General features: G+C 33.7%; 6 protein-coding genes, 1 long non-coding RNA gene and 1 pseudogene across 12 annotated transcripts; 3 read left to right on the forward strand and 5 right to left on the reverse strand.

Annotated features, from left to right (window-relative positions):
- The first annotated feature begins 5,792 nt into the window (after positions 1 to 5,792).
- On the forward strand, positions 5,793 to 7,840 carry LOC148763413 (uncharacterized). Its single transcript, XR_016025199.1, has 3 exons — positions 5,793 to 5,887; positions 7,484 to 7,547; positions 7,810 to 7,840. It is a non-coding gene; the product is annotated as an uncharacterized LOC148763413 (long non-coding RNA).
- Positions 7,841 to 49,391: 41,551 nt separating this feature from the next.
- Positions 49,392 to 67,518, forward strand: LOC18603798 (serine/threonine-protein phosphatase 4 regulatory subunit-like protein). 2 transcript variants are annotated; one of them, XM_018118014.2, is made up of 8 exons: positions 49,392 to 49,561; positions 49,835 to 49,914; positions 49,996 to 50,082; positions 55,064 to 55,112; positions 55,227 to 55,323; positions 62,831 to 62,883; positions 65,675 to 65,737; positions 66,905 to 67,518. In XM_018118014.2, the coding sequence occupies exons 2-8, from the start codon at positions 49,847 to 49,849 to the stop codon at positions 67,169 to 67,171; spliced, it is 684 nt and encodes a 227-aa protein (XP_017973503.1). In that variant the 5' UTR covers positions 49,392 to 49,561; positions 49,835 to 49,846; the 3' UTR covers positions 67,172 to 67,518. The 2 variants fall into 2 exon arrangements, with proteins under 2 accessions (XP_017973503.1, XP_007036046.2); XM_007035984.3 differs by having other exon boundaries at positions 49,393 to 49,561; positions 49,838 to 49,914.
- Positions 67,519 to 78,434: 10,916 nt separating this feature from the next.
- Positions 78,435 to 78,817, reverse strand: LOC148763414 (uncharacterized; annotated as a pseudogene).
- Positions 78,818 to 85,479: 6,662 nt separating this feature from the next.
- LOC18603802 (Heavy metal transport/detoxification superfamily protein) lies at positions 85,480 to 86,933 on the reverse strand. Its single transcript, XM_007035988.3, has 4 exons — positions 86,478 to 86,933; positions 86,203 to 86,381; positions 85,935 to 86,022; positions 85,480 to 85,848 (listed from the first exon to the last, which is right to left on the reverse strand). Exons 1-4 carry the CDS (start codon positions 86,599 to 86,601, stop codon positions 85,511 to 85,513), a joined length of 729 nt encoding a protein of 242 aa, XP_007036050.1. The 5' UTR covers positions 86,602 to 86,933; the 3' UTR covers positions 85,480 to 85,510.
- Positions 86,934 to 87,089: 156 nt separating this feature from the next.
- On the reverse strand, positions 87,090 to 91,065 carry LOC18603803 (transthyretin-like protein). 2 transcript variants are annotated; one of them, XM_007035990.3, is made up of 6 exons: positions 90,633 to 91,065; positions 90,412 to 90,500; positions 89,200 to 89,257; positions 88,903 to 89,004; positions 88,382 to 88,538; positions 87,090 to 87,734 (listed from the first exon to the last, which is right to left on the reverse strand). In XM_007035990.3, exons 1-6 carry the CDS (start codon positions 90,771 to 90,773, stop codon positions 87,280 to 87,282), a joined length of 1,002 nt encoding a protein of 333 aa, XP_007036052.1. In that variant the 5' UTR covers positions 90,774 to 91,065; the 3' UTR covers positions 87,090 to 87,279. The 2 variants fall into 2 exon arrangements, with proteins under 2 accessions (XP_007036052.1, XP_007036051.1); XM_007035989.3 differs by having other exon boundaries at positions 87,090 to 87,737; positions 90,633 to 91,055.
- A 247-nt stretch (positions 91,066 to 91,312) lies between these two features.
- On the reverse strand, positions 91,313 to 95,688 carry PTAC2 (plastid transcriptionally active 2). Of its 2 annotated transcripts, none has more exons than XM_007035992.3 (4): positions 93,631 to 95,685; positions 93,156 to 93,470; positions 92,966 to 93,073; positions 91,313 to 91,993 (listed from the first exon to the last, which is right to left on the reverse strand). In XM_007035992.3, the coding sequence occupies exons 1-4, from the start codon at positions 95,448 to 95,450 to the stop codon at positions 91,657 to 91,659; spliced, it is 2,580 nt and encodes an 859-aa protein (XP_007036054.3). In that variant the 5' UTR covers positions 95,451 to 95,685; the 3' UTR covers positions 91,313 to 91,656. The 2 variants fall into 2 exon arrangements, with proteins under 2 accessions (XP_007036054.3, XP_007036055.3); XM_007035993.3 differs by having other exon boundaries at positions 91,925 to 92,067; positions 93,631 to 95,688.
- A 3,463-nt stretch (positions 95,689 to 99,151) lies between these two features.
- LOC18603806 (uncharacterized) lies at positions 99,152 to 105,376 on the forward strand. 2 transcript variants are annotated; one of them, XM_007035996.3, is made up of 4 exons: positions 99,152 to 99,301; positions 99,502 to 99,678; positions 100,574 to 101,890; positions 105,047 to 105,376. In XM_007035996.3, exons 1-4 carry the CDS (start codon positions 99,287 to 99,289, stop codon positions 105,080 to 105,082), a joined length of 1,545 nt encoding a protein of 514 aa, XP_007036058.3. In that variant the 5' UTR covers positions 99,152 to 99,286; the 3' UTR covers positions 105,083 to 105,376. The 2 variants fall into 2 exon arrangements, with proteins under 2 accessions (XP_007036058.3, XP_088661063.1); XM_088804937.1 differs by having other exon boundaries at positions 99,166 to 99,301; positions 99,480 to 99,678.
- Positions 105,377 to 108,393: 3,017 nt separating this feature from the next.
- LOC18603808 (ARM repeat superfamily protein) lies at positions 108,394 to 112,555 on the reverse strand. 2 transcript variants are annotated; one of them, XM_018117769.2, is made up of 5 exons: positions 111,543 to 112,555; positions 111,307 to 111,415; positions 110,486 to 111,051; positions 109,334 to 109,751; positions 108,394 to 108,872 (listed from the first exon to the last, which is right to left on the reverse strand). In XM_018117769.2, exons 1-4 carry the CDS (start codon positions 112,323 to 112,325, stop codon positions 109,350 to 109,352), a joined length of 1,860 nt encoding a protein of 619 aa, XP_017973258.2. In that variant the 5' UTR covers positions 112,326 to 112,555; the 3' UTR covers positions 108,394 to 108,872; positions 109,334 to 109,349. The 2 variants fall into 2 exon arrangements, with proteins under 2 accessions (XP_017973258.2, XP_017973256.2); XM_018117767.2 differs by having other exon boundaries at positions 108,394 to 108,875; positions 111,543 to 112,554.
- Positions 112,556 to 114,192: the final 1,637 nt, after the last annotated feature.

A 114,192-nucleotide genomic window follows, 5' to 3' on the forward strand; every position in this document is an offset into this window, starting at 1 on the left:
GTGATTTCAGAAATAATAACTCATATAAAGTTATCTATTTCTAGCTAAAAAGAAGCATGAGTAGACCAAAATGCCTTTAAAAACGTCATTTCAAATTAAGGTCCCGATATCTCCTTCCCACCAGAGAGAAAATAGAAATAAATGCTCAGCTGTTTGAGCTCGCTCATCTTTCTCTCTCAGTTTTCTAAACTGTCTCAACTCTGTCAACTCTTTGTTGAGCACCATCGTCATCAACTCTCTCGGCTCTTTGAATTGTATGAGCTTTGTCAACTCTCTGTTGAGCACCATCGTCATCGGGCTGTGGTTTATCTCTCGGCATCTGGCCATATTGTCGTAGATTAATAGACCCTATAGTAGAAATGACATCAAGGTATGCTATTGGGTTTATAGCTGCAACACTTAAATTTCTGAAACATTTGATGTAAATTAGAACATGGATTAGAAACATTGCCCAGAGTTGTTACACGCCATGCATTTATAACATGTGTTAGCGTTATTTTAGCGTGTTACGACATTGGTTATTTTAAAGTAGTTTGTGTAATGAGTCAGTAATTATATTGATTAGCGTGTCATACACCATGGGTATTTTAGGCCAGTTTGTGTAAGGACACAGTAATTATAGTGATTGGCGTGTCAGCGTTGGCGTGTTACAACATTTTACGTTATAAGCATAGCGTGTTACAACATGACTGACAAATTCTAGAACATGACATGTCATGTAATGTGTTAAATGATTGACAAATTATTATTGTTTTCAAAATTTCAGTGGGGTTCCAATTGTGTGACTTGTGATAAGACACGGTGGTCAGTGGGTGGATGGCATTTACAAGGGTGGTGAGTCACGAATGCGAGGGGTTAGGAGTGATTTGTCGTTTGTGGGATTGATGAAGCTGGTTGAATATGTTGTTGGGGTAAACTCAGAAATTGACAAGATTGAGTTACATGCATTGATCAGTACACCCGGAGAGCTATCACAGCTAATTATCAAGGATGATGAGGATGTTGTATTAATTTTGCTAGAACAGAGGAATGTTTCGACTGTGTATGTCAGCATTAAGGGACGCCAAATAAATGTTATGTCACATGAAAAAGCTGAACAACATGGTAATAAGCTCAATCAAAATGAGATATACAATGCTTTACATATACCACAACATTCGGTCTGTAACCCGCAACAATGGCAATTGATGTATGCATAAGAGTTTGTGCAGCCCGATAGACACACGACATTGACAAAATAGTTGGTTGCACAATTTTGATCAGGATGTGCATCAAACCAATTAGTTACTTGTGTCCAACAAATGCATCAATCGGGTGAAACTGTACAAGGTGTAATGGCATTTTCAAATGAGAATGCGACACTTGAGGACAACACTACGACGCTTGAGGATAATACTGCATCTGATGAAGGAAATGAGGATTTGTTCCCTGTCGGTGAAGATAGATTTGACGACAATTTGGATGATGGGCTTAATGAATGGCATGATTAGAGTTCAGACGGTGACTAGCTTTATGACAATGACATTCCAATTTATAATAATGTTGAAGGCAAAACAAAACCTATTGGAGTTGTTGATATAGGAGATGTTCAATGTGATGACCACATATTCAATAACCCCATCGTCGATGAGAACGGGATTCGTTCCCCTAGTACATTGCTCCATGATAATTATCAGGAAAGAGGAAATGCAGGGATATCTCGTACGTGGGTAATTCTAGGTGCATAAAGGTTCTCCTTCCAAACAATTACAACTGAGGAGTCAACATGTGTCGATGATCGCTTATACAAAGGAAGAATATTTTCCTCGAAGGTCGAGTTGAAACAAGCTTTGAACATGTTGGCTCTAAAAGAGTAGTTTGGGATAAGAGTCAAAAGGTCATGTAAAGCTCGTTATGAGATTGGTTGCAAGGACAAGGCATGCAAGTTCAATGTGCGTGCAACAAAGTTACCTGAAAGATGAGAATATTGGCAAGTTCAGACGTTCCACAAAGTACACACGTGTACTGTCGATGGTTTGCAAGGGCGATTTGCAACTATGAGTGCAAAGATAATTGGTGAACTTATGTCACACAAGCTTTAGGCTAATGGAGTAGCATTGAGACCTAAGGACATAATTGGTGAGATGAGAGTTCAGTGGGGATTGGAATGCTTGTATGGTAAGGCCTGGAAAACGAAACAGTATGCGAAGATGCTTGTTTTGGTTCCCTAGAGGAGTCATTTCAATTACTACCCTTGTATTTTTATATGTTGGAACAAGAAAATCCCGGCACAGTCACTACAGTGGCTACTGATGAGGCAAAAAGATTCAAATATTGTTTCTCGGCATACGGGGCTTGTATTCGGGGGTTTATGGATGTAATGTGTTCTACGATTGCAATTGATGCGACACATCTGAAAGGCAAGTTCAAGGGTGTTCTATTTGTCGCTATATGTAAAGATGTAAACGAGTGTATATATCCAGTTGTGTTTGGCATCGACCATGTTGAGGATGAAGACTGGTAGACGTGGTTTCTTAGCAAGCTGCATGATGCAATTGGTTGTCTTGAAAACACTATGTTCATTTCTGATTAGCATCTTGGTATTAAGAAAGCAATCCAAAATGCATACCCAGAAGCGCACCACGGTTTATGCGGGTACCACTTGGAAAAAAACTTTAAAAACAAGTTCAAGCGTGACAATGTTTCTATGATTTTCACCCTTGCTCGAGATTACTATAAGGTTTCTGATTTCAACAGACATATGAACCAGCTCAAGCATATTCACGCGAGAGCCCACGCTGACTTTATGAGAATAAGCCCTGAAAGATGGGCGCGTGCCTGTTTACTGGCAAAGCGATACCAAATGATGACATCCAACATTGCGGAATGTGTTAACTCATGCTTGAAGTGTGCAAGACAAATGCTAATCACTGTTTTGATCGGGTTCATCAAAAACATGTTCCAGTGTTGGTTCCATGACCAGTACGAGAAGGTCGTCAAGGTGACCACGCCTCTCAGCCCTTAGGTTGCTAGGTAGTTGAGCAAACGGTTCAATGATGCACATTTCTTTGTGGTTAAACCTATCAATCGAGTGGAGTTCGAAGTTAAAGACAGGAAGATGGACGGACTTGTAAACCTGTTCACAAAGACGTGTTCAAGTTGTGAGTTCCAAATAGATTTACTGCCATGCAGCCATGCCATTGCAGCAATAAGATCAAAATATCTTTCTTTCTTATTTGAACCATAATTGGCATAGTATTTACATTGTGCTTGAACATTGAGTTCATTGTATTTTTTAGTAAATGCAAACGTGAAGCCATTGAATTCTGTGTTGACTACTACAAGACAACCGTTTTGGTGGAAAGTTATATGGGGTCCATTCGCTCGGTAAGGCATCCTAGTGAGTGGGACATCCCTCCTCATGTGAAACAAATTGTCGTCTTGCCACCACCTTGGCGAGGCCAAGTGGGAAAACCTAGGAGGAAAAGGATTCCATTGGCCAGTGAAGGTAGTCGAGCATGGAGATATTCGCAATATAAGAGGTACGGGCATAATAGATAGAATTGCTTATCCCCATTTGCAGTTTCATCCACAAATCTAGCATTATCTCCAAGTCAATCGATGACTCCACCAGTGTGCCGATCGAAAGCATGTTCAAGTTGCAGACAAACAAGTCACACACGCAACAACTGTCCAATACGAAGGACAATGTCTGAAAACGTAGGGTGTCTTGTGGATAAAGATAGCTTGTCAGCTTAACTAAATGTGTAACCCATGTGCAATACCTTTGTCACAATTTGCTCTTGCAATATCTTACATTCATTTATATTTGGATTTTGTATTTGTTAGTTTCCTCTTGTAGATGAGTCTTTATTTTTTTATTAATTTTGTAGATATATTTTTTAATTATTCATTTCATATTGTCCATAGTTTTGAACATTGAATAGACTTGCGAAGTCCCCCCTTTCTCACATTTTATTACGACTTGTATTAAACAATTAATGATTTAATTTAATTCCTTTCTATTTCATTTAATTTAACTTTTTATGTTCTTATAATCAAATCTCTTAAGAGATATAAAATTAATTCATCTAACTTTATTAGCTTTCTAAATCCTAATATTCAATTTCTTTTTGTAATTTTTTAATTACAACATTTGTTTTATCTATTACTACCTCCATATAAAACTTTAAGCCAATCACTTAACAAAATAATAATAATAATATTGTACCAAGGAGTTTACTTCAAAGGATGCAAGTATAGAAAGAGAAAATTTTTGACTAATTAAAAACATATCGTATGAAATTTAAGATTAAAACACATGACTTGACTAAATAAATTTAAAAATTTTATGGATTATCTAATCAAATTTCATTTATGAATCATCATAATTATTTTTTATTAAATTAAAACATTTTAAAAATAAAATTGAAATATAAGGATGAAAATTCCTCAAAAATATATTATGCTAAGCTAATAAAAGAAATGTTGTGGCATTTTTGATCATTCGGTGTGGGGGTTGAGATTAGGCTGTAATTGGTAGATGCCAATGACATCTTGTGGTGACACGCTGAGTGGAAGCAGATACTTGGCGTGACACGCTGAGTGCATGCAGATTTCGGTGGTGACACGTTAACTTTTTACAATATTGTGGGGTGACACGGCACGCCCCATCTTGTGGTGACACGCTGAGTGGAAGCAGTACTTGGCGTGACACGCTGAGTGCATGCAGATTTTGGTGGTGACATGCTGAATTCTTGCAGTATTGTGAGGTGACACGGCATGCCCCATTTTTTAATGACACGTTGAGTGGTAGCAGATACTTACCGTGACACGCTGAGTGCATGTAGATTTCGGTGGTGACATGCTGACTTTTTGCAATATTGTGGGGTGACATGGCACACCCCAATTTATGGTGACACGTTGAGTGGAACCAGATACTTGGCTTGACACGTTGAGTGCATGCAGATTTCTATGGTAACACGCTGACTTCTTATAGTACTGTTGTCAAACCCTGTTTTATAAAATAATTACAACGTCATTTACATGCTCAATAGAATGGTTACATATTTAGAAAGTTTGAGAAATCATTAAAAGACGATATTACCCCTAATGGTATCATTAAGTCGATTAAGCCTCAACTAGTTCAAATAGGAATTTTAAGTTGAAATTAAGAGTTTCACAGCTCAGGGATGACTCAAAATGGTAATTCGGAGTTCGAGGATCAATTCAGAGTCAAACCAGAATTTTCACTATCTAGGGGCAAAATGGTCATTTGCCACTTGGGGATAAAATGAAAATTTTTAAAAAAGATTTTTTTTTGGCCCCATTTAACTTATTAGAGTATGATTTGAGTATTGGAGTATAATTTGAGGGTTTGACAGTGAAAAAATTTAATTTCGATGATTTTTGAAGTGTAGGGGTAAAATCGTAATTTTTCCATCCGCGGACAAATTTTGAGATTTTGAAAGAATTCAGATCACATTTGACAAATTGGAGAATGGTATGAGTATAAGGGATGAAAAATATGTCTATGGGTAATTTTTCAGTTTTTGGGGCAAAAATGTAATTTTTGACTTTTACGGGGGTAAAAGTGTAAATTTCAAAAATTACTCCACCAAGACTTTGGATAAGTCTGAGAATTTTATCTAAGCTATGGATATGTGGGACAAGTGTATGGTGAAAATTTGGAAACAAATGGATGGCTAGAATTTAAGAAATTAATAAAACAAAAAAAATGAATAAAATAATATTATATTATTTAGCCTTTAAAAAGGCCAAAATTTCCAAAATTCTCATCTTCTTCAAGCTGTCCAAACCAGGAGAGAAAAGGGGGAAAAGAAATAAGAACCCTAGCTGAAAATTTTAGAGAAAATCAAGAGAAATCAAGAAATCAAGCATTAAAAAGGTAAATTTCATTGATTTTCCTTGTGATTTTCACTACCCATGCATTTTTTCTCATTTCCATGCAAAATTAGAAAGTGGATATGGACACCCATGCTGGCCAAACCTCCATGGATGAGTTTTGAGCTTGAGTTTTGGTTGATTTTAATTGAATTAAGTGATTTTAGTTAGGTTATATTGAAATATAGCAAAAATAAGCTAGAGAAATAATTTTCTCCCATTGAAACCCATTATGCCTAATTTTTTAGGGAATATTGGCTGCTGATCTTGATGTTTATTTGAGAAATTATGATGAATAATGATGAATTATGAGCCTAGAAAAATAATGAGAATTTTCGGAGTAAAAATATGAATTTTTACCCATTAGGGGTATTTTCATAATTTGCTACCGAGACTGATAATTTGCACCACCCTGAGGGACATTAAGTCAATTTGGGTACAATTGAGGTATAGAAACTGAAAAAAAAATTAATTTGGAGTTTAAACGGATGCGTATATCGATTTATCGGGTAAAAGACCAAAATAGGCTAACACCGCATTTAAGCAGTAGTCGGATAAGTTACATCTCATATCATGCATATACATCGAGCCTGAAATAGCTTATGACTGTTAGACACAATTTAGTTGGAATATGTGTCATGGATTATGGCTAGGTGGTAACCATTGGATACGGGTAAAGGACTGTACTCGCGGACTGAAAATGGGAGTATTTCTACTCTTAATACTGTGAGTGGACAATTTATCATCTTAAATATCTAGAGTAATTATACTTGTTTGATGCTTTTATTGAATGGTGAGTTTAAATTATAAAATATTATGTTTTCCAATTAAAATATTTTTTAATAAAAATGAGATTTATACTGGTTTTGAAATCAAATATTGTTTTGGGAAAATTGAGTATATGGAGACTGTGTTGAAATTTATGATTTTATATGTTATTGAAATTGTGGCTTATGACACTATGGTAGCATGATGGCTAAATTTTTGGGGTTGGCATGAAATATATGAATAGTTTTGGATTGATCTCGATAGACTAGATTACATTTTATTCGCCATATTATGCTACTGAAATTTTTATGGGTCGGTGGTATAATAAACGGTCACTGCAGTGGTGGGGGTTTCCGTGGACTGCTTATGAGAGAGGCACGGTAACTCAATTATATACTTACCTCCAGGGGGAGATGTTGGGTGAAGTATCTCTTGAGGTATGATTTGAGTGCACCTCACGTTCAAACCACCATGTGAGAGTGAGACTCAGCCAACGCCAAGGAACGGCTGTGTGTCAGATGTGAAAACATGTTTATGGGTATGGGTCATTGAACAGCTTTGGCGGTCTCAGTGGGATACCTTGACGAAGGTACCCGCGAGAATGATTCTGGCAGGGGCCAAGTTTAAGAAACTCATAAGCCAGGGAAATTTTGATGAAAAGAAATTGTTTGGTATAGATCGAAACGAATTTTACGTTATGAACATTATTGAAATATAACATTTTTTTTTATATTGTCTCCATCTACTTGGCTTTAGATACTTTTGATGGTAATTGTTTACTTACTAGGATTATGTAATCATAATCTCACCCCTCTTCCTATCCATTTTGTAGGTTCAGGATAATTTGTTGATAGTTGATTAAGACGAGAATTAATCTCGGAGTTGCATCCTAAAAAGTAAGGGTTCGTAGCCCTACATCTTCTTAGTCAGTTGGGGGCCCACGTGTCACTGTAAAAGTAATTTTATTCTTCAGTTATTTGATTTAAAGTATGTATGAATATATTTAGCTTTTACACCATGTTTTTGATGAGTTTCGGTATTTTTAAAGAAAAATGACGAAAATGCCCCTGTGAGCCAGAAAGTATTTTTTATTGTTTTGATTTGGAAATGACTTATGATTTTCTTGAAATGTGAGATTTAATAACTGTTGCTCACTAGGGAGATGCGGACGCTGATGCTAAGCCTTGCGGGGTTTCGATCGGCATTTAGGGTAATGAGTGCCTATCGGGACGTCGCGACGGTTGTCACGGGCTCGATGGGAGTTTCGAGTCGTGACAATTGTGGGGTGATACGGCATGCCCTAATTGTGGTGACACACTGAGTGGAAGTAGATACTTGGCGTGACACGCTGAGTGCATGCAGATTTCGATGGTGACATGCTGATTTCTTGCAGTATTGTGGGGTGACACAGCATGCCCCAATTGTGGTGACACGCTGAGTGGAAGTAGATACTTGGCGTCACATGCTAACTTGTTCCAGTTTTTAGGGGTGACACGCCATGCCCCAATAGGGTGACACATCACGTGGTTGCAGTATTAATTTAAAGGCACTGTGTTTGAATTAAGAAGGAAAAAGTAATGTATAAAATGTAGGAATATTAAAATTAATAAAATTAATTGTATATACGAAAAAAATGTACAAACAAGGGCCGATATGTTTAGGGTTCACTCTCACAACTGTTGAAAAAAATTTCTAGAGCGTATTGGGGATGCATATTTGCAATCATATTTTACTTAACTTTGATCGATTATGATTGCAAAATATCGTCAATGTACCCTATCATGAACATACCGCAGCTGACACTATCATTCTACCGATACACTTTAGCTTTTGACAAATGAATTTCCAATGGCATCGGTGTCAAATCTCGTGTCTTTCGATGTGTTTTGTTGAAATAACCGGCTTGGTGGCAGATGATTGGCATAATTGAGCCGCACACACTCCGTTATCTTTAACATCCGAAGTTCTTACGGAGTCCACCACCTTGATCATCAACCTCACCAAGTTGATCTTCGCTACCACCCAATGCCCACCCACATTGCAAGGCGCGAGGATGAAATCGACATCTTCCCATTTTTTGCCGTATGTCGGCTTCTCACCCTCCACGTACCCCCGTAACTCATCTAAAATTTCCATAGTCGACCGGGCATCTTTAGTTGGAAATGTGGTGTGTAGCATATGGATAGTGTCTTGTGAAGCATGTATACATTAGCGTACACTTAATGTAATAAAAAACTTAGTATTTTCATAATTGAAAAATTTTCAAATAAACTTACGAAGAATATCGTGTCAACCACGCATGCACGGGTAGTGTACAGCTTTGACTTCGGCCTTGTCATCCGCTTACAAAGTACACTGAGGCATGCGTCTATATGTTCACTAGTCATTTCTTCTTTGGGTTCCTCTAATGTTGTGAAAAAGTCAGCCCCTTGATCCCTTAATATCCTAACGTTATGCCTGTATATGTAACAGAATGAGTTCGAAAAGCCTTGGTGGATTAATGTTTAATTAAAAAACAAGATTTGCAATGTTGTTTATGAGCTTACCTCGTGCACTCATCTTTCTTGAAAGCTTTGTACACTTCAACCGTTGTGCTCTTTACATCCTAACGGGTCAATGAGGGGTCGATGTACGGGCCTGCCCTGTATTTGCTTGCCATTTTCAGCCGTGCCCGCTCAGTTGGGTTTGAAATTTGTGCTGCACGATGATGGACATCAGATGACTCTGGTGACGACAACCGTGACCCGTTGGCTTCAAGAGTGCTCTGAGGAAGATGGTCCCCTCTTGCTGCTGCCTTGACTAATGCATCGACTTGAGAAAAATATTCTCTTTCAGCCACGACTGAGTGAAGGTCCCCCTCCCCTCTCGCAGATGCATCGATAACCGAATCGACCTAAGGAATAGGGTCTCCTTCAGCATCATATAATTGAAGGGTCACATCCCTTTCCACAGCATCATCCGGATCGGCCTCAGGAACAAGGTCTCGATCAGCACTAACAACGTCATCATGAATGTGAACACCAGGTTCATCATGCTGCACATCATCAACATTATCGTGGTCCTCACAAGCATTGTGAGATGAAGGACGCCCTTACAAAATGACACAAGTGGGAAAATTTGTTAGCTCATAAAATACCACGAACCATAAACCAAGAACAAAAAATAAAACTACACCTACTAAACGTAAATGACCAATATATGAGCAAAGTTAGAATAACGTACTTGTGATTTCAAGCGGTATAGAATCCAAAAAACGACACGGTCCTCAAACTTCTACATCGTTAGAGTCAATGACTGAATTGAAGCCTTCAGCTCAAACATGTCTTTTTTATATCAGTGCATGATCCGTCGCAACTAAAGCTTCGTGACAACTCTGTCATTGACTTTTGTCGAATGGGTCAACTTCAATAACATATATTACTTTATTATTCAATAATCATATATGGAATTGTTGAACATTACCCGTTGAAACTTTAACATCCTTACCAGCGGCTCGTTACCACTATGCAGACGAGCAGGACCGATCGGTGGTTGAGGAGCTGTCATCGCCTCCCTCAACTATAATAATAGAAATTACTATGTTACTTGATAAACATATGTGGAAATGTTGGACACAAATCGTTAAAACCGATCTTATCGACGGGTCGTTAGCACTGTGCGTCTAAGGAAGACCTCTCAGTGGTTGAGGAGTTGTCGTCACATGGTCCAACTACAAATATAGATATGTTATTCAATAATCACATATGGAATTGTTGAACATAAACCGTTAGAACCGTCTTTACTAGCTCTTCACTGCCATTGCCATGGTAATCACCTTCCTCCATCAACTTGGGGACCAATAGCTCATCGACGATAGTAGCGGCGATGCGCCTCGGCTTCATGGCACTAGTGGCTCTTTTGTGCTTCAAGTTTCTCCTTTTTTCCCTCGCACCTAAGCCCTAGTCCACTCGATTCTCCATGTGCCGTATTAGCATGTATTGGTGGCCTTCAAATAACGGGACATCGATGTCCGCAAAATAATCCCAACTGGCCTCATCAGGGGTGGGCTCCAAGGTCTCCATTGCCCATAACTACAAAATAGGGATTGTGATTAAATTTTAGGGAAAATTATTATACAAATTTACAGTAGAAATTAGTAGCTGTTCACTCAACTGTTAAGATGACTCCAACATCTCAACTGCCTTATAGAAGTTTGTTGGCTTCTGGTTGTATTACCATCTGCACATGCGTGGGTAGACGTTGTCTTTCGAAGTAGATGGGGCAACTATCTTTCGCAAGGTCAGAATTGCTTCCATTGCCCAAAATTGTAAGTCAAATGTAACCATTATTAGATTATAAATAATAAACGATTGCAACCATAAATTATTATGTCTAAAAGAAATGAAAAATATTACGTGACAGTACCTATATCATCCACGCGAATCCATAAATGTTGTACCGTAAACGATTCTTCTGCACGTTCGAGGCAAGCACTTTGAACCCCTTCGAAAGGTAGTCCAAGGTCAGCCTTCAAACATAGTGACCCCATGAGAAGACATTCCAAGCATCGATGTCCTCCACCAATAACAAGAGCCAAGGCATTACCCGTCTACAATAGTCTTAACCAAATAAAATGTTATTCGCGATCAAGATGAGTGCCACCTTAGTCGCGTCTCCTGGTCATTGAAAGTTGCCTTCGCAGAACGTATCAAGTAATGCTTGCAGCTTAACGCTATGCTGCCCATTCTACTATCGCGCATGAATTTTATCTGTAATAACCTCGTATCGTCGTGTGAACACATCGGGCATTCGACCAAACTTTAGTCAGGTGATAAGGTAGAACTTCTACTTTGATATGCTCGCCTTGCTTTTGTCGATGGCAAACCATAGCTCATGCTCCATTGAATCTATCATAGTGATTTGACGAATCATGATGTTATGCAGGAGACCAATGGAGAAGTAGCCTTATGGATATACGTCTAGTAGCATTTCGAAGCACGTACGTTTCACTGCATCGTACTCCCCATTTTTTTGGAGAGTTTTGTTGATGTAATGCAGTTGCGACCACTTATAATGGGTGTTAATAGTGACATTGAACGCCCACTTCTCCCTCAGCACAATAATTAAACTGTCAAGATTTTCATATTGTCTAGACTGTATCTGTAAAACATGGCACACATGCACGAGTGAGTTAACCCATAATGTTGTAACACACCATGCATATAACATAAAATATTGTAACACGCCATGCATATAACGTATAATGTTGTAACACGCCATGCATATAACGTAAAATTTTGTAGCACACAATGCATATAACGTAAAATGTTGTAACACGCCATGCATATAATGTAAAATATTGTAACATACCATGCGTATAACATAAAATGTTGTAACACGCCATGCATATAACGTAAAATGTTGTAACACGCCATGCGTATAACGTAAAATGTTGTAACATGCCATCGCTGACACGCCAATCACTATAATTACTATGTCTTTAAGCAAACTGGCCTAAAATACCCATGGCGTGTGACATGCCAATCAGTGTAATTACTGACTCGTTGCACGAACTGCCCTAAAATAACCAATCTCGTGACATGCTAAAAACCCCAAAAAATAGTTAACCCACTACACGCCATATCTGTTATAGTTTAAAACTTTGGTACAATCATAAAACCGGGTAGAAAAATAGTTTCAACATAACAATTAAAAAAGATTGAAAAAACACGAACATATCACACAAACCTAGCAAAAAATTAATGAACAGAAGAAAGTTTTAAAAGTTTTTTTTTCAGATTGACTGACCTCTTCACTGATAATCGACATTGTTGCTGTGGTGTCGTCAAGCTTGCAAAAAACAAAGTCGAACACTCTGGTACCTTTGGGAATGAGGAATGAATCAAATCAAACTATCTGAGTTCCTTCACACAGACGTTTACGATTTTTGGAAAATATTTCAGTAAAATGAAATGGCCTCGCAATTTCCTCTATAAATATTCATTTATTCATTGAATTCATTCAATGGGAGTCCAATCGGTTTCCTCGTTATTTGCCCACTTTTTTTTCTTTTTTCAAACCATGTCGTGTCACCTATAAATTACAACACCCTGTCACACACTTTAAACCCTGTCGTGTCATGGATCTCCATGGAGTCTGACAAATTCTGAACCCTGCCGTGTCACAAATTCCCTCCATGGCATGTCACGAACTCTAAACACTAGCATATCACAGATTTCTTCCATGGCGTGTCAGAAACTCTAAACCCTGCCATGTCACAGATTCCCTCCATGGTGTGTCGCAAACTCTAAACCCTACCGTGTCACAGATTCCCTGCATGCCGTGTCACAAATTCTGAACGTTGGAGTGTCACGGATTCCCTCTATGGCGTGTCACAAACTTTAAACCCTGGCATGTCACAATGTGTCACACATTCCCACCATGTTGTGTCACACATTTCCAACATGCTATTTCACAAACTCTAAACCCTTCCTGCCACAACCGTGTCATATATGGCCTACTGTAGCACGACCATTTCATGCTTTGGATTCACATCTTTCTCCTTTCGATTCACCACCGTATTAGGGATTTCTGGTTTCACATCATTCTCCAAGCTTTCGATTCATCACAACCGATTCCTTATTCGGTTTAATATCACTCTTCTCCTATTATCTGAATGTCATGTTAAAAAATCTGAAAAACCATCTCATGCAACATTATTTTGTTTTACACAAGCTTCGCGAAAAAAAAAATGGATGTTTTGCACAAAATTAGATGTTCGCAAATTCTTTGCATATTTATTTTCTCATTTTTCGCCTATTTGAAAGTGCGCGTCAACGAAGATGGCTCATTAAGGGCATTTTTGTCCTAAAATTTATTCTCGTGGCTAAAAACAGTTAAAATTATCTACAAACTTATTTTCAAAAACACATTATTTTTAAAGGCTAAAAAAAAATTCCCCGTTTATTTATATGATACCTTTATTTATTTTCACACTTAGAGGAATTTGAGTTGGAAGGCACACCCGTTGAAGAAGCCCCCCTTGAAAAAGGCCAAGCCCTTAGGAAAAAACTCGCCCATAAAAAAGCACATCCTTAATAATAAAAACCTTTCCTAAAAGCCCTTATAAATATCCCTTAATTTTAAAAGCCTTAATAATAAAAATCTTCCTTAAATTCCTTTAATAAAATCCCTTATAGATATGCCCTAATAATAAAAGCCTTTAATAGAATCCCTTAATAAAAATCCATTTATAGATTTTATTAATTTTTTAATTTCTTAAACGTTTAAATTTTTCTAAAATTATTAAGGATTAGTTCCATACATTTAGTTTCATCAAAAAAATTTTCCAATATTCTTTGTTTTTGTATTTTCTTTTATGTTTAAGTTCGTAGTTTTCTTCTTAGAGCACAAGAATTTCCTTTTTGGGCAGGCCTTTTCCTATGGGCGGTTTAGTTATAAGGGCGGGACTTTTCTAGGAGCCTTTCCTTGAGATCATTTTCTTAAGGGCCTTTCCTTACACATGTTAGAAAGTTAAACTCTTAACTATCATATAACAAAAAGTATAAGAAATTGTTAAAATTGTTATGAAATAAAGTAGATTTAAAAAAGTTAGAAATGAACAATTAAAAGGAATCCAGGTAAATAAAATAAAAAATCCCTAAAATTTTAAGAAATTAATTTTTTTTTTTTAAATCTAAACGAAAAGAATTAAGAAATTAAAAAAATTAAAACAAATTAAAAAAAAAAGAAATTTTATAAAATTTAAAAAATAAAAAATTCAAAAAATTTAAATATTTAAAAATTTAAACAATTTAAAAAAATTTAAAAATTTAAAAAACTAATAAAAACCCATGATCTATTGACTCCATATGTTTTTTATGATAACAAAACATTCTTTATTCATTAATGTCTAACTTTATTATTTAAGTGTGCAGGATATAGTTTAATTCTCCCAAAAATCTGTTAATTAAAGGCAAGTCAAAATATTTACTAAATTTAATGAAGAGTTAATCAGTTAAAGGAAGAAAAAAGAAAATGATTAGTGAAGACAAAAATTTAGTAACTGATTAACATGGAGCCTTAATCAGTTAAGGTATAATTGGGTTTAGGGTAAAAGCAAGATAGAAAAGTTGTAATCAGTTAGCACCAAGCTTAACTGATTAAGAAGGTGCTGGAAATTGAAAATAGAGGCATGCTAATCGATTAAGGAATTAGGCTAATCGATTAGAGTACAAGACTTTAGTACCTTCAAGCGTCAAAATCAAATTTGAAAGAAGGTTGACTATTGAAGGGAGCCAAAATGGAGAAATTCAAAATTCAAAGATTTTTTAATTGATTAAAGTTGATTTTAATCAGTTAAGGTTAAAGGAATTGAAACCTCAACTAGTTAAGGGAAGAGCTAACCAATTAAAGGAAAATTACTATGTAGAGAAAAATGAAAATAGAAAGTTTTTAATCGGTTAGAACCTTCTCTAACCGGTTAACCCAATGTACATAGCTTTAAGACAATGTAAGGCAGAGAAACTATAATCGGTAAGAGCTTGCTCATAATCAATTAGCCAAACTTTGTCTACCCATTTGAATTTAAAACTAGAGGATAAAATAACGACTAAAATCGTATCAGAGTTGTTCCTAACAGCTAGAATTTGTTTTGAATAGTAAAATCTATCTCCTTAAGTATAAAAGGAAGCTCCAACGGTCAAAGAAGCAAAAGAGTGAAGCACCAAGAGTCATTTTGAGCAAAAAGCCAAAGAACCTTCACCAAAAACACTTGTTCTTCATTCTTATTTTTGAAAAAGTATTTGAGCTTGATTGTAATCTTTCTAAATCTGTAAGGGTGATCAGTTATACTTCTTTTCTTCTTTTTCTTGAGAAATTAGAGTGTGAGAAACATTGTAAAGTTTATTGTAAGGGATTAGAGCTTGGGTTAGAAGCTCACTTTGTAAACGCTTGATGAAAGCTGTCAATTCCACTAATACAGTGAAGTTGGGTTGAAAATTCTTGATTAAGAGATCAAGGTAATGGATGTAGGTCAAGGGGACTAAACCACTATAAATACTCTTACATTGTCCACTTCTCTCTACTTTTCCTTACTTGGTGTCTTTTAATTCTAACAAGTTCTAAACCTTCCTTTTTCTAGCTGATTAAAAGCTCTACAAGGTCAAAATGAATGACGTTAAAATTTTTATTGCTATTCACCCCTTTTAACACTCAAATAAGGGTGTGCAAACGATTATTTTGGGTTAGTTCGATTTTGGAGATCTAATAACTAAACTAACCGAACTCATATTTTAACAATAACCAAAATCGAACCAAACTATACAAATAACTGAACTAACTAAAACCGAACTTGACAAAAAAAATTCTGTATATATTTATTTATGCTGTATTTTTATAATAAATCAATACAGTAAAATATTAAAAATGATAATGAAAAATTATAATACATAAGATGGATACACATATAATTAAAAATGAACTACAGTGGAGAAGATATTAGGTTTAGGATTTACTTTTTATGCAAAATCTCCATAATAGCCTTACTTAAGTTCGGTTAGTTCGATTAGAAATTTTCCTAATCAAAATCGAACCGAATTAATTTTAATAACTGAACTATCCTAACCGAACTATCTAAAAAATCGAACTAATCGAATTGAAAAAATCAAACTCATTTTGGTTCGGTTTACATTTACTCACCCTTTACACTCAAATGGGGATCAATAAGTGGTATTAGAGCCAAACCTTTAAGATTAAAGCTTAACATCTTTCGGGAAAATCTACTTGGTTTTATAAAAGTCTATTATTGTTGAAGGTCAATCCAAAAATAGGCCTCTTCTAATTGATGGATCAAATTATGCTTATTGAAGCACTAAAATGTCTATCTATATTAAAGGTCTAGATTATGAAATGTGGGAGGATCTTAAATTCCCACCTCACTTAGTTTTGTCACAGGTTAGAGAATACCAAACTATGAGCTGAATGAACTGAAACTAAAGTGAAAATGGTTCAAAGTAACTTTAAAGTCATCAACACCCTCCATTATGTATTGACTCTCATTGAATTCAATAAAATCTTTAGTTGTACCATATACAAGGAGATTTAAAAGAAAACTTAAGGTCATTCATGAAGGGACTTCACTAGTTAAGGAGTTCAAAATAGCCTTACTCACCCATAATTATCAAATGTTCAAAATGGAACCGGGTGAAGACATCTCCATCATGTTTGATAGGTTTACTAATATCACAAGCAAGCTTAATCAACTTGGTAAAATCATCCCTGAACATGAGTTAGTCAAGGGATTACTTAGATGTATCCAAAAAGTTAGAAACCTAAAGTCACTGCCATCCGTGAGGCTAAAAACTTAAACACAATTACTCTTGATGAAATTTGTGGCTCTCTTTTCATGCATGAACTTAAGTTGAAAAAAGATGAAGAGAAAGAAAAAAGAGAAGCCAAAGATAAAAAGAAGAACTTAGCCTTAAAAATCACCACATTTAAGGAAGAGATGAAAATCTTTCTAGTAATGATGATGAAGAGTTAACGATGATGGCTAGAAGATTTAAGAAACTCATAGGGCAAAAAGGTAAAAGATTTGGAAGAAAGAATTTCAAGAAAGATCAAGGTCTTTCATGGAAAAACTAGTTTAAGGGTGATGAAAATAAAAATAATGAAATGGTTTGTTTTGAATGCAAAAAACCAGGACGTTTCATATCTGAATGTCCACTATTAAAGAAAGAATCTTCAAAAAATATGAGGAAACCAAAGAGAGCAATGGCGACAGCAACATGGTCCGATAGTAACTCCTTATGCTCAAAAGAAGAAAAAGAAAAATTGGAAGAGAAAGTAAATTTTTGCTTAATGGCAAGAAAGGAAGAATTTGAGGCAACATCTAATTCTTGTGATATTTCTTATGATGATCTGCAAGATGATTATGATTACCTATATGCTGAATTTGAAAATCTTGCTTTGAAATATAAAACTATAAGAAAAAAGGCTGTGGCATTGAATTATGAATTAAAAAAAATCAAGCATGATTTCAATTGCATTTTTTAGCAAAGATACATTTTTCAAATAGAACTCAAGCATCCAAAACTAGCTTTGAACTTTTGAAGCTAGAATTAGAAAGCAAAAATTTAGAATTACAAAGAGTAGTTGATGAAAATGTTACACTTAAAGTTGAAATAAAAGAAAGATCAAAACTAAAATTGAAAAGTGAAGAAAAGCCTAAAAGAAATACAAACCTTAGAAGGAAAATTAATGCATTCTCATGTCATTGTTATGTATGTGGTAAAAAGGTCATAAATCTTATGATTGTTATCATAATGGTAGAAATCTTCCTAAAACGAAGTTGTTTTGGGTTCCTAAAAGATCCCATGTGATTGCTAACCCTTAAAGACTTATCAAAGTATGGGTACCTTTAAAAAAAATTGAAAATTTGTTTAGTAGGTTGAGCAAGAGCAAAAGGATCAATGTTTTAAAGCTCAACCAAAGGAAAGGTAGCCTTATTGGATAGTGGTTGCTTAAGACACATGACCAAAATTGAGAAGTTATTTTCAAAGCTTGATAGGAGGAAAAACGATAGTATTTCCTTTGATGATGACTCCAAAAGTATTATCCAAGGAATTGAAACCATTGGTAACATTTCTCAAACGCAAGTCAAACATGTTTTATTTGTTAAAGATCTAAGGCATAACCTACTAAGCATTAGTCAACTTTGTGATAAAGGCTTTAGAGTATGCTTTAATTCCCGTGAATGTCAAGTGATTGATATTGATGGTAACAGAGTTGCATTCATTGGCAAAAGAATTAAGAATATGTATGTCTTATTTCTTGATGAAATTGAGTCTAGGGAATCGTGTCTTATTGCCAATGATGTGTGTGATAGTTGGTTGTGGCAAGAAGACTAAGACATGCTAGTATGCACACTTTATCAAAACTCTTAAAAAAAGACCTAATCATTGAACTTTCAAAAATATCCTTTGAAAATGACAAGGTTTGTTATGTATGTCAATTTGGGAAACAATTTAGAAATTCATTTAAATCTAAGAAAATCATATCAACTTCTAGGCCACTTAAACTATTGCATGTTGACTTGTTTGGACCAATCACTGTTGCTAGTTTAGGAGGCAAGTTATATAGCTTTGTTATTGTAGATTATTACTTTAGATATACATGTTTATATTTTCTTACTCACAAAGATGATGCATTACCAACATTTGTTAAATATTGTATAAAATTTCAAAATGAAAAAGGTCTTACCATTGTTAACGTTAAGAGTGACCATAGCGGTAAATTTGAAAATGACAATTTTAAAATATTTTGCAATAAAAATGTCTTGACCACAATTTTTCTGCTCCTAGAACTTTACAACAAAATGTAATTGTTGAAAGAAAGAGTAAGACTTTAGAAAAGAAATGGCAAGGACAATGCTTTGTGAAAAACAACTTGCTAAAATATTTTTGGGCTAAAGCTATAAATGTTGCAGCTTATATTTTGAATCGAGTTTCCATTAGAGCCATGATTTCTAAAACCCTATATGAGCTTTACAAGGGAAGAAAACCAAACACTTATCACTTAAGGAGTTTTGGATACAAATGTTTTGTTTTGAATAATAGAAAACACACCTTGGAAAAATTTGATGCTAGGAGATGAGGTAGATTTCTTAGGCTATGTATGGAACTTTAAAGCATATAAAGTGTATAACAAAACAACTTTAGTTATAGAAGAGTCAATTCATATTGTTTTTTATGGGACCAATGCTGCATAATGGAAAGTAGTATTTGATGATGATGATGCAGATGATGTTGAGAAAAAAATGGAGAAGATGAGTTTGGATAACAAAGAGAATGATGAAGAGAGCTTGAAGGAAAAAGATGAGGAAGAACCACCATTAAAAGACTTACAAAGATTTGAAGAACAACACAACAACCTTCCTAGAAGTTGGCGATTTGTAAGAAATCATCCTTAAGAACAAATCATTGGTGATCCCTCGAAAGGTATTAAAACTTAAAAGGGATTAAAAGAGGCTTGTGAATATCTTGCTTTCGTATCACAAGTGGAACCAAAGAACTTTAAGAAAGTTGAAAAGGAAAAGAGTTGGATGATTGCCATGCAAGAGGAACTTGGCAAATTTGAAAGGAACAAGGTTTGGACCTTATTTTCAAGGCCAGCCAACTATTCAATTGTTGGTACAAAATATGTTTTCAAAAACAAGATGGATGAGTTAGGAAATGTGGTAAGGAACAAAGCAAGGTTAGTTGCTCAAGGCTATAATTAAAAAGAAGGTATTGATTATGATGAAACCTTTGCACCTGTAGCTAGGTTAGAATCAATTAGATTTTTACATGCTTATGCATGCTTTATGAATTTTAAATTATTTCAAATGGATGTGAATAGTGCATTCTTTAATGGCTTTATATAAAAAGTGGTGTTGGTTGAACGGCCTCCTAGTTTTGAAGTCTTTGATAAAATTGATCATTTGTGTAAATTATATAAAGCCTTATATGGATTGAAACAGGCTCCTAGAGCTTGGTATGAAAAACTTTCAAAATTTTTATTTGAAAAAAGATATTCTAGAGGAAGTGTAGATAATACTTTATTTATTAAGAAAAATGAAACTGATTTGATTGTAGTTCAAATATATGTTGATGATATTGTGTTTGGTGCTATTAATAAAAGGTTGTGTGAGAATTTTGTTAGGAAAATGCAGGGACAATTTGAAATGAGTGTGATGGGAGAGTTAAAATTTTTAGTTAGTCTACAAATCAAGTAATGCGAGGATTAAATATTCATCAACCAAAAAAAATATACCAAAGAAATGTTGAAGAAATTTGGTGGGATGAATATGAAGTCAATTAGAACTCCCATGAGTCCTTCTACAAAGCTTGACAAAGTTAGGAAAAAATGTGGACCAAAAACTCTATAGAAGTATGATTAGCTCACTTCTTTATTTAATTGCAAGTAGGCTTAATATTTTATTTAGTGTTTACCTATGTATAAGATTCCAATCATGTCCTAAGGAATCACATTTTACTACAATAAAAAGGATTTTTAGATATCTCTTGGATACTTAAGGTTTAAGCCTATGGTATGCAAAAAGTTCATCTTTTAATCTTTTTGACTATTTCAATGTTGATTTAACTAGTAGCAAAACTAATCGGAAAAGCACTAATGGTACTTGTCAATTCCTTGAAAACATGTTTGTATCTTGGTCTTGTAAAAAATAAAATTTTGTTGCTTTATCAACTGTTAAAGCTGAATATATCTCACTAGGTAGTTGTTGTGCACAAATACTACAGATTAGGCAACAACTAAATAATTTTGGAATGACTATGCATAAAATTCCTATATATTGTGACAAAATGAGTGCCATAAATATCTCTAAAAATCCTGTTCAACATTCAAGAACTTAGCATATAGAAATTAGACACCATTTCATTAAACATATTAAAATAGATTTTGTGGATACCTTGCATCAATTAGCTAACACTTTCACAAAATCATTGAATGAAGATCAATTGTGTAAAATTAAGAGAGAATTAAGAATGCTTGACGTTAATAAAGTCTAATTGAGTTGACTTGGCCATGTTTTTGATGATTTATAGCATGATAATTATGTTTATATTTTTGTGTAATTGATTAAGAAGTGTTTTAATTAGTTAAAGGGACCTTAGAAGGAAGATAATATTCATATTAATCAGTTAAGGACTTCCTTAATCAATTAAAATAATATTGTGTTAAGGTAGCTAACCCAAGTCAGTAAGGATTTAATCAATTAAAAGCTTCCATAACTAGTTAATGCAAGTCTAATAGTTAAAAAAGGCTTTAAGTAAAAAACATAGTAATCGGTTATGACCTATTCTAGTCGATTAGAGTGCCTTAGTCAAAGAAAAAAACTGACGAGCGAGATAATTTCAATTAAAAAAAAGAGCATGAGGTACGAGAAATCACCTGTTCAAAACATGGGTTAACCGGTTATTAACCCTCTATCAAAAACCCTTCAGTTACCTAGAAAACCAATCCACTAAAAGTCAAAACTCCAAAAACTTTCCAGATTCTCTAAAATACATTCACCTTTTCTTCATCTCTCTAAATCTCGACAAACCGTAAATCCACTCCATCAAAAAGCCCATGGCTAGAACTTCCCTCTCACATAACGTTTTTGACAAAGGAAAAAAGCAAAGAGTGGATGATGATTCCCTTTCTCTTCCATCAAAGAAAAAGAGAAAAATCACTTAAGGGTCTCCAATCAAGAAAAAAAGGGAAAGTTAGAAGAAAATTTCAAGGAAAAAAAAAGGAACTGTTGCTGTAAGGGTCTCCACTAGAGAAGGGAATACCTCCACCTCTCAATTTAAAAGCAAGATTCATGCTAATAGATATAAGAAGATAGAAAATACAACTATATCTTGTGAAAGTTTTTTGATTGGTTGAGCTTTGATGAGACGCCCATTGTTAAGGGAAATTTGCTGAAGTGTTTTGATGAATTAAAACTTAAAGATTTAAGTACCTTTGAAAATAGGGCATATAGTGCCACACTAGTTAAGGAATTCTATTTTAGTATTGCCCAGAAAAAGAATGAATTAGTCAATCAAAAGGAGTTTAAAGAAGATGGTTTGAATTTTTTTTAGTGGAAGAGAATTTCAAATCACTACCAAAGATTTTAGAGAGTTTTTGAAAACAAAATTTGAGATAGGTGAGTTTAAGATCCCTAAGAAATATGATCCTAACCCTATTTCATGGCAGAAGCAATAGCTTTAGTTATGTAAGTGCTCAAGATTTCTAGATGATGGAATTAGCTTTCAATGAAATCCCATTAAATGTAGTCAGGTTTATGATTGAAAGAATCAAGGGAACACTTTTGGGAGACAAAGCAAATTTGCCATATGGCAACATCATCTCATCCCTTGTCAAGAAAAAGGGGATTTGGAGTTTAAGGTTGATTTACTTTACATTGTGATTGAATTTCAGCTTTAAGAGCTGAACAAGTGACTCGATGATATTAATATGGAGTTGCTTTCATGCATAGCTTGTCTTGATCCACACCATTCCTTTTCAACTGTTGACAAATAAAAATTGATTTAACTTGCTAAGTTTTATCCGTTAGAATTTGATGATATACATCTCTTGGCACTTGATGATCAACTTGATAATTATATTGCAGATATGAAAAGTAATGCTAACTTTGATGATCTAAAAGGAGTTGCCAATCTTGCTCAAAAAATGGTTCAAAAGTTAAAAGATATTCGGTTTCCTTTCGTTTATATGTTGGTGAAGTTAGCATTGGTCTTATCAATTGCAACAACAATAATTGAAAGGGCATTTTCCTTTATGAATCTCATTAAAAGTATACTCCGTAACCGAATGGGAGATGTTTGGTTGAATGATTGTTTAGTGACGCATATTGAAAGGGATGTTTTTGAAACTATAGACAATGAAGCAATTATGAAAAGGTTTCCAAACATGAAGAATAGAAGAATTTTATATCTCGATTATATGAGATTATTTTTATTAAAATGGTGACCCCTTGATTAACATCCTAAATCTACCACTGCTTCTTATCATCTCCAACATATCTCCCTGCCACCCCCACAAGGACATCTTTAAAGGGAGGTTGTTGAAACTAGGAATACAAGCCATGATTACGCCTATTCACCACCTCAAAAGCTTTTTGCACAGAATTTTTTCGACTTGCAAGTAACATACCTTTTCACTAGTTAACTGGCATAATTTGTTCCCGTTCAAACTAGAATCTCACAAATGCAAATTTAGAGAACTTCCTATAAGCAGAACGTTGGACAAACACATTCAGAACCATACTAAACTAATCACAAACTGCCTTGATAGTCGCCCATGACATCTCAATTCATAAGTTATCCACAAAAATTGAAAACAAGGATCTCCTCCATCGAGCTAACTCTGATTAATTGTGATACCTATTGCCTTGAGGCTTTCCCTACCTAAAACACATAGTTGCTCTTTCTCCACATGGCTACCTGCAAAGAAACTCTCAACTCTCTTTCATTTTTTCTTTTTGAGTTTGAACTTTGTATTATTATATACAATAATTGATATATCATAATTTTTATAATAATGATTATAATTTATTATATATTATAGAGACCACTATGTTTTATAATGTATATTATAATTGTACAAATATAATTAATTGTATATTATATAATTAATAATATAATATTATCATTGATTAATCCGTATATCTTTAAGTATAGATATATGTTTAATTGATAATATTTTTGATATTATTATAAAGATATTTTGAATAACCTCTATTATGTTTATCAATATTATATAACATAATATAATTATGTTCTTAGCTTAATTGCAATAGTTAACAAAATCAGGTATAATGCTACTTATAATTAACATGTCTAAATATATAACTCTACTCTTAAGTGCCAAACTGCAATATATATGTTTAACTTATATTATATTTAAGTAACATACATCATGGATTAACCTAATGATATAATTAAGTACATATACTATTTTTTAAAAAAAGTATATTATTAATTGATTTAATATTTTAATATACATATTTAAATAATAAACAAACTATATAATGAATATATTTAATACAATCAATTAATATAATATATTATATATTGTAATTATTTTTTTTAAATGTATGCAATTTTATTGCTAAATATCAAAGTCAATAAACTTTGGATTTTAAGAATACAATTTAAGATAAAGAAAATAAGAATAACCCTACTTCTTAATGTTGCCCAAATTTGGAGATGTTTGGGTAACAATATCTATCCTAAAGAAGCCCACAACTCATCCACAATTCCTTTGCAAAATATGCATTAGAGGTTGTCTAAAAGGAATACCAAGATACAAGCATCAATGTTGTTATGCGGACAGCATTTAAAATGTCCAAGAACATATCCAAATGTCTAAACCAACGTCCATTATGCAACCCCCAATCCAAAGCTCACGATTTGCACTTTGACATCTCAAATTAAGAGTCATAGTAGCTTATGAAAACCTCCTAGCCTTGGACTCTTAATGAGAATGAACTCTTTTCAAACCAATCCACTTTGAATTTTAAGATTACACGTTGATTCTCATCAAACAAATCTACTAGTCTACATCTTTTATATGGACTGCAACTTTGAATTATGAGAACTCTAAGATAATATCAATTTTCTTAGTCCTCTAAATTACTGTTTACAGTTGGCATCAAGACTTGAATAAATTGATCACTTTTACATATTCCCTCCTTGGTAAGCTGATCAACCTTATTATTAATTTCTCTAAACACATGTGTTACACTCCATTGTTTAATCTTCTTTTGCAAACCTTCCATGCTAATAATCAATTCTTTATGTCTCCACTGCACCTCATTCGGATTATTGGCCCAGTAAACTGCATTCATGGAGTTACTTTCTATCCATAAATTAGACTCATTACTGTACACACTGTTAATGAAGATATAAAAAGCTTCTTTAATGGCTAATAATTGGGCTTTGTTTGAATTTGTAACCCCACTAACTTAGAGAACTTTGCTTTGATCATGTCATCACTAGTACATAAAATTCCTTCAATTCCAACTTCAGTCGAACCACCTAAAGATGCTCCATCCACATTAAATTTCATCCATCCAATAGGTGGAGCTATCTATTTACTTCTGATCTTGTAGCTTTATGCCTCTGACCAATTCTAACATTATTAAGACAATGAAAAATCTCTTCAATTGAATATGGCAAATCAGGCATTTACATTTAACCCATATTGTAACTCTCAGTTTAATGATCTCATATAATTGAATCAAATCTCCTACTTTTTCATTAAAAATTATATTATTTTTGAATTCTCACAATGACCAAGTAATAGCATAGATTGCAATTAACCAAATATTAAATTGATCATTATTAGCCGTTATAGATCATTATACCATGGAAGATGTTTGAGGATTCAATGAAATAATTTAGCTCACATTCCATTTCATACACCACATGCCTCACACCTTCCAAGATTCCTCACACGTAAAGAAAAAATGGTTAACAATTTCACGACTTTTCTTACAAAGTGCACACATAGTTTTTTCAGTGCTTAGTAGTCATCTTTTTGCTAGCTCGTCCTTTACTACTACTTTCTTCCACATTAGTTGCCATAGAAACACCTTCACTTCGTATGGAACCACACCCAACCATATCCATTTCCATAGCTCGTTGTCATCCCCATATAAATTGAGGATTTTTGGGCAAAATGATTTAGATGTGTATGAGCCACTTATTGTAGCCTTCCAAATCACCTTTTTTTTATAGCTTACCACTTAACGTATGATTCCTTAGGTGACTTCAAAACCTCGCCCAATGCTTAAATTCCTAGCCAAACAATTGTAGATGAAGTTCAATTTTTCAAAGCCACTAATGATCCAACCACTCCACAAATTCGCACAATTTTCTATTTTTTTTGTTCACAGCCAATGCATAAAGACGTGGAAATCATTTTGTAAAATCATTCCAACTAGTCACTGATCTTGCCAAAATTTGATGAATTTTTCGTCACCTACAACGACACCAAGATTAGCTAAAACTTGCAAGAAAAACTTGTTAGTAGGCACAATAAGAGAAATAATAATTTTCACATTTTTGAGCATTTACGAGTAACTTCAGCATTAGGTAATAGGGCACATGGATCGTAGTCATTCTTCGCTATCATGATTTCTCTCCATAAGCTATCTTGTTCATTACGAAACCTCCACGACCATTTATTAAGCAATGCTCTATTTTTTACCTTCAAATCAACTAGCCCAAGACCACCTCGCTCTTTATAATTGCAAACAACATCCCATTTAATATAATTAATTCCATCACTTTGTTTACTACTAAGCCATAAAAACCTCCTTTCAATTGTTTCTAATTCATTTTTAATTCCTTTAGGAATTCTAAATAATGACATAAAATTGTTGGCAAACTGCTTAACACTAAATTGATTACTGTAATCCGTCAACAGTTTTGATTGCTAACCTACCAGTTTTGCTTTAAATAACTCTATTACAAGTTTTCAAATTTTCAAAAACGATTGATTAGCTCTCAAAGGCAACCCTAATATGTGGATGGTAATACATCCACTCGGTAGTGAATTTGGCTACCCATGCATCAACATTTATTAAATTAGTACCAACACCAATCAAATTGCTTTTTACAAATTTATTTTTAAGTCGAAGACAATCTAAAAGCATCGAAAGACTCTTTTCATATTCAATAAACAACTTAACTCTAAAGGGCAGAATAAAAAAGTATCATCAACGTATTATAAATGAGTTAAGGTCACACCTCGTTCTCCAAAAAAAATGACATCACATAACTTGACCTCTTTAGCTTTTACCATTAAACAGCTAAATATGATGTAAAACATCTAACAAATAATTTCTTGGAGCAGGTTGAGTGTCAAAAGCCAAAACGAAAAGCCCAAAAGTCATAAATAGGCATGTTCATAATTTTAATATTTCCTAATTAGTTATGAGTCTACTTAAGAATTATAGGTATAATAGAATTTTTTATTTATTTAATTTACTTATACTAGGGCTTTAGGATAGTGATGTTCTAATTAGGAATAGAACATTTATTTTATTTAAATCTCTTGTTAACTATTTTAGTTGTAATAGACAACTAGAAATAGAGTTTTATTAGGATTTGGGCCTATAATACCATAAATAGGACTCTTAAACTTAGTTTCAGGATCATCAAATAACATTACTAAGTTCTTCTCTCAAACTTGAGTTTAAATTTTAATATTTGAAACTTGGTTATTAACCGTAAAGGCTTAATCAAGTGCTAGCCCTTATTTTTAAGCTAACTCGCTGCGTCAATTGGTATCAGAGCGGGAAAAACTTGCCCAATTTAATGACAAGTGACCCAATTATGGTAGGCGACAATTCTCATGGTGAAGATCAGGGAACTGAGACCTTGCGATTTACAATGCAAGATCAAAGGGTGGCGTTAAAGGCTTTGGAGCAGTAAATGGATCTTAGATTCTAGCATTTAGAATGACACTTTGAAGAAATTGCAGATCGACTTAATGCTCTAGGCATAGATGCCAACAAAAATCGAAATGACGAGAGGCCACATACCAGAGATGATGTAACTCACTAATAACTCTATTATATAGAGTTATTTTGACACATCTTAGGGCTTAAATAGTTAGATCTTTGAGATTTTAGGTGCAGATTTTAGCATTTTAGTTGTTTTTCTAGTTTAAATTTGCTTACTTGTTAAGTGGTTAATTTAAGTTATTTTAGTTAAATTTTATATAATTTTATTTTAAATTACTTTAAGAGTAGTTATTACTAATTTCTCTTATTACTTTTGTAGGAAATTTGATGAAAAAAGCTCATTTGATGAAAATCAGTGTAAGTATGGTGATGGCTTCATTTGTATATGTTTCGGTATTTTGACTATATCTCTCTCAACAAAACTCCAAATGAGGTGATTCTTAGACCACTAGAATTCTAAGAAGAAGGGATACAATGTTTATGTTTACAATTTGCCTAGTTCTAATTGGATCATGGTCTAAATATTTGTCTAAGTTGGAGCACTGTAACAGTATGTATAGACTGAACATGATGTGGTATTTGGAGCATATTTGTCAATCCAGAAGTCCAATTGATGTGATTCTTAATCCATTGGAAAGCAAAGAGACAGGACTAAAATTTTTATGTTTACCATTTTACCCATTTCAGAAAATATCAAGGTGAAACTCATGTTTGAAATTGATAGATCGTCATAGCACTAGGAGAATAAGACTGCAGCATTGATGGGAGGAAGCACACATACAATTTTCCAAAGAGCTCAACGCCGCAGCGCTGGGAGATTTTTCAAAAATAAAATAAGTTGACAAGATTTTAGAAATTAGGTTATTTAGAGCCTATTTAAGGGACCTTTTTTAGAGATTTTTTGAAAGAGGCAACAAGTAATTTCTCTAAAAAAGCCAAAAACAAAGTAAGAAAACAAGAAAATTAGATAGGGAATCAAGATCATAAAGTTTCAACTATTAGTTTTCTCTCTCTATTTTTGTGTTTTTCTTACTTTTTTTTACTTGGACTAATGGCTAATTTTCTTTGAATGAAGTTTTCATTAGATATTATGAACTAAACTATTTTTCTAGGACTACATTTGAACTCACATGTAACCTAAATTTTTAATCTCTTTCTTGCTTATCTTTAATGGGATTTGAATTGTTTATTCCAATTTGTTCTTTATGCTTTTAATTACTTGATCACCAATTAAATTGATTTAGGAACCTAAACAAACTTAGGAAAAGGAGTTTAGTGTAGACTAAAATTGAGATAGCATATGACCATATTAATTGAATTGCGTACAGGATAAGAATATACCTATAGGCCTTATGTATCTAGATTAGTGTATGAACTTAATGAGTCTATTTTAATTTCAATTCACATAGGGATATAGTGTTTTGGTTAAAATAAAAATTTTTTTAAGATAAGTCAGGAGACCCTTATAAATAATTGAGAACTCTGTAATTCAACCCATTGGAATAAGTTAAGGAAGAAAGGCGATATTTAGATGAAGTGTAAGGGATATTGTAATCCTAGACTTGTTTGATTTGATTTTTATCCAATTATCTTGTTGCTTTGATTTATCTTTTTAGTATAAATTTTGGTTAAATAGTTTTAGTTAATTAATTTAGTTATTTGAATTTGATTGTTTGGACAAGATTAAATTGTTTTATTTTTAGTGCTTAGCAAAATTTTATATCAATTCTCTGTGGGATCGATGTTCTGCTTGCTTATATACCATCTATTCAATACGTATACTTACATAGTGGAATTTTAACTAACACTTGTAGATAGCCTGTCAATAGACTTGTTCTTGCAAACAGCCATAGACAGTAGGTTTACATGGAGGATTCAAATGAGGAAAATGATTATGTTGCAGAAAGATATGCTGGATATGGAAAGAATGATTATAGTGATAGAGATACTCGCGATTTCAGATTAAAGTTAGATATTCCTTGCTTTAATGGGAGTCTGAATATTGAAGATTTTCTGGATTGGATTATGAAAATAGATAGATTTTTCGAATATATGAAAATTCTAAAAGGAAAGGGTAAGACTTGTCGCTTGTAGATTTTGCATGGTGGAAAAGGTTATAGTCTAGAATGTATCGTGAAGGGAAAGCACCAGTTAGAACTTGGTATAAGATAAAGTAGTTGTTATAGAAAGATTTTCTTCTTTCTAATTATGAGCAAATTTTATTCCAACAATACCAGAGGTACCATCAAGGTCAGAAAACTGTACATGAATATATTGTAGAATTTATGAGACTAGTAGAGCATAATGACTTGAAGCAGACTGAAAGGGAATAAGTTGCCAAGTATCTAAAAGTGTTAAAGCCAGTTATTAAGGACAATATAGGGTTACAAGTATTACGAAATTTATCTAAAACACAAAATATTGCTCTAAAGGCTGAATTGATGTTACGAGAAAAGAACAAACTTGATTAGTCTCACAAGAGTTACAGCAGGGATAATTATAGAACATCTAACGATAAGAATAAATCAGTTCATGATAGTTTTGCATGTAATGATTGGTACAAGAAAGAGAAGGCAGTTGGAAATTAGAAAGTGATGATGCAAAGGAATGGCACAAAGCTACAAATCCCTATGCTAAACCAAATTTAGAGAAGTGTTTCAAATGTAATCAACCTGGTCATAGATCTAGTGATTGTTCTCTCAAAAAAGCAATCCATGCGGTGGAACAAGAAGAAAAATATGATAAGATTTGTTGTAATTCAGGTAGGGATAATGATGAGTATGAGGATGATGACAATGGGAAAAACTATGTGGTGAGAAGAATGATGTTGTTTCCAAAATAAGAAGATAATAGTCAACGACATCAATTATTTCGAATCGAGTACACCATCACTAACCGTTTATTTGATGTGATTATTGATAGTGGTAGTTGTAAGAAAATTATTGGTAAGGATGCTGTGGAAAGTTTAAAATTTAAAGTAGAGAAACACCCTAATCCATACTCTATTGGCTGGATTAAAGTAGTAGAGAAGATTCATGTAACAGAACAGTATAAGGTACCCTTTTCCATTGGCAAATACAAGGATGAGGTATATTGTGATATTGTGGATATGAATGTTTGTCACTTTTTATTTGGTAGACCTTGGCAGTTTGATGTTGCAGCACAACATGATGGAAGAGAAAATACTTATAAATTAGAAAAAGATGGCATAAAGTTTACTTTATTACCAATAAAAGGAAGTGTCAAAACCAAAGCTTTTAAAGTGAAGGGGCGGACTTTCTTTACCCTTACTTATTGGGGGAATGAGATAGAAACTACTTTCAAGGAGTCAAAAGAGGTGCACGCTTTGATTGTGAAATGGGTGTTATCAATTGAAGAGGATCACAAGATAGTAGAGCATCCAGAAGTAGTTAAACCATTACTAGCAAAATTCAGTGAGGTGATGCTAAAAGATTTACTCGATGGTTTACCCCCATAAGAGATATTTAGCATTATATTGACTTGATTCTTGGTGCTAGTTTGCCAAACTTGCCTCATTACAAGATGAGCCCAAAGGAAAGCGAGATTCTCAAGGAGAAAATGGAGGAATTATTGCACAAAAGACATATCCAAGAAAGTATGAGTCTGTGTGCAGTTCCCACCTTGTTAACCCTAAAGCAACATAAAAGTTGGAAGATGTGTGTGGATAGCCAAGCCATCAACAAAATTACTATTGGATACAAGTTTCCAATTCTTAAGCTAGATGACATGCTTGATAGGTTACATGGGGCTAAGGTGTTCATAAAACTTGATCTTCGTAGTGGATACCACCAAAATCGAATTAGACTTGAGAATGAGTGGAAAACAACTTTTAAGACAAAGGAAAGGTTGTACAAGTGGCTTGTGATGCCATTTGGGTTGACTAACACGCCTAGTACCTTTATGCAATTAATGAATCAAGTACTAAAACCTTTTATTAGAAAATTTATGTTGGTTTATTTTAAGGATATCCTAATCTATAGTCAATCGAAAAAGGAACATTTTTTGAGCTTGTGCGAAGTATTAACAGTCTTACAAAAAAATAAGTTGTATGTGAACTTGAGAAAGTGCAGCTTTATCACAAATAAGTTGTTATTCCTGGGCTCTGTAGTTAGTGTAAATGGAATTTAGGTGGATGAAGAGAAGATTAGAGCTATTAAGGAATGGCCTACCCCAAAAACAATAATAGAAGTTAGAAGTTTTCATGTTTTGGCAACATTTTATAGGCATTTTATCAAATATTTCAATAGTATTGTAGCACATATTATACAGTGCCTGAAGAAGGGGAAGTTCCAGTAGAGAAAAGAAGCTGCAACCAGTTTTACTGTACTAAATGAGAGTTATGTACCGTTCTTGTTTAGCATTACTAGATTTTGATATATTATTTGATGTTGAATGTGACACTAGTGGTGTGGGAATAGGAGCTATTCTTTCACAAAAAAAGAAACTAGTAGCTTATTTCAATGAAAAGTTTAGTGATGCAAGGCACAAATAGACCACATATAATAAAGAATTTTATTCTATTGTGCATGCTTTGAAGAATTGGGAGCATTACTTGGTTAGGCGATAATTTGTTTTGTACTCAGATCATGAGGCATTAAAGTACTTGAATAGTTAGAAATGGATCAGTAAAGACATACATGCCAAGTGGTCTCAATTTTTGCAAAAGTTTCCTTTCAAGCTGAGACACAAGGATAAAGTACAAAATAAACTAGCAGATGCATTGAGTAGGCATGCAAATTTGCTAATGACAATGACACAAGAAGCTATGGGCTTTGATACAGTTAAGGAATTATATCATACTAATGAGGATTTTCATGATACATGAGAAAAGTGTATCACAAATCAACTTGTGGAGGATTTTTACATTCATGATGGTTTTTTAGTGCGAGGCAACTAGCTTTGCGTTTTTAGATCTTTATTTAGAGTAAAGTTGATTAGAGACTTGCATAGTGGAGGTCTTGCTGGTCATTTAGGCCGTGATAAAACGATTGCTACTGTTAGATAAAGATATTATTGGCCACATTTGAAAAGGTATGTAACAAGATTTGTGTAGCAATGTTACATATGCCAAACCACAAAGGGACAATCCCAAAATACTGGTTTGTACATGCCTTTACCTGTTCCAAAAAATATTTGGGAAAATTTATCTATGGATTTTGTGCTTGAATTGCCTCGAACACAAAGGGGCATGGATTCTATTTTTGTTACTGTTGATAAGTTTTCTAAAATGGCGCACTTTATCCCTTGCAAGAAGACTTCAAATGCAAGTGGAATAGCCAAATTGTTTTTCAAGAATGTTGTTTGTCTACATGGTGCCTAAAACCATCACTTTCGATCGAGACAATAAGTTTCTTGGTCATTTTTGGAAGACTTTGTGGAAAATGTTTGACTCATCCTTAAATTAAAATAGCACAGCTCATCCACAAACCGATGGTCAAACTAAAACAATGAACAAAACCCTTGGCAATTTGATTCACAATATTTGGGGTGATAGACTGAAACAATGGGACTTTGCATTGGCACAAGCAGAGTTTGCTTATAATAGTGTTTTTCATAGTGTCACAAGAAAATCTCCATTTTCTATTATGTACACAAAGTCGCCACAACATGTTTTTGACTTGGTTGAGTTGCCAAAAGTTCTTGGATTTAGTGTAGCTACTGAAAATATGGCTAATTAGTTGCAATATGTTCAAGCAAAGGTAAAATAGAAATTAGAGCAAGCCAATGCTAAGTACAAGAAAGTTACAGATCAACACCGTAAAAAGTAGATTTTTGAAGTGGGAGATCAAGTAATGGTGTTTTTACAAAAAGAAAGGTTTCTAGTGGGGACTTATAGTAAGTTACAACTTAAGAAGTACAAACCATATCAGATTTTAAAAAAGATCAATGACAATGCATATGTTGTGGATTTGCCAGACACAATGAAAATTTTCAAAACATTTAATGTGGCGGATATTTACTCATTTTATTCATTAGATGAACCCTTGTATATAGATATGCAAGTTAACTCAAGGTCGAGTTTTTCTCAAGTAGAGGGGACTGACATAAAACGTCTAGCAAATAATTTCTTGGAGCAAGCTGAGTGTCAAAAGCCAAAACGAAAAGCCCAAAAGTCACAAATGGTCATGTTTATAATTCTAACATTTTCCTTATTAGTTAGAAGTCTACTTAAGAATTATAAGTATAATAAAATTTCTCTTTTATTTAATTTACTTGTAGGGCTTTAGGATAGTGATGTTCTAATTAGGAATAAAATATTTATTTTATTTAAATCTCTTGTTAACTATTCTAGTTGTAATAGACTACTAGAAGTAGAGTTTTATTGGGATTTAGGCCTATAATGCTATAAACAGGACCTTTAAGATTAGTTTTTAAGATCATCGAATAACATTACTAAGTTCTTCTCTCAAACTTGAGTTTAAGTTTCAATATTTGAAACTTGGTTATTAACCTTAAAGGCTAAGTCAGGTACTAGCCTTTGTTTTTACGCTAACTCACTATGTCAAAATACCTCTACAACAATATTAAACAAAAATGTAGATAAAAGGGATCTTTGCCTTAGCTATCTTTGCATTCTAATCGGTTTAGTAGGAAACCCATTAACAAGGACTACTAATGAAGCAATTGAGACACCCTTCATAATCCATCTCTTTCTTTTTTTGCCAAAACCCATTTTTTCCATGGTAAAGTCTAGAAATTCCTAGTTCACACTATTATATGCTTTTCAAAATCAACTTTTAGCATTAAACCCCCTTTTTATTTTTTCTCATTGAATCTACCATCTCATTACCGATTAAAGCACAATCTAATAACTACCTCCCTTAAACAAATGCATATTGATGAGAATCAATTATAGTGCTAATGATTTTTTCAAACTATTAGCTAGCAGTTTAGCAATGATTTTATATACACTTCCCATTAAACTGATTGGCCTATATTCACCCACCACAATTAGATTTTTTTTTTTTTTGGAATTAGAGTTATGAAACTCTCATTAACATCAATTATAGTGTCCTAATTCATTTTTCACCATTGGCCATTGTGTCTTGAAGAAGTTAAAATTGAACCCATCAAGGCCTGATGCTTTGTCACCTTTAAAATCATGAATAACTCGTCAAACTTCTTGTTCTGATAATGGTTTTCGAATTCCAAAGCTACCTTTAAACTCAACTTGCAGAAACTACAATTTAATTCCGCTAGTTTAAGAGTTTTCCTTGCACTGTACATTTTCGAAAAATGTTTTCTTACCTCCTTTCTAATTAAATTGGGCTCATCAATAATTTGTTTTTTCACTGTAATATTGATCATTCGATTAGATCTTTTTCTATTAGAGACTATTGCATGGAAATACTTTGTATTTCTAACCCCTTGATTCACCTAACGGCTTCTAGATTGCTGCTTCCATTTTTTTCTTTTCAATTTTGTACAAATTCCACAATTTTGCTCGTTTCTACATCACCAAATTCCTTATATCGTAATTCCTTGTAGATTTCTTCCATTCAACATCCATGTTATGCAAATCAAATTCTAATTCCTTTATTCTCGATTCATTGCACCATAACTGCTTTTATGCCATTCACGGATTACAAGTCTCAAATTTTTAAGGCCTCTCCACACTGTTGGACTTGTTTTCTTTCTCGTCATGGCTAGTTTCTGAGGATTTGAGATCAACATATGAAAACTTTGATCATCTAGCCAATAGTTAAAAACCTTAAAAGGTTTAGGGCCCTAGTTGAAGTTTTGCCCATCCAAAACAACAGAATTGTAATCTGACAAGGAACTAAGCAAACACTTTTGAACCACATCAGTATCACAATTTACCCAATCAATCTCCATTAAAAATCTGTCTAACTTAGAAAATGAAACCTCCTCTTGTCTACTACACCATGTAAATTTGCCACCAGCCATATGTATGTCGACTAAAGTAGATTCCTGAATAAAGTTATGAAATACATTATAATTATTTATAAATTATATCAATATAATCTAGCTATATTAATTATAAAGACATGGTAATATTAACATAGCTAGATAATGGTATCAATATAAATTTATCCTTCATTAATAAATTTGTTACTACCGTGAAAAAACCTATTGAAACAACAAGTTTGCATTGGGAAACATGTAATTATAATATCAAATAATATAATCTTATTAACACAAATTATATCAATCATTTGTATAGGTAGATAATAATATTGTTATAATATTCAATAATTATAATATAATATGAATTATAATAATCAAACAATAATTACTATTTCAACAATATTGTATATTTATAATGATTAAATAAGTGGAAATGATTAAAAAGGATATGATATTAGTTAATTATTTCATATATATTACCAATGTATTATTATAATCGTCAAATAAATTATTAATGTATGAATATAATCCAAGATTATATAATTATAATATAATATAATTAATAAAGTATATAATAATACATATAAATAATATCGTCAATTAGATTATATGTGTTTAGCCAATAATTATATGCACAAATATATTTTAATTAATATGTATTATAATTAATACCATATATAATTATATAATTACGTTAGTGATTCAATTATTCTTATATTATATATATATATATATATATATTATATGCCTATGTTAATTATAATATTTAATATTCATTACTATTTGAATGATGAACTATATATGATTTTTGTTTTATATGATTAAGACTAACAGATATATGAAAGTATATATTAATAGCTGATTATAAGTATTGATAATATATATTAATACCTTATCATGAGTGGCACTAGAAATTTGAACTTCTTAAACAATTGTTTGAATGAAAATTTTAGCATTGGACGAGATTATGAAGTCATCTAAGGTTTCATACGTTAAGCGATAAATTGCAAGACAAGGTGATTTGGAAGGCTACAACGAGTGGATCATATTCATCCAAATCTTTCTCCCAAAAAATCCTTAACTCATGTGGGGATAATAATGAGCTATGGAAAAGGATATGGATGGGTGTGGTTTCGTACAGAGTGGAAGTGTTTGTGTGGCAATTAATGTGGAAGAAAGTTGCAATAAAGCTTGAGCTAACAAAAAGAGGACTCCTAGGCGAGGAACAAACTATGTGCGTACTTTGTAAGAAAAATCGTGAAACTGTTAGCCATTTTTTCTTGACATGTGAGGAATCTCGGAAGGTATAGGGCATGAGGTGTATGGAATGGAATGTCAATTGGATTATTTCATCAAATCCTCAAACTTCTTTCATGGCATGGTGATCTATAACTCTCTATAATGATTAATTTAATATTTGGTTAATTTCATTCTATGCTATTACTTGGTCATTGTGGAAATTTTGAAATGATATAATTTTCAAAGACAAAGTATGGGATGTGATTCAATTATACGAGACCATTAAATTGAGAGTTGCAGTGTGCGTAAAATCCAAATGCCTTGAGTTGCCATATTTAATGGAGGAGATTTTTCATAATCCTAATAATGTGAATAGTATTTAGATGCTCAAAGTTGTTAGACTGGAATGTCAATGGATAGCTACACTAAGTAGATAAAAATAATTAACAAACGTTGATGTTAAATTAGCTTGCCTTTTATTGATTTATTGTAAGTGGATACATATACACAAATACAATTTATCAAAAATACAAATTCAAACTATTGTTATCTACACAAATTCAAATAGTACTAACAATTTGAATAAAATAGAATTAGTTGATTTAGTGGCTTGAGTTGATTTAATAATCTGGAGAGAATCTTCAAAGGTACTTATTGACTTGGAATTAACTTCTGTTGCTGATTTGGAGTTTGTTACTAACTTGGCCATATTCCTTACAGTAGATAGTTAAAATTTAATATGGATGGGGCATCGTCAGGTGGTTTGAGTAAAGCTAGAACAGGAGGAATTTTATGATCTTGTGATAACACAGGCAAGGGAAGGTTATCTAAGTCCCTACTAATTACGGATACCAACAAAGTTGAATTATTGGCCATTAGAAAAGCTTTTTGTATTTTCACCAATAGTGTGTACAGTAATTACTACAATTTATGGATAGAAAGAGATTCTATAAATGCAATTTATTGGACCAATAATCTACAAGAAGTGCCTTGGGAACTTAGAGAATTGATTATTAGCTTGGAAGGCTTGCAAAAAAAGACTAAACATTGAAAAGTGACACATGTGTATAACGAAGCTAATAATGAGGCTAATCGACTTGCCAATGAGGGAATTTGCAAAAGTTATCAAGTGGTACAAGTATTGATGCCAACGGATTAAGATGATTGAAGTTATTCTAGAGTTCTCATAAGTCAAAGACACGATCCTTATAACAAATAAGCATTTGTTAAATTTTTGGTGAGAATCAGCATGTGATTTTAAAATTCAAAGTGCCTTGATTTGTAAGGAGTCTTTTTTTACTCAAGAGTCCATGGCGGAGAGATGTTCACAAGTCGCTAAGACTTTTTAACTAAGACGTTGTAGCATAAATGGATAGGCATGGACTAATTGGGTGCAGCACAATGGGACTTGTTTTCGGACAAGTTATATGCTGGTCGCATATCTTCTGGACAGCATTTAACACATGATTTTTGTTGAGATAAAATGAATATGAGTTTGGATGCTTTAAATGTTGTATGCATAATTCTTTTGAACAGCTTTTAACGTTGGATTTTAATCAATTGTGGGCTGCTCTAGGATAGTAAACTTGCCTAAATATCCCTAAATTTGGGCTTTAAGAAGTAGTGTTATTATTATTTATTTTATCTCAAATTGTATTCATAAAATTCAAAGTATATTAATTTTGGTATTTAGCAATAAAATTACGTACATTCAACAAAAAATATTAATAAACCAAATAATTTATATCTCTTTTAGCAAAATAATAAATAATTTATATAGAGTATTATCATTATACCATGAATATACTATTTTTTTTTAAAAGCAAAATAGTATTCATTAATCAAAATGACCAAAGAGGAACAAGTTAATGTCTTCCTGTTTATAACAGTTACGACCTACAGTACAAACCTGATGGGTTAAATTTTTTTGATGTATTGCTAGATGCCAATTTTGGTTTATAAACTTGAATTAATCAACTTAAGGTTAATAATGAATATGATTCATTTAATCCTAACTGGACTTGGACTATAATTCATGTTTATTGCCAACATTTTAAGAACCTAATGAGTTTTACACAAAAAGTGACAAAACTGAAATTAAAATGAGAGTTATCCTATGTGAGACTTAATTGAGAACCACTAAAAGGCTTAATTAAAATCTTTCAACTTGGGGTTATTTTCATAAATACCAAAATGTTAAAAGTTAACCTTAGTATGAGTTGAAAATATAACCTAAGTGTAAATACTAAGTTGTAGCCACCCTTTCATTAACTTAAAAAGGTTAGTGTTACTTTATATTCTTAGCTGCCTCTTTAGTAGTGGTGAGAAAATGGTCTTTTCTCCATAGGTTCGGCCAACAAGGAAATACAAGGTGAAAAAGGGATTTTTAAAATCCTCCTTACTAGCATAAGGCTTATGGCCATAACCATCCCAACCTTAGAGCAAGTTTTTCGGTTTTGGCACTGTGTGGATACTATTGGAGGCTATTGGTTTGCGACAACCAAGCCCGATGTGCATGATTTTGAGTCCAAAAGTTGCTGCTCTTTGTGGATTCATACATCAAAGGACCAAAGGTAATCACATCTTTATCAAAAGAGATCTGATATTCTTACTTTTACACCAAATCATTGAAATCCATGTGAACCTTAATTTTTTGTAATCGAGAAATATTTAATTTTTTATTACATATTTTGTTTAAATTGCATGTTCAATCACTAATAGTGGTATCAGAGCCTTTTTGACTGTTCTTGATTTGGTTTATGCTTGGTTATTGTCAATTTCAAAAAATGGTTTTTGATTATGTGTTGATTTGATGCAATTTTGAATTTTAGAAAATTTTCAAAAACTGTTTTGATTTTCTAAAATTATAGACAGCATTTTATTCATGCTTTCAATCCTTAATTCATGGTCATTTAATCCCTTTTAAAAGTGTCCTAATAGTAGCTAAGAATTTGTATCAAATGCATAAGAAAATTAGTGAAGTTTAGGACTATTTTGTAAGTCTGTTTAGTACTGCCATGTGCAACTGTTCAAGCTATTTTTTACTTGTTTTTCTTACTGTTTAGGGTTGTTTGGGTGCAGAATTTTCAATCAATGGGTGCATAAATGTTATGCACATTTACTGGAAATTAATGGTAGCAAACAAACCTTGAAAAGTTTAAATTTTGTGGCTATTATTGCACAAGACAACTTGCTGAAAATTAAGGCAACACAATGCAGAGTTTTCTCTCCAAAATTGGACTGGTTATGGGGCCATTTACAACGATCAATGCGATGCTTAGTGGCCTTATGCCTTTATTCTTCTGTTTCCATCAAATTCAAAACTAAACAAAAGGCCTTCTAACTATGATATGTCATTTATGCCATAACTTTCACTCAATAAAGACTATGGCATAATGTTGTAACGTGCGGGTCCAAAAACTCGTCCGCTAGATGTGGGTGTTATTAAGAAGTCGTCACCAATCTGTTTTCTAAATGCAATTGGTCACCTATTGACTCAGTCCAAATCAACGAGGTCCTAAATTAATTTTAGGTTCATCGAAAGAACGATAAATTGGTCTACGATTTTTTTAGAGTTTGGTTCGAAAGTACGATTACGTACGGGGAAGGATTAGCATTCATGTGACGCCTGTTATACAAACGGTACCACTTAATTGTAGGTTATCCTATTAGAGCCTTAATTCTTTAATTTATTTCACTATGTTTTATTAATTATCATTTTTTTGTCCTCTATTTTGTTAGCAAATTAAAATATTTTATTTGGTTTTACGAGTGTGACGTGCACATGATGCGCTTGCGAAATGCATGGTATAAAATACAAATAATGCTAGATGAAAACCTTTTATTGAGGATATTTCCTGGATCCGTCCATCATATTAGTGGGATTTGGGATATTCTCTCACCTAAAGAAATATTCAAAAAACTTGCCTTCGTAAATTTAACGAATAAATCCCATCATTGGGATAATCATCTGTTCTTTTAGAAAAAATAATATTTTGTGAAGGCGGACCTATTAGGAATAGAAGCCTTTTATTAAAGATATTCTTCAAGTCCTCCCGTCGTATTGATGGGACCCGAAAATATCTTTTCACCTGGAGAATTTTTCGAAGAAAACTCGCCTTTGCCATCTCCTTCAGAAAATCCCATCATTTGGGCTTTTACTCGTGTACATAAAATATCTATGCGCCTTAACATTTAATGATGCAATAATGATGTGTGACTTGCCTATGAAATTTAATATTTGTTTCTAAACCTTCCAATATCTTCTTTGTTATTTTTTTAAGATTTCCTTTTTATTATTTCTCTTTACAAGCATGTATATTATGAATTATATTTTTTATGTTATTTAGGTGTCTATCTACTTTACTATATAGTTTCTTTTTTTACCTAAATTCTATATCCTTTGAGCAAGATATCTTATTTCATAGTTATTATTACTTACGTATATATTTATTTCAACTTCTTCCTTTTTTTTTATCTATCCTATTCTTTTTTAAAATAACTATTATAAATCTATATTTTTTTTGTAACAAAATATTTGCCTGTTATATTTTAAATGTATTCATTATTATAAATTTACCATCATTGAATATTTTTTTACTTTTTATTTATTTATTTATTGTCATGAGTATTATTATCTTTTCACAATGCTATCTTTATCTTTTGACACCTTAAGTAAATATATATCATCTGTCCTCTTATATTCATCATTATATTTATTTTGTTTATATTTTTGTCAATTGAGCATTTGTAATTTTTTTATTTATTTAGAATTAGAAATATCGAAATTCAAAATTAAAACCTTCCCACCATACTGGTGAAATCTTAATTTAAATCTCGCATAGAAAAGCTCATATGAAATTGCAACTTCTCACGTTCCAAATGAACATCCCATCATTGGTACAATTTATATATTTTTCCCATGATTAATATTGAAGTACTTTGAGACCCAATTTTATATACTTTCTTAACAATTAATGTTGATCCTAATATACATTTTATTATAATTATTATTTGACTTACCTTACCATTTTTAATATTTGACATCAAATGTCTACTTTTTTTTTTACCTACATCAAAGTTCTTTATGACTAGACATTCCACCCTATTATTACATAAATGTATATTTTGTTTTATTTTAAAATATAATTTCTATTCACTTCTTTTTGTAATATTCTCTTCCTTTTTTTTTTAATACTCATTTACAAAACCCATTTTTTATAACCTAATATATATATATATATATATATATATATATATATATATATATATATTCTCTTATGTTTTTCATCTATCCGAGTTCGTCCCATTAACAACTCAATAATTTTCAACTTTTACTTAATTTAATCTATATTTTTTTGCCAAACATCTATTTGCGTTATTCATTTATCTCTCTCTCTCTCTCTCTCTCTCTCTCTCTCTCTCTTTTATCTAGATTTATCACTATAAACATATTTTATTTAGACATTTATATTTTGTTATATATATATATATATATATACATACATATGTTTCACTTACCTAAGTTTTTATTTTTTTTTATAAATAAATATTCATCTAAGTTTAAGTTCTTTTTATAGCTAAACATTTTTAAAACATTTTTATTATTTCTGCTATTATTATTATTATTATTCTTATATTCTTCCGTTTGTTTTAATTTCTTAACCCTAAAATATCTCATGAAATTTTTATAACATTTTTTTAAAATAATTTAAATTAACCCTGCATAATTAGATAATAATTCTAAAACCAAATGAAATGGGCTAACCCTAAACAAACCAATCCACAGTAGGTCCATAAAAAGGGTAATGGGTTTACCTTACTTGGCTAAGTTGGCCCAAGCTAACCAGCCTAATCCGTCGCCTGCTCTAAAACGCACAGTTTGGTGTTTTGCATAGCAGCTCTTAAGCCCCAACACGGCTCCGTTGGATGCAATGGAGAAGGGCTTTCCAAGCAACCAAAAACAACACCGTTTCTTTTCCCTTCTCTTTAGTTGGAACCCTAAGTATAAAAGCTATTTTTCTTTCCTCTCTCTTCATTTCCCTCTCTGATTTTCTCTCTCTAACGGTGGACGCTCTCCCTTCTCTCTAAAAATCTTTTCCTTTTTCTTACAAACCCTAACCCCAACCTTTAAACTCCTCTTTTTTACTCTCTCAAGTGGCGGCTCTACCCTATTTCCTCTACAACCCAAAATCAAGCCTCAAACTTTGTAAAAATTCCACAAAAGAGAGAAAGAACAAAAACAAATCCCCCCGGCTCTCTCTAGCTTCAACTTTTTAAGGATTTTTTGTTCTCTTTTTTTTTTTTTGGTTTTGATTGTGATTTTTGGGTTGCTAGTAAACTAGGAAATCTAGAGTTTTTGGTTCTCTGAGTTTCAAAAAGAAAAGAAAAGATTTTTTTTTTAGGGTTTCTTCGATTCTGCCTCTAAGGTTCTTTTTCATTACTGTTTATTATTTATTCTGCTATTCGAGCAATGGGTGTTGTTGGATCCCATCGTTTTTGGCCTCTGCCCAATGACATTTCTCGCTCCTGGTATAAAGCCTTTTTTCCTTATCGTAGTACGATTGTTTGGATCCTCTGTATGGCCAGCTGGCCTTTCAATTTTTTATTTTGGAATGTTCTTTATGTTTGTTTTAATTCTAACTTAGTTTTGTTTAATTATGGTGCTTGATCTGTTTTTAGGTTGAATTAATTAGTCAAATTAGCTTTTTGGTCATTAGAAAGGCTTTGGTAATAGGTTTAGAAATTAGAACCTACAGAACATATCAAGGCCCAATATAAACCTTAAAAAAAACTTATATGTTATGAAATAAATCTAAAAGAACAACTATAAAAGAAATATAAGAGAAAGTATTTAGAGGGAAAGAAAGTTTTTAGAGGGAGTAAAAAGATTTTATTCAAGTATATATTTACAAATGAAGTGAAAAGGTCTATTTATAAGCTAATAACTCCTTATCTAGATTGAATTTACAAGATGAAGATAACACTTAGAAATTAGATGGATTAAATATTAATCCAATCTAATTTACATCAAATCTAGATATAGATAACATAAATGGATATTCATAAAAATATTCATAACACTCCCCCTTGAATATCCATTGTATTAAGAATATACCTCATTAAAACCTTACTAGGAAAAAACCTAAAGGAAAAAAAAATCTGAGTGAAGGAAAAAGAGTACATAATCTTTTCAAGAGTACACTTTTGAAATACTGCCCCATTAAAAATCTTATCAAGAAAAATCCAGTGGGAAAAACCTTGATGAAGGAAAAAACTACAGTGTGTATTTTACTCCCCTTGATGATTGCATTATAGAGATCTTTAAAATGATTCATTCCAACTTTTCAAATGTTGTAGTAAAAAAGGCTTTAGTGAACAAATCTGCTAGATTGTCACTTGGCTGAATTTGTTGAACACTTATTTCACCCTTTTCTTGGAGATCATTAGTGAAGAAGAATTTTGGAGAATTTTGTGTTTTGTTCAATCGCCTTTAATATATCCTTCCTTTAATTGTGCTATGCAAGTAGTATTATCCTCATATAACTTTGTTGGAATTTTTTTCTTGGTTGACAAGCCACACGTTTCTTAAATATGTTGAGTTACAAATCTTAACCAGACACATTCACTATTTGCTCATGAGTTGCTAAAATTTTTGTAAGGCTAGAAGAAGTAGCAACTATAGTTTGCTTTATAAAATGCCATGAAATAGCCATACCTCCATATGTGAACAAATAATCTATATGGGATCGAGTTTTGTGTAGATCAGATAAATATCCTGCATCTACATAACTAATTAAAATTTATTTTAATGCATTTGAATAATATAAGCCCATATCCATTGTTCCTCGGAGATATCGAAGTATATGTTTAATTTCATTCCAATTTTTTTAAGTTGGAGAAGAACTATATCTTGCTAATAAATTCGCAACAATTGATATATCAAGTCATGTATTGCTAGTAAGATACATTAGTGCTCCAATTTCAATAAAATACGGTACTTCAGGACCAAGGAGTTCTTTATTATCCTCACAAGGTCGGAAAATGGTCTTTTTTAACATCTAATGACCTTACAACCAATGGTGAACTCAATGGATATGTTTTCTCCATATAAAATCATTTTAGCATTTTTGTGATATAATTTGATTGATGGACAAAAGTTCTATTTGCCAAGTGTTCAATCTAAAGACCCAACAAAACTTTATTTTTTTCAAGATTTTTTTTCTCAAATTCTCTCTTTAAGTAATCTACGGCCTTTAATAACTTTTTAAGAGTTTCAATAATGTTCTAGTCATCAACATAAACAACAATTATAATAAATTCATATCTAAATCCTTTTATAAAATACATGGGCATATAGGATTATTTCTATAACCTTCTTTCAACAAATATGCATTAAGGCGATTATACCACATGTGTCTGGATTGCTTTAATCCATATAAAGATTTATTTAATTTAATCGAATAAATTTCTTGGAAATTCAAATTTTGTACTTCAAGTAACTTAAATACTTGAGGGATTTTCATATAGATATCAATATCCAATAAGCCATATAAATAGGTTGTAGCTACACTCATTAGACGTATTTTAATTTTCTCGTTTATTGCTAGACTAGTTAATATAGAATTGTAATTGTATCCACCACAGAGAATATCTTTTCATCTTCAATACTAGATCTTTAGAGAAAACCTTGTGCGACAAGCTGTGCTTTATATCTCATAATCTCATTTTTCACATTTCGTATTCGCACAAATACGCATGTATATATATCACTGGTTTTACACCATTTGGTGTATGAACTACAGGTCCAAAAACTTCACATTTTGCAATTAAATACATTTCCTCCTTAATTGCATCTTTCCACATTGGCTAATCCTTTCTATATCTACATACTTCAATAAATATAAGTTCAAGATCCTCGCTTTTCTTTCATAATATTGAGCTCTATATTATATACAAAATATCGTCGACGTTTATTTACCAGTTCCGTCTTTTCTCATCATGACATAATTGATTGAGATTTCTTTATTTTAACTAATTTCAGGTACCTGAATTTCTTCTGAAAAGTTTATCAATTATGTCAAGGGTCTCTTCTAGAGTTTTTACTTCCTCGTCTGACCATCTTAAATATTTGCTCTTTTCTTTTTCGAGGATTTTATCTTTGGAACCGATTGGTCTTAACACTTCTGGCGTGCCTTGTCCTACAAGGACATTAATGTTAATAAGAGCATTTATAGTTGGTATATAAGATTTAGTTATTCCTTTTAGATCAGTAAATACGTCTAGCAACTGATTTACTATATTTTGCAAAATAATTATCTTTTGAACTTCAAGTTCATATTGCTTTGTGTGATGATCAAAACTAGATAATGATAATTCATTATAAGAATTTTTCTTTTTCAGCTGCTTATTTTTTCTCCCCCTAATGTTGGAAAAATTATTTCATCAATATGACAATTGACAAACTTTGACATGAATAAATCTCCAATTGATTATTCTAAATATTTAATTACAAATGGAGATTCGTATCCAACATATATTCCTAACCTCCTTTGAGGACCCATCTGTGTGCATTGTGGTGGAGCAATTGAAACATATATCGAACATCCAAAAATTCTTAGATGAAAAATATTTGGTTCTTGACCATAAACTAATTGTATAGGGAGAATTTAAAATAACTCATTTGGCCTGATGCATACAAATGCTACTGTATCCAAAATGGCATACCCCTAAGTAGACATTGGGAGTTTGAATTTCATAAGCTTGCAATTAGTTGGAAGTGTTTAATAAATAATTCTGCTAGATCATTTTGTGTATAAACATAAGCCACAAGCTGTTCAATAGTTATTCCAACTAATATACAATATTAAAGGCTTGAGATGTAAATCCACCAGTATTATCAAGACAAATAATCTTGATTACATAACTAGGAAAATGTGCTTGCAAATGAATGATTGCAAATGCCAAATTGTAAGCTGATAATAAGCACACATGTGACCATCTAGTCAATGCATCGATTAAAACTGTAAAATATCTAAATAGTTCACATGATAGATGTATGAATCCACATGTAATCTTGAATATTATTAAAAAATATAAGAGATTCAATCCCAACTTTAGCTGATGATAGCCTTATAATTTATTTATCTTCAGAGCAAACAGTACATAAAATTCATTAGATTGAAAAATCTTCTGATTTTTCAATGAATGATAAATTTTCAATCATTTTTTGCATCATTATTGATCCGAAATGGTCCAACCGGTCATGCCAAACATTAAAATCATTAGTAAACTTCTAGTTTACTATGAGTTTCAACTATTGTAATATTTGTATAATTTAATTCTAAGAATAGAGCGAGTAATATTTTTCAACACACACTTTCTACTTGAGATAATAGATGTAATATAGAAGTATTAAGTGTCTCTTTCATTTGTTGTCTCAATATGATATTTATTCAAACGAATATCTTTAAAACTTAATAAACTTTTTTGAGACTTAATAGAAAATAGTACATCCTCTATTACTTTATTTCTCAAGATAGTAAAATATTAGCTCTTATGGAGCCTTCAATTAATTTTAGACTACCAGATATTAAATTGACATTGACTTTTTTTTTTTCCGTTGTCAAGTAAGAAAAATATTTCTTGTCTTGAAATATAGTGTGTGTTAGAGCAATATCTGCTAGACATATATTTACATCGTAGATCTTAAATCCATTAATATGAATATCCATAAATATATACAATAAGAAACTTACAAGTTAACATAAAAGAATATTAAATATAGAATTAAAACATATAATACGAACACATCATTTAAACATATTAAAGCATCTTCATAATATAGTTATACTAAATATACCAATTATTATTAAGTTCATTCTCAGATATTTCTATTACCAATCGAATGATCAATTCCTTTTTCAGGACAAGAAAATTAATAATAGATATTTCTATTACCAATCATGTAATCAATTCCTCTTTCAGGTTGGACAAATATCTTGATGTGCTATATCAACTTGGCCATGATTAAAATTATCACAAGATGTTTTAATTCTCAGTGATGCTTAATAAAATTTAAGATGTATAACAGGTACGTGACCAATGATATTTTATGCCACATCAATAACAATATGTTTTCTATATTCCTTTTATTCTTTTCATTATTTATCCACTTTTGGTGGGTTACAAGTATTTATCCACTTTTTGATGGGTTATCCACTTCTAATGAGTTAGTAGTTTAAGGTATCCATCTACTTTTAGTGCATTGAAAATATTCATCTATTTATGGTAAGTTATAAGTATACATCCATTTTTGGTGGGTAATCCACATATAAAGGGTTATCCACTTCTAGTGGATTATTCATTTTTTTAATGAGTTAAGGCATCCATCCACTTTTGATGGTAAAATTATCTATCCACTTTTAGTGGTAAAATTATTCTTAAATTTAGATGACAAAATTATTCATCCACTTCTTGTGGTAAAATTATAATTAAAATAGTAATAATGTAAATTATTATGGCCATCATAATTAAATGATGTTGTGTTAATAGATGGATTCATGATTATAACCATAATTATTAAATAATATCGCATTCACTTCAGGGAATAGACGAATTTATAATTTTTTATTAGTAGCTCGTTTGTCGCATTTACTTCAGGAAATGAACATTCATAATTTTTATTAGTAGCTTGTTTGTCACATTTACTTTAGGGAACGGACAATTATGGTTTTTCATTAATAGTTATATAACAGCAAATTCACTTTTCAATCAAGAGACAAAATATATACTAAATATAGTAAAATTTATATTAAAGTTGATTTTTAGGAAATGAAAATACTAAAAAGATATCAAGTTACTTACCTAATTTTTTAAAATCAGAAATCAAAACCCCCAATCATTGAAATCCTTTTGAAGCTTGAAGATGATGAAAACATAATAATTCTCAAACTTGAGAGATCAGAAATCAAAACCTAATTATTGAAATCCTTTTAAAGCTTGAAGATGATGAAAACATAATAATTCTCAAACTTGAGAGATTAGAGAATCGTGCTGATAACGTGATATGAAATAAATCTAAATGAACAACTATAAGAGAAATATAAGAGAAAATATTTAAAGAGAAAGAAAGTATTTAGAAGGAATAAGAAGATTTTGTTTAAGTATATATTTACAAATGAAGTGAAAGAGTCTATTTATAAGCTAATAACCTTTTATCTAGATTAAATTTATAAGATGAAGATAACACTTAAGGATTAGATAGATTAAATCTTAATCTAATATAATTTACATCAAATCTAAATATAGATAACATAAATGGATATTCATATAAATATTCATAACATTATAAAATAAATAAAAAAATATAATTAAAATAAAAGTAAATAAATAATATAAAAATAAAAAAGTTGAATTAAATTAGTCAAAATTTTTTTTTGGTCATTAAAAAAGCTTTGTTAATGAGTTTAGAAATTAAAACCTACAGAACACATCAAGGCCTAGTATAAAACCTTAAAAAAAAATTATAAAATAAATAAAAAAGAAAATATAAGTAAAATAAAAGTAAATAAATAAAATAAAAATAAAATGATGTCCACTCAATAAACTCTAATTTGGTCTACACAAACTGAAACCGTTTCAGGAAACGCTAAATCCTGTTAGATCAGGAAGGATTTCCCTAATGCAACTCCTTTGCGGCTTGGTCTCACTTTGACCCCTACATTCGTCTGCATTTAATTCGAGGCTTAATCCGTATTGTTCTCATTTCTTCCCAAGGTACATCCACTTTCAATTTTTTTTTTTTTAGTTTTTCTCGTGGATATTTCCATGTCCTCTGCTATCTTGAGTGATCCTTTTTGTAGTTGAGAAAAAATTTAGACTAGAGAAGGGGCATTGAGGGGCATAAATGGGTGGAACCTAGATAAGGAGGGGGAGGCGAGTCATAGAGTTGGGTTTTGGAGTTTTCTTTTGCTTCATCCTTGATCAACGACATTAAATAGAATAGTGTTGAAATGCCTTTTGGAATTTCTGAGTTTGGATTTGGTTTAGCAGTTAGCAGGAATGGAGGAGTCGGCGCTCAAAGAAAATTCTTCCGTTGCTACTGACGAAGAGCATGACTTAAATCATGGGTGAAATTTAAGCTATTTTGTTGATTGTTTTTGTGAAATTCCTCCACTAGTAGGACTGATCATATTTTCTTGTGATTTTAGAAGCATGGACTCCAACCTTGAGATTGCTCAAGAAGAAGAACAAGTTAGGGGCATATTGCAAGTTGTTTCATCTACTGGAAATTTTTGGTATTAGATTTGTTCTTTTTCTTTTGGTATGAATTTGTTGTTAACTCTGTTTATTTATATTTACATATGAATTTGGTATTACCAACTAGGTCCTCAAGGTTAATGGCAATTCTCTGATATATGGGTAACTAAGAAAAGCAGAGAAAACTAGTTAAATCTCCAAGTTATTTTATCCCTCCCAATTAGTATCAGAACAATGCTGCACATTACCTAAGCTTCTATTAAAAACTTTTTGCTTTTGCCATTATTTTAAGGGATGGAAAGATATAGAAACTTTTAGTTTTGTGTTCAACATTCTCCACAAAGATTGCCAACATACATAAGCTTCACATTACCATCTGTAACATAGACTTGGAAGTACATGAAGTTGAACCACTGCACTACAAAAAGCATATCAACATGTAGAGCATCAGGTGTCTCTGAACAAGGAATGAAGTGAGCCAGCATAGATTAAGTCTACCACCACTAAGAATCTTCATCCCTTAAAGTCTTACTTAATCTAACATTAAAATCAATACTTAGATCCTTCCAGGTTTATGTGGTATCGGTAATGACATATATAGACCAACAAGAATCCTACCAACATCCCTCTTCTATTTAGGTGAATAAAACCTAGGGTAAACTCCACATAGACCTCTTGTGGTATGATATTTTCTCACATAACACCCAAAGGTTCTTTTTTCCCAAATAAAACCTTGTGTTTTACTATTGTTGCTATAGGGGGTAACAGTGTTAAATTTTCACTAAAAAGATAAAGATCCTTAATTTTCACGAGAAAGACGATAAGACCCTTATATCTAAAGGCCTTATTTTTTACATTTGAGCCCTAAATTCCCAAATTCTTCTTCAAAGAGAGCAGCCATATCTTTTCAAGTGGTTTCTCAATAACATATAAAGTAGTATGTATTTATGTATCTTTGCACAATTAGATGCCATTTGATTGAGCAAAAAGTGGCAGTTTGAAGGAGCCTTTTTTAAAATATCACTAACATCTTTATAGTTTAGTAATATATTTTTATTTCTAAACTCACAGTTTAAATTCAGATTTAAAATCTTCTTTCAATTTGATGACCATTTGGTGTAAGTTTCACAAAAACAATATGCTACTTTGGTAATTTTAACAGACACGTTTTTGCATTATGTTATTTTATTAAAGATAATTGAGGCTATGCTAATGCATCACACTGGTATTTTGACAAATAGTGTGAGCTTATTATGTTACTGGTACTATGTTATTATATGAAAGATAATTGAGGCTATCCTATTAAAGAACCAACTAAATGATGTCAGAAATTAACAAAAAACTGAAGTTTATTGTCGAAAAAGAGTAAGTTTGCAGCATACAGTCCATGTCAGAGAAAAATTTTCGAGGTCTATTTGACTTTTGCCATTAGGAAGCTTGCTTTTCTAGTAACCCGACAGCTGCCAGGAAGATTTTATTGTCCTAAATCAAAAAGTAGCCTTTTTTAAAATTAATAGGGATTCAAGCTTTTTTACATAAATGAAAAAGAAAAAAGGGATTCAGATTTGCTCTAAGATGAGTAAAATTTTTTTGTAGGCTGAAGTGATGTGAAGAAAATGAGGTTTGCAGCTTTCTGCAATTTTCATGGATTTTCCTTCATGTCAAATGTATTTTTTTGCAAATGTTTTCTATGTTCTTGTGCTTAGAGTGTTAACAGAGTGTTTTTTATTTTGAATTAATAGGTTGGACGTTGTTGCATATTGACATTATAGACCATATTTTGTTTTAATGTCTACTTCATAAATCATAAAATATTAAAATTGGGAATTTGGGGCTCAAATGTAAAATATAAGGCTTTTAAATATAAGGGTCTTATGCTGATACCCCTTGTGGGAACAGTAGTGAAATACAAGGATTTGTTTGGGGTAAAAAGAACCTATGGGTGTTATGTAAGAAAATGTCATATCACAAGGGTTCTAGGGTTTGAATCTCTGCATTAGAATTCCTTTTGCTAAGTTGAATATATTTGCTCTGCTTCATCTACCTTCTTACTTAAACAAGCAATAGGATGGTCTTCTTGTCTAGAAACACAACCAATTCTGATTTGTGATTATGGCTACAAGCAATTGGTGTTTTGGTATCCTTATCTTGATTTCTTCAAAAGCTTTAGATGCTGCCTCTGTCCATTAAAGTGCCCTTTCTTCATGCTTTTAGTGATAGGTGCAATTTTTTGAACTGAAATTTCTAATGAAACATCTATAGAATGTTGTCAATCCATGAAAACTTGGTAATTCATGCAAGGTAGTAGGGGTTTGCCACTCTGTTCACAGAGGTCGTCCTTGATTTTTAAATCAGTCTTTCAGTCATCTCCAAGCATGATGCGTACTTGATGGCAACTGCTGTTCAAATCTCTCTTGCAAAAGATGATGGAACTAGCCATAAAAGGTTAACATGTCCTCAAGACAGGGAATAGGAAATCTGTACTTGATAGCAGTCTTGTTAATAGCTTGGTTTTCCACACAGATGACTAGCATCATCTTCCTTTGGTGCAAGTGAAGCTAGAACAACATGTGGACTCAAAACTTGTACAAGTAAACCTTGGAAAACCGCCTATCTACTTGCCTCTTTAAGTTTTATGTTGCTAGGATTCATGCGATGGACAGGAAGATTAGATAATTGTGACCATGATTCGAGATCAATGATTTGTTAAATATTGTGCAAAAGTAGCTCATTTGGTAACTCCTTTGGCGCAACATCAGAAAAGTCAAATAGAAATTTAATTAAGTTAGGAGGCATCTTGGAGGTTGAACCAGCAACTGTATTTACAGCTCCCGTGATATGTGCATCATCTTATTTTCAGTAACAATAACTGGTTTGGGTTTCTATTTTTCTTCATATTTCTTGAAAAAAAGTGAAGTCATTGGCCTCATGTTGTTGCCAATGTAAAAGTGTGTATTTTATCTCCACTTACTATTTACACCTTCATCATAAAAGCTAAGGTTGACCAAGAAGGATATGTGCCCCTTGCAGATGAATGATATCACATAGTATAGAATCGTTGTAAGCACCAAAACTTAAAAACAAGACATTCTTGGTTTACTGGAAGTGTCGGTTATCCATGCCACCTTTTGTGGTTGAGGTTGAGGTTAAATTGGAAGCTTGAGGCCATCTACTATGGATGCTGAAACAACATTCATGCAACTTCCACCTAAATCATAAGTCTTTTAGCTTGATAACCACGATAAATCAAAGTTTTGAATATTGAAGTCCCAGCTGTCTCGTTTTTCAATTTTAGGAGATGCAAGAGAGCATTGAACAATGAACAAAGGAGAAGTTTCCACAACCAAATGAATATTTTTTGTCATCATGTTTTTTGTTTCTTTGTCCTTGTGATCTATTCCCACAAGCGAGTTACTTTTTCTCACACATTGGTCTCCCATGTGTCCAATTTCTTCACACTTGAAGCAAGGGAACCTTCAAGAAAGAAGAAGCTTCTCGTTAGATCAATTAAAGGACTGAAAAGAGGCTGACTTTGTGCTGTGATTTGCACTAGTAAGCCTTTTGTTGATATGTCCGTGGCTTGAAGCAGGACTTTCTTAGTTTTTGTGTAGCTTAAGTATTTCTCCACACTGAGTGCTGCTTGGAATGCATCGTACTTATTGTAGATGGGGCTGTCTAAGCAGCTCTCTTGATTTCAGCTCTTATGCCAACTTTAAATAAGGCTGTTGCTACTTTAGCATGTTACACAAACCCACTTCTAATCATTAGCTCATCAAATCTTTGCCTATACTAAGCTGCTGACCTGCTGGGCACTTCAAAGTAAGGGCTTCTCATGCATTTTTTAAAGATAAGGTGACAAAATTTTCTCTTAATCTCACTTTCATCTCAGTCCATACACCAAGTTTTTTGTGGTTATCTAGCCTTGTTATTTTCAATGTACACCATGCCAGCATATTTTTGCCAACCTGGCAAGTTTCCTCGTGGAAAATCTTAAGCTATGAGCAAGCAATAAAAATAGTCTTCATTAGAATCAAGTCAATCGGAAAATACTGTAAAATCATCCTTCAAAATCTAGAATTTGTATCCTGATTTTCTTAGTTATATCTCCAACCACTCAATGATTTTGAGTTGCTTTATTGTTTTGCCTTAGTTATATCTCCATCTTGGACAGCACTTTGGCTTCTGGTTAACCTGCATCACCTCTCAATTGTTACATTTTTTTTTCCATGATCCTGATTGAAAGCTTCAACATTCTGTGTTTTGACCATTTTTTGACCACAAGTAAAGCAACAACGTTAGGATCTTCTTTTTACTATTTAAGTGGCATCACATGCCAACTATATGATACATGCAGTATTGCCCTAGGCATTGCTGCCCCTATACTGCTGTTGCTTCTCGAATTGCTATTGTCGCCACAATTCTATACTGTCACCACCGCTCCAGCAACGGCCATAAGGTTTTTTGTTGCTACTTTTGCTGGCTGCAATATCTACATGATAATTACTGCTGTCTCAAATTCACTTACATTTCCTGATTACACATTGATGTCCCTAGCATATTGTAAAAATGAAGTTGTTTTAGCTATGCAATGTCTTGTGCTATATGGTAAGATGCTTAAATATGCTGCAAGGGGGTTCTGAAAATGAAATAAAAATATATCTAGCATGAAGTTAATTTCTAATGCAATCAGATTTTCTTGATGTAAACTTATGTGATGTTTGACATTGGTAGTTGGTGTCTTAAAATTTTGCCAACATCTAAATTTAATTTTACTTCAAATCATTTAGTTTTGGCAGATTTTTGATAACATGACGTGATTGTCTGTCAGTTAACGTGTCCAAAATGCTGTCCATGTAAAATTGATGCTTCCCATAGTTTTATGCATTGTGCATTTTGAAAGGCTTTCTTTTTTGTTTGTAGGTGTTATGGGAATATAAAAAAGAATAAATGCAAATTTTAATGTATGAAAAGATATATTTACTGCTTAATTCTTTTTTTTTTTGGTGTATTTAACTACAGGCATAATTGGGATAAACTGAAGAGCATGCTCTCCTTTCAGCTGAAGCTGGTATGTTTTCTTGGTCTCTAATCTCTTTGATAGTTAGATATAATTGTTTAGATTTTTCTGTAGTATTTCTTACCTAGATATGATCCCTATTTCTTTCTGTAATTTATCACAAAGGTTTTATCAGAGTATCCTGAGGCAAAAATGACAACTGATCAACAAAATGCTTCATTGGGCGAAACTTACTCAGATCTGGTGAAGCGACTAGATGAAGGTACTTTCCGGATCATGTTTTTCTTATCCATCCCAAATATGAGTAAAATTGGTATTTTAAAGCCTCCACATGATCTTAGGAGGAAAAATAAACTTATGAAAGTTGATTAAGAGGGTTGTGTGAGCAAAGTAGTAGGACATGAATCTATGCTCAAGTCTGGCTATTGCTCCTTTACTTGAGCTTGGATGCAGACAAGAAATCAGCAATAATCCTTTTGCCTTTTTTTGTAGAGGACATTCTTAGATTGTACGAGTGTGGTTGTCATGTGATTTATGAATCATGAATGCCTTTGAAAACAAAAAAACTTGAACTTTTGTTCTAAAGGACTAAGGCCACCTCCCTGCCATTGAGACAATGCCTCATTAGCCATAACTATTTCGGTTTGTTTGAGATTTGCTAATGCAACATTCAGTGGTTGGGTCTCCTTAAGCTTTGTGATTATTAGCTAACTTGGCAATGGCATGTGATTCAAGACATGGTTTAGTGTTCAAGGCTTAGCATTTCAGAATACTATTTTATATTTTTCTTTTCCTTTTTCTTTTTGATTTGCGGAAGCTTTCTTTTGTTCTTTTTCATTTTTACTTGCAATAGGAATGGAAGAGTGATGCTATGTAATTTCAATATATGATACGAACGCTGTGGTTGAGTCAATTTCTGTAGGAGAACTTTTCACATATTTTTCTGCAAAATTACACAAACCGTCCTTAGAGTTTAACCCTCATAATTAAAATATCCTCTATAATTCTGATTTTAACAATAAAATGATCTTTTCAAAATTTTAGAATGAATTCCTTTTGGTTGTCTTTAGTTGCTTAAGATGTTAAATCTTACCTTGTCGGCTGCCACATCCAACAGGCATGTTAATAGTAGTAGTTACATGTCAATCCATGTGGCAGCTTCTTATGCAATTATAATAGTAGTAATTGCACCTGAGCATTTGGCTCATTAGTTGTTGCATGACCCCTTTGCCTAAAGAGCTAAGTTTGAATCTCCCTTCCCCCAATTAAAAAAAATTAAACAAAATAAATGAAGAAAAAATAAGTGAAATCAAATTTAACAAAAGAAAGAAAATATCAACCTAGATTTAAAGTTTCTGGAAAACCAAACAGAAGCTTCCTTCCTAAAACGAACACAAGTCAAAACCTTTGCATCCCTTTTTCTTTAATTTAAACAGAAATATCTCATTTCTGAAAACCGAACAATAAGACACCCTAATCAAAATGCTAAATACTGGCACAAAAAATTAAAAAATATCTTTACGGAAATCCTCCATTAAAGTTACCAAATCAACCAAATACGTGATGATGCTCCAATTGTACACAATGATTGTAACAATAGCATTTGGCTTGATAGGGTTAATTATTGTTAAGTAATGATTTTGAAAATTGAGCAGTTGCTTTATGTTTGGCACAATGCTATTATGTTTTGGAATTAGCAATATGATCCATGAGAGTGAGTGCATTGAGGGTTTGGAAGAGGGATTGAATCTTGTGAGATGCGGTGTGACAAGTAGACGGGTCATACGATAGGGAGAGTGAATAGATTCAGTAATTTGGGGTTCTTGGGAGAGGAAATTGAAGGATTTGGTTCACTTCTTCTGAGTAGGATTTCAATATATTCTAAAATTGTCACTTAAACAATTTAATCTAATGCAAATGACTTGGTTATATCAACTGCAATAGCTTGGTAATATCATTCATTAGTTCATTATTTCTTTTTTCTTAAAAAAAATGGAGTTTAGTCATTAGGTTTGATAGTTAAGGTGTGTTTAGTGGGTAACAAAATTAAAATAAAAGAGAAAAGAATTTGAAGTTATGAGAGAGGTTTTAAAGTTAGATTGGGTTAAGGATACATTTGTGATGTAGCCGGGAGGTTTAGGGCAATTAGAATTCAACAACTAGGGCTAGAACAGGGTTGATTGTGTTGGATCAATAGAAAGATAATTGGGTTTTAAAGAAACCTTTTGAATAAAAATTCAAAATAAACAAAAATTAATGATAATAATCCTCTATCTAGGATCACCTATTTATACTAAGATAAACTCTAATCAAATAGTAATCTTAATCCTAATTCAAGACTTAAAGTACTAAAATTCTAATAAATATTGGAAAAAGAATCTCAAACTAAATAAAATAAAAAAAATAAAATCCTAAGGTACCGAAAATACTAAATAAAATAAAATTCTTGATGCACCTGCATCAATCTCCTCGGGTCAGAAAAGACTCATCTCCGACGAGTAGGCCTTAACATACTTCTCATAGATGCCTGGATTCACTTGTTTCAATTCTTCTTCATTACTACCTTCAGCTTCACAATTTTCAGCAGATAAATACCTAGCGATTTTGCTGATTTTGCTGATTTTGCTACTTCCGGGGCTTGAAGTTGCCAATTGCTTAGCCTCTTATTTAAAAGGATATAAAGTATATGTCTTGTTGTTCTTGTAGAAGGAATAGGTATTTGGCTTCGTCTTATGATCCATATCACGATCATACAACCAAGGTCTGCCAACAAGAATATGACCAACATCCATTGGCACAACATCACATAAAGCCTCATCATCCAAGTTATCTCCCATAGTGAATTTCAACAAACATTGAGTAGTTACTAGTACCTCATGTCCTTTCTTCAGCCACCCAATCTTGTAAGAATGAGGATGTTTGCTTGTAGGAAGCTTCAATTTGTTGACGGCCTCTTTTGAAATAATATTTTCCATGCTTCCTCCATCAATCATAAGATCACACACTTTACCTTCACAAACAACTTGTGTGCAAAAAATACTTCTCCTTTTTCAATCTTTTTCCTCATTGATTGTTGTAGTCATCACTCTTCGTACCACAAAGGACTTACCTTGTGTAGGATACACATCAATTTCCTCTATTTCTTCATCATATTTATCATAAATGGGCTCTAATTCCTCCCTAAATTCTGTTAAGTTCACCTTTCTTTGGAGGCAAGCAAAAGAAGTGTGTCCCTTCTCCCCACAAGTAAAACATCGAATATGGGAATTACTGCCTCCTTTATTTGTAGAAGAATCAGGACTGTTTTGTCCACCATAAGGCAGTATACTTTTGCTTTTAGTGTTCCTTTCAACATTGGTTGCACTTCCATTAGTTTTATTGGCTGTGGCAGCCTCTCGATAATTTTGTTGGGATGTTTGGTAACTTGTCTTGCTTCAGAACCGTTTTTCCAATCGGTGCCATATAAGGGCTTTCTAGCACCATAGCGTGAAACTCATTTTTCTACTTTGAAAACATATTGACGAGCATCTTCAATATTGTACAAACAAACTACTTCCATCTCGTCTCTAGCAAAATGATTCAAACCAGCAAGATAACGAGAAGTAATTTTTTCGTTACTCTTAGTTAACCCAACCCGAATTGATAGGTTATTGAACTCCGATGTATACTCCTCAATGGTCATGTTATTTTGTTTCAAACAATGAAACTTTTCATATAATTCCATAGTATAATCAGCAGGTAAAAATTGTTTTTGTAATTTACTTTTCATATGCTTCCAAGTGCTGATTTTAAGCTTCTCTTGTCGTGCACGTTGCTCTTCAACTCTCTTTCACCATTGAAGTGCAGTACCTTTCAATTTTAGCTTTACAAGTAACACTTTTTGATTTTCAGCCATGGGTTTCCATTCAAAGTAATTTTTCAAACTGGCTTCCCAATCCAAATATTCTTTTGCATGAACTTTCCCATGAAAATCAGTTACTTTAATCTTGATTCCTCCACCATTTAAATCAAGAGCATGTAATAACTGGCCCTCCAATCCTACTCTCGTTGCTTGATTTGCGTGTCCATCTTCGGGAAAGGGGTTCTCAATCTCAAATTCATCATCATTCTCAAGATCTTGAATCTCAAGGGGGTTGTGGTCACCTTCTAGATTCTCCATTCAAGTTCTCACTGGTTCCTGATGCTGCAAGGCTTGCATAGCCCGAGTCAAGTCATCAATCATTCTTCACATCTCAGCCAACTCAGCTTGTTAGGGCTGATTGCTTCTACCTCAACCTTTGCCTTGGCCAACCATAGTCTCCTAGCTTCTAGCTAAAAATCCTTGTAGAATATAGTAGGATCACTTGCTCTGATACCACTTGATGTAGTCGGGAGTTTTAGGGCAATTAAAATTCAACAATTAGGGCTAGAACAAGGTTGATTGTGTTGGAATAAGAGAAAGATATTTGGGTTTTATAAAAACCTCTTGAATAAAAATTCAAAATAAACAAAATTAATGATAATAATCCTCTATCTAGGATCACCTATTTAAGCTAGCTAAGATAAATCTTAATCAAATAGTAATCCTAATCCTAAGTAAAGACTTAAACAACTAAAATTTTAATAAAGATTGAAAAAAAGAATCTCAAATAAAATAAATAAAATAAAATCCTAAGGTAATGAAAATACTAAATAAAATAAAATTCTTGATGCGCCTGCATCATTTGCTACCCAAATTATGGTCGAATTTTCAATTTTATATACTGAACTTTGCATCCATTTATCAGTTTGCTATGAGACTAACGTTATTAGTCAAATGGGTGATATACCCCAAAATAATTTATAAGAACACGAGACGTGTTTAAAAAATGTCAAATCATTTTTTGTTTTTGTTTTTCAAAGTATTTTTTAATTTTTTTTCTAAATTAAAAAATAAAAACAAGCCAGAGAAAGGAAAATTCATTAAAAAGAAAAAAAGGGAAGAGAGAAAATGAGGGAGAGAGAGAGGAAAGAGAGGGAAATAGAAGAAAGGAAAATAGAGAGCAGAGGAAGGGGGGAAGTTTGGCCAGCCTTAGGCTGATCAGTGTTGATTTGCCTCAAGCCATGCAGATCACACTAGTAGGGCCAAGCCATAATGGTGCCTGCCGGCCCTCACCCTTCCTTCTTTCTCTCCCCTTCCTCTCCCTTTCTCTCTTTCCTCTCTCCGCCATTTTTGCTCTCCTTTTTTTTTGAATTTTTTCTGGTTTTTGTTTTAATTTTTAGTTTTCCTTTTTGCAGAAAATTTTCAATTCAGAACTTTTTTTAAAAAAAAATCATAACAAAAAAAAATGATGTTGCAGTTTTAGACACATGACATTTTTGTTGGCTTTTTTGGCCACGTTGCCAATTTGTCTGATGAAAGGAATCAAAGTTTGAGTTCGTAATTGCACATTTTAAACTTTAGGTATCAAATGGAACATTTGACTATAACGCGTATACCAAATGTGTTATTAACCCATTTGGATTTCTTGATCTTTTGGTGCTACTATTGATTTTATGATATAAATTTGATAGTAGACTACTTATAAAGTTATTTACTTGGTGAGGACAGAAGGAAAGAGATAGCTCAAAGGGTGAGAAAGAGGAAGAAGGGAAATGTAAAGAAGTTGGGCTGGCTTTTCAATTCTTTTCAGTTGTCATAAGAATTGTTTGTAATTCATATAGGTATTAGTTTCCCTCACATTTGTCATGTTTAGTTCAATATATATCAGCCCTTGACTAGTAGTTCTGAAAGATGGAGCAAGTATTCTGAAGGTTAAAGAACACTAGCCAGGCCATTCTAGTTAAATGATAGGATACGTTTCTTGCTATCGACCTCAACTTTTGAAAAAGATTTTTGGAAGATTCAAAATAACTCTCTGACACTAGATATTGTTGCAGTGGCTGAAAAAATAGATCATCGTATGAAAACTCTTATTACAAAAAGTGAAGGACTATCAAAAGTAAAGTTGAAGCATTTTTATCATATATTTGGAGCACTCATCAACCATGACTCCCCTCTCTAGCTTAATAAAGTTTTCTAGAGATTTTGCACAATGAAGATGATTGTAAATAAGACCATAGGTGCAAGATTCTATGGGAAGTGCAATGATCTACAATTGGAAGCTGAAATATTACTCTAAAGGACACTAATGCTGCAACGGTTGTAGGATGCCACTTTTCAATTAGGAAAGTATCCACATGAGCACTTTATAGCACCTCTTCTCTTCCTTCAAGCTCTAGCGGTCATGCCGCATTGCATTCTAGACATGAAACTCTCTCTCTCTCTCTCTCTCTCTCACACACACACACACATTGACTAAATAAGTTGTGATCGAATTTTTTTCATTCCCATTTTGAGCCAAAGGTCTTATTTGATGGTAGTTGGGAAACCCAATTCTTGCTCTTTTTGTCTCTCTAGCACAAAGGCTTACACACATTTTAACTTTGTTGTTTTAGTTTTTCAGCAACGGCTACTATTTGGCAAGAGCTGAAAAGCCAAACATTCATCAAGAGTGATGGTGTAATGATAGAAATTTAGTGTTTGAGTGAAGAAGTTGACTTCGAATGTCTATTGTTATTTTAGATACATAACTCATACTTGCACCCATAATTAAGGATAAGGTAATCTTGCCTCTTGTTGGTCTTCCAAGTTACTTTAGAATAATAGGTTGAAAAAGGTTCATGTCCAAAGGTGCTTTCCTTGTTGGAAAATTGTAGAGTTGCGGTGTACTTTTGTAATTGTTGCCATTTTAGAACCTTTTTTATTAATTTTATATTACTGTTGTTCATAAAATCTTACAACCATAGTTTAGCTGCTGCAATAGGCTATGAATTTTCTTCAACTCTATTTGTGCTGGAGGGGAGGATCATGCTAGAAGTGCCTAAGAAAGCCCATTACTGTGTCCTTATTCTTGCCAATGGCCGCTTTCTACTTCTCCTTTGTTAATTTTAGTTTACTGCTATACAACTCTAGAATTTCCCAGGCATTTGCTATGGGTGAATTGCATGTTTTTTGTTGCTGCATGTGAATTTGTTGACAATGTTGAAGTTGATTTTTGAAGGAGCTGCTACAGCAACAGATGATATTCATAGGGATATGTGATACTTTTAAATGTTTTTCTCATTTAATTCTTCAGCAGGCAAATAGCAAGAGCTCTTCTTGTAAAAGAATGTTATATTTTCTCTGTATTTGATGGCTACTATAGAAGGGATTACCTAATGTTATAAAGGATGGAAGTTTAATGATCTTTATGTGGTGATTACACTAGAGTCCAAATTCGTGATTATAGGTGATTAAATGGAGAATAATTTGCTCTTTCTCACTACCTCTTTGAAAATAGGAAAGCAAGATGTTGTTTCTGTTAGAACCTATAAACAACCTTTTTTGCCTTTGGGCTTTTTTAACTTTTTATCATTTATTAGATCATCATGTGTTAACTGCTAGGACTTTTCAATAGTTCTCCTTTCCTGCCAATAATGCTGCATTCCTACCTCCCCCACAAGTAAGGGATAAAAGAAATCTGCTACTCAAGAAGAATAATGATAATAGCAAACATGCAAATTTGTATTTATAGGTGGCACAAGGAGAAACCATGATGGAAAGCCAAGATGAGTCTTGTGTTTTGCTTTTTTGATGATTTTTTTGTATTCATTGTAGTGTTTAAAGTCTACTTTGATAATGTGAAGCAATTATTGAAATTCTTGTTTGTGATTTTTAGGATTTGTAGTCTCATCTTGTTCTGGTATTCAAATATCTTTTCTGTTTGCAGAGCTTCATAGTTTTAATGAGGGCCCGCCGTTTACCCTTCAAAGAATCTGTGAGGTGATTACTTTGTTTTGTATTATATACCATAAATTTTACTAAAATTCCATGATGTTGCTTGTATTCTCTTCATCGACCTCTTTCATTTTACTTTACTGTAAGTGTAGTTATTCCTAGATTCTTTGGTTTATTTGCATTTAAGACAAATCAATTTTTTGGTATGCCTATAGTGTAAAACTACCAACTAGATCCGATTAGCAATAAGTGGAGATATGAGGGAGGCTTAGCTTTGGAATCCCCCTGTGAAACGCAGGTATAAAGCCATAATGATTCCCAAACCAAATCCTTTTTAACCTTGCTGCTCCTTATATGTAGGTTGAATAGAATCAACTCCCTGAGGGCAACAATTTAAAAACAGGACAACATACCAGTTGAAAGTCTAGCACTGTGATAAAGCATTTAGTGACAGGATTGTGTTTTGTATTTTATCTTTCAACATGAGTAGAGAAAGCCCATTGACCATATATATTTGTCTTCGAAGACCAATTACACAAGTTTAGGAGTGAGTTATGTACATGAATTGCACGAACATATGCCTTGAGTACCTTCTTCAATTAGTCTAGATTAATTTTAGCTTTATCTTTCTTAGCTTGAATCAAGCTGATCTATCTTGATTTAGCTTTAATTGTGTTGATTGAATCTTGCCAATTGAATCGAAACTTGAGTTATCTATGATAGATATATATGTGTATATATATATGTAAAGGATGGATGTGTACAGAACTTTTGCTTAACAAAAAAGGACATCTTTATTCCTCTTATTTCTAAATTGTCATTTATATAATTTTCAATTATTATAACAGTAAATCTAAACAACTAAATCACCTTTTTGGTCACCTAACTGTGAAACATAACATTTTAGTCATCAATGTTCACAAGTGTTGTTGTGGTTATTTAGCCGTTAAAAGGTAATAAATCTGCTATTTGACATTCCACATCACCATAACTTGCCAGGTGGCATATTCACGTCGAAGGTGACCAAAACTTTATCTGTCATAGTTGGTTAACCAAAACAAAAAATCACAAAAAATTAAGTGATCAAAAAGGTAATTTACTCTAAATTCTCTCATAGTTTAGTTCTTTTTTGCTTTTAATTTTCTCTAATAACTTGTAGATTAGAATGTTTATTGAATAAATGCTGTTAAAAAGAACAATAAATTTCCTGCTGTTTCAATACTTTCATTTATTAAGTACTCTTTATCAGTCCACTGAAATACTTGGTAAAGAAAAGTGAGAAAAAGAGAGGAGAAAAAGAAAACAAAAGAATAGAAGAAAACAAAAATAAAAGTGGAGACAAAAAAATTAATTTTATGGTAAAGAAATTAATTTAAATTCAATAAAATTTGATAATAATAATAATAATAATAATAATAATAGACATACACAAATAGGGGAAAATGAGATATATTATGTATTGCTCACTTAATTTTTCGAGATTTATAATTTTGATCACTTAACTTTTCGACATTTTCTATTTGCATCACCCAACTATGAAAGATAATGCTTCGGTTACTTTCAATGTGAATGTGCCATAAGACAAGTGTAGTGATGTGGAATGCCAACTAGTAGGTCTGTTTAACAGTTGAGTGACCAAAACAATAACATTTATAAACATCAATGACCAAATGTTCTCTTTCAAAGTTAGGTGACCAAAATAAAAAATCTTGAAAAGTTAAGTGATCGAAAAGGTAATTTACTCATTATAAATTATTAATAATAAGATTGATTTGGTGTATAGATAAGATTACTAATTTAATTGAATCACTTTCATTAGAAAATGATTTACTTGGCTCAGAATTCTTTGTTCATTATATTTCTAAATTGTAGCCATATTAAACATTTATATTTATATATTATTTAAAAATAAATTAAGATATAGATATTCACATGCAATGTACACGATAACAAAAACTAATTTTCAATTAAAGTCCATTTAAAACTTAGAAAAGCTTGCCTTGAATATAAGGTAACAGCAAAGATTCAAGCAAATTAATTCAGGATATAACACTGCTTAACAAAGAAAAGTGAATTTTTGAAACCTTCAAATGTGCAACAGGATGTAAGGTACTGAATAGTAGACACTATTCGAGGGTTCTCATCATTCAACCATTTTATAAATAGTAGGGTCGCATGTTGGCTTTAACAAGTTCCAGGTTGAAGGATGTTAGATTAAAACCCTCTTTTTTTTGGCCATATTCTTTAAACCATTTTCCTTGTGATAGTAGCTATGCATTTATTTTCATCTGTAAAGATTGTTATTGTTGTTCCATTTTTTTAATTATTTTTAAAATTTTTTGAAGTATTTAAATCAAGCTTTCAAATTAGCCACTTGAGGCTTGTAATTTTAAAGTTCTAAATTAAGCCTTAAATAATCATACAATTATGCAGAAGCCTGTTCCTATTTCATTTCTTATCTGTCTGTTTTAGGGTAGTGATTAGGAGAACCTTATACAGTGATTTTTATAGTTTGAAACTATATCTTCAAGCCCGAATTTGATTTTTATAGTTTGAAACTATATCTTCAAGCCCGAATTATGTTAGATTGGTCATATAAAGTTTATTTGGTTTCTTATACTTCTGCATTTCATTTCCCCCATTTCTTTCCAATTACAATTAAAGTACATTTATCTTCTTGTGCATGATTCCGTATACATTTGGGTTTGAATTTTGTCCATGTACTTTCAAAAAATGTTCGGGTCTCTAGTTATACTTTGATTTGTTAATAAATGCTATGCTCTTGACTACTACCAAAATTTACCTTTTCTTTTGGCACGAATGCTATGCTCAACAGATCCTGCTGACTGCAAGAAGCATCTATCCAAATCTTTCAAAGCTTGCCCTAGCACTAGAAAAGGTATGGTAATAAAAACTTCCAATAATTTTGTTTCCTTGCTTTATCTATAAGTCTCTCTGTTACTCTATCTCTCTACCTCAATTCTTCTATGGGTTTTAGAATTAGTTGCAGGAGCTACTTCCATCTTGAATTAACTCTTTTTATCTTTTAGAAACTTTAGCTACCATGTGTTGAATATTTAATTGAGTCAATCTGCATTGGACATGATTGACTTCTTATATATATTTCTTTTCCAAATGTTTCTGAAATATGGTTGGCCTTATAATTGTCCTTTCAATGGGAATAAGTTCTCTTTTTCATACACTTCAGCTTCAATCACGATCATTGAAAGCTTTGGAGACCTTCTGAATTGTATTAATTCCACTTCCAGCGATTCATGAACCTTTTATGAGTGATGATTGTGTTGATGTATCTTTAATTAGTTTGGTCATGCCTATCAATTCCTTAAAATTGTCCAATGGATGGAAATATGCTAGTTGAGAGATTAAGTTATCTAAGACGTTATTTTATGTTTTATGGATTTGATTGTAATCTACATATATTTAGGCTATTTTAGTTTATTTAGATTATTCTACATTAATTAGTAAAGTATTTTACTTTTTCTTAATTATTAGTGTTTTAGGGTTGTATTTCGTATTTTGCATTTTATTATAGTTTTGGTTTAGTTATAAACACCAATGTTATTTTAATTTCAAGTAGGTTTTGGATGAATATTTGAGATTTTCTCCATAGATTGATTCTTTTCAGATTTTCTCCCCTCAGTCTTCTATTTCTTTACCTATTTCCACTGTTTCTCCCTAATGGCTTCTGTCTATCTCTGATTTTCCTTCTGAATTTCTATTATCTATCTCTTTTCCTTTTTCCAAATCTAAGTCCAAATCAATTTGTGATACTGTTTCCCTTGATAAGTTATCAATGTTATATGCACAATAGATGCTTTCCAAATAGATTTTAATAGAACAAAAGGTATGGAAGAAATTGGAAAACCAAGGATATTAGTAATCTAATGTGGGCTGTGATTAAAGATTTAATGAAGTGCAAATTTACTGTTAACCAGCTAGTCAATGATTTGAATTTGATTTTATCATTCCATTTGTCCATATTCTTTCTTTCTATTTCTTTTATGCCTCGTGTTAAGTCATGATTCATTTTTTCCATACTTTGTAGAATTTGCTGGTAACCTCTACATTGACAGTCTGCACCAATCCCTATCCACAAATGATGCCAAATCCCGAACCAGAGAAGGCAAGTGAGGAAGCTCAACCACAGTCTAATCCAATCCAAAATGGGGTTGAACCTGTGGTGGGAGACAGGGATGAGATAATGACAGAGGTGGAGGAGGCTGATATTGAGGATATGACTATTGACATGGATGCCTTCCAAGAAATGGTTGGATCATCAGAAGCAAATTCCACTGTAGCTGGGAATTCTTAGGTTGAAAGCCTTTTCGACCCCATAAACAACTTAATTTTTGAAGTTTTTGGGTCCACATGCTGCTCATGTAGAGGTGCAGATTTCTTGAATGGTGCGACTATTCTGTTACTATTTGGAAGAAATTTTCAGGAAGACAGCAGAAATGGTCACAGCTTATGGTCCCTAAGGTGTCTCCCTAGATGCTGTACTTGTAAGATTGCCCACATGTAACAAGGACCATTTAGCAATTTATGAAAAATTATAAAAGCTTATGATCATGGTGAGACAACTGAAGTGGTAATGAATGATGTGAATGGAGCTGAATGTTCAATTGAAGCTATTGTTGTTTAAATAACGGTTTTGCATTTTGATTGTCGTGTTAATATTTAATTAATTAGTGGTTCTTGTCTCATTACTTTCTATAAATGGTGAGCCTTGCGTGGATTGTATTGGTCCAAAAGCAAGGAGGTTGAATTTTACAATTAAGATGAGGTGCGTTTTCAGTTATTACAATTTTGTAATTTGATTCAAAGAATATTATTATTATTATTTCATACAAGTAGATTTAAAGTACTTGATTTCATTGTTCATTACTTGATTTGAGTCAGTCAGGTTGAAATCTCAAATCAACAACCTTTGTTTCAGGGTGATATAACGCAAATGAACAACAGGAGAAGCATCTCCACATTTGCATTTCTATGAAAAACTACAGCCAATATATATAAGAGGCCATTCATAGAGATGAAAGCAAAGTGATTTACCAGTTTAGATAAAAGGTTTTCCAAATAGCATTGATTGTTTACGTGCATACATACGGTCTAGAAGAAGAATATGTTAAATGCAATTGAAAATCAACAATGGTATATCCCTGAGAAAATCCACATAAGTGATCATGAATAGAGAACACGTAGCAAATTAGGCAAGATGAAGAGTAAAGAAAACAGCATGAAAGGTGAAACATAACAGAGTTAAATACATGAAGCATACGCAATAAATAAATTTCAAAGCAGTCCACTCAAATGAGGCCATAGAGTAGAAAATTGTAAGGTAAATTACTGATTCTGCATATAGACAAGTGTCGTAACGTGTGGGTTCGAGAACCCGATCACTAGAAATGATTAACTTAAGGAGTTACCACCAATTTTTTTTTTTACTTAAGTGTGATTGGTCACCTATTAAATTTGTTCTATTCAACGGAGTTCTAAATTGACTTTAGGTCCGTCTAAAGAATAACAAACTAGTCTATGTATTTTTTTTTAGAGTTAGGTTCGGGAGTGTGATTACGCACAAGGAAGGATTAGCACTCCTATGATGCCCATTTCACGAACGGTACCATTTAATCATATATTATCCTAACTCATTAATTTTATTCTTATTTTTCCTTAATTATTATTTATTTAATTCATCTTTTATTCTATTAACAAGTTAAAATATTTTATTTGGTTTTACAAGTTTGACGTACACATGATGCAATTATGAAATGCATGGCAAAAAATCCGGCTAATGCCAAACAAAACCTTTATTAAGAATATTTATTGAATCCGCCCATCATACTGGTGGGATCTGAGAATATCCTCTCACCTAAGGAATTACCAGAGAAACTCGCCTTCTCAAGTTTAACTAGTAAATCCCATCATCGGGGTAGTCGTTTGCAAGTAAAAATAATATTTTTTCATGAATGTAAACCTACTACGAGTAGAAACATTTTATTAAAGATATTCTCCTAACCATCCTATCATATTGGTGGGACTCGGAAGTATCTTTTCACCTAGAGAATTTTTCGAAGAAACTCGCATTCGCAAGCTCCCTCGAAAAATCCCATTAGGCTTATACTCGTATATAGAATATGCCTACATGCCATGACATTTAACAACGCAATAACGATACGTGATGTGTCTATAAATTTTGATATTTGTTTCTTAACCTTCTTGCAACCTTTTTGCTATTTCTTTGAAGTTTCCCTTTTTCTTCATATGCTTATACATCATGAATAAATATTTTATATATTACTTATTGTTGTTATATAACCATATTTTTATTTTACTACATATTTTGCTGTTTAAGTATTTATTTACTTTACTATATAGATTTTCCTTTTAACTAAAAAATACCATTTTTTTAAACCAAATATTTTATTTTATAATTATTATTATTTATGTATATGTACTTTATCCATTTCTTTTTGTATTATTATTGTTATTATCATGTTTAGTGTTATCATGACTTCCCTATTTCTTTTGTTTTTGTATTTTTGACTAATTGGTAATTGAGTATATATAATTTTTTATTTATTTAAAATTAAAAATATTGAAATTTAAAATTGAGACCCTTCCATCATACTGGTGGGGTCTTAATCAAAATCCCTAACCAAGGGAAATTCAATCAGAATTGTGACTTCTCACATTTCGAATGGACATCCCATCATCGGTATGATTTGATATCCTCTCCATTAAATATATTTTGCCTATAGATATGTCTTACTTTCTTTCCCAATAACTAAATATTATTTCCTTTTCTTTGATTTATTATTATATTTTTTACACCTATTCTTATAACTTAACATTTTCCTCTTATATTTTAATTCACTATTATTATTATTTATAACTAAGCATTTATTCACTTTTCATGTATATTTTAGCTACCTAAATACATTTTTCTTGCAACTACATATTTATCTATTTCTATATTTGTCATATTATTCTTTGATTTACATTGAAAATAATTTTTAGGTATTTCACTTTTTCCTTTCTTATGTAATCTTACATTTATTTTTATACATAGATATACTTTCCATTCATCAATTTTTTTACTTTATATGAATATCTATTTTCCTATTGATATATATTTTTTTATTTCTGATCTTATTTTATTTTTTTATTTTTTTATAGATCTCACTATTTCAACAATTTCACCTCTTATACCTTTAATATTCATGCTGCCACAAACATATTTAATTCTTAACTTCGACAAGGTCTTTTCCTTGCCAAGTGCCTAACTATACCTCCACATTTTTACCTCCCAAAGTTGGAACTCGTTTCGAGTTAACTGTCTTGATGTAACCTACTCCCCGTGTCAAGTTTGACTTCCAATCATTTGGCAACATCATCTGACAAGAGCAAATCTGAGGCTCCAGTGTCGACTAATGTCTTTTTCTTTTGTCCGTTAATCTCAATGTTTGTAAACATGAGACCACATCTTCAAGCGAATCTCTTCTGTTGGATTGCGCCTAAGACTATTGATCCTAGCTTCCTAGCTTCCGAATCATGCTTATCCTCCTTGTGAGCGATGGCCACAAATTTGGCCTTCTATGGACATTCGTGGACCCAGTGTGGTCTTCCACAGAGAAAACATGGCTTTGGTGGTTCTTTTTGGTCCCCAAATGCAGCTTTCGCGACGATTGGCTTCTTGTAGTCGCTACTTTTACCTTTAGAATACCGATCCCTATCTCTAATGCTCTTCCCCTTCTCTCGGGCCTTGGTACGATTAGAGGATTTGTTATTGTGCTTTTTCAGCTCCACTAGAGATTCGGCAACACTCATGGCCTATGTAATGTTCTTCACATTCCGCCTCTAAAGTTCGAGTTTGGCCCATGGTTTGAGTCAATCCATGAATGAGAAAAATGCTTCCTTTTCACCAAATTTGTTGATCTACAACAAAAGTTCAAAGAATTATTTGACATACTCCCTGATCTCACCATGTTGAGATAGTCTCCTAAGTTTTCCACGTGCTTCATCGTCTGTATATTTAAGATAAAACTGTTTTTGGAATTCCTTTTGAAATTCCTCTTAATTCGTGATGTAAGCTCCCTCGAGCTTTACATCGTATCATCGCCTCCACCACAATAAGGCAATATCGGTCAAATACATGGCAATTGTATTGACCTTTAGGGCATGGTCCGTTATGCCCATAACCTTGAAGTACTACTCGACTCCCCAAAAGATATTGTCGACTTCCTTGGCCTTCCGCTTGCCTCTAAATTCCTTGGGTTTTGGTACCTTCAAGGTGGTACTTGTTAATGTGCCAAGCCCATCACCCGGTGTGACTACCCTTAGAGATGTGATCTCGTCCTGGAGTTCAACAATCTCTTGTTACCTGGCTAAAATCAACTCCTTTAATGCTATGTCGCAATAAGTTAATGTCTCCACCACATTGTTTATGCGTTCTCGTAAGTCAGCGTCATTTGCCTCCACCTATTCCATTTTGGTCTCAATCTCCTCAAGTTTATCTTGACTCTCTCTCACAAAAACTTCTATCTTGGTGACACGGCTTTTTAGTGCAGACAAAGCACATTTGGACTTACCTCTATTAGTAGCAGTTTTTGTTTCCCTACCTTCTTGATTCGTAGTAGATTGTTTAACAACTGACGCCATCTTTTTCTTAATCTTCAAATCGTGTGATACCTAGCTCTGCAAAGTGTTGCTCTAATACCAACTGTCACGAGCTTGGAACTTTAGCCAAGTTCTATGCGACATTGAAGTCTCATGTTCGTAAGATTAAGCAAGCCTAAATGAGGTTTCTTGATGTTTGATATGGAAATGTAAAGTAAATAAATATGAAGAAAGAGACTGAGGAGAATAAATAAGTATTATTACTCCAATGAGAGAAAAACAAAGTACTTAAGATCTAAGCACAAAGTAAATTGCTTGATGAAAAGAAAAGTCTACCTGCGGTGGCTATTTATAGCCTCTAACCTACTTAGGGTGCAAGTAAAATAAAATAAGAAAATATCTAACTTAGGTTTCATTGGTATGCAAGTAAAGTAAACTTATAACTAAAGAAATAATATTCCCTAGCTTGGTGAGCAAGTATCCAACCTTAACTTTAGCCTAAGGAGTACGACTCCCATGTAGCCCGTGTGGCTCCTCCAAACTGCTTCTACCCTTAGTGCTCAGGAACAGTTGTGCTGGTTCGACAGTGGTGCACCCTGCGTGTGCACGGCCTACAGGTGCACTGGGTACAGCCTGTTAATTCACCAAGGATGCGCTTATGCGTGGCTGCCCTAGCCGAAAGCCTAAATTTTAAGCACTAAGGTTTTCCTGGTGCACAGCACACATGCAGCCCAATGTGTGAGGGCATAACCCGCTAGTGCGATATGCACAGCCCAACAGCGCATGCGGCTCGCTAGTGCCCAGGCAGCTTGCGCACAGCCTACACATGCGTGGGCCTTGCGTGTTAGTCAGGGGCGTTGTGGCGCGAAGCGCCTAGAGACATGTCCCGCTATGTGCGCATTGAGAACCCCTCGTCTGCATGCTGGTCCGATGGTTGGTTGGGGTTGGACTCACATGCCGTGTCATTAGGCACATGGCAAACAATGTAAAGTACAAATTATAAAATATTTTTATAATTATTTTCTACTACAATTGGGAGGAAAAGAATGGGTAAAAAACAGACATCCATTTCTAACCTATCAGTGATAAGGTTTGACCACTATCAATCATAACTAAATCCCATTGCATTTGATCTTGGTGAAAACAACTCATCTACCATAGTCCCCAAAGTAATAAAAACTTAGGTTATAGGTTATAGCTCAAAGGAATTTGTATGTACTAAAATAAAACAAAATAGACTTACAAATGTTCGGTTAAACAAAACAATCAATAAATAGTACAGTAAACATTTAATCTATACTATAGATCCTATGAACATTTGTAAAGATTCAAAAATGATTCTTTTAACTCATTAAACATAAAAAATATAAATCGTAAAACCTTTAATTAACCAAACTTTATAATTAACATCAATTGAAAACTTATAGTGAAGCAAAATGAATTAGAATTAATTCGAATACCTTAAGCAAAGCTAAGACTTTGTTAGCATTTTCACCATCAACCTCTTCTTCAAATCATCACAATACATCAAAATCAACATTTCTACGTAAACCTCCACATCATCACATTCATGATTTCCACTGTATGAAAAGCTCCTTTCAATCTGTTTTGACTCAACTGCTCGCCAAATAACCTATTTTTCTCTAACAAAACTCTTATGTGCACATCTATTGACACTCTATAGCAATCTCTAGAAACTATTGTGAGCCTCACATCACCTGATCCCAACCCTCAGTTGTTAAGCTACAAATTTTGAGTTCAGTGAGGAATTTAGCAAGTCAGTTATGAGTCTTTTTGCGAGATTCTTTAATGGTTTTGGAGTCAAAGGTTTTCTTCTTCAGACATCATTTCAAACAGGATTGTAATTTGGGTGAGTTTAATCAATTGGAGGAGGAGGAGGAAGAGGAAAATAAGAGGAAGAAGAGTAGAGACTACTTGCTAATCAAACACATGCAGTAACAAGTACTCAATCTATTGTGCTAAAAACAGAGACTAAGTTTATATTTCTCAAAATCAAATACCTTTGACTTGATAAATTACCCAAATTGAAAACTTTTTACTCTAGGATACATGCAGAGAGTTAGATTGAAATCTCAAATCAACAACCCTTATTTTGGGTGATATCATGTAAATCAACAAGAGAAGGAAGAAACCCACACAAATCAATAGGAGAAGTAGGAAATTTAGGCAACAAAACCCAAACAAAAAATACTACAAGATTCTCAGGCCAAAACCTCAATAGACGAATGAAGAATAAAATCCTTAAAACCACCATACCTTAGCAAGCAAAATCTCAAAAGCAACAAAACCCAAGTAGCAGAAGCAAGAAGCCACCACAAACAAAATTGATATCACGGAAATCAACTAGAGAAGCAACAAACCTAAGCGATGAAACCCACAACCAAAACAGTAGAAAAACCTCAAGCGAAAACCCAAACTGACCCTTATATTCGGAGTGGAAAGACCAAATGAAGAATTTCATGGCAAAAACCTGAAAATGTCCTCTCACATTCATCAGAATACTAAGACAGGTGTTAGACTTTAGACCCCTTTTTACCTAGTTAAAGTTACAAATTTTGAGTTTAATGAAGAATTTAGCAACTCAATTATGAATCTTTCTGCAAGATTCTTCGATGGTTTTGGAGTCACAGAAGTGTTCCTCAGACATCATTTCAAACAAGGTTGTAATTCGGGCAAGTGAATAAGTTGGATGAGAAAAAAGAGGAAAAATAGAGACTGCTTGCTAATCAAACACATGCAGTAACAGGTACTCAATCTATTGTGTTAGAGATAGAAACTATAATTATGTTTCCCAAAATCACATACCTTTGCCTTGATAAATTGCCCAAATTGAAAACTTTTTACTCTAAGGTACATGCAGAGAGTCAAGTTGAAATCTCAAATCAACAACCATTGTTCGCAAATCAACAAGAGAAACAAGAAACGCATGCAAATCAATAAGAGAAATAGGAAATCCAGGAGACAAAACCTAAAACAAAAACACTAAAAAATTCTCAAACTAAAACCTCAATAGACAAACGAAGAATTGAAACCCTAAAACCACCTCACCCTAGCAAGTAGAATCCCAAATGCAACAAAACCGAAGCAACAGATGTAAGAAGCCACCACATAAAAAACTGATATCACGAAAATCAATCAAAGAAGCAACAAACCTAAGCGGCGAAACCCAAAACCAAAACAGTAGAAAAACCTCAAACATTATCCCAAACTGACCCTTATGTTTGAAGCGGAAAGACCAAATGAAGACTTTTATGGCAAAAACCCGAAAATGTCCTCTTACATTCATCAAAATACTAAGATAGGTGTCAGACTCTAGACCCCTTTGTACCTAGTTGTTAAAGCTACAAATTTTGAGTTTAGTGAGAAATTTAGCAACTCGATTATGAATCTTTCTGCAAGATTCTTCGATGGTTTTTAGTCACAGAGGTATTCCTCAAACATCATTTCCAACAAGGTTGTAATTCGGGCAAGTCGAATAAGTTGAAAGAGGAAAAAGAGGAAAGAGAATAGAGACTACTTGCTAATCAAACACATGCAGTAACAAGTACTCAATCTATTGTGCTAGAAACAGAAACTAAGTTTATGTTTATCTAAGCGGCAAAACCTAAAACAAAAACACTAGAAAATTCTCAGGTTGAAACCTCAATAGACAAACAAGAATAGAAACCCTAAAACCACCCTGGCCTAGCAAGCAGAATCCCAAATGCAACAAAACCCAAGCAGCAGATTTAAGAAGCCACCACATAGAAAACTAATATCATGACAATCAATCAAAGAAGCAATAAACCTAAGCGGCGAAACCCAAAACCAAAACAGTAGAAAAACCTCAAGCAAAAACCCAAAATGGCGTTAATGTTTTGAGCAAAAAGACCAAATAAAGACTTTCATGGCAAAAACCTGAAAATGTCCTCTTGCATTCATCAAAATACTAGGACAGGTGTCAAACTCTAGACCCCTCTATATCCAGTTGTTAAAGCTATAAATTTTGAGTTCAGTGAGAAATTTAGCAACTCGGTTATGAATATTTTTACGAGATTTTTGGATGGTTTTGGAGCCATGGAGGTGTTCCTCAGACATCATTTTAAACAAGGTTGTAATTCGGGCAAGTTGAATAAGTTGGAAGAGGAAGAAAAGAGGAAAAATAGTAAAGACTGCATGGTAATCAAACACATGTAGTAACAGGTACTCAATCTATTGTGCTAGAAACAAAGACTAAGTTTATATTTCCTAAAATCACATACCTTTGACTTGATAAATTGCCCAAATTGAAAACTTTTTACTTTAAGATACATGCAGAGAGTCAAGTTGAAATCTCAAATCAACAACCCTTATTTCAGGTAAAATCACGTAAATCAACAAGAAAAGCAAGAAACTCAAGAAAATCAATAGAAGAAGTAGAAAATCCAAGCAACAAAACCTAAAACAAAGACACTAGGAGATTCTCAAGTCGAAACCTCAACAGACGAATGAATAATAAAAACTCCAAAACCACCCTGCCTTGGCAAGTAGAATCCCAAATGCAACAAAACCCAACAGCAGAAGCAAGAAGCCACCACATAGAAAATTGATATCACATAAAAATCAACTAGAGAAGCAACAAACCTCACCGACGAAACCTAAAACCAAACAACAGAAAAACCTTAAGCAGAAACCTAAATTGACCTTTATATTCGGAGTGGAAAAACCAACTAAAGACTTTCATGGTAAAAACCCAAAAATGTCCCCTTACATTCATTAAAATACTAGGACAGGTGTCAAACTTTAGACCCCTATGTACCTAGTTGTTAAAGCTACAAATTTTGAGTTTAACAAGGAATTTAGCAACTCGATAATGAATCTTTCTGCAAGATTTTTTGATGATTTTGGAGTCACGGAGGTGTTTCTCATGATCAATTCAAATAGGGTTGTAATTCGGGCAAGTTGAATAAGTTGAAGGAGGAGGAAGAGGAAGAGAAAAGGAAAAAAAGTAGAGACTGCTTACTAATCAAACACATGCAGTAACAAGTACTCAATCTATTGTGCTAGAAACAGAAATTAAGTTTATATTTTCCAAAATCACATACCTTTGACTTGATAAACCGCCCAAATTGAAAACCTTTTACTTTAAAATACATGCAGAGAGTGAGGTTGAAATTTCAAATCAACAACCCTTACTTCAAGTGATATCCTGCAAATCAACAAGAGAAGTAAGAAACCCATCCAAATCAATAGGAGAAGCAGGAAATCCAGGCGATAAAACCCAAAACAAAAACACTAGAAGATTCTCAAACCGAAACTTCAACAAACGAACGAAGAATAAAAATCCCAAAACCACCCTACCTTGACAAGCAGAATCCCAAATGCAATAAAACCCAAGCAACAAATGCAAAAAGCCACCACATATAAAATTGATATCACGAAAATCAACCAAAGAAGCAATAAACCTAAGCTGCGAAACCCAAAGCCAAAACAATAGAATAACCTCAAGCAGAAACTTAAACTAACCCTTGTGTTCAGAGTGAAAAGACCAAATGAAGACTTTCATGGTAAAAAAGCAAAAATGTCCTCTTACATTCATTAAAAGAATAGGACAGGTGTCAAACTCTTGACCCCTCTGTACCTAGTTGTTAAAGCTACAAATTTTGAGTTCAGTGAGGAATTTAGCAACTTGGTTATGGGTCTTTCTGCAAGATTCTTTAATGGTTTTGGAGTCACAGAGGTGTTCCTCAAACATCATTTCAAACAGGGTTGTAATTCGGTCAAGTTGAATCAGTTGGAGAAAGAAGAGGAAAAGAAAAGGAAGGAGAGTAGAGATTGCTTGATAATTAAACACATGTAGTAACAAGTACTCAATCTATTATGTTAGAAACAGAGACTAAGTTTATATTTCTCGAAATCACATACCTTTGACTTGATAAATTGCCCAAATTAAAAACTTTTTACTATAAGATACATGTAGAGAGTCTGGTTGAAATCTCAAATCAACAACCCTTATTTTGGATGATATCACATAAATCAATAAGAGAAGCAAGAAACCCACACAAAACAATAGGAAAAGCAGGAAATCCAATTGACAAAACCCAAAACAACAACACTAGAAGATTCTCAAGCCGAAACCTTAACAGACGAACAAAGAATAGAAACCCCAAAACCACCATACCTTGGCAAGTAGAATCCCAAATGCAGCAAAACCCAAGCAACAAATGCAAGACACCACCATATAAAACATTGATATCACGAAAATCAACCAGAGAAGCAACAAACCTAAGCGGCGAAACCTAAAACCAAAATAACAAAAAAACCTCAAGCAAAAACCCAAACTGACCCTTGTATTCAGAGTGGAAAGACCAAATGAAGACTTTCATGGAAAAAAATAAAAACCGTCCTCTTACATTCATCAAAAGATCAAGACAGGTGTCAGACTCTAGATCCCTCTGTACATGAGATTCATTATATAATAGATATCCAAACTTGCTACTATTGATATATAAGATAACAATAGTAGATTTAGTTACAAGCGAATTTCAATTGAAATATCCACGAAACATTAGTTGCAAGCAAATTTCAATTGATTTATCCTTGGATGTTAGGCCATATGAAAAAGGGAAGTGATTCACCTCATCAAACAGATTGCATTTTAATTTTTTTGGCCAAGGAATGAATCTAGCAGATGAAAACAATGAATTCATGATCATTTTTGACAAATGACAAAGTAAAAATAAAGATGAAATTTACACTAATTAATAACAAAGTAAAAAGGAAGAATTCAAAATAAAAAAGAAAAAGCGATGGTGCAGGGAATCAATGTTGGATTGAAGCGACCAAGTAGAAGCCTTAGAATTCGATAATTAGAATCGAGTAGACTTAACAACAACAAGTATTTAATGTAATATATATAGCTTGAAATATGCAAAAGATTTTGCATTCATCACATCCACCACCTTTACCTTTTAATCTTAATAAGACCATTGATCCATTCTGTTAGGCTTTTTAACCAACAGTTGATTGTATTCAGGCCATGACATCTACAATCCAATTAATTCAAAACAGCTTTTTTTCATAAAATTCAAATTATCTAATTTTTATTTTAATTTTAAAATTAAGAAAGCATTGTCATATTCATTTTACTCTACAGATATTCCAGGAAATAGATGCAAGTAATATGAAAATAAAAAAATAAAAAAATCATGAGATCTTTGAAGATCAAGAAAGTGATGATGATGAAAAAGAAGAAAAGGACCTCAAACTCTACAAATCTAAAAAACTAGAAGACGGAGTTGATAGTGGTGGTCAACGTCCACCTTTTCCTGCCTTTGCCCACGTCCTAACTCGTTCCCATTTATATGCTTTAGCAATTGGACGAAAATACCGAATGCAAGTCAACATAATTGTATTTTTTTCTTTTCAATAAAATAATATTCTCTTTCTTTTGTTCAGTTTTAAAAAAAATATATTGTTATAGAATATGGACACATCACACCACACTAGACCAATTCCAATTAGAGTAAATTTGATAAATGATAAAAGTGTTATCCACATTCTAGATATTTCAAGATTCATCTACATGTGGTTATTATCTAGGTGATAATGTGGGATTTATCAAGAAGATAATATAATTTAGAAATGTACCTTAGTAGGAGATTGTGATAACCATTGATCTGTAAGGGGCTTCAACTATAAATAGGTGGTCACCCTACCCTCATTTTGTATCATAGTTATTTTTCATTCCAAGCATTGCTTTAGTAATACTTAAAGAGCATTCGCTCAATATCTTTCTTTTCTTCTTGTTTCTATTTTTTTTTTTTTTACAACATGTTATCAGCACGATCACTAAAAGATGAGGTAATTTTCTTGGTTCTTCATCAACCAATTAGATTTTGATTTCATATACCGTCTAGTTAGCTTGAAGCCGACAACAGACTTAAAGCATCCCTTCAACCCCTAAAAAGATGATAGGCCTTCGGGAACCACTGTAATTGTCATAATTAATTTATAGGTCTACTTTTCAATTTGTAAAATTATTGTAAATATCAAAAAACCCAAGTTCCACATCCTGGAAGTGAGTGAAAGCAATTATATGCCCTAGTGCCTTGATGTAGAGTTATTTCTCCAAGGGCAAGGTCTTGCTAATGCAATTATTATAGACAAAAAAGCAAATGACAAAAATAAGGCAAATGCACAAATCTTCATTCGTCTTCATTTACCTGAGAGCTTAAAGACTCAATATTTATTTGTCCAAGACCCTGAGATCCTATGGACGAGGTTGAAGGAGAGGTATGATCATACCAAAACAGTTATCCTCATTCAAGCATAGTATGACTAGTAGCATCTCAAGCTGCAAGACTTCAAATCAGTATCCAACTACAACTCAACCTTATTTGATATTATTTCTAGGCTGGAGTTATGCGGTGCTAAGCTCACTAAATCATAGGTATTAGAGAAAACTTTTTCCACCTTCCATGCTTTAAATATTATATTGCAGCAGCAATATCGACAATGTCAATTTAAGACGTACTCAGAGTTGATTTCTGTTCTCTTGATTACAGAGGAGACTAATGAACTGTTACTTAAGAACCATGATCTTAGACTCGTTGACTCGAAAGCATTGCCTAAAGCAAATGCAAGCTCTAGTAAGAGTATAGGTCGATTTAAGGCCGTGAACATAGGTAAGGGCATAACCCATGTAGAGGTGGCGAAAGATTTAACCGCCTTAGGTAATCCAACCTTGGCCCAAATCATGGCAAGGGTAAGAAGCACGTGAAAAAGCATGATGAAAGTATTTACCATCACTATGGCATGACTGGACACTAATCGAGTACCTGTCGCATGCCAAAGCACTTTGTTGATCTATACCAAGCATCCTTGAAAGATAAAGGCAAGCGTGTTGAGACTTACGTAATTGAGAATGTTACTGCTATGACCAACGTTGTAGCTAACAATGCCTCCGTTAAGATGACTCCCCTTGCTCTTGTACAAGCAAAAACATCCTTGGAAGTCTTTGATTTCCTTGAGGATCTTGATAGCCAAGATAAGGTATCAAAATGGTGGAGCACAGCCCAAACTTAGTATCTAAGGATTTTAATGTTGTCTTCAATTTTTTCTCTTTTTTTGAATGTATTAGTCTTGGTTGATTGTTTCCAAGGAAGAACAATATAGTTATTTAACAAAATTATTATGAAATTGATTCCATATTTATTATTTGAAATTTTTAGTCTCAGAACTAATTTGTAAATTTTTATGATACTTGACACCTCAAGTTGTCAATACTAGTGCAAATGGGAACCACCAAGAAAAAGGAAGATGTTTGTTTACTTGACAGTGCAACGACACATACCATTCTTTGTGGCAAGCACTTTTTCTCGAGTGTGACATTACGTAAAGCAAATATCCATACAATATCAGGTCCCATTAAGATAATTGATGGCTCCAGGAATGCTACAATAGTTCTACCAAATGGCACCACCTTACATATCAATGATGCATTACTAAGCAGTAGATCGAAGAGAAATCTACTTAGCTTTAAAGATGTATGTCGTAATGGGTATGATCTTGAGACAATTTATGAGCAAAATAAGGAATGCATCTACATCGCTTCTTATAAGATAAGCTAAAAGACCATCCATGAGAAGCTAAAAGCTTTAACTATAGGATTGTATTATGTCACTATTAAAGTTGTTGAATCCTACGCTACCATGTGTTGAAGACTAGTAAATCTCGATGAGTTTGGACTTTAGCATGATCACCTAGGTCACCCGGGAGCTACGATGATGCGTAGGATAATCTAAAATACTAGAAGATACCCTTTAAAGGATAAAAAGGTTTTGTGTCCAAGGATTATACCTGTGAAACTTGTTCACAAGGAAAGCTCATTACTAAACCTTTTATGACAAGGTTGATCTTGAATCCTCTTCATTCCTGTAAAGAATTCAGGGGGATATTTGTGGACCAATACAACCAGCAAATGGGCCATTTCAATATTTTATGGTATTAGTGAATGCATCTTGTAGTTGGTCCCATGTTTTCCTGTTATCTACCAGCAATGTCACCTTTGCACATTTACTTGCATAGATTACAAAACTCCAAGCACACTTCCCTAATTATCCAATCAAGAGCATAAAGATGGATAATGTTGGTAAATTTACATCAAAGAGCTTTGATATGTATTATGCTTCACTAGGAATCAAGGTTGAGCACCTAGTTTCACATACTCTTACTCAGAATGGATTGACAAAATCCCTAATTAAACACATCCAAGTTATTGCTCATACTTTTTTATTAAAGACAAAGCTCAACTCTTCAACGTGGGGACATGTTGTTTTGCATGCGGCAACACTAATTAGATTGTGTCCCCACTACTAACCTCCTGCAATCTCCCATGCAAGTGATTCTAGTCTATGAACTAGACATTTCACATTTACACACTTTTGGTTGTGCTATACAGGTACTTGTAGCACCGTAAAAAAAAAAGACTAAATAGGTCCCCAACGCTGTTTGGGCATTTACTTTGGGTTTTATTCACTATCCATTATTAGGTTCTTGAAACCAATGACAAGTGATCTTTTTACCGCCAGATTTATGGATTGTCATTCTATGATACAGTGTTTCCATCAATTGTGATACCTAAGGCTTCCATGGCTAAGAAGCAAAAACTAGTTGAGAATTTCTCCGGGAAAGAGAAAAATCTATCCCATTTAGACCCCAAAACTCTTTAATGTTAAAACAAGGTGCAACATATAATCCATTTACAAACTATTGCCAATAGACTTCTTGACTCGTTTAATGACACTACCAAGGTCATGAAGTCTCATATTCTAATTGTGAATGCTCCAGCTTCGATTGTTGTTCTTGTAAGATAGGCTAAAATGGATTCAAATGGCCCATGTCTGAAATGTGGAAGATCAATAAAATCAAAAGACACTACCCCTTGAAAATGAATGGGGAGGAATCAAGAATTCGCTCTAAAAGAGCCTGGAATTAAGCTTGCTCTAGAAAAGCCTATTGCCCCTGAAGAGGCATAAACCCATGAAAAGATCACTGACCTCGAGAATACTAAGATCTCTATTACATATTGTAATGAGATTTGGGATTGGAATGAAATAATCATCGATAAGGGTTTTGCACTCTCAATTATTCATGAGACTATGAACGATGATTATGAACTGCAATCTATTATTAAATGTCGTCAAAGGCAAAATTGGCCCAAGTAGAAGGAAGAAATCCAAGTTGAATTGGCTTTTCTAGCTAAACAAGAGGGTTTCGAACCTGTCGCTTGAACCTTGACAATGGAAAACCTATTGGATACAAATGGGTCTTCGTCTAGAATCGAAATGAGAAAAATAAAGTTGTGAGGTATAAAGCTCGATTTTTAGCCCAAGGCTTATCATAGAGACTTGGGATTGATTATGATAACACATATTCACTTATGATGGATATGATTACTTTTTCTTTCCTTACTAGCCTAGCTATTTTTAAAAAACTAGAAATGCATCTTATGGACATTGTGACGACATATCCATATGGTTCATTAAACTCTAATATTTATATGAAAATTTTGTAGGGGTTCAAAATGTCTAAAGTTGCAAAGATCTTTATACGAGTTAAAGCAATCCAGTCGTATGTGCTATCAATGCTTAAGCGAGTACCTAATCAAAGAAGGGCACAAGAATGATCCTATTTGTCCATGCGTGTTATTGAGAAATCGAAAACTAGATTTGCTCTGTTAGTAGTTTATGTCGATGATATGAATTTAATTTAAACTTCAAAAGAGTTATCTAAAACTGTTGAATATTTAAAAAAGGAATTTGAAGTTAAAGATTGGGTAACTTTGTCTTGGTTTAGAGCTTGAGCACAAAGCAAATGGAATACTTGTCCATCAAGTAGCACACAGTGAGAGATTGCTTAGACGTTTTAACATGGACAAAGCTCACCCATTGATCACCTCTATGGTTATGAGATCTCTTGATCCCCAAAAGTACTCATTTCATCTTAAAGAATCTGATAAGGAGATATTTGGTCCTGAAGTACCATATATCAATGCAATTGGGGCTTTGATGTATTTGGCATAATGTATGAGACCAAATATCGCTTTTATGATATATTTGTTGGCATATTTTAGTTCTGAGCCAACATGAAGACACTTGAATAAGATAAAACATATCTTGCGTTATCTCCAAGGAACCATAGATTTGGGATTATCTTATTCCAAGGATTCCACTAACTCTGGTTTTGTTGGATACGCTAATGCAAGATATAAATATGATTCGAACAAGGCTCGCTCTGAAACTAGTTATTTATTTTGCTATAACAACACCGCCATTTCTTTGCGCTCTACTAAGCAAACGCTAGTAGCTACATCCTCCAATCACTCCGAAATTATCACTCTATATGAAGCTGGAAAAGAGTGTGTTTGGTTGAGATCCGTTATAATGCATATTCATAATTCCTGTTGTTTAACACCGGTTACAAGTTCTCCCACTATAATTTATGAAGATAATGTTGCTTGTGTTACACAAGTCAAGGAAAGATATATTAAAGGTGATAGGACCAAGCATATCTCGTCGAAATTTTTTTATACTTACAAACTCTAAGAAAGTCAACAACTTGACATTAAACAAATTTGCTCCACCAATAATCTTATAGATATTTTTACCAAGTCATTGCCAACATCAACATTTGAGAAATTAGTATATGGTATTGGAATGCGGCAAAAGATTGATTTGCCCCTAGAGTGGCAAAGTATCAATTACCCCAAAATTGGTAAACCTTAGAAGTGACAATATGGTTTAATTGAGGGGGTGCAATTATAGACTTAATACACTGTATTCTTTTTCCCTTTTGTCTGATTTTTGTCCCACTAGGTTTTTCCCACTTAAGGTTTTTAACGAAACAGTAATAGCATGTCTAACTAGGCCACCACAATGGTGTTTCGTCCAAAGGGGATTGTTATGAAATATGAACATATCAAACCACATTAAACCAATTCAAATTAGAGTAAATTTGATAAATGATAAATGTATTATCCACATTCTAGATATTTCAAGATTCATCTACATATGAATATTATCTAGGTGATAATGTGAGATTTATCAAGAAGATAATGTAATTTAAGGATGTATTTTAGTAGAAGATTGTGATACCTATTGATTTGTAAGGAGCTTCAATTATAAATAGGGGGTCACCCCACCCTCATTTTGTATCACAGTTATTTTTCATTCCAAACATTGCTTCAGTAATACTTAAAGAGCATTCTCTCAATATCTTTCTTTTCTTCCTGTTTCTATTATTTCTTTTACAACAAATACCAAATTTTGTCATTTATTATTTATCAATATTGGATTGTGATTATATTCAATTAGTTGAATTTTGGACGACAATTAAATGTTAAAGAATATTCAATTTATACCATTTGAAAATTTTTTAGAAAGCAACAGTTATATATTGCGGCATTTCATGGTAAGATAGTAAAGCACGTGTGGTTATTATGAAAATGCAAATTGATTTCAAGTTTAGTTAAAGTCTAGACTCGTAATAATAATGGTAAGGCATGCACCATTTACATGCATTTTACTCTTTAAATTTACTTTGTGAGATGCATGATTTACGTTACCATCAATTACTTATTTTGGTCTTAAAAAAATTAATAAATTTTATATATTATTGTGTTAATATTTATTCGTCAAATTTATCAATTGATTGTTATTAAAGAATTATGAAACAGTTTTACTTCAAATCTGTTCTTTAAATAAGGAAATTATATACCAACTAATGAGCTAAATATTTGGATGCGAATAATTTAAAATTATGTAATTTCATTATAAATAGTAATGTTTTAATTATTAAACATAGATTTAATGGAGAAATTATCAATTAATTCTAAGTTTATCTTATGCTACTTGTTGAATTGATCAATTCAATCCAAGGCTGTTTTTTTTTTTTTTTAAATAATGGTTGATATAATTGAAGTTGATGACATGAATTTGAGCATGATGGTTGGCACATAAATTTGTAAATATAAACGTGGTGATTTATTCGTCTATAAAATAGAACATGCGTTTGGATTTTCATCACTAAACAATTGGGGAGCGTAAACATAATGAACAAAATATGGAGTGTTGCCCTCTTTACTTTTGACCTCTACTTTTTCTTGTTGCTTGAATTCGGTAACTTGAGTTTTTTCGCTGGATTTGGCACCATCTTTCACGTCATCCTTTTTTGCTTCCTTCTTTTCTTCCTTTGCCTCTGTTTTTGAGCTTACAATCTCCGCATGTTTATGCACATTTTTCCTTATGTATGATAACAAATCATCGGACTTGATAGTTCCTTGTACTGTTAGAGTTTGTGCTTTCATATCAGTCTTAACACTGTAAATACCTGCATTCCATTCCATTTATGATAAAGGAACCTTTAAGTTAGACACATTGAGCAAACAGCAATATTGGAAAATGGAAAATTGCTACCTTTGTGCTTCAACAACTTCTTTCGTAGGTCTTGTTCACACTTGTCACAGTGCAGATGCACCTTCACTAATGTTGTGCTTAAAATTGGCTGTATATGATCAAATATAATGTCAGATGCATAATTAAAAACACAAATTCATTTAGTTACCTGTTTTTTATGGTAGATGATGTGTAACTTAATCATATGCTAATATATATAGGGTTGTTTAAGTAAAGCTCTGTAAAGCATACAGAATCAAGTAAGGAATGATATAGTGTGTGTGTGTACCTCTTGGGTTTCCTTTACTTTGGTCTGTGTTGCAGCAGCTTTCTCCTTGATCTGAGGTGACACTAACTCCACTTTTTTCTGACTCAGTTTTTCTATCAGCTTGTGGATTTTTATCACATCAATCACGCCTTTAACTTTAATTTCACCTTTTTCTATCTCAACGTCCACGCTATGAACTCCTGCAGCACAGCAGCATGAGCATGCAAGCTTGTGAAGAGTAAGTATAACCTATATGTGTGTGAAGATGCGTGCATATGTATATACATATTGCATACCTTGAGTCCTGATAAGAGGCTTCTTTATCTTGCGAGCGCATTGCCGACAGTGCAAGTTGACTTTATAAACCGCAGTGATCACTCCATCAGTCGTGGCTTTGTCTTTCTTTTTCTCATCGCCCATTTTAAGAAAGGAGAGGTGAAAGATGAAGCCAGAGAGGAAATGAGGGAATGGCAGTCACCCAAAAAGCCTAATATGAGTTAAAGTTTGGTTTTAGGGTAGATGAAATTGAACATGTTGGTTGGTCGGTAGGATCTGCTGAGGGCAGCTCACCCACTGCTTGAAACTTGCAGAAACACCGAGATGCTTTTAAAGAATTAATTAAGACAAAATCTAAAGGACAATCTAAAATCAGCTTGTACAAGTTTCCCATCTGTTTTGCACATTACGAGGCCTTGGGGTTCAAATGACCTATCAACTATCTTTCTATACAACTTCGAAACAATTGGACTTGAAAGCAAGCAAACTTTTTGGGAATCTCAGCATTAAGTTACCAGTTTTTCGCCAGAAACAAGCATTAGCATTCTTTTCTTTTTCCTTGTGACGTTGCCTAATTGCTAATGCAGCCTAGCCTGAAGGCGAGGACCAAAACGTAAATTTCTCACGCAGAATAGAAAAGGCTAACAATGCGTTCACTTTTTCAGTTTATTTTTTCAAATACAATCTTCCCCGCTACAAAAAGCAAACAAGTCTCAATTTTCATCACAACAATAACTAACTCACCACATGGTAATCATAGTAAGAGAGATAACACCCTCAATCGTTCAAGCATATGATTACATCAGAAACTCAACATTCCTCTTAGCTCCCGCGGTAAGTTGTGAATGAGAACGGTGAAAGCAGTAGAGGAACGTGAAAATGCTCCAATTTCTGTGACTCTTTGATTTCAAAGACTATTGAGACATAGGGGAAAAAGCCTACCGGGCAGTACTTACCCGTGTTAAAACTTATCCTGTATACTCCAGGGCTCACTGCATCTACCATGCTTATCAAATGACCACTTCGTCCATCTCTATCAGTAGTTGAACATCCTTGAAGAACCCAACCACCTCTATCCATCTCACCAAACAATGGACAAGGTTCACCACCCTTCCACATTTCCAAACGTACTTCAATACCAGCAGCTGGAGATCCCCGAGAAACATCCAAGACATGGGTAGTAATGGGTGGTCGACTTCGAGCTTGGACTTGAGGTGCTTTTCCCGGAAAAGCTTCTAAAGAAGCACTTAAATGCTGTCCAATTATGCTCACACGCTCTTCTAGATTTCAAGAAATGAAGAAGAAAAATGAATGGTGACCTAAATCCAAACCATTTCAACGCAAGCAACTTTGGACTACATGGTACCAAAAGATGAAAAATCAAATGGGAGTTGAAGAAGAAAAAAATCTCTTAAATCAACTGGTGACAATTGACAACAGCTCAAGAACATTTTTAGTAGTTCAAATTTTTTGAATAATAATGTATCAAACTTTTTAAAAACAGTTACAAGCACCCCTTATTCTATTGGAATTGTTTTTCCCAAAAGATTATGTTAAGCATTAGTATTTTAGTAGAACATAGAGGACTACATTGAAAACAAGGAAACTCCTACTTTTGCAATTTAGAAACTAGTTACCATCCTTTGGCAGGAAGGATGTGGTCCTTAGGTCACCAGACATTGCAGTGCTTCATAGCAATTCATTTATTTCAGTATGCATTTGATGCTATTCTTTTAGGAACATGCAAGGTAATCAGCCAGTAGAATAAAGTCTTACGATGAGAGATGGTAAAAGCTGAAAGAGCATGTAGGTTAAGGACCGCAAATGCAAGTGTTGAGAGTCTATGTATGCACAATGAAGGCAAACAATGTTCCATTTTCAAGGAAAAAGAAGAAGTGGAAATGAGAAGGAAAATCAAATTTACCTTCTGCTTTACTCACAACCACCTTTGAATACTGGCTGCCTGTTGATACAGCTTCTGCCTTGGCAGAGAGAAGCTTTCTAAGACGCAATTCCGTTATTTTCATCTGCTCTTTGGCTGCTATCTCAAGCTCAACTATGGGCCTGTTCCAGTACCGATTCTACAAGGGCAAAATTTAGAATTATTCATATCAATTTCAGAATAGTAAAAACTCAGAACATATTTGTAAAATTTTTAATATAATATTATAAATCTATAAAATATTAATATATGGTATATAAGTGCTCAACTATAATAAATTTAAAACATTAATATAGTATTTTGAAGATAGTTATCTTGTTTCAAATTATTAGAATTACCAAACATGTTTAATGTTTTCGAAATTCGAAAAGAAAACAAATCAAAACAAAAAAGAAATTTTTGAAAACAAAAAACATAAACCATGAAATTAAAGGCAATACCAAATGCACCCTTAACTTTTAAGATTATGGCAGCTTCTGAAGCAATTTTAGCTCAAACTTTACCGTCAATTCAGCAAGTATTTCAGTAGCACTCCTCCCAGCTGCGCAGATGAGAAATACATGTCCAAATTTTTGTCTATATCGAGCATTCCAGTCAGATAGTTCCTGAAAGGCCAAGATGATCACTCTTTACAGGAAAGAACTAAGTTAAAAAAAATCGCCAATCCAACAAATATAACGTATTTTCTGCATGTGTCTGCATTTAGGTAGCTTTGGGGATTTTGTTTTCTGAGAGCCTTGTTTTCAGTGCCTAATAGGCTTCATATTATTTTACTTGTTCTACTGAAGCAAAATTCCAACCTGCAAGCCCAAATCAGTGGCAGTTGCTAAAGCAGTTGATTGTTCTCCCTTACTCCACCTGTAAAAAAGAAGTAATTTCAAGTGAATGAACAAAATGGGTAAAGAATCAAAGTCATATTTTTAATAGAGAGAGAGAGAGAAGAAAGGATAAATTCAAAGAATACATGTAACTAGACAGTGCATAACAAGGATGCTATGACTGTTCCACTTTGAAACCAACAAGTGTTGAAGGGTTTGATGATCAAATTGGAACTTGTTTGGACTTAACCTGACCTCATATCATAAATAAAGATAAGTTGATTTGGTTTAAGTTTCATGTCCATAAATTCTCTTTTATTTCCGGGTTAGCTATATTTAACAGATTAAGCACATTTTCCAGTATCCAGGCTTGGGGAGTTCCTTAAATTCTACAATTTGTGCTCTTTGCAATGCCGAAGGCAATTCAGAGACTACTTGTTTTTTACTTGCAGTTACTCTAAAGTCCTATGGAGTAGGGTGCTACAAACATCACTGATTCAGAGATTTCTAGGAGATTTGCTTACTGAGTTGGCTTGGGCTATTACTATCCTAAAAGGGGAGACTAATTCTTCTTTGATCTTGCACTTGGCTTGTACCGCATACATTTATCATAGTTGGAGGGAGAGGAATTCAAAGAACCATTCTTCAACGACAAAGTCTCCTGTTGCAGTTTTTAATCAAATAGCTGAAGAGATTCAGGCTAGGTTCAATTCTTTACATATTCATATTACTAATCCTTTACATGTGGAACTATGTAGGAAATAGGGTATTATTTTCTGTGTAATCTTTCAGCTACTGCTATGTAGGCTTTGCCTTTTTTGGATGATTAATGAAATTTCAATTATCGAAAAAAACAAAGTGTTGATTGAAAACATGAGATGTAAATAAAGAGAAAATTAATTCATGCGAAACAGACATATGTAATTTAATGGCTAAATCGTAGACAAAGTAGAGTCTAAAGCAGTTGAAAATTGGTTTGAACCAAGGTAGAATAAAGCTACAAGATGAGATAATCTAGAAACATATTAGAAAGAAGAAATCAGATAAAGGTCGACATCAGGTAGCGGGTCATATTGATATGCTATGATGTTTCATAATACAAGCATATGGTTTGATGACATCAAGATAGGCAAAAGTAATCAATAATTATTGGTATTGATATAATTAAAAGAGGAAAAAGGAAGAGAGAGAGACTGAGCACTGGTGGTGTGAGAAGAAGGAGAAGGGGATTCTCCGATCTGAGGATGAGCTGCAAATGCTTCCAGCCAACCATTAACATCAACCTTCACCATCAAATTAATAAAAAAAAAAAAGAGGATTTATTACTCCTAGTAATATTGTTTTGTAAAGTATAAGAATAATCGATTAATCACATAAAATAAAATAATTAAAATAAAAATAGAGAAAGAAGGGACCTTGTTGAACCAGATATCCGTGGCGGCAGAGACAGCATGATCCAAGGAAGGAAAAGGAGAGGCCAGAGCCATTTGCTTGGCGAATTGGGTGCTGCCGCAGCATGCTAGCGCTTCCTTCTCATCCACCTTCATCTCCTCCATTGCTACTTTTCTATTCTGCTGACTTGCTGTTGCCGCTGTCACTGAGTTTAGAATTTATGGATCAAAAGACGACCCCAGCAGGATTCGAACCCTCACCAGATGGTAAATAATTAAGAGCCCTGAGTCCATTTAGATGAATTTTCTGGCTCCACAGTAATGGACTTTGAAATAGAAAAGTTTTTCCAAAAAAGAAAGCGTTTTCCCTTGTTTGGTAAATTCATTAATAAATGTTTTCAGGTGCGAAAATTTTCCTGATTTCACAATCACCGTCTAGTAGATTTGGTATCCTTTTCATGTTCATCGCGGTGAACAATGATTTGATCGTTAACGATCTTCAATTACTATGTTTGATGTAATATTATAAATGGTGTTTGGTATTGCACTGAAAAAAAAAAAGAAGCTCACCAAATATAAAATATCTAAAATAATAATTTTTTTAAAACGCAAACAATAATTTCAATTTATATGGAAAAAATCTGTTATTTTATGAGAAATTATCAGATATGAACTAATTTTAAAGAATACAAGGCTCTAAAACATCCTATCAAAATCATTAACTTGTTCTCATAAAATCAATGTCACATATGTTGTTAATTGAATTAGTTGAAAAGGACGATTGCCTAACTACTTAAACCAGAAGCTTTCATCATCCGGCTGCTCGATACATTGCTGCATGAAAAACCAGTTGCGACACTTAGGTTAAGGTCCACCTTTTTCCAGCAATTTGGTGAGCTGATGTCATGGCAAAGACCATTGTTACATTTTCCATTGCAAACAATGGGGAGACTAGCGTCAAATCAACCCTCCAATCTCCACCAATGAACAGAAATTCGGACAGATTTTCCAAGACCGGAAAACTGATGAATAGACTTTGTGTTACTATTTAAGCTGTACCAGCCATAAGCTCTGTTCTTCTCATTTTGGTTTCTGAAATCGCATTATCATGTTGGGTATACTCTACATCACCAGGAGATGATTTCACTCCCATAGAAGGAATGGGGAAGTTACTTAAAGCAATTATATTATCCGCTTTCGACTCATCTGAAGATGAGCCTGTGGCTGACAGAATTCGCTTAAGCTGAGACCGCTGACAGACAATTCGCCCTTTGTTCCACCCAGGGAAAGAAAATGATGACGACACAATATCCTGCAGGAATGTATAGGCAGCTTTTGCAGTTGGAATATCACGGGCAATTGAGCTTTTCTCCATCTGCCCCCGTCTGATCAAGACATAGCACTATAGTTATTTGCAAGAAAAATAACTGGCCAAACCAAGTTCATGAGGTATGTACACCTGGATTTAACATCAATAGATACTTTATAATGATGAAGGAAAGTCCTTCAAGGTGGTTTAATCAATAGTAAAGCAGAAGGAACAATTAATTAAGGGTGGTACAAGGGCAAGAGAGAGGCAACTAAGATCTTCAAATGGTGCAGTGAAAGAGTCATGATAGCATGCAATACAAAAGATACTTGGGCTAAAAGTTGTAGATAAAATAAAATAAGGATTTTAAAGCAAAAAACCACCTGTGATGTGCATATATTGACACTGTCCATTTAACTATAAATAAGGAAACTAACATTTAACTTTGGAGTTAACATATCAGGTTACATAGACAAGTGAAACATACAAACCTGTCTGTGGAGTGTTTCATTCATTGAATAATTATCCATAAAAACAAAAGGGATTGACACAGTTTTCATGTATAATAAATCTCTCTGTCACGTAAAAGATTGAAAAAAAGTCTTAAATGATTCTAAAACACCGGCACTATTACAGTTTAGGTGAAAAAGTCTCTATTCTTTCATTATATCCAAAAAAACCCTTAGCTTTTGATTTGAATTCACACAAACTCTTAACCCCATCAAACCCAATACCAGCAGACATTTTCTATCCACATGGTAGATGACATGGCCATGTGGTAGCTTCAACATCATATATAGGTTCACATCAGTTGCCACATGTTTACGTTATATGCCACATGGACAGAAAAAAGCCTGCTAATATTGGATCTGATAGTTGTTAATTTTTCATTGAGTTTAGGATTTTGTGTAGGTACAAATCAAATGATAAAGAGTTTCTTTGAGTATAATAAAAAAAAAATAAGAGTTTTTTCACATCAAGTGCAATAGTTCAACAGCATTTTTACTATTTGAGCCAAAAAAAAATGAGTTCCATGAATATGACTTACGCTACAACAACAGTAGCAAGTTGAGGAAGATCATCCCCACTTAAGAACATCTTCTGCATACTGTTGAGCCAAATTGAGACTGCTGTGTAAGTGCCACCTTCCCACATCCTGTGAAATGATCAACATCATACTCAAATAAAATTAACAGCAATTTGGAAAGAAACAACTATAAATATAAGTCCCACAATACCTGTGTACATCCACAGACCATACAAGTTTGTTTTTACGGAAAAGTTCAGGGAATAGCCCTCGCTTTGTTGCTTCATTGAGCACCCTTGCAGCCCGTTCTTTCTGACGTAGCCACCAAAGTGCTTCTAAAAGTGCATTATAGAACCTTATTCCAAAGCCACATCCTTCAGAGTTAAGTTTGTCAAAGACATACTCTACCATCTGCCAGTTTGCGTCATCATCATAATCTCCTCTAATCATTTTTCCAATCACTTGATGAATATTCGAAACTTTATTTGTGAGCATCTCATCAAATAACTGATAGGCATCATCCCACCTAAACACATTAAAAATTAGCAGGTAAAAATTATGCAGCTATTCCCATTAATTACTCCAGTTGGTCAGACATTCATCATGACATCAGCCACAGACAAATCAATTCCTCCTGTACATATTAACGGTAAAATAGATTGTTGAATACCTTGAGTTGAACTGACCTGTCGCATTTTGCATAAACAGCCAGCATCATGCAATAGCACATGACACTGGGCAACACTCCTAAAGCTTTAATTTCTTGGAATTGCTCATTGCTCTCATCAACCAGACCTGCAAAGCAATAGACGCTTAAAACTGCTTCAAGGGTCCGTTCATCAGGATCACATCTTGCTTTTTCCATCTCTACATAAGCCTTGATAGCATCCTCAAACTGGCCTCCTTGCCTAAAAGCTTCAATCAAAGCATTGAAAGAATCCCTGTTCTTTGCAACACCAGTCTCATTCATTCTGGACAAAATTGCGTTAGCTTCCTTGTACAATCCACCTCTTGCAAAAGTCTGAAGCAGTGAATTGTAAGTTTCAATGGTCGGGTTGCTCTCTACTTCATTCATTGTGTTAAAGGCAACTAAAACTTCCTCATATAATGCTGCCTGTCCATAAGCCTCGATAACCCCAGTATAAGCCCTGGAACTAGGCACTATACATTTTTCATTCATGTGAAGTAGAATTTTCTTGGCATCCTCATGAAGCCCTCCCTTCCCACAAGCAAATATTAAACCATCATAAGTCTTCACATTAGGCTCAATATTCTCCTCCACCATATCATGAAACAAAGTCACGACCTCCTTAAAATACCCACCCTCTCCAAAAACCTGTATCAAAATATTATATGTAGCAGCATCCGGCTCTGTATTGCTCTCTTTCATCTCAAGAAAAAGCTCACGAACATCATCATATCGCCCATTCCTGCCATACAAATTCAACAAAATACTATATGTAGTAGCATTTGGCGCACATCCGGCCACCTGCATCTGCTTAAACACACCCATCGCTTCCTTAATTGACCCCGACTTAGCATATGCCTCTAACAACACATTATATGACATAATATCCGGCAAATTCCCTCCAGACTCCATTTCCTTAAGTAGCTCTGAAACTTTCTCCAGCTTACCTAACTTCCCAAAACTCTCAACAAGATAGCTATAAGTAGTTAAATCCGGCAGTATCCCTCCTTCATTCATAGTCCTAAAAACCATTTCCGCCTCATTACCTAAACCCCTATTAGCACAAGCACTAAGCAAAGTATTATAAGTAACAATGTCAGGTTGTATTCCTTCATGTCTCATTTCCGCAAACAAACCTAATAAACCCTCCCAATCCAACCCGCCCCTTGCACACGCATTAATCACGGTATTATAAGTTAAAATACTCGGCAAAACTTTGTCTTTCTTCATTTTATCGAGTAACTCAAGCGAAATAGTATACGCGCCGTTCCGTCCGTAGGCGTTAATCAATGCCGTGTAGGCGAAAACACTGCGAGTCACGCCTTGGCTAGGCATTTCGTCGAACACTTCGCGGCATTTCTCGAGCAAGCCTTCGCGGCCCAAGAGGCTGATCATGATGGTGTAAATGTGTTCGTTTGGCTTACACCAGATCTGGCGTTGCATGTATTTGAAAAGTCGTAGGGAACGTTGCCAATCGCCGCGGTGAGCGAACTCTTTGAAGACTAAAGCGAAGTCGTTTAGTGAAAGTTTGTTGCGGAAGACATCGAGACATCTCGCAATGCTGCCACGAGGCGGGAGGCTGCTTAGCTTGTTGATTAGTGTTTCAACGTCGTAACTGTACTTTCCTTTTTCTACCGTCACCGACGGGTTGCCGAGGACCAACTCTCGAGGTTTCGCTCTGCATATTCCGGCTCCGCCGGACAGGAAGCTATGGTTGCCGCCGGTGAAAATTCGATTAGAAGAGAGCTGTCGCCGGTTGAGTGCGAAATTGGAAGGTTGCGTGAGAGCGAGGAAGTGATTAGGTATTGAAATTGCCATTTGGTGCCTTGCATGAGCTTCAAAAGGGAAAACAGAGTTTCTCGAGAATATTTTTGAGGAAATAGTCGGTATGTAGTTGAGAAGATGTTTGTGAATCGTGACGGGAAAGTTGCCGCTGAAGAAGGTGGGAGCCGAACCCGAAAGTATCTTTGAAGAAAGACACGTGGAATTTTAGTGGATAACAGGGGAAGAGATATAAGTTTCGACGGATTGTCGGGGTGGTTAATACCCCGACGGATTCTTTGGTCTTTGGCTGTTAGTTAGTTCGGTTTATGGATTTTGAAGAAAAGGGTTGACCCGATGTTACGGGGAATATTTGGCGGTAAATGGCCGTTTTTCGAACGGTAAAAATAAATCAGAATTTGATGTGTTACGTAAATCGTACATAAATATATAATTTTTGTGTATTTTAAAATAATAATTATATATTTGTATATGGAGTTATATTGGGAGTGTTCCTCTAATTAAGATAGTTTAAGGAATGAATTAAGTTCAAATAAAACTTTATAATACATAAAATAAAAATAATGTTTTAAGTTACTATTATTTAATTCAATATATAGAAATCGATTAATTATGAACTAAATAAAACAATAAATTAATATAAAATCAAACTAAACTCATACATGACGAGACTTAATCTCGAGACTTATATAATTTAAGGTCATTTTTTGTTTACCTCATAAGTTTTTATTTTTGTCAAATTCTTCAAAGTAAGTGGAGTTGAATTATGGGTTAACCTTGGGAAGTTGAATATCAAATAACTGATTTATTATTTGGTTATAGCTGATCTCTTCTAGGAAGGTAAGGTTACTATATATAGACATATATATATTTGATGAATGTGTTTTTTTATACGTATGGCATAAGATTTTGGTTGTACATGCAAGCAAAGGTTAGGATTTTCTTTTACCATCCATCTAATATACTGAAGCTCTTGATGTACAATTTTTTTTTTCTTTTTCTCTTCTAGGTAAAACAACACTGGGAAGTTGCGATGGCTAAGTATTTGGCGTTCAAGGTACTGCTTTGTGTCTGATAAGGAAAGTATGTGGAATGCGTTTAAATTGTTTTAGCCAGCTTGTTCAAGGAAATGCATGTTCTTTCCTAATTTTGCTCGAGATTCTTGCGTTGAAGGTTCAATTACTTCATGCTAGAATTTGTGATATGTTTTGGTTAGATCAAGTTGCAATTCATGTTAGAACGTGTGATGCGTTTCATAGATACATACATACATACTTTTTTTGACAACCTTAAAGCCTCGCAAGTGGCAAGTCCAAAGTCACCGGTACCACCTCCACCTGCTTTTTGAGCTTTCAATCCCGGAGCCTCACTTATCTACCCGCTACCTCACCATCACCACCCTCCCCACGCCTCGCAATGCAAAAGGACCGCATGCATGCATCGAGCCACGTTTTGATCTACAATCGGTCCACATCCCCTCCTTGTTGGGGCGCGTCCACAGGGAAAGGGAACAAAGAAAAGAAAAAGAGTAAATTACGTAGAATTCCCCTAGTTTTGACTTTAAATTACACATTAGTTTGGACAACCTGCATCCCATTCCCACCTCAAAGTTATAATAATAGCAACATTGCACACATTCCTACCGTCACGACTTCTGTTCCAGGTGCAATGGAATACACATTATATCAAAAGTTTTTTTTTTAAAAATGCCCTTTATTTCATAGAAAAAGCCCTGTAATAATGTCTTTAATTTACCATACAATGCAAATGTACGTAATTTCTTTATTTCATAAATTAAGTTATACCTCTTTCCTTGGATCTTTGGCAAATAAATAATCATCTCTACAAGTGAGTGTATTAATTTGGCCTTGGATGATTTGTTTCAAAAATTTTGAAAATTAAACTAATTGAACCATAGAAAACTAATCGAGTCAACTAAATTATCTCATAAAATCGAAATCAAACTATATATATATATATATATATATATTGATTAATTGGATCGATTATTTCCATTATAACTAAGTTGGTAGAGTTGCTTGTTAATTAAATAAGTCAATTTCATACCTATATTTCTAACTAAAATTCTTAATTAATGCTTAGTCATTAATTAAATGTAAAAATATAAGAAAATCACTTTAAAAAGGAACTTAATTAATTTGTAGCAAAGCAAAAGTAAGAGAGCACTGTCTTAATATAAGAAGACCAAGAAATGACTCGATGCCTATCCTATATATGTTTATTTATTTGATTCTAACAAGAGTGAATTGAAAAGAAATCGAGAGTAGGAGTATATGATTAAGCTCATCCCGACTCAAACCTTTGGCAGGAATGGAATATATATATATGTTCGCGAGGCTCTTCTGTTTAGCCTCTTGCTGCAGATCAGCTTCCTGACTTTAGTCGCCCCGTTCAAGGAAGAGACCCTTGATTGTCCTTACTAGATCGATCGTTGATGCATGCAGCTGCTAAATTTGCTATGGGTCGGTCTCATCACCAACAGCCAACGCAACGCAACCTATCTAATCCTTCAGGCCTTAAGAGAAACAACAATCTTCAAGCATGCATTGCATTTCGGGCTCCCTTTCTCTTACTACACCTTGGTTGTCCTGAAAGGCACGTGCATAGCAACAATCTGTAGGTCCCCACATTGCTTACGGGGGTTCCAGTGAAATTAAGAAACCTGCGATTAAGGAAGGAAGAAGATCATAAAGAGGAAGCGAAGGTTATTGGATTTTTAGTTGTCAAAATTCTGAAGCGAAATTACTTAATTCATGCTATTATTTGATATGGATTTGAGTTTCTTCAGCATTTTAGTTCTCCGTTTTCATAATGCACAAGATTAATTACAGATAAGAGAGAAAGTAGCGTAGCGTAGCTAGCTAGCCAATCAAATCATGTTTCAGGTATGAAGTATGATTTTTGACAACTTGAAATTCGATTTAACACTTGTTTTTGTTTGGTAATAAATTCTTAAAAGCATTATTATATTAATTAATTATATTAATATTGCTATTTCTTTCTTCTTCCTTCTCTTTTTGAATGATAATTAATGTGTCTTAATTATTTTATATTTTCTGTACGTTATCGTCGATTACTTCCATGCAATGCCATGTACATTTTTCAATCCAGTATCTTTTCTAATTAAAGTTAAACTTCAAAGTGTCTAAAGAAAAATGTTTAATAACTATATATGTTTACTTACGTGAATTTTTTTTTTATTTTTTATGTCTAAAATAATCATTATTCTTTAATTTGAATCCACATTAATTTTTTTTAATTGTATCATATAAACTCTTTATTTTTAACCACAATTAATAATTTTAAAATTTAATATTAATTGATATATTTTATCTGCATGGCATATGACTTATTAATTGATCTTTGATGTAATTAAGTTAATTTACTTTATAAATTATTATGTAATCCAATAATTATCACGTGTCTTACTATGTGAATAGAAAATATCAATTAATATTAAATTTGATAATTATTAATTTTTTTTAAAGTTAAAAACTTTGTATAGATAAAAATAAGAGTTTCTTTAAGTATAATAAAATTGAGATTTAATTGTATAACTGTATATAATTTTAGGAATTTTTTTAATATTTAAACTTAAGAAAGTATAAGACCAAAACCGAAACCCGCACCGGTTCAACCGTTTTGTCTGCTGACGTCTCGTGTTGGTAAATAGAAGTGTCAGGAGAGGGTGGTTTGGTAATAACAAAAGTAAGTTTCAGTTCCTAACAGACAGCAGCTTGGAAAGGGAGAAAAAACTAAAACGACCTCCTTTTATTCTGTTGTTGTTCACTGTTCTTCTTCTCAACTTGCTCTGAGAGAAACAGCGTCAGTTCGATGCATTGGTGACTACAATGGCCGATTCTGAGGTAAAATCTCTAGTACCCTTCTATATATCTAGTTTTTTTTCTTCTTTTCCTTTTTTTGTGTGAATTTTAAACTGTTTTTTTTGTCTTTTTGGGGGTTTTTGTTAAAAAGAGTTGATTTTGATCTTTTTATTGGTTCAACATGAGTATACTCCATGTGGGTTTCGTTTGACGTTTTCAGTTTTGGTCTTTTTTTAAAAAAGAAATTGACGGCTTTGAAGAAGGCTTATGCCGAAATAATTCTGAACACGGCCAAAGAGGCGGCGGCGAGGATAATGGTGTCGGAGAGAAAGGCTCTCCGGTATCAGCAGGAGCTGTTCGCGGCGAAAGATGAGGCGTTGCGTATGTTGCTTAGGTTGAAACAGATGTTGGATGCGAAGGTAACTGTTGGTTTTTGATTGTTGTTGTTTGGCTTTGTGTCTGATGATGCTTCGGTGCGGTTATCATGAATTTTCTTTTTTTCACTGTTATCTGTTTTGTAACCTGGGTTTTCTCTCTATACTTGTTTTTTGGTGATGGATGTTTTTGATGTTTGATTGAATTTATTTGGTTGCTTTTATTGTCAATTTGCTGCGTGGATTGTGAAGAGCTAGTTTGTAACAAATATGTTGTTTTGATTCATCTATTTGTTACAAACATTCTGCACGGTGAAGTGAGCTTGAAGAGACGCAACTTGTGAACTGGAATTACATTTTTAACTATGAATTTGTTTGCTGTTATTTGTTAACAATTGTATTTGCTTTGCTCGGAATGGTTTGCTTTGATAGGAGGTTATCCATCAATGAAGCTAACACCATTTAGTTTTTTTTGTTAAATATTTATAGGCTTTATGGGAAGACGAATGTATCTATTCATGCAAATTAACCGGTTTATGTGCATAAGAATCACCCAAATCTTGTCATGGTGAAAGTGTTAAAGTAGGGTGCATAAAACTTATTTGGTCTAGTAGATTCAAGCAACTAATCGAGGTTGCATGTTTCAACTTTTGTTAGACAGTTCCACTATAGTTATCTCTTGGTTGGTGTTTGTTTTGTCCATGTAGCTTTTGTTCTGTGTCACTCAAACCAGCTATGATTGTAGGAGATGTCTGACTTTTATAACTCAAATTTTCATAAACCTTTCCTTATATTTGAAGGGCCATACCCTTATACATATGCCCATTCAAGGTATCTGATATGTATATATATCATGGTTATGCCTGAGAAAATGAGTTAGTCAGTGCAATTTAGCCAATACTGAACACACATCATAACTCGCTCTGTGCTATGATTGTAGGTTAATGAAGCAGAGATGATATCCTTGAATCAACAGAAAAGAATTGAAGAGCTTGAAGCACAACTGGGGGAAGCTGAGGATATAGTTAGAGATCTTAGAACAGAATTGAGAGAAGCACAGGATGAGTTGGAGAAGCTGACAAAAGACAGAGTGCAGTGTTTGGGCAAACAAAAGTCAAAATATGATCTTGCTGCTTCTGTAGAGATATCTCAGGAAAATGGAATCAACAATTTTGGGTCTGCCAGATCTTCTTCACCTGATGCGGAAAATGATTTTGTGACAGTTTCTGACATCAAGAATTCAGTTCTGAACGGAACATATGTGGGTAATAAGTGTTCTTGTACGGATAATTGCTATGTTTGTAACCCTGATTTTGCCTCCATAGTAATGAGACGCAAAGAACCTGACCTGTATAGAAATGGGTGCACTCAGAGGATTCGTGCACTTGAAAGGATTTGTGCAAAGAATGAAAAAACTAGAGAAGGTGAAGAAAGTAGAGATATGCATACAAAACTTTCGCTGAGAGCTGACATGCGTAGACCAGAGGAAAAAACAGATGAGTTGAAAGTGATGCAAAGTGATGCATACAACATTATCCAAGTTCTTCCTCTTAGTCCTTTTCACAGGAAAAGGAAAAGAGCTGCTAGATATAAGAAAAATAAAGTGCCCTCATCCATGAATATTTCTGATCAGGTTGTAGCAACGTGTCAAGAATCTGATATATTTTGCTCCGAAAGTTTTTCACTTGCTGTTGCTGATAATGCTCAATCTGGGGAAAATTCTAGGATCTTTGAACATGATGCTCAGAAGGGTCTTCATTCTCCTTCAATCCCTAGATCACCTTCAGATGCAGCTAAAGGAATTACTCAATCAAGACATGAAGATGTTGGAAAGGATGATGTGGAGTTTGTAAAAGCTTGTGATTTCCAGAATGACAAAAACAATGATAAATTGCTGACAGACAAAAAGGAGCTGACAAGACAGGAAAGTGGATCTGCTGACAATTCAGGGGTTCCATCTTGCAAAATGGAGCTTGAGATGGTTGGCATGTCTGCAGTAAACTTGGATGTTAAAGTGTCTGAAATAACTGAAGGGTCTTCTACTCAACCTGTAAATAATAAGTTTCTCATGTACACGTTTAAAAGAAAGCGGAAGAAGGAGTTGATGAGCAGCCCTGATAGAGATTCCTCACTTGATGATGGCATTTCACCGAGGAATACAGAGGAGAAACAAAACGGCTTGCTAGACGCAGAAAAGTCCACATTGTTAACTGAATCATCTCGAGACAGCCGGCGCCTAGCACAGGTTGCTCATCAGGTTGGTTATCAATTATCATAAGTGCTTCTTTACATGCATTATGTTTGTGCATGGACTGGCGTAGGCATTGGCTAGTGCATGTGTCTATGTGCTTGTGTGTATCTCTAAATTAAGATGTCATATCAGACAACAATTACCTGTGAAGAAACTTGGGTTCTGATATTTTACGTTTGGCCTGACTTGATATGGGTAAGTATAGATCAATTTGGGCCATAAATTTTATTTTAATTGATTATATGTTTTGAGGTAACTTAATTGGGATGCTGTCAATGTCTACTTGTTCCCATGTTCAATTTCCCCAAAAAGACATATTTACTAACAAAACTTGATGTGAATTCCAAGATACACTTTGAAAGAAATACCCTGCCAATAATTCCTTGTTCTTCATGTCTTAACTATCATTATTATCCTTATTTTTCATGGAATATACTTTCTTTTATTGCCTTTGATCATTTTCTTGTGATCTCAAAGTTCCTCTCAATCTCATACGTGCACTGGCTGTACAAATCATGCTAGTACCCATTCTTTCATCCTCTAGATAGATTGTTGATTTCACTTTTTTCAAAACAATAACCTCAATATGAATGTTGTTTGGCTTTCTGCTGGCAAAAATATGACAGCATAGTTTTAGTGACACACTTGTTTTTACTTTTGCATGAGAGTTGCAGCTCCTTCCTTTGAATGAGAATGAGGGCTTAGCTGAGAACATTCAACACTTTCTGAAAATTGCTATGCTGTTTTTCATTACTATTTGACTAAATGTAACTCTAAGATGTGGTAGAGTCATCAAAGAGACTGTTGGTGCAATCTCAAGAAATACTAAAATATGTGGCAAGTTGTCATTTTTTTATTGTGGGTGAAAGGCGATTCAAACCCACTCCTTGAACAGGAAAACACATGCACCTACCAAAGCCAAATGCTCAGGTGCATTTACCAAATGTTTTGAAAACCATATTTTTGCCAAAGCTCTATTTTATTTTCTTCTATTCCTATTTTAGTTATTAGCCATGCTAACAATCTTGACCCCCCATATTTTGCATTCAACAATGGCACTGCAAGGATTTTGATAAGGGGATATTTGAACACATAGAATTAGCTCCTGAAAGGTGGTAGGATCAAACATTAAGCTTAATCTTTGTCATGTGACCTATGTCTAAGGTGAGTGAGTTCTCTTCAATCTTTTAAGGGATGATGAAGCTTTATCAATTCTCCTTGCAATGTATTGCATTGTCATGATTGTAATAAATGTATTCTTGACAAACTAAAGTACTTGTTACATTGTTATTGAGTCATGTTCTATGTATTAGTTTATCAGACATTTAGGTCCTTCATTTGGTGGAATGTGTAAGCCACCTCCTTATTGGGTCAATTCCTGCCATAACTTATTAACTAACTTTTGGTTTTGATTTGCTCTGAGACTCTCTTAGATTTTTTTGTCAAATCAGAAATTATCCCCATCTTAATTTATCTATCACTATAAGTGCATCCTTTTTTTCCCTATTCATTAAATCATTTATATTTGTTTTCCAACTTACCTTCCTGACGTAGCAAGTTAGCGTGAAAACAAGGGCTTACACTTGATAGAACTTTTAAAATTGATAACCAAGTTTCAAACACAGAAACTTACACTCAAAATTTGAGAGAAATATAATGTCATTCAATAATTTAAAAAAATTAGTTATCTAACAATTAAGCCTAAAGGTGGTATTTATAATTGTCTACTCCTACTTAACCTAAACTTGGAATGCAAGTAAAATAAATTAAAATAAGAAAATATTCTACCTTAGACTGCCTTGGAGTACAAAAAAAGTAAATTCCTAAACCCATATTTACTTGTCATCCTAGTAAAACAAAATAAAAAGATAATCTATTATACCTATAATTCCTATGTAAGATTCATAACTAAACAAGGAAAACATTAAAATTATGAATATGCACATTTATGGTTTTTGGGTTTTTTTCTTAGCTTCTAACACCTAACTTGCTCTAAGAAATTATCTGTTAGACGTTCTACGTCACTTTTTCATGTCAGAGGAGACTACTTTAATGCTTGCACATATTAACTTACTTGCTTTTGTTACACATGCACTTCTTTACTCCCCATCGAAATCCATTGGGAACCGTATCATTTTGCCTCCATTCTGTTATATTGCATCTAATACCTCACCGTCATGAAATGAAGGTGCGAGAAACAATTATCAATCATCTTTTTTCTCTCACAAATGATGTCACTTGTAAGTAACAACAGCCCTTTTATAGACTGAAGCAAAATCTTGAGATTCAGTTTAGTGTTAAGCTTTTAGGAATTCATGCCCTCTTAAAAAATGTAATATGCAATTGATGGTTACAATAAAGCATAGACATCTAATATTGTTAGCGTGGTGATTTCCTCATCAATTTTGAAATGGACCTTTCAAAGTTTAAACCCCAGGTGACTAAAACAAAGAGTTGCTCATTTGCATTGGAGCATTTTAATGCATGGTTTTACAGTTTGGTCTACTGTTGCATCTTGCCTTGTCCTGCCGGTAAGAAACTGCTTCATCTGTGCTTTCCATGTTTTTTCTTTTTTCTGTCTTTGAATGTTTGAAATGTCATTTAGAGATTGGCATGATGGGTTGATTGCTTAGAGATGGACATGATGGATAGGTCAATTTGGGGCTTTCAATTAAGGGTTTTATTGCCTCTGTTGTTGTGAACAAAGATCAGGTCTTCCTGCATTTACCCTAACATTTATGGTAGACATTGACCTAGTATCATAGGGAAGTTTGCTAGCATCTATTGTAGATGAGACTAAACATGAGATTTTAAGTTCTTAATTCTACTTCTTCTACATTATTCTCAGTATCTGTTTCAACCTTCTGTGGAGTTCCCAGAAACATTTGTCTTTCTTGAAAATTCAATGTGATCAATCTGTTCAATACAAGATATTCCACCTTTCTCTCTCTGCTAACCTGGTTTGAAAATGTCCAGTAATTATTTTTACTTTTTATTTTTTATGACCCCTATTTCTAGAGCTCACATCATGCATATATTAATTTTTCTCAAGCAGCATGCTGCCTGTGTTTATCATTTGATATCTATTCATGACAGCTACAATCTGTTGTTTTTAATCATAATACTACATATTGATTTGTCTGTTATTTTTCTCTTTGGCAGCTCATATCATTATCAGAAAAGAAGTGGCTGTTGTAGATGTGGCTGGCTGGTGCATTCATTGGAGGATGCTGAACTGAAGCAGCAAATTGAAGCAGTCCCACTTAGGGTATAGATGTTGAACCAGTGTTTTAGTAAAGAATGGGCATAAGAAGATAGATGGTTCAACTAGGAAGAGCTATAGGTGTTGGATTAATTATAATGGTCATTATATCCTTCAAGTCATCAACATGCTGTATGTCTTTAGTGCTGTTTTGGTCTCATTACTATATTTAAAATATGTGAAGATTTAACTGTTTTGAATTGGCTTTAGTAAAATGATCAAATTTGCAATTTTTGCTCACTATTTCGTTGTTGGGTGCAAAAAGAGGCTGAGCAAGATGATGCTTGGTCCCGGAACATATGGTTTATACCAATGGAAAGCCAAAAGCAGAAGACACAATGATGAAACACAGGTCTGCTCTCCATGGTAGTTAGTTGTCCAACTTTATACAGTGTTTGAACGGCGGGAACTTTGGATGTCCTTTGGGAACAAAATGCTCATGGCCATGCCCGCACGTTTCAAGTCAGAATATGCTTACTTTTGTTTTTAAAGGAAAACACGTCATACGCAACATTAAATCCTGTTATAATTGTTGTCCAAATAATTTACAAGTGATTTGTTTTTGGTTTTTTTTCTCAAACTACACAATTAAATCCTGTCATAAAGCATCATACTACCTGAACTTGTAGAGTTCATATTTATGTAATATTAGATCAATTAAAATCGTGTGTAAGGGCGGCATTGTAAGTTTTTTCATCGGTGGTTAATTTTGGGAAAAGAAAAAAAAACAAAAGAAGCTTCAAAATTAATATTTGAATATGGAATACATACATACATACATACATACATACATACCTAAGAAAGTCTGAAAACAGGTAAAGACCGCAAAAAAGGGCTATATCCTGTCAAATTCCTTGTGAGCTTAACTTAGCTTCGCAGTTAGCAACCTCCAACACCAAATTCTCATACAGAGAAAGAGAGAAGATGGGGTGGGCAAGCAGAGCGGGGGATTGGGCCTTTAAAGGGTTCACAGCGGGTCTAGGATTGGCCACCATTTACCTAACCGCCACTTTCTCTGTTAATGTTTACAGAGGCCTAGCCTGGCACAACGCTCAATCGGTATTTCTTCTCCTCTTTGCTTTCTGCCCTTTCCTTTTACATTCTGTTGATTCGATCGAATCCCATCTATTTTTGTTAGTGTTTTCATCTTTTTTATGCTGGGACTTGGAATTCCGTTTTGATGATATTGAATGATTCAGTGGAAATCCAATTTTTTTTTCATGCTCCTCCAGTCCTTAACTCAGAACCGGTGCCAATTTATGGACGCATAGGGGATGTAGCATTAGCCCATGATTCACAGTAGCTATATTTTCTTTCGTTGCAGCTTTATGTTAATCGGATGGCCTGCGTATGACCTGTTTTCCTCCATAAATCAGTAATATCACATTAATAAAAATTTGTGCTTTATTTAATGAAACCTAATCCTTGTGAGCAGACCAGACCACCAAATCTTTCTCTTTCGAGGAGTTGATCCAATATTATAAAGCTCGTTTTTATGCTTAGGGTATATGCTCTTCTTTTGTCATAACCGTATTCTTTTTCAACCAGTATGCATTTCTGAGAGGTATTTCGAGCTACTTGTTATAGTAAATGATAAATGTTTGTCACAATATGCAAGGAAACATGTTTCTGCTTTCCAATATTTACATGTCTCTGAAATGCCCTCTCAATTTGTGTTAGTTGATGTCCGATCAGATCTGCATCCATCTTCTCATCACCTCTGGAAATCAGATAATGGAGTGTTTGGGTCGTTTGGGAGTATTAATAGTATGTCTCTACATGGTTCAGAGCATAATAGCGTTTCTTTTTTTAACTGCTACTGCATCTGAAATCATTTGTGAAAGATCTATGAGCTGTGCACATGTCAAAAGGATTTTATAAGGACTAATCTACTTCAAAAGCTTCCTAGATGATGATTAACTAGAAAATTGAAGTCAAATGAAAACCATGAATGAGAGAAATTAAAAATCCTTTCAAGTTGTAACTATGGTTTTTGTGAAAACACTTGGAAGCTTTAATTGGAAGCAGTGAACGAAGAGAGTTCCTTCAAATAGTTTTAGATTAGATATTTTCTTTGCTAAATTCATCTAAATGAGAGTTATTTCCGTGTGTGTGTCCGCATGTGTTTGCATGTATGTTCATGCATATGCATGGATTTTGTTGCAATTCACATCTTGTTTTTCATTTTCAACTAGAATTTCTGACATCTTTATTCTGTTGCAGAAGGTTGGCCTTACTCACAGTAATAAGGAACTAGAATGCTTACCTTTAAAAGTGGTTAATTGCATTTTCTTAGCAGGCTTGGTAAAGGACTGGTGGCTTTTTCTTCCCTTTGTGCCTGGCTAGAGTTGGAACAACCTATATCATATCTTTGTTTCAACCATCAATCTTAACTATGCATTTTCTTCACTGCCTGCCAGTTATAGGGACTTTACATTTTATGGCGTTATCTTTATTGGGTCGACTACATGTAACGTTACTTAGTATTGTTTGTATAAAGTATTTTAAAAATTACAGCTTTTTACTTTATTAAAAAGAAAGAGGATGAAGATTGAGTAAAGACAGATTTTGCATGTGTGATGAATCTGATACTTTCAGTCCTGAGGTACTGTGTTTAATAAATCAGTAGCAGCATTGAGCCTCATATAATGTATGCGTGTAGGTTATCAGTTCCCTTTCAGGTGTTACAGACTAATTTTAACAAATTACTGGCTTATGAATGAGTGCAAGCTGCTAGGCTGAAGCTTAGCTTCCTTTGATTTTTGATCTTCACTATTGTCTAATATGGAGTATATGGTTATTGGTAATCTTTTAGCTGATGGAAATGTGCTGTCAAAATATTGAGCTCCTTTAGTTGAGATTTGACTGTCTTTTTCCTTTGTTTTTTTTTTGTATTTTTTTGAGCAGAAAATTGAGAAGCAGGGCTCGACTGAACAATCCGCATAACATAGCTCCCGGCGGCAAGGGAACTCTGGTCTTAAATTTGTCAAAATTTGTGTCCTTAAAATCACAATTTACTTTATTTTTAATGTATCACCAGATGGACTTTGAGTTGAGTTTCAAGCTGAGGATTCTTGGTCTTGGAGGTTTTTTTATTTTTTTTTTTGGTATTAGTGTGAAATAACTTCTTGATTTCACTTTGAGAACTGATGCAGAAAAATTGTTCTTGTTTTCAGTTATACGTATATCCCAACATGCTCAACCTCACAAGTTATTACTGGTTTATACAAGAAAATAAATTCATGTATAGGCATCAATGGTAAAGCGGTAAGTTTATCTCTAGCGGGACAAAGTGTTAGGTTAAGAAGCATTTGTCTTAACTTAATTAGACCCCCACCCACCATCATAACCTGGCTATGAGGACGCTCATCATCGATTTCAGGTGATTTATAAATCAAGAACAAACCAAATGTGTTTCAGAAACATCAGGAAGCTATACACATCTTCACACACTACACCACTCTTTCTCCCCTTCTCATGCCTCAATTTACTAGAAAATTTTCAAATTATCAGATGACGCCACTTCTCTTGGTCTCTCCACAAGATGCAAGACTGTAGACTTTCTGAGGTGAGTTTTAAATGAACTAACTGCATAACAACTCCACCACGCAATTTGCTATTAAGCTACTTCATAATATAAGTGGATTATCATCTTTGTTGTCTCCCTTATCCACCACTGACCTTAAAAATTGAGTGCAATTCCCAAGTCCCGACCATCCTGCAAACCTGCTAAAAGGGGAAATAGAACCTCAACCACAACTGTCCCAAAAGAAAGAAAGAAAAAGCCTATCTCACGTCTCATGTCTGAAATAAACAGAGATGGCCTATGAATGCCTACGATGGATGACAATTGTAAGGACATGAGAATCCAGGTTGATTCATGGATGGCTATAAATAAAGACAAGTTGCTTCTCTAACTGAAAGCTTGAATTTCAAGGAAAATGTTAAATGGCTGTTCTATGGGACATGGGGGCAGGACCTACTCCACCCCCAATAATAAGGAGCAGGAACCTTCCTTTTTATTTACTGCTAGAGAAGGAAATGATTTATATTCCCCAGCAAAATAAAGGCATGCACATAGGAGTGGGTTGCATATCCAAGTCTCAGAGGAAATATTGACATTCAAGCAGGTTGTGCCAAATCAAAGTATAATGAGATTACAAGGCAAAAAATTTCATAATAAATACCTGCTGCTTCTGGTGGTCACTGATGTGCTATCTCAGAGACACGCCTTGAATCACCGTGAATTTCTGCCAAAGGGTTCATAATGAATCCACCACCACCTTGAAGCCGTAACCTATGGTTCTCCAACTTAAATGCTTCAGCATTCCAATTCCTATCAGCTCTACAACGTGTGGCAGCCACTGATGGGGTGCCGCTGGACGTAGAAAACCTAGAGGTAGCGTACCGGCCTTCTGTTTTCCTCCAGAATTTTGAGCTCAAAAAACCTGCAGCTGGTAGTAGGCAACAAGTGGTCCTGCTGGAAGTAGACATCCTTCCAGTTGATACAGCCAAGTCATACGAGATCTCATCCAAAGCCAGTTCCAGACCGTGCACACGTGTCTCCAGTGAATGCATCCCAGTCTGTGAGCTACAAACGAATCTCTAGACGAAAGAAGGAAGAAACAAGAGAATGGGAGAGATAAAGCTTTCATGATTTTGTTTTAGTACAATCAAAGTAGATGGAATAGAAAATGCTAGAGCATTTATGCCTCCTTCAGATATATGAAGTAATTAAGATTATTCTTTTCATTTGTATGAATACATACAATAGATGCTTGCCCAGTAATTTGAATTTTAATTGTATAGCCACAAACAATGGCACTACCCACTGTGATATCATCTCAAGCTTTTAATCATTAAATTACATGAATGACAAATGGAGGCTTAAATTTTTTTCAATATCATCAACTAAGAGAGAGCAATGCCTCTATCAATTGATGCACAAATCTGATGACCTGGTTAATCTTTGTCCACCACTGATCATGAACCAATTTTAGTATAACAGTAAGTTCACAACTTGTAAGTCACAAGGATCCTGGTAATAATGCATGGATATGCCATCTTTCTTTAACTTCAAAGAGATTGGTCGGAAGAAAAGATAAATAATGGTGGCTTTTGGCATATTCAATGATGTCATCACTCAGGGATTTACCAGATGATTCAAAATTAAGTAGTTTAATTGACTTGCCCAAGTTCACTTATTATGTGAATAGTGCAATGCCCTAAGCACACATAACGCTATTGAAAAAAGCATCTTCGCAGATATATCACTAGTACAGTCAAATTACTGGATGGTAATTGAGAGGATATTTAATTTTCAAGCACTGGAAACAAACCTGTAGGAGATCTAGTAGGCTAGATTGCTGCTTTTCTATCTGAACCAGTTGGCTGCGGATCAAAGATAAATCCTCAGAGTCTTTGTGATTTGCATTGAGATTCTCAGAGGCATTACTAACCACAACAGTGGATTCAGGGGTTTCCTCGTGACAAGGAGCCACACGAGATCCAGACTTTGAACCACCAAATTTGTGCATCTTGTCATCAGAATTCTTATTACTGAAAAGCACTCGCTTTATGTCAGACTTTGCAGATTTCACGTTCTCATTATTCCTCCTTCGTGATACATTCTCACTCCTCTCCTTAAGACTATCCTCACATGCCCCTGTCACATTAGCAGCATGAGGAACAGCAATCTCGAGTCTCCAGTCCAGGGGCTTCTTTCCATTCACTTTCTGAATTGTTGCCTTTAAAGGACTTCTCTTCCTAGCTGTGGTTGCAAAGGAACTCTCAGGCGGAGTTGACCTTGTAGTAAAAGTAGGTTTCTTCCTCGTTTGAGGAACTGCAACATCCACGTTGGAAGAAATTTTAGAGCCAGGTGGATAGCGTCCATCACTTGCGTCCTCTGTTTTCAGAACAGAACCAAATCCAGTATAAACAAAATCAGACACATGCTACCAAAAATAGTGAAATTATTCCACAAAAAAAGGGATCATATCAAACTTGGCAAATTACATATAAACAAGTACCAAATAAGCAGTTCATATCAAAGATGCGACCTTCCTAATTTAGATATTCTAGTAGACAATCAATCTACCAGATTAAATAGACCACATTACCAGGAGATCTAAAGCTCATCAAACAAAAGAAGATCGCATACCTTTACTAGAAGCCTGTGATAGAGGCGGTGGCGACGCCTCTTCTGAAAAATCCGGAACCTGCTTCCACGCCTCCAACATCTGACTCATAACCTCCCTAGCAGCCTTTACCTATATGATCCACATCCAAAATAGCATTGACATTAAAAATAATTTAAAAAATCAAAATATAAATGGCCTTATTAGAATTTAAATCAAAATTAAACTAAAAACTAGTATATGTTAAACAGCGAAAAACCTTATCAAATCTTCTAGCCTCAAAAACTTTCATACAACTGGTTTTAAACTCAGCCAATGAATCCCTCTCAGCTATCGCCAGCCTGCCAAGCGCCTCTGCCGCCCCCTTCCTCGCTGCCCAATCCTCACTACTCAAAAAACCAATCAAACATCCCACCAATCCCTTCATCATCCCTTGACTCAAATTCGACGCCCCACCCGAGCCGATCACACTCCCGATCACCACCATAACCGCCGCCTTCGCCTTGCACGCATCGGACTTCACGAGTTTCTCCAGCTTCGTCAGCATCCTCCCCAGCCTAACCGCATCCGGGTCGGGCGATCCGTCGATCGCCGCCGCCAAACACAATGCCGCTCCGATCTGCGCGTTCGGTTCTTGCTCCGTAAAAAGAGCGTCGCTCAAAGGCTTCAAAAACGAAGAGGAGAAGTTGCATTTGGTGAGGTTAGTGGAGAGCGCCGAGACGGCATCGACGCAGGCGGAGCGGACGGCGGAGTCGGGGTCTCGGAGGCGACGGAGGAGGCTAGAGAGGATTTTATGGAGGAAATGAGGGAGAGAATTTGGATAAGTAACCGCCAAGACAGAAACTAGCTTCACGCATTGCTTTCGGACTCCGCATTTATCGGATGAATCGACGGAGAGAATACAGGAAAGGAAAGTCGGAAGGGAAATGGCATCTAGATTTCTAGAAACGGACTCGAGCTCAGCTGCAGCGAGAGAGAAGGTGTCCCGGTCTCCGAGCTTGTTTAGGAGAGTGTTAATTTTGAGTTTAAAAGACTGCGCCATATCTTCTTTCTTACTGGTTTCGCTGCGGCGGCGGTGCTGTCGGTGGTGGTGGCGGTGGCATTGGGCGAGTCCCCAGTGCTGGGAGATGACCGAGGTTCCTCCGCGCCTTTTTAAGTTAGGAGAGGAAGGAGGGTCGTTAAAACGGCAAATGCAACGGTGACGTTTAATGGCCTCTTTTGGTAGCTTTGATTTGTTTGTTTTCTACTTTACTCAAGGTGGGAATTGGAATGGGAAGGGGATTGGGAAGAATAATCGGGGAATAAGCAGATGTGGTAATTCTTGCTTAGGAATTAATTTTATGTTGTTGTAGTAATTAAATTTAATAGCATTTATGATGTTAATTAATATAAAGCTTGTTAAAATGTAAGGGCTTAACAAATTAAGAGGGGATTGGGGTAAGCTTAATGACTTGTAAGGTTAGTAGTAGTCCATTTTAAGACAGCTCAATCACATGAGATGATATTAATTTTTAATTGTAATTGTTGGTGTTTTAAAGCCGCAGCTGCATGCACCGACTGCTTTATTAATTAGAAAAAAAAAGAAGACGAAGCATTTTCATTTTCTTACGTTTTTTTATACAAAATAAATTTGCACAAATCATATACTTTTTAAATGTTGCAGATATTTTGATTTTGGACGTTGAAAAATCATTTTCATTTCATCATGAAATTAAATATTATTTTTAACATTTTTACAGGGTGTTGGTCAAATAAGCTTTTTGGAAATGGAAGGAAGGACCACTGAGGCTGAGGCAGAGGAGGCATGTGAAGGAATGATGCACGGGCAATTAATACATTAAATAAATAAACCAACGAATGCGGAGTTAAGAGAAGGAAAAGAAAAGTCAATCTCTAGTGGATGAAGGAAGTAATTCAGAGTTACTTGTTACATTTGATACTTTATAATATAATATGATTATAGATAACGTAATTGTAAGTAATGTGATTGTAAGAAAAATAACATTATAGTGTTCGGTATATAAGTAAAATAATGATTAAAATACAGAGAAGATAACATTACAACATTTGGTTTATAAATATTTTGTTGGGAATGTAATGTTAATTTTAAAATTATTTCTATTTATTAAAATATAAGTTTAATATATTTATATTTTTTATTATTAATTTTTATATAATATCATCTTTTAAATATATTTTTAATGTCATATATTTTATTTTTATTTTTTATTATAATTTTATAATTTTTTATTTTTTAATATAATTTTTTATATTATATATTTTATTTTAATTTTTTTTACTTATATTATATAAATTTTAATTTCTTATATTTTATTTTATTTTAATTTTTATATTATATATTTTATTTTAATATTTTTTATTTTAATTATAACGTTATAAAATATTTTTAATAAAGTAATAATGTTGAAATGTGAAAGTGTCTTTAAAAATATTATAAAGTGCAATATAATGTGATTGTATTAATTTTGAACTGTAATCATATTATATCCCTTGATTGTAATGTGATTGCATTATAATCTTATATTACAGTAATTTATTATAAAATAAACACTATAATATAATTTAATTGAGCACATTATAAAAAATATGCTTTCACTTTTTTCATACCAAACGTTACCTATCATGTAATGTGATGTAAACATGAAGAAAGTTTTTCTAAACGAATGAATGGACAAGGTTGCGATGGTGTGTTGGATTTCTGAACCGACACTGCATTAAGCGACAAAGAGTTGGTAGCACAGGAGATGGGAATCAAAAGCTTCTTAAGGCCCCCCATATATCAGAATCAGTTAAATCGGTTGGTTGAGTTTAATTAGCTCAATTATCAAATTAAGCAGGCCGGCAGGGCCCCCTTTAGCCTTTGATTTTGCTCTTTTTTACAGCGCACC

Source organism: Theobroma cacao, chromosome 3 (genome assembly GCF_053813885.1).
Source record: "Theobroma cacao isolate CCN51 chromosome 3, ASM5381388v1, whole genome shotgun sequence".
Classification (NCBI taxonomy): Eukaryota; Viridiplantae; Streptophyta; class Magnoliopsida; order Malvales; family Malvaceae; genus Theobroma; species Theobroma cacao.

Bases quoted from the DNA above. Each gene is read 5' to 3' on its own strand.
- LOC18603798 (XM_018118014.2), top strand. From the start codon at position 49,847: ATGGAGGAGTCGGCGCTCAAAGAAAATTCTTCCGTTGCTACTGACGAA. The intron at 50,083-55,063 runs GTATTAGATTTG...ATTTAACTACAG, and splicing joins TCATCTACTGGAAATTTTTG to GCATAATTGGGATAAACTGA. The intron at 55,324-62,830 runs GTACTTTCCGGA...TTCTGTTTGCAG, and splicing joins GGTGAAGCGACTAGATGAAG to AGCTTCATAGTTTTAATGAG.
- LOC18603802 (XM_007035988.3), bottom strand. From the start codon at position 86,601: ATGGGCGATGAGAAAAAGAAAGACAAAGCCACGACTGATGGAGTGATC. The intron at 86,382-86,477 runs GTATGCAATATG...GCTGTGCTGCAG, and splicing joins GCCTCTTATCAGGACTCAAG to GAGTTCATAGCGTGGACGTT. The intron at 86,023-86,202 runs GTACACACACAC...GATCATATACAG, and splicing joins AAGTAAAGGAAACCCAAGAG to CCAATTTTAAGCACAACATT.
- LOC18603803 (XM_007035989.3), bottom strand. From the start codon at position 90,773: ATGGAGGAGATGAAGGTGGATGAGAAGGAAGCGCTAGCATGCTGCGGC. The intron at 90,501-90,632 runs GTCCCTTCTTTC...TTGATGGTGAAG, and splicing joins CGGATATCTGGTTCAACAAG to GTTGATGTTAATGGTTGGCT. The intron at 89,005-89,199 runs GTTGGAATTTTG...TTGGCCTTTCAG, and splicing joins CCACTGATTTGGGCTTGCAG to GAACTATCTGACTGGAATGC.
- PTAC2 (XM_007035992.3), bottom strand. From the start codon at position 95,450: ATGGCAATTTCAATACCTAATCACTTCCTCGCTCTCACGCAACCTTCC. The intron at 93,471-93,630 runs GTCAGTTCAACT...TAATGTGTTTAG, and splicing joins GTTTATGCAAAATGCGACAG to GTGGGATGATGCCTATCAGT. The intron at 93,074-93,155 runs GTATTGTGGGAC...ATCATTTCACAG, and splicing joins TGGTCTGTGGATGTACACAG to GATGTGGGAAGGTGGCACTT.
- LOC18603806 (XM_007035996.3), top strand. The intron at 99,679-100,573 runs GTAACTGTTGGT...CTATGATTGTAG, and splicing joins AACAGATGTTGGATGCGAAG to GTTAATGAAGCAGAGATGAT. The intron at 101,891-105,046 runs GTTGGTTATCAA...TCTCTTTGGCAG, and splicing joins TAGCACAGGTTGCTCATCAG to CTCATATCATTATCAGAAAA.
- LOC18603808 (XM_018117769.2), bottom strand. From the start codon at position 112,325: ATGGCGCAGTCTTTTAAACTCAAAATTAACACTCTCCTAAACAAGCTC. The intron at 111,416-111,542 runs GTTTTTCGCTGT...TGGATCATATAG, and splicing joins AGGCTAGAAGATTTGATAAG to GTAAAGGCTGCTAGGGAGGT. The intron at 111,052-111,306 runs GTATGCGATCTT...TTCTGAAAACAG, and splicing joins ATCACAGGCTTCTAGTAAAG to AGGACGCAAGTGATGGACGC.